This window comes from Arvicola amphibius, chromosome 4, assembly GCF_903992535.2.
Source record: "Arvicola amphibius chromosome 4, mArvAmp1.2, whole genome shotgun sequence".
NCBI classification, from domain to species: domain Eukaryota; kingdom Metazoa; phylum Chordata; class Mammalia; order Rodentia; family Cricetidae; genus Arvicola; species Arvicola amphibius.
In genome coordinates, this window is record NC_052050.1 from 50,382,022 (window position 1) to 50,519,927 (window position 137,906).

Here is a 137,906-nt window from a genome sequence, read left to right on the forward strand (position 1 = left end):
CAGAGACTGGATTAAGCAACAGCAGCAGCCTGGCATTCAAGGTGGTGAGTTCACTCCCACAAATCCTTTCTGGGATCTGCAGTGAAACATGAGAAATAAGACAAGTAGCGGGAGAAAGGGGCCCCAAGAGAATGCGGGGACAGACAAGAGGTCGCATGACCCTGTTGGCCTCAGATGTTCGAGGGATCTCACAGGTAGGGGGAGGAGTGAAGAAAGATGACCACAAATGTTCTGTGAAATGTGGAATGATCACAGAGGTATATAATGAATATGATTATGAGTGAGTCGAATGCGTCATCTTTAGTACACCTGCGCTGTCAGTGAGTCTAATGCGCCATCTCAGACACCTGTGCTGTCAGTGAGTCTAATGCATCATCTCAGACACCTCTGCTGTCAGTGAGTCTAATGTGTCACCACCAGACACCTGTGCTGTCAGTGAGTCTAATGCATCACCACCAGACACCTGTGCTGTCAGTGAGTCTAATGCATCATCTTTAGTACACCTGCGCTGTCAGTGAGTCTAATGCGTCATAACCAGACACCTGCGCTGTCAGTGAGTCTAATGCGTCATAACCAGACACCTGTGCTGTCAGTGAGTCTAATGCATCACCACCAGACACCTGTGCTGTCAGTGAGTCTAATGCGTCATCTTTAGTACACCTGCGCTGTCAGTGAGTCTAATGCGCCATCTCACACACCTGTGCTGTCAGTGAGTCTAATGCATCATCTCAGACACCTCTGCTGTCAGTGAGTCTAATGCGTCATCACCAGACACCTGTGCTGTCAGTGAGTATAATGCGCCATCTCACACACCTGTGCTGTCAGTGAGTCTAATGCATCATCTCAGACACCTCTGCTGTCAGTGAGTCTAATGCATCATCACCAGACACCTCTGCTGTCAGTGAGTCTAATGCATCACCACCAGACACCTGCGCTGTCAGTGAGTCTAATGTGTCATAACCAGACACCTGCGCTGTCAGTGAGTCTAATGCGTCACCACCAGACACCTGTACTGTCAGTGAGTCTAATGCGTGATCTTTAGTACACCTGCGCTGTCAGTGAGTCTAATGCGTGATCTTTAGTACACCTGCACTGTCAGTGAGTCTAATGCGTCATAACCAGACACCTGCGCTGTCAGTGAGTCTAATGCGTCACCACCAGACACCTGTGCTGTCAGTGAGTCTAATGCGTCATAACCAGACACCTGTGCTGTCAGTGAGTCTAATGCGTCATCTTTAGTACACCTGTGCTGTCAGTGAGTCTAATGCATCATCTCAGACACCTCTGCTGTCAGTGAGTCTAATACGTCACCACCAGACACCTGTGTGAGGGACCCTCAGCTGCAGATTCTTCATGCATTTAGGACACAAGTGATTGTTTTGCTGCACTGAGGTGATGTGTAAGGTATAAGGCATAAAGGATTTCCGGCTGGGCATTGTGGCACATGCCAGGAAGATGAGGCAGGTGGATTGTGCATTTGGTCTATATAACAAGTTCTAGGCTAGCCTGGTATATATAGTAAGACACTGTCTCAAGAAATCCCCTCCCTCAAAAGCCAACAAAATAAAAATCAAAATTAGTCCTATACTTATCACCCATGAGGAACACTTGGAGAGCCTTTGTCAAATGCAGATTCTGAGTGTGTCTGGCAGCGCTCACACCTGCAGTCCCAGCCCTTGGAGGGCCTAGAGGATTAGGGGTTCAAGGCCAGCCTGTGCTACCCACAACTTGTCTTAAAAACAAATAAAACCAGGAAACCCAGGCCTGGTGACTCATGATTGTCATCCCAGCACCCAGATGGCTGAGGCAGGACGTTCAAAAGTTCAAGGCCAGCCTGGGTTACACAGCAAGACCAAGGTATTAGGGAGAGCAGTTGGAAAGACAGTAGTGTCACCTGTGAGAAGGTGACAGTAAAAGAAGACAGGGAACAGTAGGTGTCCTGCTCGAAGCGAGGGGGTCAGATTTGGCTCATCCTGGGGTGATGTTGAAGCAGTCTCTGACGGGTCAAGTGTGTCGCTGCAGACCAGGTCTTCATGGAGACTGCTGCTTTGTGTCTAAGTCTGGATTAGTGTGAAGGATTAGTTGTGGCCTTGTTGGAGGAGGTCTGTCGCTGGGGGTGGGCTTTGAATTGTTAGTTCTCTCTGCCTCATGGCTGTCACGTGATAGATGCAAGCTCTCGGCTGCTGCTCCATCACCATGTCTGCCTGCCTGCTGCCTTGTTACCCCGCCATGAGGGACGGCATGGACCATAACCCTCTGGAACTATAATCCTCAAATTAAGTGCTTTTATAAATTGCCTTGGAGCCAGATAGTGGTGGCACATGCCTTTAATCCCAGCATTTGGGAGGCAGAGACAGGCAGATCTCTGTGAGTTTGAGACCAACCTGGTCTACAGAGTGAGTTCCAGGACAGCCAGGGCTACACAGAGAAACCCTGTCTTGAAAAACAAAGAAAAAAAAAAGAAAAACAAAGAAAAAGTAACTAAGACAGAGGTGGTGTGGGAGGCATTGGAGGTTCTCTTTCTCAGTTGCATTCATCAGAATCACAGATACAGGCAGCCACATGGGGGATACCAGTGTGTGTTGAGAATGGGGGTCTCCACTGATGCCTACCCTAAAGGCTTGTGGTTCCAAGCGCTATTAGAGGCCTATGACTCTCATGAGACATCACGTCTGTGGCTACAGAGCTGGCTAAAGCCCAAGCAAAGGATGCTGGGATGGGGTGGGTAAGGGACACAGTATGGGGCAGCTGCCTCTGGAAGCAGCCAAACTGTCCTCAGCTGCTGCAAGGGTAGAGGATTTGGTGACAGGATTTGGGACTGTCTAACTCAGCCCGGAACTAACACCCTCCTCCCCTTCACATGGGCACCTTGTCCTGCCCCTCAAGCCTGTCAAAGCTCAGAATAACCCTGAGAACCAGACAGCAGGATGGCAGGGGCTCTGCTTGGTGCCCTGCTTCTCTTGGCACTCCTTGGTAGGGATAGGAATTAGGGGAGCCAGCTGGGTCCCTATCCCAACCTGAAGGGACCAGGGAAAAGGTGGAGACCGAGGCATAGACTGGGATAGTGCTTGGTCCCCAGGTGCACTATTGTTGGCTTAGGAGAAATGCAGAAAGATCCATACAGGAGGGCTGCACAGACCCAGGGGGCAGGGAGAAACCCGGGCTGTTGCTTCATGCCCAGTGATCCTTCCTTCTTGACGTACTCCAGGCAGAAGCGAGAGTAAGAATGAAGAGCTCAGCCTGTATCACCATCTCTTCGACAACTATGACCCAGAATGCCGGCCAGTTAGGAGACCGGAAGACACTGTGACCATCACCCTCAAGGTCACCCTAACCAACCTCATCTCACTGGTAAGCTACCCCTCCAGTCCTAAGCCTGCTTTCTCACATCTAACCCCAACTCCCGGCCTCAGGCAAGCTCGTTCCTCTTGTAGAACGAGAAGGAGGAGACCCTGACCACCAACGTCTGGATCGGAATTGTGAGTCAGATCTCGGGAGCAGTGCGAGGGTTCCCAGCCAACCCCCATCTTCCTACCAGGTGGGAGGTGGAGAGCACACCCTTCTGTCCCCTCCTCTCAGGACTGGCAGGACTACAGGCTCAACTTCAGCAAGGACGATTTTGCAGGCATAGAGACCCTGCGGGTCCCTTCAGAATCTGTATGGCTGCCAGAGATCGTTCTGGAAAATAAGTGAGGATTGGCCAAGAGGAAACGATTTTGGGGGGGACTTTGTTGGTGGAAGAGGTTCAGTACTCTTTTCAATACTGTGAAAAGCTTGTTCCCCACAGCATCGATGGGCAGTTTGGAGTGGCCTATGACTGCAATGTTCTGGTTAGCGAGGGAGGCTACGTGACCTGGTTGCCCCCTGCCATCTACCACAGCACCTGCGCAGTGGAGGTCACCTACTTCCCTTTCGACTGGCAGAACTGCTCTCTGGTTTTCCGGTGGGAAGAGTCACTTCAAGGAGGAGAGAGGGGAGCCTAGAGCGGGGACAGGGCCTGACGTGGAGGAGCGGGTGGGGGCTCGTTGGAAGGGCTGTGCAGGTAGAGGGGGCACTGAGATGCGTGGGAAGCTTTCCCTGGGTTTGCTGCCATCTTGTAGTTTATCCCATAGTCCCAGCTCCTCCCCAGGAAGAACATTACTTGAGTCCAGGAGTTTCTTGGACAACATGGTGAGCCCTTGTTCCAACCAAACCAGATGAGCAGAAAGTAGATGTGCTGGAGGGACGTGGGCAAGAGTGGAGCCATTGTGAGCTTCCGGGGCGGGACTAAGAAGGGCTTCCGGGGCGGGACTTCTGGGGTGAAGCCTTGCCGTGTTTCACAGCTCGCAGACCTACAATGCTGAAGAAGTGGAGTTCATCTTTGCGGTGGATGACAACGGCCAGACCATCAACAAGATTGAAATTGACACCGAAGCTTTTACTGGTGAAGAGGCTATCACTTTCTCCAAAACCTTTCCCGGAAGAGGGCCATGGGGGGTGGGGGAGCTTGCAGAGCCTGACTTGGGCCACACAACTGGAGCTTGCTCTTTTTGAAGTCAATCTCGATTGTCACACTAGGCCTCTCTCTTTCACACCCTTACCGGGAATGTCCCTCTCTGCCCATACTTCCTCTATGCCGACAGCCCAGGGTCCTGACAGCTGCGCCCACCTGCTCAGCCTAGAGTTGCAGGTATGTGTGCTGACTGCACCCCATGCCCTGCAGAGAATGGAGAATGGGCCATTGACTACTGTCCAGGCATGATTCGCCATTATAAGGGAGGCTCTGAAGAAGTCCCTGGAGAAACTGACATCATCTACACGCTTATCATCCGCCGGAAGCCGCTCTTTTACGTCATTAACATCATTGTACCTTGTGTACTCATTTCCGGCTTGGTGCTGCTTGCTTACTTCCTGCCTGCGCAGGGTAAGGGGTGACCCCTGGCTTCTAAAACCCAGGCTAGGCTCCCTTTCTGGGACGCTTCTCACGGAATGCTCCCTCTAGCTGGTGGCCAGAAATGCACCGTCTCAATCAACGTCCTGCTAGCCCAGACTGTCTTCTTGTTCCTAATTGCCCAGAAAATTCCAGAGACATCTCTGAGCGTGCCACTGCTGGGCAGGTAACCTCAAAGTGGATCTAACAGAGATGGGGTACCAGCATGGAGGGCGGAGCCAAAGAAGGTTGGCGTAGGGGACTTGCAGTTGTCCCGTTCTGGGTTTTTATTTGGACACAGGGTGGGGCTGGGACAGTGATGGATTATCTGGTCCCCCGTTCTCCTCACTGCTGTTGGATGCCACCTTGGGGTCTCCCGGGTATCTCTGTTGAGAGGTCAGTATGGCTTAGTATAACCTCAGTCCCATCTCCTCTGACCCGTGTCACACCCCTTATTCTGAACGTACCGGATCCCCGGGGACCCCAAGGCCCAGTTGGCGTAGGGTTTGTTGCAGGGATGAGGTGGACCCGTGCAAACCCCGTCCGCACAGGCACAGCCACGCCCCCTGGATCAGGTACCGGACACTTGCGCCAGCTGCTGCTCCAGCTTGCCGAATCCCCTGCCCTGCAGCCAGGGCTACACGGGCCAGTGCCCTACCCGGATCCCCAGTGTTTGGGGCTGCGACCAGGCAGCCGTCGCTGCTGTCCAGCACTTCCTGCTGTAGCCACAGGACTGAGATCTGCATTGGGGGCACAGGGGCTAGAGGTCTCTGCCTTTGCTGGCCTAGCCCCCCCCCCCCCCCCCGCTTTTCTTTCCGTCCCTCAACTCCCCAGAGCTGCACCTCTAACAAGGTGGCTCCAAAGCTCATGATGCTGGTTGCAGCTTCTCTTAGCACCAGCCCCAAGGTGGCCTTCTGGGCAGGCGGCTTATTGGATTCCAGGGGCTCCTGGGACTTAAGTTCTCTGAACCTTTGGACCAGATATTCGTGAGCTGCGGCCACAGCAAGTTCCAGGGAAGACAGAAGCGGAGGCTGTAGGGCCACCTGGAGAAGCAGGGGTAGTGGAGTGGAAAGGGTCACAGCAGCAGGCGCTGGAGACCTCTCTAGATGCCGCCTTTGGGTGGGCCGTTCTCATACTCACCTCGGTGGAGCTGTGGAAGTGGTAGACCCACAGCAGTGTGTCCAAGTTGCTGGGAGTCCCCTTCATGGCCGCAACAGATGGTAGATGCGGGGGAAGGGGGAGGGCGGACGATACTGGTGTTGTGGAGGGGTAGCCAGGGGAAGTAACTCCACCACTCCCGCGCGGAGGTGTTTGTGAGGTAGAGGACAGCTAGCGGCTTGTCCTGTTTTGTGGGATGCTGTGACATCATGCCTCCTGGGTATGTATCTCAGGTATCTTATTTTCGTCATGGTGGTTGCCACGCTTATTGTTATGAATTGCGTCATCGTGCTCAACGTGTCTTTGCGGACGCCGACGACTCATACCACATCCCCTCGGCTGCGCCAAGTAAGCTTAAGCGCTGGTTGAGTGAAGGACAGCCCAGGGTGGGAGGCGGGCTTGGAACTTATCTCTGCCCTGGCCACAGATTTTATTGGAGCTACTGCCACGCCTCCTGGGCTCGAGCCCACCCTCCGAGGCTCCCCGAGCTGCCTCACCTGCGAGGCGCGCCTCCTCTGTAGGCATTCTGCTCCGAGCAGAGGAGCTCATCCTGAAAAAGCCGCGGAGTGAGCTCGTGTTTGAGGGGCAGAGGCATCGGCATGGGGCTTGGACTGGTGAGCACCGCTCTTGGTGGGGCAAAGGCACACACTTGCATTGGGATGTTCTTTAATGACTTGGTGTCGCCCTTTTAGCTGCCCTCTGCCAGAACCTGGGCGCTGCAGCCCCTGAAATCCGCTGTTGTGTGGATGCTGTGAACTTTGTGGCTGAGAGCACACGAGACCAGGAAGCCAACGAAGAGGTGGGTTAGGTTGAGTGAGTGCCGCTAAGGCCCTTCCCTCATTCCCTCTCTTGCGCTAAGCTGTCCCCCACAGGAAGTGTCCGACTGGGTGCGCATGGGGAAAGCCCTCGACAACGTCTGCTTTTGGGCAGCTCTGGTGCTCTTCAGCGTCGGTTCCTGCCTCATCTTCCTTGGGGGTTACTTTAACCAAGTTCCTGATCTCCCCTACCCACCGTGTATCCAACCCTGAGCCTGCACTAGCACCCACTTCACCCCTCCCCCTGCAAGAAGTCGACTTTGCCAACAGGCTGACAATAAATCCATTTTGTGAACTTCCAGGAGGGTTGTGTGGCCACGTGGGAAGGTCTGGCTCCTCGGGGTCAATGTGTATAGCAGTCAGGCGATTTGGCCAGGCACTTGAAGTCAACTCTCTAGGGCAGGGTTTGCCCTTGGTTCGGTCTCACTACCTCTTGGCTCCTTTGATCCATCAGACCTCGCTGAGGCTTTGCCCAGACTTAGACATAGGAACACTGAAGTCAGATGCTGGGCTCTCAACATGGTGGGAGCTGGTAGAATCGTCTTTATTAACAAACGGGTATCCAAGGCCACTACATTGAGAAAGGATACAGGAGGGGGAAGGGCTACCTGCTGCTCACACTATATACAGATGCAAGCAAGGGGGCATGAAGGGAGGGGAGGGTGGGAAGGAGGAATGTTTTGGCTATGGGGTCCCTCCTCCATTCCCTGGGACCTGGGGGAGGGGAAATCATTAAAGTGCTTTCAGAAAATGAGGACATAGTCCCTGCCCCTGGAGTGGCTGGTGACCCTCCCCCCCAGAACCCAGGGCCCAGTGACCCCCCCCAGAGTCTGGTACATTCAAGGGGGGAGCCGGCTCCCCTGGCGTGCAAATAAAGGGGTACAGGGCCCTGCTCAGTCAGCAGCAATGGGGTAAGGGGGTCCAAGCCCCAAGCACTCTCCTCTTAAGTGGAGAAAAGGGGAGGGGCAAGTCCCACTCAATTCCTGGTGAGGGGAAGCTGTGTCATTCCCCAGAAGTTGGGGACAGGCACAGTTTTGAAAACATGTTGGGAGAAAGGATGGTCACGTGATCACAAAAGCTTCAGGGATCAGAGGTCACGTTCCCAGCAGGCTCCAGTGAATCAAACCAGTAAAAGCAAAAGCCCAAAGGGAGAGGGGGAGCAGGGCTGGGCGGCCTGGGCGGTCTGGCTGTGGGGAGAGAGCTGGGTCCATGGGGAGCCCAGCCCAGGGCCTCATCACCAGTTCATGATGCAGTTACGGTTCAGAGTCATAAAGTAAACTTGGCTGCTTCCCCCAGAGCGGACTGAGGCAAAAAACACCTGGATGAGGTAGAAAAGCCATCACGAAGGGCTAAAGTGTGTGTGTGTGTGTGTGTGTGTGTGTGTATGTGTGTTTGTGGGTGGGGAATCCTGAGCTGGGAAAGGGAAGAGGAAGTGAGACAAACTACAGAATGCTGCATGCTTCTCCCCACCCCAGTGAAAGGCCGAGGTGTGTTACCAGACCCCTGGGGTAAAGACAACAGAACCCAAGGGGAAGAAGGCTGGTGGCTCTGGCCCCCAGATCTGCCCAGCACAAGGCGTGGACAGCCAGCCTAGCACAGGTGGGCTCCCTCGCATGCACGCTGCCTCACCTTATCATTCCGCTCACACAGGAACTTGAGCCTCTGGGCTCGTTTGTGCATGAAGACCCCATCTAGGTGGCCTGTCTCCACAGAGCGGATCTCAATGGCTTTCTCACCCCAGCCCATTATCTGGTTGGAGCAGATGTAGGCTGAAGGGAGACGATGGTAGAAAGGCTGTAAGGAGGTTGTCCTGGTCACCTCAGGGTAAGCCATCCGGGAGGCGGCTGTCGCTTACCCACAGAGGTGGGCATCTCTCCCCACTGCAGCACCACATCCTTGATGATCCGCCCATAGGTGTTGACATAGACACCCTCGTCTTCATAGCACAGCAGCATCTCCATGCCGTCGGTGTTGGGGAGGAAGATGATGGCGTGGGGCGTGATCTGGCTCTGGATCTGGGGAGAGAGAATGGGGTGAGTAGGGTCCTCAAGTCTGATGTCCAGGATGGGCTGGTTCCACTTGCTCCACAGCCCTGCTAAGCTCACGTGCACAGGGATGTAGATGTCATAACTGTTCCCAGAGTCAACATCCACAGCATGGAAGCCAGCACTGGAGCCATAGATGACCTTGAGTCGCTGTCCCTCCTCTACGGTCAGGTCCACCAGCAGAGGGCGGTGAGGGAGGTCAGCAAAGGACTGTGGGGGAGAGAAGACTCAGGGAAGAAAGTGCAGGAGCAGAACCTTCAAATGTACTGAAGGCTGAGGCTGCCATTACCTTGAAGGCCATAAATTTGTGGTAGGGTTTAGGAGCCCAGGCATACACCTCCACAGAGCTCTTCAGGGCAATGACCAGGAACTTAATACGCTCATATTTCACTGGGGGCAAGAAAGGGGGATGCAATGACTTCTGCTGTCAGGCTTTGATGACCTCTGCATTTAGCCCAGACCTCGTTTCTCCCTGGCTACTGTGTTGTGGCATCCTCACCAACACGATAGTGGCCACAGCCCTCCATGTCCCCCACAGTGGTCCACCCTTGCTTCTTCTCCACCTCTGGGTCATTGTGCAGAATCTTATTCCGCAGCCAGGACAGGTAATATACCCGAAGTTTGTTCCTTTTCCCTGAGAGATAGACACACACATACACACATAAAAACTCATACTTATTCCCATCAAAGGCCCCATTTGTGTGCTGCTTCACACAATGCTGTTTGCACACCAAGGCCGCTTTCCTCCCAGGCTGAAGCTGACAAAGCCAGAGTTGAGACAGGCACCTGAGATGGTGATGAGCAGGTTGAGCCCCTCCAGCACGTCCATTTGCTGGAAGCGTCGCCGCCCAATGAGTCCATACACTTTGCCCTGTCCACTCCGGTCCAGCAGCATCAGCCCATTCTCTGTGCCCACCAGGAGGTTGACCCCTGCAATAGGAGTCCTTGGATAGGTCAGAGGCAGACCCGGCTCTCCCCTGACCAGGATCAGGATCATGGAAGCTGTACCCAGATCCCTTTCAGCCCTGGCTTACCCCAGAGGGCTGCACAGAGGATCTCCGAATTGAATCGCTTCTTGTACTTCCGAATCTCGGGAGTTTCACTATGAGCCCGGGTGTTGGTGGGGTTGACGTTGACCACAGAGCCTTTCCTCACATCGAACTGCAGCTGGTCAAGACGACCACCCTCTCCACCTACTAGGGCTGCCAAGATGAAGAGGAGGGAGGGTGGCTGCAGCCCTCCAGTGTCTGTTCTTATTCCTATGCTATATCTGATCTTGGCACTTCGGAATTCTCAGTAAGGGAAGAGAAAGACTTCAGAGCAGAGGTGCACGAAAAGAACAGAGATAAAAGAATCCCGGCCTTGAGGCCAAGGCCTAGCTCAAATCCTTCATCTGTCACTCAACCGTTCAACTTTTACCCAGTTCCCTTAGCCATCCTGAGCAACTGCCCCTCAGAAGCCCTCGTCCAGGCAGGGGCTAAGCCTCAAAAGAGAGGCCAGTGCGTACGGCACATGCCTTTAATTCCAGCACTTGGCAAGCAGAGGCAGGCAGTTCTCTGAGAGTTCGAAGCCAGCCTAGTCTACAGAGTGAGTTCCAGGGCAGCCAGAGTTCTTATACAGAGAAACCGTCAAAAAATTTTTTCTTTTCTATGTATGCAGGTATCCATGGAGGCTGAAAAAGGCATCTGATCCTTTGACTCGAAGTTAAGGAGGGTGTGAGGTGTGTGATGTGGATGTTAGGACCAAACTTGGGTTCTCTGGAAGAGTAGCACATACTTTTAGCCACTGAGCCATCTCTTCAGCCCCATGCTTATCCTTTGTAAAGCTACATTCTCAGCTAGCTCTGAAGTCAGTCTCACGGTAGATATTTCCTCCTGTCCTCACCTGTGATAGGGATGGTGTCCCCACTGCCTCCGGGCTGGTAGATCCCTAGGTCGACAAACATGGTGAAAGAGCTCTTCCCAGGGGCCTTTACCAACCCACGAGACTGGTACTGTGGGGAGAGGGAAGAGTCAAGAGCCACGTGTGGCAGTGGGACAGACCCTAGCCCTCCTGAGTTCACAGTGCTCCCATCACCCACCCTTTTGCAAACTGTTTGCGGGGCTCTCTCTTTAGTCAGGGACCTACGTCAGCACACTTACATCACTGCCTCCATCCTTTGTGGGAGGGCTTTGACCTTTGCTGTTCTCAGTAGGTGAGTGGCTGGGCTGGACCACATCGGGCAGGTTTGTGTAGCCATTGCTGTCAGCAAGCAGCAGGCTTCGTTCCTCTTCAGGAGTCTGTAGAACAGACAGAAGTCAGGTAGGGCTCAGAGGGCCTGCCGCAGGTGTAAGAAAGGGTAGGGAGACCCACTCACACGCTGGACCACCATGGTGCCTCCACCATATGGGGGCTGGGTCCCGGCTATCTCCTCAACATCATGAACCACCATGGTGCTGACGCTGTCCGTATCTCCGTCACTGCTGTGGGAAAGAGGTCCTGCCTGCCATACAATGCCACAGGAAGCAGGTGACAGCGGAGACTAGGGCTTTCAGTCTCCTTTAAAGTCCTCACTGACTCAAGTGTTTTCTGAGTGGCCCTCAGGGCAGGCTGGCAAAGAGACAGAGGAGCATCTGGAAGGGCCCCCCACAACTGACAGTACAGTGGACGCGGTGGGAAGCTAGCACTCCACCCTGGCACAGCCTCACTCCCGCCTTCCCTGAATCTCTCCTCTCCTTGTCCTGATAGGGGGCCTGCCCTAGGACACCCCATACCGGCCCCCGGGAGTGTCTCTGCTCCCCTCTGACGGCTCCCCATCGCCTTCCTCATCCTCATCTTCACTGCTCTCCACCTCCTCACTGGATGAGGAATAGTCCATGGCCTTCTTGGGAGGCCTAGGGGCCTCATCCAGGGTCCGCTCTTTGAGCAACACAAAATCCTGCAGGGAAGAAATGGCATGAGGGGACGCAGTGGGGCTTGGGTAGAAGCAATACATAGGGGGCTGCCAGTGGAGCTGCAGACAGGGAACAGAGAGGGCTCCCCAACAACCCCTCTCACTAACCTCACCAATTGCTCGCTTATAGCTCTGGGAGGGGCCGCGGAGGAGGAAAGGCAGCCAGGAGGAAGCAGGAGAGATGGTGAGAAAGGTTAGTGGCATGGGAGGTGCTGTGTGGCCTGGGACTGCCCTCGTCCTCTCATGGGAGTGAAGGGGTCGGCCCTGGTCCCAGTACCCAGGACCCTGAAGGCTGCACATCCTGCCCCCAGATCACTCACTGCGGGCCGGCCTGGCCTTGAACGGTGGTCTTCAGGCTTGGCTTTGTTCCCAGGGGAGAGCACTGGTGAGCTGTCCAGTTTTGTGGAGGCTGGGCATGGCAGGGTGGAAGAAAGAAGGTCACAGATACGTACAAAGTGGCCTCAGGCCCATGCTGACCATAGGTCCCAACCCCACCCACAGGCCTCTTGTCCCTGTGGTGTTCTGGTCCTAAGCCACTAAAGGCCATAGACCCTGCTCTCAGTGTTGATCAAGACAAATTCAAGGCCCAGGTATGTCAGGCTGACATACCTCCCACACGGTTTCGGTTTCGTTCCAGTGAGCCAGCCTGAGGGAGGTGTCCATGAGAGGCTGGGAGGACACTGTCTGAGCGCTCCCAGCCAGGGTCACTCCTCCTGAGGTCGGGGTTACTGTGAAGGGACAGAGTTCATGTCAGAGATGTGCTTCCAGCCACCGCGTCAAGCTACACTGCAGGAGGAGCCACCACCAGGGAAGCAGGTGGCAGAAGTGAGAAGTGAGAGTGAGTGGGGCCAACTCCATTACCTAGAGGCGTTGGGCGGGCCAGGGGGCTGAGCTGGGGCCCCGGGAGGCGTGGGGGTGCCCCGCTCTGCCCGCCTCTGTAGATAGATTTGCCAGGCGGAGTTGCTGCGAGGTCTGTGGAGGGAGCAGAGGGTGCCGGGGCGGGTGGTGGTGGCACAAGGAGGGGCCGAGGTGCCTGGTTTGGGGCTTGCCCCACCCCTATGCAGGTAACCTGGCAAAGTCCCTATGTCTCTTACTCACTAGGCTGCCACATGACCCCACCCTGGTGTTGTGTACCTGGCACGGACAGCCTGAGCTGGCCGGGACCCTCCGGCCCCACTGGTGTTAAGGGCAGTGGCAATAGACGAGGTTCTCTGAGGAACCTGAAAAGAACAGGCGTTGACAAGATCTGTCAGTCATGTGCAGACGTCACACACATTCAACCCCAACCTAAGAAATGCAGTCTTCAGCATCCACGGAGAAACAAACAAGTCAGGCAAGTTACTGAGTATATCCAGGCTATGAGGCTGAAAAATGGCCAGTGGGATAAAGCCACCTATAAGTTATAAGAGTTGATAAGAAGCCTGAGCTAATGGGCCAGTCAGTTTATAGTTAATGTAGACTTCTGTGTGATCTCTTTGGGACTTAATGACTGTGGGAGCCAGGCAGGACAGAAGCCCCTCGCCAACAAATGGCGCCCATGTGGACAACATAAAGCCCGACAGAGCTGGGAAGTAATTCTAGACAAAAAAGAATAGAGTTAAGTACAACTTATTGACAGCAGCATTTTCTCAGGTGGGCTCTGCTTGCTAGAGGCAAATGTGTCTCGTTTTCTTCCTGACTCAGCTTTAGCTGTAAAACCTTGCAGCTCTTTTAAGAGGTCCTGCCATGAAACACTTAAATGGTGTTGATGAAAAGCTGACCACATGCTTTTTGGTTTTCAGCCATAGCAGGAAAAAGCCGCACCATTTTAAAATGCCAGCTTCCTGGGCCATCCTGCCAGCGCAAACTCTGACTCTTGAAGGCAGGAGGTCCGCCTACAGAGCGTGTGGTTTGTGAGCAGATTGCTGCAGCTTGCTTGCTGGCAGGGACCTTGAAACACCTTAGAGTTGTGGCAATAAACGTGGCTACAGCCGGTACCTCCACTATGAGGCTGGAATCTCAGAAAGCTAAGGAATGGGCTGGATCCAGCCATCAAACCCTCGGCTTTAAACCTACCCATATTGCTTAGCAAATTATAGACTCATGTGGTCCGAAAAAGAGAGATATACAGTAAAGAGAGATTCAAAGACAAAGAAAACCTCTAAATGTTTTACAGTGTGTTAAAAATATATGCAGGCTTTGGAGAGAAAAGAAAAAGGTTAGAATCCTTAAAAAAGAGAGAAAGAGTAGTTGGGTGTGGTGGTACACACCTTTAATCCCAACACTTAGAATACAGAGGTAGGCAGACCTCTGTGAGTTCAATGCATGGTGGCACACGCCTTTAATCCCAATGCTTGGGAGGCAGAGGCAGACAGATCTCTGTGAATTCAAGGTGTGGTGGCACACAACTTTAATCCCAGCATTTGGGAGGCAAAGACAAGGCAGATCTCTGTGGGTTCAAGGACAGTCAAAGACAAAGAGAACCTGACTCAAAAAGCCAAAAGTTAAAATAAAAATAAAAGAAACAGAATTTAGAATAAAGCCAAACAAAGATGAAAAATACACAGAGAGTCTGGATACTGTATATTATGTTCTCTTTGAATTGTTTGAATGCTGAGGAAAGAGCAACAGCTAGCTGCTAAAAGATATTTGTTTGTAAATGCTGCTGAATTAAGCCGGGCGGTTGTGGCGCACGCCTTTAATCCCAGCACTCGGGAGGCAGAGGCAGACGGATCTCTGTGAGTTCAAGACCAGCCTGGTCTACAAGAGCTAGTTCCAGGACAGGCTCCAAAGCCACAGAGAAACCCTGTCTCGAAAAACCAAAAACCAAAAAAAAAAAAAAAAAAAAAAAAAAAATGCTGCTGAATTAATCCAAGATAGGTATTTTGAAAATACCTTGACTTCAAAATGTATGTTACTTTGGAGAAGAGGATTTGCTTTTGTTTCCACAGAAAATGAGAAGCTGTGGATTCATTCTGAGTTAAGAAAAATCAGGTTTGATCAAGGAAGGCCACCTGAGAGATCTCCGGTAGAAACAGATGGCCCAGATATCAGAGTTCTACATCCAGAACAGATTCAAATGCTACCTGAGATGATCAGGCCTCACAGGATACTCCAGTCAGGACTTGATCATACTTCTAAATTTTCTTTAGGTCCCCATAAGATTATCAGTGCCCCCAACCAGCAGGAAGTAGCCTGGAAAACTACACCCACATTCCCAAAAAATGGACTATGGATATTTTCCTTTATTAAAAAAAAAAAAAAAACCAGAGGGGGAAGTGGTGTGGGACAATTGTATTCTGCCAATTATATTTTAAATAAATACTGATTGGTCAGTAGCAAGGCAGGAAGTATAGGCGGGACAACCAGACAGGAAGTAGAGGCGGGTCAATGAGATCAGGAGTATTCTGGGAAGAAGGAAGCTTTTTCTGCAGTTGTGAGCCCACCACAGAAGAAGCAAGATGTGACTACCTTGCTGAAAAAGGTACTGAGCCATGTGGCTAACATATTCTAGAATAATGGGCTAATATAAGTTATAAGAGTTAATAAGAAGCCTGAGCTAATGGGCCAATCAGTTTATAGTTAATGTAGACCTCTGTGTGATTTCTTTGGGACTTAACAATTGCAGGAATCAGGCAGGACAGAAACCCCAACAACAACCACCTTTATATATGACCCTTTGATACCAAGCAACTGGCTATTTCTCACCCCCCACTGTCACTGCTGTCTCCACCCTCTGGATGCTAACCCTTGCATGGCTGCCTTGCTTTCTTCCTTCCCACTCTCAACTCTATTTTCTTATCCTTCAGGGTTGTGCTTACCTTAGGTGGAGCCTCATTATCAGGCCGGACCCAGGATGGGGGGTTTGGGCTTGGGCCAGGCCCTTCCGAGGTGGGGTCTGAATTCTGGCGGATGACAGCTCCTCGGGCACTGGGCGTGGCAGTGGGTGTGGGGACAGCAGCAGGGTCAGGGTCGTGGGAGGCAGGGAAGGCAGCCAGGTTTCGAGTGGGTTGGTCCTGCAGGGACTGGGATCGGGGTACAGGTGCTGCATATGGCTTCAGTGGGACCCGGTGTGCTACCAGGCTCTGTAGGGAGAGACCAGGAAGGATGGGCTGCCTGCTGTGGCACATCCTGCAAACTAGGGTCTGGGCTGAGAAAAGTTCTTTCTCCCCTCAGCAGACGCTGGAGAAGACTAGACACACACAGCTGCAAACTGTCCACAGGGCTGTGACTGGTGTGCAGAAGACACTAGTGAATGCATGCACGTGTTCATGGATGCAGCTCTACCTGGCTTTGAGCAAAGCCACTTGTGCTGGGACAGGAATGGGGACAGACTCACCTTGTGCGGTCCTTCCTGAGGCTCCACAGGCCTCTGCATAGGAGGAGTTTGGGAAAGAGGTCCTGGGGGGCTAGGAGAGGCCTGGGAGATGGGGGGCTCTGGCCCTGTACTGCTTGGCTTCGTCTTGGCCAAGGGAGAGTTCTGCTGCTTATTCATCCTTGCTCTCTCTTCCACCTGTGATGCAAGAGGTCATCAGCAGGCCAGTGTCTGCTTCCCTGGTCTCAGAATCTAGATCCTCACTTGCTCCAAGCACTCCATCACTACAACCTCTGTTCCTCTGCCCTTCTCATGCCCATTTCTGTGCAGCAACCACACCTCACAACTTTCCAGCCCTTAGGCAAAAGACTGGCAGAATTGGGTCTTAGGGGATAAAGCAGGCTGTGAGTACCTCTCGGGCCCATGCTGGCTTGTCAGCAGGATTAATGCCCCGACCATAATGATACAGGGGCTTCCTGTCCCCAGGCAGGATCTGTTGCTGCTGCTGCTGCTGCTGCTTCTGGAGCTGTTGTTGTTGCTGCTGCTGCTGCAGGGACTTGAGGTAGGCATGCTCCTGCTGCAGCTGTCTCTGGAGCCGCTCCGACTGCCGCTGCTCCTCTAGCTGCTTCCGCTTGTATTCCTGGGCCCAACAGTAGGGACAGAGAGTCAGCAGGGTGTGGCCCTGTGAGTTAGAGCAGGCAGCCCTTCCTTTCCTCTACTGCCTACACAGGAGCTGCTTCCCTGGAAGTCCCTTTCCCTGATGTGTTTCCCATCCCAGTGCAGGAAAGCAGCTCAGGATGGCATCTTCCCGAGGACACCGAGGGACCCCGTTACCAGCAGCAGGGCCTGTTCCTGGAGCAGCTGTTGCTGAAGGATCTCGAGCTGTCGCTGCTCCTCCTCTAGCCTGTGACGGATATATTCCTGGGGGGTGGGGTGGGGCAGGGGGCAGGGAGAGAGGAGGCAGCAGAGGAGGGTGGCAGCAGCGGCAAAGGGAGGGAATCAGCGGGGTGAGGATGAGGGGGAACAAGGGTGGATGAGCCCCAGGGGGCAATGTGGCACAGATGGGAATAAGAGGAGACAAGGGATGAGGAGGAATCAGGTGGGTACCATGAGGGACAATGCCCCAGAGAGGAGTCAGGGATGGGCAGAGAGATGGGGAATGAAGACACAGAGACAGGAGGGCAGGGAGAAGGGTGGGGTTGAAGGGTAGGAGAAAACAGAGAGAAAGAGTGAAGCTAGAAAAGATAGGAGGAATCTGGGGGTAGGGGAGCGAAAGGGACAGGGCACCGAGGAGCAAGGAAGGCAGGCAGCAGGAGCACGGGCAGGGGCAGGGGCAGGGGAAGGGAAGGTGTGGAGGCGGGTGTCTGTGTGTGCACTGGTGCCAATACCTGTTCCCGCTCTGCCTGCCGCCTCTCCTCCTCTCGCCGCAGGGCCTGCATATCTTCCAACCGCCGCTGCTGCTCCTTCTCCTGCAGCTTCCGCTGCTCCCGCTCTCGCCGCTGTTGCTGTAGACCAAAGAGGTGATGTGTCTTATGGACCGTAACAGATGCTCGCCCAGCACAGTCCTGGAAGGGTTACCATCCATGGAGAGCAGGGCAGGTGTTTGTTAGAGATGGTGGAGAAAAAAGCCTTAACACTTCCAAGCATGTATCCCGAGCCCTGTACCAGAGCTGCACACCTGGCCCCAAGAGCTGGGTGTGAGGAGAACAGTCTGTTGGAAGTAGCTGTGGGCATGGGGCTAGACAGAGGCTGCTGCGCCTGGAGCGGGCGGGTGCGAGGACATTTTTGTCTTCCCACTGAAGTGCTGTGCTGGCTAATTTTATGTTAACCTGACACAAGCTAGAGTCATTTGAGAACAGGAACCCTGAACTGAGAAAATGCCCCCACCAGATCAGTGGGGCATTTTCTTGCTTAACGACTGATGTGGGAGGGCCCAGTTCACTGTGGGCGGTGCCTCTCCTAGACTGGGGGTCCTGGGTGCTATAAGGAAACAGGACAAGCAAGCCATGGGGTACAAGCCGGTAAACAGTGTTCCTCTCAGTGTCTTTATCAGTTCCTGCCTTGAGTTCCTACCCTGACTTCCAATGATGAACTTTAATGTAGATGTGTAAGCAAAATAAAGCCTTTTCCTGCCAAGTGGCTTTTGGTCACGGTGTGTTATCACAGAAGATGAAACCCCAAGACAACCACCTACCAACAACAACAAAAACAAGTGTCGAGAACACCAACCCCCTAACATGCTCCTTGTACCCCAAATCTGACTTTGTCTTGATCTCTAAGTGATAGATGTTAATGATAACCTTTGGCCAACAGGGGGCACCAAGTGTCTGTGCTTAGAAAAGCAACCTTTGAATCTGAGGAACCACCTTCACAAATCAGTTGCCCAGGACATTTTTTGGAACATTCTTTCTGGCCAGTGTCTGTCCCCATTCCAAACAAGACCAACCATGAAATGAGCAAGACCAGGCCTCTGGGCACACAGAAGCACTCCTCCTGTGGTGAGGCTGCTGGCCAGGCCTCTGTCACTTGCTACCGGCTGCTATTACAGAGAAGAGCAGAGAGTCTTCATCGAGTTTTCTTACAAATTTCTTCCTACTCAGCAAGAACAGAGGCCTACTCTGAGGAACGGTGGACAGTGGAGATGCTGCAGCTATGCTTCTGAGGCAATATTTTTTGTTGTTGAGTTACAAATTTTGAAAAAAATGCAGATTTCTTATTTTCCATCATGCACCAATAATAAGTACATTTAGATACACAGACACCGCACACAAAATTGTTATTTTGTTACTAGAAATCACACCCAAGAGACTCATGTATGACAGGCTCTGCTACTGAGCTGTATCCCCAGACTCAACCCTTTTTTTGAGACAAGGCCTCACCTTGACTGGACTGGCCTCAGAATTTCTCATCTTCCTGCCTCCTCCTTCAGAGTGCTGGATTATAAGTGTATAAGGCTGCACCCAGTTTTCTATGGTGCTGGGGATTGGCAAGCTCTCTATCAGTTGAGTTACACAGCTTTTTTGGTTGTTTGGGGGTTTTGAAGACTAGGCTGGTCTGGAAATACTCATCTTCCCACCTCTACCTCCTAAATGGTGGTGGGGGTGGAGAAAAGGACAAAGCAACCACACCTAACTGTAATATTTTAATGAGTAATATAATAGAAAACTGTACTTAAACATAAGATTCTCTTCAATTAAAATGAATTTCCTCTACCTACCTTCAATCAGTCAAAAACAATTTATAGAAAAACAAAACAAAACAAAACAAAAAATAATCAGAAGAACGAGAAGAGTCTTCCCAGCTTTTCTGTTTGGAGCTGATCGGCTGCACTAACAAATGGGCACAGACTGAAGCTGGCCAAGACTGACGGTCTACGGAGCTGGACAGCTCTATCGTGGCAATAGCTGTCACTTTGACAGGATGCTGATGTCACAATCATCCACACTAGGCTGGGCAGGGGACCAGCACCTGGAGACTGAGCCTCTAGTAACAGTGGAGAGTTTTTCTTTCCATGAAGGCTGAAAAGGGCCAGGCAAAGCCTGTCTTACTCCTCGTTTTTCCTCCTGTCCTGGTGGACCCACCTCCTCCACACGCCGCCGCTCTTCCTTCTGCTCCTCTATGCGGCGCTGCCGCTGGTGCAGCAGGTGTTTGATGTGTGCCTCAGGGTCTCGCTGCTGCTGCTGCTGCAACTGCTGCTGCTGCTGCTGCTTTAAAGCCTCAGAGTTGCTCTTATTCTCCTGCTGGAGTCGGAGGAATTCTCGGCGGAGTGTGGACTCCCCAGGCACATTCATGATGGAGCTGGATGATTGTGGCAAAGGCATACGGAGGTCAGAACATGCTGGTGGTCTTTCTTCCCTGGGCAGCCTGCCTGAGTGCCTCCAACTGTACTGGACACCCTGCCAATGGGCAATCCCAAGGGCCATGGATTTGTCTTCTCTTCTGTCCCTCTTTCCTGTTTGAGACAGGGCCTGAATTATGTAGCCCAGACTGGTCTGGAACTTGCTATCCTCCTGCTTCAGCCTCTCAAATGCTAGGATTAGAGGTACGTATCCTTGTCCCTGGCTAAACAGTGTTTACTGTTATTTCAAAGATTCCAGCCCATACCTTTGTCAGGCCTAAATCAACCTCTTCACCATCCATTCACTTCACTCTTCCCTCATACAGGGACTCCATCTGCTATTTTTTCAGTTACATCATTTATTATGTATGTGCACACATGCTTGTAAGCAGCCCATGTGTGTATGTCTCAGTGAACCACAGCATTCAAATGGAGGTCAGAGGACAACTTAGAAGAATCCTCTCCCTTTAACATGTGGATCCCAGCAACTAAACTCAGGTCATCAAGCTTAAGGCAGGTGCTTCTGCCTGCTGAGCCAATTCACCAACCCAGGGACTCAGTTTATACAAGCTTCTATCTTTTATGTGCTATTACGTAGGAGTCCCCAAAGCCAAGGATCATTGTTGTCCCCTCAGACAATACCACAGACCCCAACCTCCCACCTCTACCCACCAAACCCACCTCGGCTCGCCTTCCTCTCCATGGCTGTCGTCCTCCTCCTCGCTGCCACTGTACTCATATTCCGTCTCCTCTGCAAAGGGAAGACCCTGAGGCTTTTCCACCCAGAGCTCCAGACTCCACCCCGGGTAAGGAAACTTCAGCTGGGAATATCGTTTCGGTCTATGTGCACAGCCCATCACGAGGTATCTCCCCAACAGGTTCATATGCTCACACCAGCACAGGCTTGGAATGAGTTTTCTGTGAGGACATCACATAGCCGTCCTCACCTACAAGGCTGACTTGAGACAAGTGGAAAAGGCCCTGGGGTTACAAGTTTGGGAGAGGGCTCCTTGGGCCTTGGGAGAGCTGGGATAAGGGAAGGGAGAGCAAAGGCAAGAGCTAGAAAGGAGACAGGGCAGAGACACACCCAAATCCCCTGCTCCTGAGCCATCCATCCACTGACCTTTCTCACCCCGCTTCTTCCGGGAGCGGTCAATGTGGTCCTTGAGCTGGATGCGGACCTGCCGCTCTGTGGGCTGGTCTCGGATGAAGGGAAACTTGAGTAACTGTTCAGTTGGTGGGCGGCTCAAGTAAGTCTTGATGAGACACGTATCGATAAAGTCAGTGAACTTCTTAGACCTGGAAACAGTAGTGGCTCACATTGGGAGGGCCCCTTTGGAAGGGCAGTCACAGGAGAAGGCGGGCCATTTATCTCTAAATCGTCTTTTCTTTCCTGGCTTTCCAAATGCCAATCCCAGTTGCTGCCTACAGTCCCCACACCTCTTCCATGGTGTACCCCAAAGCCTGAGCACAAGTATTAGGGTGAGGGTGGCCCTACCTGAACCTTCACTGTCAGACTGACTGAAAACACTCACAGACATACCATTTCTTTGACTTGAGTCTTGGGGGAGGGTTCCGAGGGATGAGGAAGAGAGCCCGCATGGGGTGCATGTCACATAGAGCTGGGACAAGGAAGAGACACTATCAATCCTGCTTCATGGAGAGGCCAAGGAATCCCTCCCTCAACATGACTTCCGAAGTCCACCTCCTCCCGATACCACTTCCTTGCCCTCCCTTCTGTCCCATCCTACTCCAAGGCAAAGCCAGCACTTACGGGGGGCTCCCTCTGCCATTTCGATGGCTGTGATTCCTAGAGACCAAATGTCACTCTAAAGAAGGGAAAGATGAGACAAGGATGAATCGTTCCTGACAATATTGCATAACTCCCTTCACCCAGCACCCATACAAACCTACCATAGCCTCACCCCTTCCCGAGATCCCCTTCTTCCAAATCATTCCACCTTCTCATATAAACAGTTACTGCCATAACACACTGGATTTTTAATTTAGTTTATTTATAATAGGGTCTTGCTAGGAAGCCCTCGAGGACCTAAAACTGCAACCCTCCAGGCCTGGCTTCCCGGCCTGGCCACAAGCCGTGAGAAGTTTCTGTCCCTTCACTGCTCACGTGTCACTGCGCCCAGACTTTTAATCCATCCGCTATCCCCGCCTTACTTCCCGAGCTCCTGCTTCTCCCTTTCATACCCTGTAGTCGTAGGTGGCATCAGGGTTCTCATCGCAGGCAATGACTTCTGGGGCCATCCAGTATGGGGTCCCAATGAAAGTGTTCCGCCTGCCCACAGTGCGATCCAGCTGAGCACTCACCCCAAAATCCACTATGAGATATGAAGAAGGGGTCAGCATGCAAAGCCCCTCTACTCTTGGGTTTTATAGCACACGGCATGCTCTCATGTGCCTGGACTGAAGCAGCGGAGGTCTAGATCCTACTCAGAAACCTCTACATCCTCTTCAGGATGGCATCGCAGGCAGAAGGGAACTCAGTGCCCTGTCTCCACAGAAGGGTGCGGAGTAGCTGCGCCCTGGCGGGCAGCAGGTGAAAGGCTTCTTGGAATTTTCAGCAGGAGGCAGACATCTTGGTGTTGGGAGAAAGGGACAGGGAAGAGACCCCCTTGGCACAAATGCAATTGGACCTAAGCCAGACATTTGAGGAAGGCGACCCTGTTCCCAGGCTTGATGGCAAAAGGGCCTCAGAAGGACCCACAGTACCTAGCTTGACTTCAGCATTCTCTGTCAGCAGCACATTCTGTCCCTTGATGTCTCGGTGGATCACCTTGTGGGCATGGAGATGAGCGAGACCCTGGGACAAGAGTGGGGAGAAAGAGCCACAGTGTTGGGGGGGTGAAGAGAGCATGGAGGTACAGAGATTGAGGGCAAGTTAGCTGCTGGTCCTCACTTCAGAGCGAGGCTAAATGTACAGACCAAACCCACCCACAGCTCAAGTGCAGGCAGAGCTGAGGTGTGTGTGAGACTTCATAGTGGCTAGCTGCCTCCCTCAGTGGGATGACCAATGCCCATGAAGAAGCTCTCGCCAGGGTGGCATGGGGAAGGACTAGTGAAGGGGCTTCACGCTCACCCTGAGAATCTCCCTGCAGATGTAGGCAATGCAATCCTCCTTCAGTGCATTCCCTTTCGTGTTCTTTACCAGGTCAGTCACCGAGCCAGCACCACAGAACTCCATCACCAACTGTGGTCCCAGGTCCAAGGAAACAGTCAGGAAGAAAAACATGTCAGACAAGGCCTCTGCCCCCAGCCAGGCCCCTGGAGGAAGCCAGAGGTTTGGAGACCAGAAGTGGGATGAGTCAAACAGCAGGACTAGATGACCTTTAGAGCCACGGGACTTCTTGAGGTCAGGGAGAAAGGGGCACTCAAGTGGGGAAGAACTGGTAGTGAGGAGTGAAGGACCCCACACTGTCAGCACAATGATGCAGCTGATCACTTTCCTTCAGGAGTCCAGTACTTTGATCACACCCTCCCTAGAATCCCACATGGGCTGAGAACTACTGCTCGGGAGCAGGGACTGGCAACAACAGGGAGCCAAAGAAGGTCGGGTTTTTGTTTGCTTTTAAATTTATTTTTGTTTTGTTTTGAGACAGGTCTCACAATGTAGGTCTAGCTGAAACTCACAGTATAGACAAGACCCTGAGATCCACATGCCTCTGCTTTCTGAGTGTTAGGATTAAAGGCATGTGCCACTACACAACTCTGTAAGTTACTTTTGTGTCTATATGGAGTGCTAGGGATGAAACTCAAGGTGCTGGGCAAGCACCTACCAGTGAGCTATACCCATCCTGAATCAATGGTTAATGGACATACCTCCCCTACGTGTGTGTGTGTGTGTGTGTGTGTGTGTGTGTGTGTGTGTGTGTGTGTAGAACTTCATCAAGTTAGACCAGCTGACCCAATATGCTCCCAGGGATCAGCCTGTCTGTCTTCCGTTTACCATCATTGGGATTACAAACATCCCCTGCCATGATCAGCTATTTATGTGTAATCTTAGGATTGAAGCTCAGGTCCTTACACTTGAATGGCAAGTGCTCCACCAACTGAGCTATCTCCTCAGCGTGTTTTCACTATACTTAATGATTAGGGGAAAAAACTAAAACCAAACCCTCCCCCCCACAAAAGTTCCGAGTCCTTATAGACACATGAGAATAACACTAAATTTTAGTGACCTAAATGTAAATTTGAGGATTCAGACACACTCAGGTTTGGTTCTATTTGAGCGAGGGTCTTTCTATGTATGATCCTCCTGCCCTCAGCTTCCTGAGTGCTCGAACTATAGTGCGAGCCATTATGCTCAGCTAGCTGTGCTCATTTGTTTCTGTACTGTCAATTGCTTTCACAGAGTGTCAGCAGAACTGAGCAAACATGCCCAACAAAGCCTAAAGCACTTACTATTTGGACCTTTACAAAAAAGCTCAACATCCTTGATTCAGAGGTAAGAAGGCTGAATCTGCTAGGGAAGTTCATGGGGTCCCACTAGGTGTGCTGCTGGAGGGAACTCAGGAGCAATTTCTTCCAACCGTCTTCACTAAAGTTGACGTCTAATTCAGGAAAAGGCTGGTTGGGACTGGTGTGTTTGCTATGCTATCAAAGTAATTTTCATGTGCCCCACCACTGAGAGAGCACGGTGGGTGGAGAAGAAGCCCAGTACCCTACACACTAACAAGAAGAGTGGCTACTATTGCTTAGCTGCCAATCTTCAGTGCTTTCCCACTATACACAGCATGGTGCACTGTATATGTCCCCCCAAATCCTTGGAGCCATGACTCATGCTCAACTTTGCATACAGAAGATGCTTATTAAACAGCTAAAGTCTACCTGACTTCCAGCATGTTCTCCAAAACTCCCAATAACCACAGTGATGCCTCTTGCCGCTGTCCCCTCAGCTTATGGGCCCAGCACCACAATGGGTAAATCTGTGGCATCCGTGTCCAAGTCAGGGAGCAAATGACTCCTAGGAACGGTCTGGGTCAGGAGGTTTTTGAGTAGGCTTTGGTTCAAATCATTACCCAGTACTGTGTACTGCCAGGATGGGCCTGAATCCTGTTGCTGTGCACAGATACTTTGATTTGATGGCTCTCCCAAAATTGTGCTCAAAGACACAAAGAACTTTTTTTTTAAAAGACTTATTTGTGATGTATACATGTTCTGTCTGTATGTCTGCCTGCATGGCAGAAGAGGGCACCAGATCTCATTATAGATGGTTGTGGGTCATCATGTGGTTGCTAGAACTTGAACTCAGGAGCTTCGGAAGAGCAGCCAGTGCTTTTAACCTCTGAGCCATCTCTCCAGCCCTACAAAGAACTTAAGAACTAAGCTACTGCCAGGTAGTAGTGGTGCAGGCCTTTAATCCCAGCACTCGGGAGGCAGAGGCAGGCGGATCTCTGGTCTACAAGAGCTAGTTCCAGGACAGGCTCCAAAGCCACAGAGAAACCCTGTCTCGAAAAACTGAAGAAAAAAAAAAAAAAGAGAGAAAAACCAAAGAACTAAGTGCCGCTCACCCCCACCCCCATCTTTTGGCTATGACCAAGATTCTATATTCTATTGCTTACTGATTAAGAAGTGCTTACTAACTAGTCAGAGTGAAGTGTCTGGTGGAGGAGCCAAACACTAGGATCCCTGTCACTAAACACACAAGGGAACAAGACACTGGGCAGAGGAGACTGAAAAGCAGAGTCCTTAGTGAGTCATGATGTTCCTGTGACCCACAATGAAGGCAGGGATGTCAGAATACATACTGGCCTTGAGTCCCACAAGAGCCGCCTAAAGCAGAAGGACTTGGAAAGGGCAGGAAGGGCATTTCTTACCCAGAGCTGGTCATCGTTCCCAGGAGGGCTCTTCTTGATAAAGGCCCCATAGTAGGTGGCAATATTACGATGGTGAGAGTACTTCTTTAACATGTTGATTTCCTGTTTGATCTCTTCTTCCTCATCCTAGGCATAAGGGGGAAGGTAAGGCCTGAGCCTACAGTCCCTTTTCGATGCCAGCCCTTCCCTTCCCAACCCCATTCCCTACCTCTGTGACATCCATGACCTTAATGGCAGCCAGCTGCCCAGTCTTGACATGCCGACCCTGCAAGAAATCCAAGTACAGAGGGTGTGGAGGGTCAGGGTACATGTTCACTTAGTAAAATAATGGAGAGAGACTGAGTTTGGAAAAAGCCATCTCTTAGCATTTTTCTACTTTTAGATGTGCCCTTCATGGGATTTAGATGCCTTGCTTTACAATGCAGAAGGTAGAAGGGAGGCTCCTGAGCCATCACAGCTAACATCCAACTGCCCAGACATTTCCAGGCTGTAGAGATAAAGTTCAGCAAAGACGAAGGCTCTACTATACAACACCTGAAGTGCAGGACAGAGCCCCTGTTCTGTGCTGGCCTCCTTAGCAGGGACTTCTTCTACACTGAAAGTTAAAGTAAAGAAACTTCCATATCCTAATGAAGGCTGGAAAGGGGCTAATCCTCACCTTCATCTATGTAAGATACAAGGTCTGGTGCTTTCCTGGTCTAGCCACTCTGGATAGTGGGCCTTTCCCTGGATCAGCCTCATGCCCAAGGCGTTTTATGTTATCAGGGAAAGAGTGTAGGGAACGCAGGGACACAAAAGGGCCAGCTGAGTGTGCCAGACCTACAGTCACCAGTTTAAAGGTGGGACCCTTCAGTGTGTTTGTGCCACAGTCTTCTCTACCTCAGCTCCAACTCCACCCCACCCACCCTTTTGAAATCCCTTGTTAAGAACCGTTAATGGCTTGGACAACAAAGTCCCAGGCTTCCTGAGAAGAGCAGGATGGGACAGCAGCTGTTCATGGGAAGGACACAGGCATTGCCACCTGCGTCCTGTCTTCAGCAGCCACCCATGACCCCAAGCACAGAAAAGCACAGCTATCTATCTATATGGACACGACTCAGCAGGAGCTGTGCACTGTCTGTTCCCCCAAAGCCCAGGCTTGCAAAGCGAAAGGGGTACATGAAAGGCTGGCAGTCCCAGGGGCCAGGAGACGCAGAGAGGCAGGGCCCCTGTGGAAATGTCTGTCAGGAGCTGTGCCTTGAGCCGAGGAAGTAGACTAAATGTTCTGGGGAGAGCACCCACCCTAAACATCCCCTTCATTATGGAGACATTTCATATATGTGCGGAGGCCTGGCCACTTGAGAGGGCTGAGCTGGCCAAGCTGAAAAGCTAATCAGGAGCAGAGGAAATGCCACTTCTGTGGGAAGAGAAACAGCTCAAAAGCAAGAGGCTTGAGCTCTGGCTGCCTCCCTGCTGCAAGCAGCTGCAGGAGGTCAAGAAAGCAGCTTCCTCTGCAGGCCACCAGTAAGGTCCTATCAGCCCCAGGCCTCCTTGTGGTCTTGGAAGGTGTCATCTCACACTTCTGGCATGAACTGTGAATTTCCAGGTGAGCCCTCACACCCATGTCCCCATGTGCTCTTCCTGCTTCCTATCCCACAACCATCGGCTGCATCCTGGTTCCTGCCACACCCAGGAGCATGTCTACACTCAGAGAGGATGTCTCCCTTCTTTCTATTGCTGCTCTCTCTGTGGTCTGTTCTTTCTTCCCCGAGGGGTTCCCAGCCTCTGTCATCTCCTGTAGCTTCCCTCAGACTGCAGGACCCAGGACCCACTTCCTCTGTTACTCTAAAGAGGCCCCACTGGTTTGAGGGTTGCATGTCTGTCTCATGTCTCACCTTGTACACCTGTCCATAGGTTCCATTGCCAACCACCTCCACCAGCTCAAAGATTCCTGCAGGGTCCTGGGAGGAGGGAGGAGAACAAAATGTTATCACTTCAACAAGGACTGGAGGGGAAGGGTCAATCAGGACATGAGTGGCAGGGGAGACTATCACTTAGCAGACTGCAGGAGGGTCGGAGTTAATGTTGTATGAGAAGAGTCAGAGGGGGAACACGGAAGTCACAGCCCAGGTGGAGACATGCTCTTCATTCTTAACTCACTGGCCAACTCGGAATCTGTTTCCAGCAGCAGTAAACAGACTCCTGGGTGATCTAAACTTTTAGTGAGGTAATGTTCACAAAGTACCAGGACCCAGGCTGGCAGCGTGTGCCAATAAGAGTTTATTATTGCTGATATTACTTTAAAGGCAGAGGTGAGGGGCTGGAGAGATGGCTCAGCAGTTCAGAGCACTGGCTACTCTTTCAGAGGGCTGGGTTCAATTCCCAGCACCCACATGGAAGCTCACAACTGTCTGTAACTCTAGTTCTAGGGGATCAAACACCCTCACATAGACATATATGTAGGCAAAACATCAATACATACTAAATAAAAATAAATTAATTTAAAAGGGTGGGGGGTGGCAGAGATGAGCCATGACAGGACCACCCTTTGGTTTCCCCTCCCTAGTCTTCTTAAAATCAGGGCCTCTGGCTAGTACATAAAGTGTTCGGGGCATGTGAAGGATCTCCACAAAAGGAGAACAGGCCTCTTATTGCTGGACTGAATTCTGCCTGTCCTCCTTTTCTGAGCCACACAGTGCCAGGAGAGGGCCCACGGGCTGAACAAAGCTTCCAAAGATGCCCCTCCTCCTGCTGGTTCACAGCAGGCAGCCTGGTCTCTGACATATCTGCCATCCTACCCTAAGGCCACCCACACCCTCCTGGCAGGACTGCCCCCACAATCCTGCAGAAAAGGCAGGTCTGTTCCAATCCCTGCAGGGAGGGACCAACAGTGAAGACGCCACCATGGAATCAACTCTCCAGGCAACATGGGAAGTCTCTGTTGATTATCCTAACATGCCCCTCTTGCTGATCTTAAGAACCAATATAGCGTTTCTGAAAATAAAAACTGTTGCACTGAAGGACTCTATAGGGAGAGGGTCTGGGCATGGTGGAGACCAGGAGACCACAGTCCAAGGCTCTTTAGGAATATATACACCACACTTTGTCCATTTTCTCAAAGAGGAAGTGGAGAGCAGAAACACACCCTGGCTCCCTCACAGCAGGGATCACAAGGCATTGTGACTGCGCATTTACTTGCTGGGAAACTCCCTCATGGAAGTACCTGAGTTCTTGCTCTCCAAATCTGTCCCGTCTCAGCCAGACCTGGCACTCAGCAGCCTGAGACCATGTTCCCCATCTTCCCCAAGAGCATCTCACAGCAATGGAGAGGACTCCTCCTAGCCCTTGATTACAGACCTCATGTCTAGTTAGTTACCAAAAAGTATCTGTGTGGGTGAGGGTGCATGCATGCCATGATGCCTGTGTGGAGGGACGGCAGAGACAACTCAGACCATCGTCCTCTCCTTCTACCTTGCTTGACATAGGCCTCTTGTTCACTGCTGAGCAAGTGCAAACTTGTGGGGCTCTGTTCTGTCTATCCTGTGCGTCCTGGGGAACAGAACTCAGGTTATCAGGCTTGGCAGCAGCACCTTTACCTGATGAGCCATGTCACTAGCCCAGGCTCTAAAACATCCTTAACAGGTCTGAGAAATCAACAAGACTCAAGGCAATAGGAGCATGGCTGCCATGTGTTGGGGACGGGGACCAATAAAAAGGGCTGCCTGACCCTGATGGCCACAAGGAACATGAAGCTGTGTTGTCTAGCTGTAGTTCTAGACGTGGAGGCCCAAAGAGAACACAGTTCCCGGAGGATCCTCCTGAGAGGAGCTCATCAGTCCTCAGGCTTCGGGGAAGCTGGCTTTGGGGAAGTTTCCTTAACTCCAACTTCAGTTCTTTCAGCAGAGGGAGGCAGAAAAGTAGATCGGTGGGTGTGGTTTTTCCGAATATGACGGCTTGCTACAGGCACAGTGATATGTCACCATGAGTTCAATTCAACACAAAAATGGTTTAATTTTATAATCAAAATTCTCAATCTGCCTTTTTTCATGTATTTAGGTGCTGATGAATGAGGTCATCTGAGGGCAGACCCATGCACTCAGACACAGATTCAGTGCATTCCAGTTCTGCTTTCTGACCCCCTCTGCAGGAAAGGATGATTCAGAGGATGGGAGGGAGACTGTGGTAGCATACTGGCCACAGCACCTGGCCCCACTAATCAGCTGCAGCACCTTTTTCACTAACCCCCCACTTGACTTCATGCTCTGTAGCTCCTCCCCTGTGCTGGTCACCCGGTCCTTTCTCTGCCATGTCCTTGGTCTACTCTCAATTCTGCTGGCTGCCACTTCAGACCCATCTGTTCTGCCCTCTCTCCTACAGATCCTCCCTCCCCATCCCTCCCTTTAGCCCCTGCACACTTTTATCTTCCTTAACTCTGAGCCCTCTTTTCTGCATGATTCCCCACTGCTTGAAGACAGTCCGACCTCGGTGTGCCCATCATGAGTCAGCCAGTAAGCACTTTGAGTGCCTCCATCCCATCTGCCTTGCATGGGCTGAGCTCTGGTTCAGAAAAACTGACGAGGCACCTGATCTCACTGCACTTGTTGCGCTAGCGCTAACTCCATGGCAGCTTCTCAAGCAGGCACACCAGCTCAGCCATATTGAGAAATGCCTCACCTCATCATCTGACATGACGGCACACATGCCTGATTATACGTCCTAAGACAGCTGAAAGCACAAACAGCACTGAGAGACTGCTTGGCGTGGTGAAGCAAGCACCAGGAAGTAGCTTCCTGGAGAGAACATGGACATCAGCTGTACGTCCTTGACCAAGTATTTGTTTCAAGCCTCATTTTCTTTCAACAAGCTGACAAAGAACAGACTCAGCACAAAGTCTGTTTTATGGTTCTGGAGAGAGACTTCGGCTTTAATTCAGTGTCCAACTGGCTCAAGAGGAGACAAAACTTGAGAGTTTTGGAGCCTGGGTGTTTCCAACCACAGATGGAGACTGAAGAGTGGCAGAGCGCATGGCCTGCCGAGGAACAGTGCCGTGGTTAAGACACTACGTCTGCGAAGTTAGGAAGCGTGGGAGCATTCTACCATGTCATTAAAAACAAGGTCTGATCAAGAGGCAGAGACACTCAGGAGCCTGAGAGTGGGTGACAAAGTATGAAGAGAAAAGGGCACAGGAATGTGGGGTAAAGACGCCAAGGCTAGCCTGAGGAACAAAAAGCAGACACTGGAGGATGGGTGGCCCTGGAGGCTATCCTGTGGGGAGGACAGAGTGACAGCAATGTCTCAGAATGCTACTGAGCAGTCAGAGGACACAGCAGAGGCCCCAAGGGCCGCAGACTCTAAACAACCAGGGAAAATTCAAGGGAACTGTATTTGTGGGAGCGGAAAGCTGAGTGGGGGCCGGAGGAAATGGGAGGGGAAGGGCGGGGAGATCAAGCCTGCAGGAGCACCCTCCCAGGAACATTCTAAGAGCGGAAGAGGGAAATCAGATGACGCCTAGAGAAGGCAGCGGGGTCATGCAAGGTTCTCAAAATAGGGTAGATCTCTCATGCCTGTTGATAGAAGACAAAAAGGGGAGAAAAAAGGAATTGAGGTACTTTTATTGTTTTTCCCCTTTTCCTTTTTTCCTGAGACAGGGTTTCTCCATAGATTTGGAGCCTGTCTTGGAACTCGCTTTGTAGACTAGGATGGCCTTGAACTCACAGAGATCCGCCTGCCTCTGCCTCCTGAGTGCTGGGATTAAAAGTTTGTGCTACTACTGCCTGACCAAGGGATCAATTTCAAATATCATATATGTGCATATGTACATCTGTCAAGTTTTGCCGCTGTGTTTATTGTTTCTGAGGTACCTGTCTGGCAAATGTTCCACCTCTGAGCTACATTTCCAACTCAGGAGTAAGCATGTTTTTATTCCAGAGTAAGTAGAATATTGTCCTCTGCTTCACAGTAGTGACAAAACCCAATCGTGCCTGATTCTCTGCATAACCCAAAATGCCCAGACACATAAAAATTTAGTTTTCATTTGTATACTAATTAGACAACAAATGTAGCCCTTCAAATACAATTTGTCCTTGGCTACCTTCTTCAAAGGTAAAGCACCTCTACAGAGGCCACAGTGCTTCTGGAAAGAGCTCAGGTGGCCTCCCTGCTGGTCTGGCACTGCTGGAATGAGCGCTGGAGGCCTTCCTAGCCTCCCCAATTCCGATCTAGTCAGATACCCAAGTGGAAAGGATACTAAAGACCAGGATGGGTAAGCCTGAGCCCTGCTGTGGTCAAGAAGGCACCTTTCGCCTAGAGACATGGAAGGAGACCACCTCCACAAAGCTGTTCTCTAATCTCAACAAGCACCCCACGGCATGCATGCCCCCCCCAACAAACATCATATCTACACACAAATAATAAATACCTATTTTTTTTTTTAAAAAAAAGACGAAGGTGGGTAGTGGTGGCACTCAGGAGGCAGAGGCAGGTGGATCTTTGCAAATTTGAGGACAGCCTGGTCTACAGAGTGAGTTCGAGGACAGTCAGGGCTGCACACACACACACAAAAAAAAACCCTGTCTCGGGGGCTGGAGAGATGGCTCAGTAGTTAAGAGCATTGCCTGCTCTTCCAAAGGTCCTGAGTTCAATTCCCAGCAACCACATGGTGGCTCATAACCATCTGTAATGAGATCTGATGCCCTCTCTGGCCTGCAAGCAGACACACAGACAGAATATTGTATACATAATAAATATTTAAAAAAATCCTGTCTCAAAAAACAAAAACAATAAATAAATAAAAATGAAGGTGAGGGACTGGAGAGGTGGCTCCGAGTTAGCTGCCCAGAGTTGAGTTCGGGTCTCAGCACCTACATGGTAGCTCACAACATTTACAGTTCCAGTTCCAGGGGATCCAATGCCCTCTTCTAGCCTCTGAGGGCTCCTGTCTACACCTGTATGTGGAACATGTAAAACTCATGAGGGACACACATGTACACATAAAAACAAATCTTTGAAGAAAGTAAAAAGGAAGATGAAGTGGCCTTGACAGAGATGGAGCTAGAGGGAAGTTCACTCTAGTCAGGGTGGACGTACATGATGTGGAAAGCCTTCAGAACCTTGAATCAGTAACAGTTTCTAATACATGACACCTAAAGCAGGCCAAGCATGCATGGTGGCATACATCTCTAGTCTTAGCTACTTAGGAGATTGAGGCAGGAGGATGAGTCACAGACTAGCTTAACCAATATATACCCCCCAAAACAAAAAACAAATAAAAAGCCAAGCTTTAGCTCAGTTGGTACAGTGCACACCTAAGTTTGATCCCCAGCTTTGTATATGTAAGCGGCGTGGTGATGCACACCTGGAATCCCACCACTCCAGTAGTGACGAAAGGAAGATTGTAAACTCAAGGTTATCCTCAGCTACATTCTGAGTCTGGGGCTAGCTGGAACACAATAAATGAGTCTGTCTCAAAAGGGCGGGGGACACTTAGGGAGATGGTTCAGTGCTTGCTGCCTAAACATGAGGACCTAAATTAGCTCCCCAGTTCCCACAAAAAAGGTGGATGTGGCAACGTAGGCCTTAAAACCTGGGGGAATGGTATGTATCTCTGGAGCCTGCTGGCTAGCCGGTCTAGCCAATCAATGAGTGCCAGGCTCAGAAAGAGATTAAGTCACAGACCATAAGGTGGAGAAGTACAGAGATAACAATGGTAGTGTCCTTCCCTACAAGCACATGCACAAACATACATAGAATCCTACAGACTCCTAGTGACTGATCTACATCATAGATCAGTGCCTCTCTCAACCTCCAGATGAGCAAGTTAACTGTTTTTGCAGTACATGGTCATTAACATGGAGACCCACAACTGGTCAATTTGTAAATGGTATGAGTAAGAGACTGTGGAACGCGCAACCTAAACAGCACACACATCCCGAAAACCATGGACCGCTGTGGGAGAGGGGCTGGACGACAAGGCAACTGTAGTTTCTAGGCACACCAGGACAGTTACACGCATGAACTCAGTGACTGTAACAGCATGCAAAGGACCTACACAAGTTCAGATTGACGAGGACCTGGCATGGAGGGGAGAATCAGCTTTCTTTAAGGGTCTGCCCTTATTTGAACAGCACAAATTAGACCTTTATTTGTGGGGGGTGTTCTTTTGTTTTCTTTAAAAAAATAAAAAAGGAGGACACACAGTAAGTTCCAGGACAACCAGGTTACATAACAGAAACCCTATGTCAAAAAAGGTGTGTGTGTGAGAATGTGGAGCTTACTGCTCTTACAAGAATAAGGTTCATGGAAGTAGACACGATTGCCAGGCAAAATTGGGAACTTGAGGGTTGGGTGAGACTGGGCCAAGGGAAGATGGGGAGAGAAAAGTGTGAAGGGGAGAATGGGGGGAGCTCGGAGGAATGGGGTGCTTGGGATATAGGAAGGGTGGATATGGGAGCAGGGAAGCATATATCTTAATTTAAGGAGCTACCTGAGGGTTGTCAAGAGACTTGACCCTAGAGGGGTTCCCAGGTTTCCAGGGAGACGCCCCCAGTTAGTTCCTTGGACAGCTGAGGAGAGGGAGCCTGAAAAGGCCAGTTCCTATAGCCATACTGATGAATTTCTTGCATATCACCATAGAACCTCCACCTGACGATAGATGAAGAAAATGACAGAGCCCCACATTGGAGCACTGGACTGAGCTCCCAAGGTCCTGATGAGGAGCAGAAGGAGGGAGAACATGAGAAAGAAAGTCAGGACCGTGAGGGAACCTCCAGCTGGCAACAGATGGGGAAGGTGACTGAGCCCCACACTGGAGCACTGGACTGAGCTCCCAAGGTCCTGATGAGGAGCAGAAGGAGCGAGAACATGAGGGAGAAAGTCAGGAACATGAGGGGTGCGTTCACTCATGGAGACGGTGGGACAGAACTAAAGGGAGATCACCAACTCCAGTTGGAATGGGACTGATGGATCATGCGACCAAACCCGTCTCTCTGAATGTGGCCAACAGCGGGGGCTGACTGAGAAGCAAAGGACATTGGCGCTGGGCTCTGATTCTTCTGCATGGACGGGTTCTGTGGGAGCCTTCTCAGCTTGGTCGATCACCTTCCTGGACCTGGGGGGAGTTGGGAGGACCTTGGACTTAGCATAGAGTGGGGAACCCTGATGGCTCCTTGGCCTTGAGAGGGAGGGAGGGGAGGTATGGGTGGAGGGAAGGGGAGGGAAGGGGGAGAAGGAGGGGCGGGAAGGGGGAGGAGGAGCGGAGGGAGAGGGAGGAGGAGGGAAGGAGATGGAAATTTTTAAATATAAAAAAAAATAAACCATGAGAAAGAAAAAAAAAAGTAAAATAATAAAAAAAAAAGAATAAGGTTCAATTCTCAGCATCCACATATTGGCTCACAACTGTAACTCCAGTCCCAGGTGATCTGGTGTCTTCTTCTAACCTCCAAGGGCACCAGGTGTGCATTTGGTATACATACAGGTAAAACACTTGGAAGTGTTAAAGAGAGAACCCATTCCCTCAATTTTTCCTATGACATGTACATGGTGGCATGCATTCCTACACACAAATACAAGTGTGGTGGTTTGGATGCAAATTGTCACCATTGGCTTATATATTTGAATATCTGTTTCTCAATTGGTAGACTGGGAAGGATTAAGACGAATGGCCTTGCTGAAGGCAGTGTGTCACTGGGAGTCCATGCCAGACCCCATCTAGCTCTCTCTGCCTGCTTCCTGCAGATCAAATGTTAAACTCTTATCACTGCTCCATTCATCCCTGGTGGCAGGCCTAAATGCCATGACGATCACGTATTAACTCTCTGAAACTGTAAGTAAACCCCCAATTTATAACCTTCCTTTTATAAATTGCTTTGGTCATGGTGTTTCATCAGCAATAGAACAGTAACTAAGACAAATGCAAATAAACAAGTAAATAAAAAAATATTTTTAAAAAGATACCTCGGCTGGAGAGATGGCTCAGTGACTGAGTGCTCACAGCTCTTACAGAGGACAAGAATTCAGTAGCCAGCACCCAACTGTGTGGAACTCCAGTTCCAGGGGATCTAACACCCTTCTGGCTTCAATAGGTACCTGCATTCATGTTCATATACCCACACTGACACACACATAGTCCTAATTAAAAATGCAATTAAAATTTTTTTAAAGAATTCCTACTACACTTCATCCACAAAAGAAGACAAACAGTGGTCTGGGAGCTCAATGACAGAGCACTTGCCCACTGTACATGAATCCCTGGGTTTGATTCGCAGTCTCGAGTATGCACATGTGCAAATAGCGTACATATGCACACTCAGAAGTGTGTGTGCATGCACAGGCACATGCACAAATACACACAGTATGAAGGTGGCCACCAGGGTCACCTGTAAGCAGTAAGTGAATCCTGGTTTCTGTGCTGGCCATGTAGCTCCTGGGCTGGGGTAAGTTTCTTGTGGGGCCCTAGTAGCCCCTGTTCCAAAGAGCCACAGAAGGCCTGACACTGAGCAGAAGTTCTATTCAAGCCGGGCAGTGGTGGCGCACGCCTTTAATCCCAGCACTCGGGAGGCAGAGGCAGGCGGATCTCTGTAAGTTTGAGGCCAGCCTAGTCTACAAGAGGTAGCTCCAGGACAGACTCCAAAGCTATACAGGGAAACCCTGTCTTGAAAAACCAAAAACAACAACAACCCCCCAAAAACTATGCAGAAAAGCCCTAAAGCAGAATTAACCAAATGTCAACTGATAATTGTATTATATCTACATAATGAAATAATAAAACATTACTGAAAATAACGGAACTTATGTTTGAAGTAATCCTGGGCTACAGTTTGATACCCTGTTTAAAAGAAAAGAAAAGGTATGTTTAGGAAAGAGGCCAGTTACAAAAAGTCACGTTTTATGATTCCATTATGTATGTATTCATAAGAGGTGAATCCAGAGATGAAAAGCGATTGCCAAGGACTAAACAGAGAGGGAAACAGATAGTGACTGCTAATGAAAACAGTTTTATTTAGGGCTGATGGAAATGTTCTGAAATTAGTGCAATGATCACACAAATCTTGAATATACTAAAAGCCTCTCTAAAATGACCAACTTACTTTTTTGAGACAGGGTTTATGTGTAGCTCAGACTGGCCTGGAACTCATTACACCCAGCTAAGATACTTTCAAAGAGTAGATTTTGTGGCATGTGAGTTATATCTCAAAAAGACATTAAAAATAACTACATAGCTGGACCATGGTGATGCACACCTTTAATCCCAGCACTCAGGAGGCAGAGGCAGGTGGATCTCTGTGAGTCCAAGGCCAGCCCTGTCTACAGAGCTGGTTCCAGGACAGGCTCCAAAGCTACAGAGAAACCCTGTCTCAAAAAACAAACAAAAAAGGGCAATTTAGGGGTTAGCTCAGTACAAGGGCTGGGTTTGGTTCCCAACATCTACATGGTGACACACAACTGTGTGCAACTCTAGTTCCAGAGGACCCAACAAAGGTGAGAGGCATTACATTCCCCCGGAGCTAGAGTCACAGGTTGTGAGCCTCTGGAAGAGCAGTGTGAGTACGTGGCCACCAAGCCCACACTGGTTTTAAAGCACTTCCTTTGTTCCTAGTACTGTCAAGCACTTCGGACCTAAGATGTCCTGGAAAGTCTGGAGGGTACTATCTATTGTTATGCCTGCCGCACAGGAAAGGAAGGGTAAAACACTTACATGCTATGTCCAGAGTCATACACAAGTAGGAAGTGATGAAGTCAAGACCCAACCTGAGAACCTTAACTCCAAGGCCTGAAGCCTATGCTGCCAGCTCCCAGCTCCTGTTGTCTGAGGGGCTGTGAGAGCTGAAGGACTGGGTTCCTGATGAACACTGCCGGTCCAAGACAGAGGGATGCCAGCTACAACACTCTTGCCCCTAAGCAATCCAACTAAAGACGATGACCCCACACTGTTTCCAGAAATCCAGAACCATCTGTGGTCTATGGAATCATACGCTCAGTTCTGATGCTCAGCAAAATTCCAACAAGGTTCCCAATCTTAAAAGATACTAACCTCGGGGTCTGGAAAGATAGCTCAGCACTGACTGCTCTTCCAAAGGACCTGGGCTCAATTCCCAGCACCCATATGGCAGCTCAGAACTGTTTGTAGCCCTAGTTCCAGAGGGTCTGACACTCTCACACAGACATACATGCAGGCAGGACACCAATGCACATAATATAAAAATAAATAAATTACTAAAAAAAAAGAAAGAAAGAAAAGAAATACTGACTTTCCAGGGTAGCACATGTTTGTGATCCCCCAACACTTGGTAACTTGAGGCAGGCAGAGCTCAAGTTCAAGGTCAGCCAGAGCAAGGAAGCAAGCTTCTATCACAGTCAGTAAACCCCAATATTAATAGACAAGCACTGTGCTGTTTTACACATGGCAACTGATTTAATCTTCAGATAAATCTATAAGGTAGGTAGATATAGGACTCTCACAAACTAGGAATTTGGATTGTGAAGGTGTAGGGGTGTGACAGCCAGCCCTAACCTGATGGCACTGTGTTGTTCCTGCCCAGAAATAAACTGCCATAGCCCAGTCATTAGTGACGTCCCCCAGAGAGCTCAGACCTGGGTAATAATTTACACGACTCCCGTGATGGCTAAAGGATGAGGTGGTCTTTTTATTCCTATATAACGGGAAAGAGAAACAACTGAGGGAGTAAAACAATGTCTTGCGTAGCTGTGGATTCCATAGACAACTGCAATGTGAACCTCTGACCTCCACCGTATAAACCCTGCCTTTAGCCCCCGTTAGCACAGCAAGCTCATTTCCCCAAGGCTGCTGTCCTGCTAGCAGTAAGATAAACTCATTTAATCTTAAATTAAATTGAAACTAAGCCTTTGGTCTTTCCCAGTGGATTCAAAAGTCACAACAAAGTGTTGTATAAATTTCCTACAAGATTGAAACACTCCATCCTACAGCAAGCTCCTTAAACAAGATAAACAACTCAAAATAGTTTCAGGAAGTCCCTGAAACTGACCAGATCCACTAGGCTCCTTCAGTGAGAATAAGCAATTAAAGCTGAGAGTCCCTGAAAGACTAACTCAGCCAAGAGCCAAGCTGCAAGGAGGCTCAGGCCAGACCTGCTGTCTGGAAGAACCAGAAGCCACTCTAGAAGAGGCTTAGACCAACTGAGGCACCTCCAACACTGCAGGCTATGCAACGTGCTCCAAGTCCCCAGCTTTTGTGAGCTGTCACCCTTGCTGGGGTGGGCTTTGGCAATGCAGCTGTCTTTGAGTCATTTCTGCCCCTATAAGGAAAACCCTCACCCACAGTCCCATGAGGAACCCCAATAGAACGCACTGGTATACCAAGTTGGACTTTGGTGGTATCTGTACTTAGTCTGTTGTGGGCTCCCTATCTTATGTGTTGTATCTCCCCTGGAAAGTTTTGTCACACAACATAAGGTGTGTAACTTGCTCAAGGTCGGCAGCCCGTTAAATAGTAGAGGCAAGGTTTAAGATCTTCCAGAATCAACCACCCCTTTATTTGACCTAATCTAAGTAAATTCTTAAAACCAAACACGCTGGCCCACATGTTGCTATTCTACCTTACACAAGATAGGTTTCATCCTCCTCAGTAGAACAGGGCAAAGACAGCACTTGGGTGGTATACACAGAAATGAGGGCTGGGCAGACTTGTGCATGATTGAACCTCAGCAATGCCTTCCCTTCAGCTCGAATCTGTGGCATATGCAAAATGACTTTGTTGTATGTACAGCAGGCACATGCAGTCAGGCTCTGGCTGCTTCCTTCCTCTTACTAGTGCTTCCATGACTAAGCATTTCTTAGCCTCTCATCCTTTACATATGTTAAATTTTCTACATATGGCCAACAATGGTGGTGCACACCGTTAACCCCAGCACTAGGGAGGCAGCGGTAAGCAGACCTCTGAGTTCAAGGGCAGTCTAGTCTATACCGTGAGCCACTACCCAAAAAGGGGGAGGGACGACAAACCTTTATATATGAGTTGGATATGATGGCATACTCCTGTAATTCCAGCACTTGGGAGGTAGAAACAGGAAGATCATGAGTCCAAGCCCATCACTGGCTACATAATGAGTTCAAGGTCAGCCTAGGTTACATGAGACCTTGTCAAACAAAACAAAATCACTTTTTTTTTTGCTTATCGGGAGACTGTAAAAGGTGGTCTGAAAGTGTTAGACTCAATTATTACAACTGACAGCCTAAAATGTGTAAGACCCTATGCTCCATCCTCACTCAGGACCATGTACTGTATAAATGCAAGCAGAACACGGTAGAGAGAGGCCTGGTTAAGGAAAACTTTGTGGAAGAAGCTGAAGATAAAGGCTTGAGAGAGCACTGGCAAGATGACTCAGAGGGTGAAACCTAACAACCTGAGTTTGAACCCCTGGAAACCTAAAGGCAGAAAGCAAAAACTGACTCTACAGGGTTGGAGGAGTGGCTCAGCTATTAAGACCATTTGTTTCTCTTACAGAGGACCATGAGCCCAGCACCCACATGGTGGCTCACAATCACCCAGAACTCCAGTTCCAGGGGATCCAGTGCTCCCTTCTAACACCCATTTGAACTAGGTATATATGTGGTAGCACACTTACATACATGTAGGGAAAACATTCATACACATAAAATTAAAAAACAAAACAACATCAACAAAAAACAAAAACAAACTCCACAAGATTGTCTTCTGATCTCCACATGAGAGCATGGCATGAGTGAAGCCCACAGACAGACCATACACATACAAATAACATCAACAAAGTTGGAAATGAGAGGTATGAGGCCCAGTGGGCGCAGGAGTGTACACGGGGACCAAAGACCGCGTCTGTCTGAGAGCAAGTGTGTTGGTCTCCCCTGCCGTACCCCAGGACTTCCTGAAGGCACAGCATGGTGCTTCACATTCTCCCTAGCCCAACCAGGAAAAAGACTGAAGGACATGAATGGCAATTGGTACAGCATCTTCATCTTCTCAAGACACCATTGGCAGTTCTGCTTGCTAGAGCAAACCAAGAGAGAAGCAGGCTGCGTTGCCTAGTTTTATGTCAACTTGACACCAACCAGAGTAATTGGAGAGGACAGAACCTCAATTAAGAAAATGCCTCCAGGAGATCTGGCTATAGGCAAGCCTGTAGGGCATTTATTTAATTAGTGATTAATGTGGGAGGGCCCAGACCACTGTGGGTGGTGCCATCCCTGGGCTGGTGGTCCTGGGTTCTGTATGCAAGCAGGCTTAAGTAAGCCAGTAAGCAGCACTCCTCCAGGGTCTCTGCATCACCTCCTGCCTTCAGGTTCCTCCCCTGCCTGAGTTCCTGTCCTGACTTCCTTCAGTGATGGACTATGACGTAGAAGTATAAGCAAATAAATCCTTTCCTCCCCAACTTGCTTCTGGTCATGGGCATAGCAATAGTAACCCTGATTAGGAAACAGGCACAAACTGGCCTCGAGCTCCTCCTGCCCTTTTCTGTTGCTTGTCTTCCCATCGTTCCCATGGTACCATGAACAGTGGACCACAGCAAGCCCAGCTTTGACTCTGATGTGTGGAACCAATCATCAGCTGACATTTTCTTATCCCTTCTCTGGCAAAGGAGCAATTTCTATGTGCTAAGACAGCCTGAGACTGGTTTAGAAACAAAGGCTTTGTTACTTCCCAAGAGAAAATGAAAAGGCTTTATGTATTGTCAGACTACTCTGGCTATCCTGCTAGAGGCAGGATTTGGGGCTGGGGCCGCAGAGGAGAAACTAACAACCTCAGCTGCTGAAAGCATGAGTCCAGGCTGTAGGACGTGGAAAGAGAGGAACGAGCCCAACCACTCTACTCTCACAGTCTAGAAACTTAGAGAACAGCCTTGAGTCAGAGTGGAGTCCCAGGTAAAAAGGCAATGATAATAGAACGGGCAAAGGAAAGCTAGCAGACAAGGCTTGGGATGATATTTCTTAGAAGTGGCTCAAAGCTGGGGTTAGAACTCTGACCCCACCCTCATTCCAGTAACAACTCCTCTTTCTAACAGCAGGCCCTTACCACTGCACTTCAGATTGCCCATCTCCAAATGGGCAAAGTACTTCCTGATGGGTTGGCTTTTCCTGTACGTGAGTCTCCTGTAGGTAATGACCCAGCTGGGCAGAGTGGAACACACCTTTGCAGAAGGCAAAGAGGGGATCTCTGGGAGTTTGTGGCCAGCCTGATATACACAGTGAGTTCCAGGACAGCCAGGGCTGTGTAGAAAGACCCTGTCTCAAAGCAACAACCAAAACAAACAAACAAACACAAACAAAAACAAATACAGACCATCACCAATAGCCAGTGTCGAGGAATGCCTTCTTAGAACCTGGCTCTAGCTTAATAATCAGGCACTAACAAAGAGGGGAGAGAAATCTGGAGGGCTAGTTACATGTGATACACTGTGAAGGGTAAAACTGCTTATGAACCAACTTCAGGAAAGGATGTAGGATAGGAAGCTGGACCTGTGCCTTTCTGCTGATCCGTTAGTCTTATAATTATAGAAATTCAGATCTCTAAGGATCCATTACTAATTCCAGAGAAGCTGCTAGAATGGTAGAAAGATCTGGAACCACAAAATCTGGAAGAATTCCTTAAGAAAGAAATATTAAAAACAAAACAAAACAAAAAAAAGGCTAAGCAGAAACAAGAGAAGGACTGGTCTCACCTGTGCTTCAAGCCCAACAATAATCTGCTTAGCTATGCTCAGCAGGCCATACAACTACAGCCAGTGCCATTCTAAAATGCAAGCAAGGTTGCCTCACTACTCCATGCCCCATGGGAACTGTGCCAGGAGGTGAAGCTGTGGGAGGACTGGCCAAGTCATGGCCAGCCAGCAGTGAGGCTGGAAGGGGAGGAACCCCCTTCCCTGCAGTCCACCTCATCACTCACAGCAGACTTCCCCCTTGACCAACAGCATAGATAAGAGACTTGGGGGAAATGTGATACAGAAGGGACCAGAGAAGCACAGAACCAGGGGTTACACAGGAAGAGATGGGAACTTGAGCTCTAAAGACCAACAAGAGGTGGCACAAAAGTTCCAAGTCAGGTAACTCACCCTGGCAGTCTCTATGTATCTGGTATCATTTCAGAGGCTAAAGCAGACTTCTGCCTCCCTGCCTGAATTTGAAAACAATGGGCCTGTTTTCCTCAGCTCTTCCTGTAATCCAGAAGGCCCACACAAGGGCGGGGGTGGGTGGTGGGTGGAGGTGGTAAAGGCAGTGGCAGAACCAGTGGACAGCTTAGAAGAGGGAATTTTTCATCTCTCATAAACTCCCCAGCTCCTTCAAAGCACTCTAAACATTAACATGAACACTGGAACAGTAAACACTGTGCATCTAACCTTGAAACCCACCCCTCAGTTCCACTCCCAACCAGACGACTAACTCGGCACCAGGGGAGAGTAACGGTTTCCCAACAGCTTAAGGCCCACCACCACACAGACCTTTCCCAGTCCAGGCAGAAATTTGGAGGGAGAGGCAAGTGTGCTGGTAAAGCACGAACAGTCTTTGACATCCTTCATTTAGATAATTAAGGATGTGTGCAAGAAGGAAAAAATAGCACTATGAGAAAGTCAGTAACAATATATCTAAGAAAGAAGCGGGGGGGGGGGGAGGGGGGGCTAGGAGACACAAGAAAGTCTCATGCAATCACCCCTGCCTTCATGCCTAAGCAGAGACACACCAGACACAGCTCCAAGAACCCAAAGGGAATGCAGGGTCAGACTTCTGCCTACTCAACAGGGGACCTGTGGGATCTGAGTGAGGTCTCTATCTACCAAGCATGCTATTTGACTCCATTCCCACCCCAGATGGCTAACTGTGGAAAGCAGGTCCCAGGTCAAGGCGTGAGACAGGTTAAATCATTGGGGAGAAAGGAGGTGGATGGAGGGGAAGGGCAGCTCCCTAGATAATCCCTCTTCAATGAGCCTGTACCTGCAGGGAAGAGAATGTACAAAAGCTCAGAAGGCCAAAATCCTCATTAAATTCCCATCATTTAGCATGCCCATTTACAAGAAAACTAGGCTCTCACAAAGTCTTCCAATATCCATGTTCCCAGACTTCCTCATTGTCAAAAAAGGACTCTCAGTTCTGTAGGCCTCCCTCTCACACTGAGAAACTTGATCAGCTCCTGTATTCTGACTGCACACTATGAACCGCCAGTCTTCTGTGTATCCGTGTTCTGAAGTGTCTTTTACAGTAACTAAATAAGCTTCAGGAGTAGAGGAGAGGAAAGAAAGCAAGATGGGTTTTTTATATAAGAGAGGATGGCTATAACTCATTCCTCCTGGGCTTGTAAGCCAGGATGAAGTATGAATCTCTCTCTCTCTCTCTCTCTCTCTCTCTCTCTCTCTCTCTCTCTCTCTCTCTCTCTCTCTCTCACACACACACACACACACACACATTCACTCACTCTTGCAGATACATGCTAAGACAGAAACAAGTTAGAACAGGATACATCCATGAACACAAATAGCATTCTCATCAGAAACAAGTCAGCAGAGGGGCACCCTGCCTACTGCAAGTGGAGAGTCTCCCCTACTTCCACACTTGGGTTTTGCTGTCCCCACAGACTCTGCAGACTCGGAAGAGTCTCAAGGCAGGCTGCCTGAGTCGATCTGGAGGTCTGCACAGACGCCCAACACATGAGGAGACCTGCATGAGGAAGGCTTATGATACAGTGCAGAGCACACACTAGTCAGGCAGCAGGGGAAGTAGGAAAAGAAAAGGAACCAAAACTCAAGCAGCCTGATGGGGCTCTAAAATGGCCACAGGCAAGGCAAGGACAGATGGTCCCTTTCTGAGCTGGGAAAGTGGAGAAAGGGACAAGGAAAAAATAAATACCATCAGTCAGAAATTTTAAAAATAAACTGAAAAACCTGAAAGATAAACAGCTTGCATTTGAGGTTTTGCCTGCCTCCAGAGCTTTCTAAGGGAAAGAGAGCTGCAGGCCAGGGGGCCAGCCTCCTAGCCTCAGGTCTGGAGGAGACTGCTGGAGCGGGGGTGGGGGGGTGGGGGGGTCATTCTAGCCACCCCTGTCCTTGGTCTGAAAATTCCACAGATCTTCCAGGCAGCTGGGGTGGTATCTTGTCTTTATCTCTCCAGCGCTCCTTCCCAAGTGACCCCCATGTTAAATTTTAAATTTTAAATTGGAACAAGCTAAAACAAAACAAAACAAAAAACAACAAAAAACCAATCAAACAAACAAACAAACAAAAATCAGGCAAGCAGTGGTGGTAGATGCCTTTATCTCAGCACTAACCCTAACCCTGAGGCAGAAGCAGGTGGATGTCTGAGTTCTAGGCTAGCCTGGTCTACAAAGTGAGTTCTAAGACAGCCAGGGCTCCACAGAGAAACCCTGTCTCAATAAACAAACAAATTAACAAAAAAGTAAAGGAATGGAATAAGTGCACCATACATCTGGTGCATCCAACAGTGAGCAGAACTGGTTTCTTACCTCATGGCTGCGGCCTTCGCCCTGTTGCACTCACAATCGCTAAAGTGATTTCAGTCATTATCCAGCCGCAGGCCTGCAAAAAGCTGGGCAGATAAGAGAACCAAGGCTCTGAGAAGTGAAATGTCTGTCTAGGGCTGTGGTTCTCAAGCTTCCTAAGGCTGCGACCCTTTAATACAGTTCCTCATGATGAGGTGTCTCCCAACCATAAATTAATCTTGTTGCTACTTCGTAGCTGTACTTTTGTTAGTTATGAATCATAATGTAAATATCTGTGTCTTCTGATGGTCTTAGAAGACCATCATTTGACAAGCCCCCCCACAAAGTTGCCATGACCCACTGGTTGAGAACACTGGTCTAGGTTAAAGCCGGAATTCAAGCCTATGTAGGGTTCTGATGGCAACACCACACTGCCCCTACTAGCTCTGTCCACTAGATCTCACTTGGCATCCATGAGTCAAAGAGATGGCTGCTTCCCATTCAGATGCTCAGTTTTCCGTCTGATGGTATAGTGTGATTTACACAGAGACTTTCTGGCCAGCGAGATGGCTCAACAGCTAAGTGCACTTGCAGCACAAACCTGATGACCTGTATTTAAGAGTTAAAAACACCTGGCCTCCAACACCCATATGTAACAAACAGAATAAAATTCAAAATGCTTTAAATTACATGGAGCCAGGAGGTGGTAGCGCACGCCTTTAATCCTGGCACTGAGGAGGCAAAGGCAGGCTGATCTAAATTACATGGGGCTTTACCAATGCTCATGCTTATGTGGGCAGGAGGCCCAGATGTTACTGGATATCTCAGTTCTACTGCACCACAGCCTGTCTTACACTGCTCTTCACTCCCCTCTACAGTAACTGGACGGCTCATGCTCATCCCTCTAGATTTCAATTTAAACATGACTACCTACAGGAAGTGTCCCGTTTCCAGAGAACCCTCGCAGTCACCCTTTCAGGATACCAATTACATATTTATATAATAATTCCCTGCCTGTCTATTCTGCTAGAGCAAGTTGTTGACAGCCAGGGCTGAATTTTCTGTCACACAAATACAGAAAGAAAAGAAAATTGTCCCTTAAAGCAGTGGTTTCCAACTCTAGATCGGGGTCATCACTGTCCTTTCAAAATGACCATGGGGGAAATGACACTTCAGTTAATGAGGGCGGCTACTAAAAGTGAACCCTACTCTGTTTGTTGGTAGAGTGCTTGCCTAGCATATATTAAGCCCTGAGCTGGCATCACATAAAACCAGGCAGATGGTGGCACCTGCATCTGCCTAAGGAGGAGGGTCACTGACTAAGTAGGAGGGTCAGAAGCTTAAGGTCATCCCCAGATACACGGTGTGAGCCAACCTAGGCTACACAAGATCCTGTCTCCAGAAAAGAAGGGAAGAAAACTAGGTTCTCTAAAAGTGACTTGGGGGTAAGGATCATATGGATCAGTACCCAATGATTTACATGATTGGTGAGGAGGTATTACCAGAAAGGAGATTAAAAAAAAAAAGTCATAGACCTTTCCTAAGGTTGGTAAAAATCAAACAGTAACACTAGTAATGGCCCAAAGACCACAGGAAGCAGGAGGGCTGGAAGAGATGAAGCTCGGGCTTCCTGGAGAACAGACTTCGAGAAGCAGCTGGGTCTGGCGGCACATGCCTGTTATCCAGCTGCTCAGAGGACGGAGGCAGGAAGACCACACACTCAAGGCCTGTCTCGGCAACTTAGGACCCTGTGTCAAACAAGAAGTGAAAGGAGCTCTGGGGTGCAGCTTGGTGGGCAGGGGTATGAGGCCAGATGAGAAGGACAGAGGTGACGACCCCACCCCGCCCCTGAAGGTCATAAAGTGTTCAGAGCAACACTTTATGAAGTGCAAGCGCAGTAGCTGGTGTGGAAAGAAGTCGGGAGCCCAGACGTGATGACAGTTAGCCTTAGTTAAGGTTTTCATGGTGCCGATAACGAAAGGGCCTGGGTACAGCGCTCACCCTTTTATGTCATTTAAACAAATGAATATGATGGTTAGCCTCTTACAGTCTCTTCTCACAAGAATTCACAGATGTAAAAACAGTTTCAAGTCCATAACATGCTACAAATCTGCATGAGTCACCATGAAGAATAGACCTCACATGACAGAGAAACTGTGTCAAGAGGTGGTTTTCTAAGACCGTCGATGTTTCTAGTACTTAGAGTGAAAAGGGTGCAGCTTAGGAGAAAGAAACCAGCATGAGCAGAACCGAGAGGATTCAGGTGACCAAGGAGATGGTAGGTTCTGTGCAGGGTGGGGAGGGGAGGGCCTGGAAGCAGGAGGATGGAGAGAGGCAGGAGACATGGAGCCCATTCACTCTGGCAGATACCAGACTAATGGAGGAAGACTCCACAGTAATCAGGGGCTGGGTAATAACAAGGCTTCTCCCTGCCGATTTCCAACTGCAGCACAAACAAATTATTGCACTTCACTGCCTGCCTCCTACTGTCGAATCAGGAGTCCACAGAGCCAGGGAGACCTGTGCCCCGCCTTAGTGCAATACTGCTCTAATTATACAAGTCCAATAGGATGCCTTAAGAGAAGTAAGAAAAAAAGAAGCTAAAGAAACGAGCAGCTGGGTCTGGCGGCACATGTCTGTTATCCAGCTACTCAGGGGACAGAGGCAGGAAGACCACGCACTCTGTCTAGCCTGTCTGGGCAACTTAGGACCTTGTCTCAAAACAGGAAGTAAAAGGAGCGCTGGGGGTGCAGCTTAGTGGGCAAGCATTTGCCCAACACAGAGGACTCCTCGGGTTCAATCCCTGGCACCACTGGAGACAGAAAGGTGAGGCCAGATGAGAAGGGCAGAAGATAACAACCCCCTCCTTCCCAAACAACAACCTATTGGAAGGGTCTAAAGTGTTCAGAAGCCAACAAAGAGAACCAAGCAATGAGCACAGAGGTGCCAGGCTGAGTCAGGGCGAGAAGAGCAGGTGGAGGGTAGGGCCAGCAGGGTGTGGAAGAAAGACTGAATCACACACTAGAAAGGAAGGCCAGGCTTACTCTCCACAGGGTGGAGACCAGATAGCTCCACCAAGAACCAACCCAGAAGAAATTACAGCCAAAGGGACATAGGTAAGAAGGAGTGTCCTTGCCAGCAGGACGACACCAGCACAGTCATCAGACTTTTTACCAGGTGTGGCTCTCTTGTACCCAAGAAACAGTCTGACTCCTTTCACACCAACTCTATGAGCTAGTCCATGCATTTACCCAATAAACATCAATCGCTGGGTAAAGGCACTCGCTGTGAAAGCCTGGTGACCTGAACTTATTCCCTGGAACACAAGTAAATCCCAGCACTCAGGAGGCAGAGGCAGGCGGAGCTTAGTGAGTTCGATCTCAGGCAGACTGGTCTACAGAGCAAGTTTCAGGACAGCCAGGATTATTGCACAGAAAAACCGTATCTTGAAAAAAAAAAAACAGAAAAGAAAAAGAAAAACAACTCTATAAAGTTGTCCTCAGACCTCCACATGAGTGTCATGGCACATATCACACACACACACACACACACACACACACACACACACACACACACACACACTAATATACATCAACTGTATATTAGTGCTGGGGTGTACCTCAGCTGGGAGTGTCTGCCTAACAAGCTGAAGCCTTGGGTTCCATCCTCAGTATCTCATAAAACGGGAAGGGGTGGTGCACACCTGTCATCTCAACACTCAAGAGGTGGAGGCAGGAGAATCAGAAGTTCAAGGTCACCGTGCTACACAACAAGTTCAAAGCCAGCCTGTTCTTAGGTGGGACAACAGTGGAAAGCTAACTCAGCAGTTAAGAGTACTTGCTGCTCTTGTGGAACATGACCAGTTCCCAGCACCCTTGGTCCCCATATTCAATCACCTTAACTCTGGTTCCAGGGGTTCTATGCCCTTTTCTGATTCTTCAGGTACATACAATACACATATATACATGCAGGCAAACACTCATACACTTAAAATAAATCTTTTTATTTAATTAAATGAAGTAGCTGGAATGCAGAGGCAGCAGAATCTGGAATGTGGCAGGTAATACACAGATTAGAAAGAGTTCCTTCCCTCAGGGAGTTTACAGTCTACTTGGCAAAGCATCTATTGAAGGAAGATATAGTTACATGGCTGTAAGAAACCAAAGAAAAAGCACTAAGTTAGAAAGATTAAAGAAGACATGATGAGGAAAGAAGGAAGGCCAGCTAAGGTCATGTATGATATTTAAGCTGAAGCCACAGGAACAGTTAAGAGTTAACCAAGTCAAGGCTAGAGGGGAGGGAGGACCCAAGGACTCCAAAGGAAGAACATGTTTCCTCACTACCCAGCCCTTACATAAAGCTCTTGCATGTTTATACAGATGCCCTGCCTCTCACATCCCAACTGGACTTCCACTAGACTCCCACTAGACTCCGGCTGAGTGCTTCCCCTGGGTGGGTCCACAGCTCGCTCTCTCTCTCTCTCTCTCTCTCTCTCTCTCTCTCATACACACGCACACGCACACACAGGCAGGGCCAAAGACACTGCCCAGGGATTGCTGAGAATCCTGACTCAGGGGCAAGTCAAACAGGAGTTTCATGTTTGGATAAGATTTTCAAGTCATTCTTTCTCCCAGGGACTTTGGAAGACTTTCAGGAGTTGCTGGAGAGTTCCTGGACAAGCAATGGGAGTCAGGCTCCAGAATTCCAGACCTACACCTGGGGCTGTGACTCATTACAACAATTATGAAATCAATTGACTGGGTGGTTTTCTCCCTTCTTAAACAAAACACTAAGTCAGGAGAGAATGTTAGCTGAACTGTAGACTCCCTCTCTTCAATAGGAGAAGGGACTTCACAACTACCCCCTATATAATAAGCATCTACCAGGCTAAGCACTTCTAGTTAATACTCTCAACAGCCCTATTATATGGGTTTTGTTATCCTCGTTTTTATAAAGGATAAAAACTAGGTGTGGAGCTGGCTGTTTGTTAAAGATCACACTGTGAGTCGCAGGATTTGAATCCAAGCCCATTGCTTAAGGACTGTGTGAAAAAGGGCTGCACCTGTTGAGGCCCCACCCCCCAATCCTCAAAACCCAAGTAAAAATTCTGTCTTCCAAAGTCAATCCTCACTTGGTCCTGACTACTTTTTTCCTCCCAGCACCAAGAGATCTGGTTCTGGATAGTCCTTCAGGTATAAATATCTGAAGGTCACCTTCCTAGCTTCGTCCCACGCCTGCACTCCAACAGCATGCCCACCTGAGATCTCCCCATGCCTCTCCAAGATCCTATCATCTTCTCAACTCCTTCTTTGGCTGGCTCAACACACAGAGGTGTTTTCCTCCAACAAAGAACACCACAGATCCCCATCTGGCTGATCTGCATGTCTAAATCAGTGGTCAGAATAAACATTACAGCCAGGTGTAGCGCAGTGTAGACAGTTCAAGGTGACACAGTGAGACCCCATCCAAAAACAAACAAAACAAAAACCTAAAAAACAGCAAACAAAACACCTTTCAATATAAACTCAGAGTTACGAAAGATGGGAAGGAATTCTGGGTCTCAAGTGTGGTTCTACAGTTCTGGACAAGAAACCCAAACACCAGCGCCCCACCCTGAGTGTAGTGAATCACCTCCTGGGCAAGGCCTGGCTATGTGCAGGTGATTTTGACTGAGTCTCTGACTGAAAACCACCGAGTTCCTACCCCCTCATGTATCAGTGAGGAAACCAAGTGCAGGAAAGACTTCTGCTAGAGCTGGAATGGAAAGGAGTACCAATGCCACTGCCACCCCATGGATCATGCTGCTCAAAAGCAGCCACCAAAGATGAGCAGGCGTCATCCTGGCAGGTCTCCAACTGGGAACTCTCTAGACATTAACTTTACTCAACGAGGTCAGGAAGCCAGGGCAGGGGATCTGGGCAACAGTGAAGTGCTCATTGTTAACCCACGGAACAGACTATACACCTAGAACCCAGGATGACCAGCACTCATGGGCACTTCAGATATGCTAGGGTCTGGGCAATCTAGTAAGTTACTAAGCACCTAAGTATTAGAAGTCAGCTCTAGCTTTAGAGCCTTGGCTTTCTGCTGCCAGCTGTTAAAATGTAAGCAGCCAACAGGTGCTCTGCTTTAGACAATAAGCAGTACAGTCCTATTTTGCTTTTATTAGGGATGGAGACAGCAACAACATGCCAGACTACAGAAGAGCATCCATGGAAGACAGGTTCTAAGAGAGGCAATAGAACATTCTTTAATAAACTTTGAGCAGTAGGATTGGGTAATCTCTGCTAAGAAAAGCAACTAGCCTCAATTCATACTGGGCTCAACCACTGTTTGTCATAGCCAGAACATAGAAACAACCTAAATGCCTCTCGACCGAAGACTGGATAAGGAAAATGTGGTGCATTCACACAATGGAGTACTACACAGCAGGAAAAAATGACATCTTGAATTCTGCAGGCAAATGAATGGAGCTAGAAAACATCATTCTGAGTGAGGTAACCCAGACCCAGAAAGACAATTGTCACATGTACTCACTAATAAGAGTTTTTTAAACATAAAGCAAAGTAAACCAGCCTACAAACCATAATCCCAGAACCTAGACAACAATGTGGACACTAAGAGACATACTGGGCTGAGTATATACAGCCTCCTCTAAGAAGAGAAAGAAGGGCCTTATGAATCTACAGGCTTTCCCTAACTTTGGATCCAACACTATCTTGAGAAAACAGGGGTCTGATAATCTAGGGGCACAGTCCTAACAACCTATACCTTTGAGTTACTACCTCCAAATCATGACCTGCAGGCCTCTACTGCCTGCACCTGACCTCCAAGGCCACCATTCTTTCTGGCTCACTAGAACCAAGACTCATGTTTCCCATATCCTACTAAAAGTCAAAGAATAAATTGTTATAACCATGGACAAGGGAAAGTTAGGTTAGCAGGGCTCTATTCGAAGATACACAAGCTATCTCTGGGTCACACTTTGGGTCTGTCCACTGGTGTGAACATCACTGGTGTGAACACATTAGAGAAGAGCAGAGCCTGACTTCCCTCTAAACAGTTCCAGGAGCACAAGCCCCTCATGCACAAACGCAGAGCGCTGTTACATTTTATCATCTTCACCCTCTAGATGGTCTTCCTTCCAACTTTCTCTAACCAGCGGATCGTGACCCCATTGGAGATTGAACGATGCTTTCACTGGCATTGCCTAAGATCAGAAAACACAGATATTTACATTACGATTCATAACAGTAGCAAAATTACAGTTAAGAAGTAGTGATGAGAGAGGTGGTGGTGGAGCACGCCTTTAATGTCAGCACTGGGAGGCAGAGGCAGGTGGATCTCTGTGAGTTCAAGGCCAGCCTAGTCTACAAGAGCTAGTTCCAGGATAGGCTCCAAAGCTACAGAGAAACCCTGTCTCCAAAAACAAAAACAAAAAAAGCAAACAAAAAAAAGAAGTAGTGATGAAATTTTTTTACAGTTGGGGATCACCACAACATGAGGAACTATATTTAAGGGGTGCCACATCGGGAAGGTTGAGAAGCACACTGATCTAACACATACTGAGGAAATGTATCAAAGGGTCGCAGCGTCAGGGAGGTTGAGAAGCACACTGATCCAACACATCCCCTCAGAGCACCAAGATGAAATGAAGTGAAAACTCTGAGGACAAATACAAGAGCAACAACAAGGCCAGGAATTCCTGCAAGTTATGCGGCACTGAACACAGAAACTATTTCTCTTCTAACTGCCCACCCAATCCTCTTGTGATGCCAAGATGCCCTTTTTTTGGAAGCCCCTTCCAGAGGTCTGTGAGTGTGCATTAGAGCTGGCAGTGAGGGCCATGTTCTAAGCCAGCTGGTGATTCTGAAACAGTTCACTTCACCTGACCTGACAAGCATTAAGCATCTGTCTATGTTCAGTGCTCAGCTCTATTCTGAACACAGAAAGGGAAGAAGGCAGTAATCTGGGCTGGGGATGCACAGAACAGAATAGTGTCTGATGGACAGACTCAGCCAGGTACATGAAAACATTCTGGAAGATGGTAATAGAATTCACTTAATGCTGCAAAAGTGTACACTTACCAAATAGCTAAATGTAAATCTTATATTACATATTTTAATCATTTAAAAAAAACTTTTATTTTTTATTTATTTATTTTTTAAAGCCTGGAGAGATGTCCCCAGTGATCTGCTCTTACAAATGTGCTCTGGCAGAAGAGCTGGATTGCACCCACATGGAAGCTCACAACCACCTGTAATTCCAGTTCAAGGACTCTAGAGCCTTCAAGCTTCGTGGGTACCAGGGAGGCACACAGTGCACATACACACATCCTATACAGACATGCAGCCAAACACTCATGTATGTAAAATAAAGATCCTGAAGATCTGAACCATGTGATTCTGCAGGGCAGAAACCATTTTCACACTGGCTGTCTTTAATCCATTAAATGAGCTATGTTCTAAAAGTCCTCAGCAAAACCCATTTGCCACAGGCCACAAAATTTACACATTTCAACTGAAACAAGCAGAAAGCAGTGTAAAGTGCTGGCTAGACACTGCCCCCCGCTGCCTGTCCCTCAATGCCCACCCCCATACTCCCTGCCTCCAACTACAGGCAATTAGCGAAAGCTCTGGTTCTGTGGTGAGTCGGATCTGAGACTGGATCCAGGCCCAGCAGCTCACTGTCTGACTTCAGATCTCAGACAGGTTACTAACTTCCAAGTAGCTCCTCTCGGTTTCTCTTGTTGAAAACATGGTTCATCATCCACCTCTCAAAGGGCTACTGTGAGGGAAACTGAGATCACACAAGGACAGAACCTACTGCACAGCGAGTGCTCCTTGCTCCAGCTCCCAAACCCCCTTCTGAAATGAACACATTAAAATACAAATGACTCGTATCAAAGCGTTCTTTGTTCTGAACTGAGGAAAGGCAGGAACAGAAGGGCTTATGAGAGAGGATTCAAGGGCCAGAAAATCATACTCCGGTCCACATGCTCCTGTGCCTCCAACCCCGCCTTGCCGCATGTCCCAAAGCATCGCCCACAGCCTTGTTAAAGTTGCGGGGACTTCGCCAGTTTCTCTGAACCTCAGCTAAACAAAGACAAGCACCTATCAAGTCCTGCTGCATCTTTGGCCCCTGTGGCCCTGGACTTGTGGCGGTACCTTCTGCCCTCTCACACTTCCCCACGGTGTAGAGGAGTCAGGGGCAGAGCTGAGATAAGAACTGAGAGGGCCAGGGCACATGTGCCTCTCAGTCTATCAGTGACTGATCTGGAATGAGACTCACTCTGTAACCTTTGAGGGGACAAGCAAAAGCTGAAAAGCCATGAGTGAGGAAACAAATATCCTGGCCTCTCCCTAGCCCTGCACACACACACCTACTGCTGCTCTTGGAGTACCCTGGTTCAACTGTTTTGCTAAAGGCTCTTCTCTGAGCAACTAAGAACGAAAGCCCAAGTTCTACAGGTTTCCACCACGCTTACAAATGTGCCTTGAAAGAATGGGTGGGTGGTGAAGAGAACATGAGAACTGTGCCGACAGCCCGCAGGTAACCCACTCATTCTGCCTTCAGAGGTGTACTGGCAGACACAGCTCTTAGTCTGAGAGATATGCCATGTGCAAAAGCAATTCCGCACTGTCCTAGAAAGAGGTGAACAGGAGACAAGAACTCCTTCCTACCTACAGAAGAAACCTAACTTGTCCTTCCCTGGCCTCTCCCATAGCCATAACAAATTCACAAAACATCTCTTCAGTGCAATGTCTGCAAGACTGCAGGATGGCTAATATCCTTACTAAGTGCCTTTAGTGTTCCCAAGACATAGTTAACAGTTAAACTCCCCTTCCAGAGTGTGTTGTTTCCAAACACACTCTGGGGGGTAGTGCCACTCAGCTGAGGACCACTGAGCACTAACTTGTACTGTTGTGTATCCCATGGGCCCACCATATTCTAGCCATCCTTTATGGCTCGGGAACTAAACCCAGTAGAACAAGTCAAGAGCCCTGTCTCCAACCAAGTGAATAATTACTGAATCCCTAGCTTGTACTCAGCATCTTTATAGGCAATCACAGATCAATAGGAAATATGGGGCAGGATCCCTGTGCACAAGGAAGTGGTAGGAAGAATGGACTATAAAACATTATTTGATATACAGTAATATGTAATCAAGTTAAGCCATATGGCCTATGAGAAGCAGATAAGATAATTAGCTGAGGGTTGGCACTGCGACAAAGATGATGTGGGGAAAAACAAGCTGTGCCAGGTCTTGATGAAGGTGGCATTTTCTTACTCAGACCCTCAGTCTTTCCCTGTTAAGTATTGCTGTCCATGGAAAACTCCTTTTAACTTGTGGTTCTAGGAGTCATTTACAGTTCAAACTTCAAATCCTGTGCTCAAACGGTTCCTGGCAGAAAAGGGTCTGGAAATTTTCTATGCTCCCTCAGAAGGCCAACTATTATCAGGCCCCACAGAAGAGGTAGAGGTACCGAAGATGAATCAAAAGTGTTCAGTGCCACACACCCTCGGGGAGCCTTGGATGCCGGCTGGGGAATGTTCCATTCACCTGTCAGCTCTGGCCTCCATGGTCCCCGACTGTGGGGATGTGAGCTTCTGTAGGGCGAGGTCTTCACTCCCTGCTTCCTCCATTCATCTTGGTCAGGCCTCTGAGACTCCTCCCACAGGCTGCGCCACAAAACTCCTTACAGCCCATCCCACCATCTTCCACACTCTGTCCACCAGACAGTCAAGCTGCTTCTGGAGTCTGGCTCCTCCAAGGAGCCCAAGACTTGTGGCTTCCCCAATCCTCTTTCCTTTTGAGCATTCAAAAATCACTAACACTCCCCCTCCACACCCCACTCATCCTTTACTTGCACACAATGTAAATGAGTCTTGTCTATTTATATAGAGAATCCATCTAATGTTAGAGGAAGGAGCCCACTTCCCCCAGACAGTAAGAGCCAAGTCCAAGGCTCAGCCTGGTTGTTCTTATTCTTGAGACTCGCTTACCTCGCCACCACTAACAGCCCAGCTCCCTCAGCCCTACGGAACCACACTGAGTCCACAACCCCCATACACACATGAGGCTACATACAGTCTGTGCCCTTTCCACATACAATCCCTTATTTTATAAAACCTTTTTTTCCTCCCACAGAAAGGTTCAGAGTGAGTTCTTTGGGTTTTTATCTCCCCAGACTCATGACTCACAGCTGTTGACCAGTGATGCAGTCCCATTTTCAGTCACCACCGAGTTCTACCTACCTGCTGCTTCATTTCAAACAATGTTCTTAAAACCGTGCCAGCTAGGCTTATGCCTCTCAACCACTCAACCACTTCATCTTGTAAAGACAAGTCAAGAGTGTTGACTCACATCTGTTAACTCCAACTCTCAGGGGGTTAGCATACTGAGTTCTGGGCCAGCCAGGACAGAGTAAGACCCAGTCTCAAAACAATTCAAATCAGAAAAATAATATAAAAAAGTTGCCACAAATCCCAGCACTTGGGAGACAAAGGCAGGAGAACTCCAAGTTTGAGACCAGCCTGGGGTATACAGCAGTTCCAAGGCTAACCTAAGCTAATAACCAGACTCTAGTCTCAAACAAAACAAACACTGGGTGGGCCTCAAAGACTGAACCTGGTTCATCAAGCTTGACAGTGCCTTTCTTTAACTACTGAGCCCTTTCATTTCACCAGTCCGCTTTTTCCCCCCTTAGGTTTTTTTTTCCTCCTAGACAAGGTCACACTATGTAGCTCTGGAAGTCCTGGCAGTCACTATGTAGACCACGCTAGCCTCAAACAGAGAGATACACTTGCTTCTGCCTGCCAGTGTTGAGATCAAAGGCGAATGCCACTACACCCAACTTCTCCAGTCCTCTCATTACTTTCAATTTTGAGGCAGCTTGCTGAGTTGCCCAGGCTAGTTTTAAGCTCACTGTGTGGCAAGGCAGACCTTGAACTTGCAATTCTCCTGCCACAATCTGACAAAGCTGCTAGGTCTATCTGCTTTTGTCATCAAGCATAGTTAAAATCATGTAGCATTTGCACACAATCTACACATTCTCTTGTAGACTTTAAATCATCTCTAGGTTATTTTTAATACCTAGTATAAATATAAATGCTATGTAAGTTACTATACCATACTGCTCAGGAACAGTGACATGAGGAAGCAAAACTTGGGCGGTGCTACTGTAGTCTCAGCACTTGGGAAGCTAAGGTATGAGGACAGAGCTTGAGTCACCCTGTGCTACATAATGAAGTCCAGTCCAGCCTGGGCAACAGAGTGAGACCAGCAAATACAAAACACAACAACAGAGTTGGTTAGGACTGGGGAGATGGCATACAGCCTATGTAAGTCAGGTGCAGTGTTCCCATGGCAGGATGAGAGGCAAGAGACAGGAGAGTGTCTGGAAGCTGGAGCCTGCTAGCCTGGCATGCGTAGCAATGAACAGAAGATTTTGCCTCAAATAAGGTGGAAAGGACCCATGCCCAAGGCTGTCCTGATTTCTAAGCACACACAACATGGGACACACATGCATGCACACATTCATATACAAGCAAGTTATTTTTAGAAGTCCATTCACTAACTTAATCATTTTCTGTTCTATTTTTCAACCTAGGAGGGGAAAAGCCTAGAGGGTTCCTGGCACAAACTGGGTTGTAAGTGGGTTTTAAAGTGGGTTCTGAGGGAGTGTGGGACTGAATGTGGAAAATCCAGATGACCTGCCACGAATCACAGCACAACAGTGTAAGTTTATAACAACCGGAATGAACAAGAATGCCCAACTTCAAGAGTTCCAAAATACAGAGGAAACACTAACCATGAAGATGAGAGCAGGGTTTGAGAGATAGATAGCTCAGAGGTTAAAGGCACTGGCTGCTCTGCTAGAGGACCTGGGCTCAAATCCTAGCACCCATATTGCAGCTCACAACTGTAACTCCAGTTCCAAGGAATCCTATGTCCTCTTCTGGCTGTTGCAGGCACCAAACACATATATGGTATACAGACATACATGCAGGCAAAACACTCCTAAAACAAACAGAAAGATGAGGAGAGCCTAGGCAGGCATGGTGGTACATGCCTCTAGTACCGACCATTTGGGAGGTTGAGGCAGAAGGATCACTTGAGTCCAGAAGTTTGAAGCCAGTTTGGGCACTCTAACAAGCTGCCTGGTAGGAGACGGGGTGGGGTGGGCTACTCCTAAGGGCTGGGTTTGCAAAGGCATTTCTTAGAGGGATGCTCACAGAGTACTGGCTCAAAAGTTTAGCACAGTACTGAGTACAGTACCACATCCTTCCCGAAGGGTCTAGAACCTGGATGTCAACAGCACATGGAAGTGAAGGGAATGACACTGAAGGGAATGACAACTCTGACAGGACTCTGGAGACACTGTCCAGTCCCAGGATGCTTGTGTGTGACTGGATGGACAGGTGACTACAGTTCTTGCTTACAGACTTAAACCAAATTGCAAGTTTGTCAACAGAAGCCACACACTTCCTGCCATCCTTTGCCCTAAGTGACAACATGTTCTAAGTAGTCCAAATAGTATGTATGATCCTGTCTTAGGCAGTTTGTAGATCAATGGAGTAAGGCCAGATTTCAAATCTGGACCCAGCCCTTGGGGTGAGTGATGGGGCAGACCAGACCAATGTCTTGCTGACACTCTTTCCTGCTACTGGGAGAGAGGGGGAGTACCAAAGAGTTACATATACACTCATGGGTGTACATGTACATGTGTCAGTGTGTATGTAGGTCAGAGGTCAACATCGTATCTTCCTTCCCTCTCTCACAGTTCTCCACTTACTTTCTGAGAAAGGGTTTGTCACTGAACCTAGAGCTCATGGATGTGGCTAACTGGCCAATGAACTCCAGGAATCCGTCTGCCTCAGCCACCACCACTGGCGTTACAGATATGCGCCATCCTACCTGTTTTTTTCATGGGTGCCAGGGATCCAAAGTCAGGTCCTCACGGTGTCCAGTGGATGAACCACGTCCGCAAGACTCCTCCCCTTGTTTTCACTGTCAAACCCTCACTTTGGGGGCCACAGAGGTGGCCCAGCAGGTTACAGCACTCGATGTGCAGACGCAACACTGTAGGTTTGCAGTGGGCAGTAACTACTCAAAACGTTAGGCACAGACATGTGTGTCTGTAACCCCAGCATTGGATGGGAGGGGGTAATACAGGTAGATAGTATCAGGAGCTCATTTACCAACCAGCTTAGCCCAAAACAACAAGCCTCTGGGCCAAGGGTGTAAGGTGGAGAATGAAAAAAGGCATCCAACGTTTCCTAGCTTCCCAGGTTATGTGCACCCACACATTCACAAGAAAACACATGTGTACACACACACACCTCAATTTCACAAGGAACTGCTCTGTCACATGGCACTAAGGCTATGGCAGTCTGTCCTATCCTACATGAACAATGGTGACATTCCTCCCCTTGTCTGGTAACAGCTGAACACCCAGTCCCAGCCATGGGCTCTGTCATCATCCTTTAATCATTTTACACCACTTCAAATGCCACAGGCTTTAAAATTCCCTCTCATTCTGTCATCCTGTCGGAGAAAAATCGCTCAATGCCCTCACTGCTGCTGCGGGAGGTCGGTCCTCTAACATCCATCAGCCTGTGGACGGCTAGCATCTCAGCACACAGCAGCAGTGCACTGCTCAGCAGCCTAGACATATGCCCCACTGCAGCTCTCCTGGTGACGCTGGCTCCATAGCAGCAGACAAGAGCAGGAGGAAAGACACGTTCAAAGAACACACACAATCACTTGAGAGACACAAGAGAACATGCAAAATCATTTAAGAAAAGACACCTGCCAACAACTACCACCAAAAAGAAGTCCCCTGAAGGTGTGCTGTGGCAGGACTTCAATCAGCCACACCGCCTGGTCCCACAGCCTAGGAGATGCCGCAGTCTGAAACTTCCAGCCACTGGACAGTAGAGAGAAACTGTCTGATTTATGAAGTGGGTCAACCAGAAGAGGTCAGCCTGGGGCCTGCTCGGCCCTTCCCAGCCACTTCTGTTCATGCTTTCTGCTTTGTGAGGAGCCGCAGTGCCAAGTCAGAAGGCTCTTCTGGAACATAACCAAGTTTGGACACAGACAAAGATGACTTAAAACTAGAGCCCCAAATTTTCTCTCAGATAATACTAACTTTATTTTAGAGTCATGGCTTGGTTACAGCTCTGCATTATCACAAGACAAGATCTGATCTCAACACATCTCAGAAGATATTCTTTATTGTTTTTGAGGCAGCGTCTCAGCATCCCAGGCTGCCCTGGAATTTTTGTTTCTTGAGGCAGGGTTTCTCTATTATGTAGCCTACATAACTGTAACTCAGAGATCCCACCTATCTCTGCTAGGGTTAAAGGTGTGTGCTGCAACACCCAGTTGATTTATGCTTATTTGTGTGTGTGCACACATGCCCATACATGCATCATGGCACACATGGAAGTCAGGACAACCCAGGAGAGTCTGTTCTCTCCTTCCACCATGCGAGTTCTGATGATCAAACCCTGGTTGTTGTCAGGCTTGCAGTAAACTGCCTTTACTCACCCGAGTCATCTCCTCTGGCCAGGTCCACCATTTCTTCCTCCCCTGCCCTCCACCAGAAAGGGTTTCTCTGTGCAACCCTGGTTATCTGGAACTCATTATAAAGACCAAGCTGCCCTTGGTCCCACAGATCCACCTGCCTCTGTCTCCCAAGTGCCAGGATTAAAGGCGTGAGCCACCATGGCCCGGCAGGTCTAGCATTTCTTGAGTTGTTTTTTCTATTTTGTTTTGTTTTGTTTTTCCCCCAAGACAAGGTGTCTCTGTGAAACAGTCCTGGCTGTCCTGGAACTAGCTCTGTAGACCAGACTGGCCTCAAACTCACAGAAATCCCCCTGCCTTTGCCTCCTGATTGCTGGGATTAAAAGCATGCACCACCAATGCCCATCATATTTCTTGAGTATTTGAAGCAAACATTATACTAATAGCTTTCAGTTACTATGCCACGCACTTATTTAACAAATATCTGAGCCCCACTATGTAAACTCTGCTCTAGGAACTAGGGACCCAGACGGAACAAAGCAAGTCAAAATTCTAGTTAAGAGTATGTTTTTATTTTTCTGGCACTAAGGATCTTAGGACTTCATGGATGCTAAAAAGACAACTACCACTGAGACTGAAAGAAATCTATGTCAACTGTGCTAAGAACTATGAAAACAGAATTCAAAAAAAAAAAAAAAAAACAACGCAGGGAAGAGAGTGCTATTTATTAGAATCGTCCTGGGATGTTTCCCAATTCTTCTTTTATTCCCCCTCAATTCTATGCTAGGAATTGAGCTAAATACTTACTGTGTGGAATTTCATTTCGTTTGAGTAACTCTGTTCAGTGCTATTGACATTCCCACCACACAGGCAAGAAAATGGGACTTAGGGAAGTAAGATTCTGCAGAGTCTGCAGGGAGGGAAGTAAGGACTAAGGACCAAGGCCTGTGTCCTCCAGGTGAGGAAACTGGGACCAGAATTCAGGAAAGCAACTCCAGATTCACCATCCTCCCCACCTGCACTACCCCACCAAACTGCTGGACACACAGCCCAAGAAGTCAAGGGTAGTGTGCTCACTAAATAGCAGCTCCATCCGGCCTCCTTGCTAAGAGATTAGTGCAATTCAATCTTCCTCTAATATCAGACTCTTCCTCTCCCAGCTGAAAACCAAGCCTTATCTTTAGACAGGAGAAAGAGGTCTCAGACTCATTAAGGCTTCTCCCACCCTACCACAGCCACCACCACTAGTACCAATTCTCTCCAGAAAATGGAAACAGAATAAGGTTTGACTGAGCCAGTCGTCCAATGGGGCCACAGTAGTTGTTAGAGGCATGCTGGAAGGACTGGCAATTGAGAGAGAAGCCAGCAGCAAGGGACAGCGGCCTTTCCAGCCCTATTTCAAGAAAGCACAGCTCTACCTCAAGTCCTGGAGTACCAGAACGAGGGACAGAAGCACAAGGAACAGGTCACCTGGCTCTCGTGTAGAGGAGGAGAGGAGAACCAGGAGGAGGCTGACTTACTCAAGGAGGGAAGTTCTGAAGGGAAATGCCATGCCCAAGGTCAGATGGCAATGGCAGAATTGCTGGAAATCCCAAGTTGGGGCCCAAGTTAAGTTACCAGAGAAGCCAAACGAGAAGCAAGCAGAGGACCGAGGTTCAAATCAAAGGTCACAGTCTGCACCGACCCACTGTGTCATAGTGTTTCAGTCACCACAGCCAGAGAACTTGTGGCTGGAGTTAATCAACAACTTCAGTTTGCAGTTTCATTCCAAATCTAAGAACATTCACAGAGACTTCACTCAAAACCTGGATTTCCACCTTCCATTCCAACGGACTTGAGTACCGTAGCTTAAACACGGACTGAACTGACCTCCCAAAGCCTTCAGATCTTTTCCCCACTAAAATACACACACACACACACACACACACACACACACACACACACACACACAGAGAGAGAGAGAGAGGGAGAGAGAGGGAGAGAGAGAGAGAGAGAGAGAGAGAGAGAGAGAGAGAGAGAGAGCGCACCAATGCTCAGTCTTGTTCTCCAGAAACTTATCTCCAGCAAGTCAGGTCTCATAACCCAACATTGCACCAAACAAATTATGACCTGAATGGCAAGGGAAAAAAAAAAAACTGTGTCACCTAGAGAAACCCAATTAACAACATGACTCTGCTCTCTTCAATTCTCTCTCCCCTCCAGTCATATCCGGGGCGCTTGCGGGCTGGCTGCCTTTTCCCTGGCCAATTCAAAATCCAGAGGACAATGTACTCAGGGACCTTCTGAGAAGCTAAGCATGAGGTGGGAAATCCTGCTCTATCTACACCTCGGCCGGCCGGCGGGTTGGGAAAGCTCGCAAGGCACGGTATCCAAACGACACCTGGGAGCCAATCTGGAGTGGTTCACCTTGAAATCACTATGTTGCCCTTAAGACAAAGCTGCCCGCAAAAAAAAAAAAAAAAAAAAAAAAAAAAAAAAAAACCATACAGATGCTACTGAATTGAAAATTCCGGAAGGAGAGAGAGAGAGAGAGAGTAAGCGCCCCACGTGGAACAATAATTGGGTTATTTGAAAGCATTCCTGACACGGTTGTTTCCTCTTAAACGGTTTCCTAATGAGCCCCCTTTCTCCAGGGCTCCTTTGCCTCCACCCCCACTGGTTTCCCCAACCTCTCACTACTGACCACAGGCAGCATGTGTTTTGTGTGTGTGCATGTATGTAAACACCGTCTTCCGGCCCGAGTTTCCGAGGGCATCAACGCTTCCCTTCCTCCCCCTGTGCACTTGTCTGTCCTCCCATTCCCACACGGCTGCAGAGTTAGTAATGTAATATTCCAGGGACCCCGAGACCGGAAATGCCTGGCTCTGGAAAGCTGCACTTGAAACAGGAGAGAAGGGATCGAGAAAGTGAACGTGGGATGGAGACGTAGGTGGAGTGAGTAGGTGAAATGCCGCCCAAGTTGCAATCCAGAGGTAGGCGAGGAAGAAAACGAGGGATGAGGGGGAGGTTGAGGCACTTGCAAAGTCAAGATTCCAAAGGAGCCGGAGGAGGTGGTGGTGGCAGGAGACGTGAGGACCGAGGAAGGGTGAGGGGCCACAAAAAGACTCTGCAGGTGATGCCGCGCTGGATTTAGGGACCCTAGAGGTGACCCTCAAACGCATAGAAGGGTGGGGACTCTGATCCAAGCAGCAAGGTAGGGGTGGCAGGCAAGTGTGGGGGAGGGCAGCACAGGGTGGGGACCCAACTGGCTCCCAGAAGCTGCAGAGGGCGGGGCCCGTGCGGCACGAGCCGGAGAGAGGGGCAGGGGTCGCGGGGGCGAGGCTGGGGGCGGCGCTCACCCGCAGGGCCGACAGGTCGATGTCGTCCAGGCTGCGGGCGGGGGCTGGGTCGCCCATGGCCGCCGCAGGGCCGCTCACGCTCCGGCTCGCTCACTTCGCTGCCGCCGTCGCCGCTTCTCCCCCATCGGGGGACCCGGGGGGCGGGCTCCACCGCGCCTGCCCCAAAGGCCGGGGAGAGGGAGGGCCAGCGGGAGGACCGACCCAGCGGCTGACAGGCGCTCTCGCCTGCGCGCCTGCAACCCGAGCCGCCGGCAGCCCTGCGCACGCGCGGAGCGGACCGTGACGCGAACGCGCCGGGCGCCCCCTCCCGCCCGGCGCCGACACCTGCGCGCAGGCGCACGAGAGCGGGCGGCGGGTGCGCGCCAGGCCGAGCCTCGCGGGAGCCCGGCGTGGAAGGAGCGCGCCCACCTGCTGGTGCGCGTGCGCACACACCTTCCCTTCCTTTTCCCCTTTTTATTTTTATTATTACTTTTTGCCTCCTCTCCCCTGATTCCTCCCTTGATTTTTATTTGACTTCTTTCCTTCCTTCCTTTCTTTCTTTCGTGTGCCCGGCTGCCAATCAAACCACCCACCTCTCGATTTGCGGGGGAAGGGAGGCGGGACCCAACCCCCTCTATTACTAGGGGGTTGTTATGGTAACTCCCCACGCGAGGGCTGCTGGCCTCTAGATAGGACGGGCTGTCCACCCACCCAATTGCCATGGCAACAGTGGAGCCGCTGAGGGCGGGGCCTCCGTGGGAATTTGGCTGGAGAAACCACGTGGGAGGGAAGGAGGGGGTACTCTCTGCCCTTTACTCCCTTTCCTGGCTGGAGTGGGGATGTGCAGAGCGGATCTCGGCCCCTAGGATAGGCACTCGGACTGCACACGTTTATCTTAACAGTGTTCTGCCGGAAGGGACTGGCGCCGGAGTTGCTAGTAGCAAAGCAGCAAGTATCCAAGCTCCAAGTTTCGTTCCAGCACCTTAGCTCTACTCCTGTTGACACAGCACCTCCAGCCGGTTAGTCTCACTAGATGAGTGGTGCAGTGTAACTGTATAGACAGTCATGGTCTGTCGCTGACGCATGCGCTGTGTGACCTTGAGCAAGTGAACTTCTCTGGCCTTTTCTTTCTCTATGGAGTTGAGGGGAGAAGGTTCTGCGTGTCTCAAAATCACTTCCAACATTAATACTCCTTCTGAAAACCCCCATTTCCAGTCTTTTTTTTTTTTTTTCCGAGACAGGATTTCTCTGTCCAGTCTTAATATAAACATCGCTTAGGTGAGTTTGAATTCTCTGGAGCCATCTTGTACATTTGGATGCTCATCCAATCTTGCTCTGGATACCCTCCTGACTCATATTCAAGCCCCAACCCTCCCTCCTCCCCCGTTACTGTCGTCCGCCCACAGGGCCTCTCTGCTGGGCACACTCAAGTCAGTTCTTCATATCCAGAAGTGATTTTCCTCAAACTTAAACCTGACATCATTCTCCTGTTTAAGACGGTTTTCTGGACCCCACCACTCAAGAAGCTGAGGCAAGAGGATTGCATTTCTGTTGTCCTTGGTTATCTGAGAAGGAAGTGAGTGAGCCCACCCTTTGCTGACTCCCGCTCCCCTGTGGGCAGGGTTATCAAAAACTTTCAAGATTCTGCCCGTGTCTTTGACCTTACGCATCTTTTATTTATTTGTTTGTTTGTTTATTTATTTTGGGCTTATGTTTTGTTAAGCCACACTTAAGCCTGTTCCAGCTGTTCTGAAGTATACTCTGCTTGAAGCTCCCCGACATCTCTTCCCTGTCTCTGCACTTGCTTTTCTTTCCCTTGGAGTATTCTCGGACTTCCAGTTGGGCCGGCTAGTTTTATGTCAACTTGACACAAGGTAGAGCCATCTGGGAAGAGGGAACTTCAACTGAGCAAAGGCCCCCACCAGATTGGCCTGTGAGTAAGCCTGGGAAGCATTTTCTTGACTGATGATTTAGGAAGTCCCAGCCCACTAGGAGTGGTGCCGTCAGGGCCTGGGTTGTGTAAGAGCAGGTGGAGCCAGCCAGTAAGCTGCACTCCTCCACGGCCTCTGCATCAGCGCCTGCCTCCAGGCTCCTGCCCTGACTTCCCTCCGTGATGGAGTGACGTAAGCGTTGTAAACGGAAGCAGACCCTTTTCTCCCCGAGTTGCTTTGGCCGTGGTGTTTCATCACAGATAGAAACCCATGAGGCATCAGCCCTTGCTGCCCTCGCTGGCCATTGCTTTGCGATCCCTGTTTGAATCGCCTCTCTGTGAATGTTCTTGTATGAAACTCTGTTACATGTATTTGTGCGCATGCTCGAGTGATACGGTGCACGTACGGAGGTCAAAGGACTACCTCTGTGTGGAGGTCTCCTTCCGCCACGTTGGTCCTGGGGGGGTCTAATTCAGGTCACCAGGCAGGCCTGATGAGACAGGCATCTTGCTGGCCCTGAAACCTTTCTTGATCTGGTGAGTTTGGCTCTTGTTTTAGCTGCCTTAAGCCTTTGGTAATGTTTGATAACTGAATTTTAAGTGACTCTAAGCAGAGATGATGTCAGTGTTGTCCAGCCCAAGGTCTGGCATCTTCAAATGCTTTGTGGATGCTAAGATGAATCAAGGCTTCTGATGTCTACTAGATAACTACAGTAGTTCAAGGTCGAGACCATTGTATAGTAGGGGAAACTAAATTTGAAGTACTGCTATAGGCAAGATCCTAACTTCTCTGAAACCAGTCATAATTACCTGTAAAATAGATGTTAGGAAAACCTTCTAACTCCAATGCTCTGGAGGCTGAGGCCAGAGGATTCCTGCAAATACAAGGCCAGCCTGAACTACAGAGTCAGCCTGTACTATATGAGGTCTTGCTTAAGGAACAAACAAAAACCCAAGTGTGATTCACACCTGTAATCCCAGAACTTGAGAGGCAAAGGCAGGAGTATCACAGCAAGTTCAGGGCCAGCTGGTCTACGCAGTGAATTTCAAGTTAGCCAGTGAGATTCTGTCCAGAATGAATTAAATAATAGAGGCACTTGGCTTATACTCAATAAATTTGTTGATGCTGGATTCATGAAGTATTTTATAAAGATAGTTAATAAACAAACGAGCAAGGCAATGTGTTGGGGATGGGAGAAACGGCTACCTTCACCTCTCAAGGCCGTGCAATGGAGTAGGAAGGGGAAAGGGCGAGACTGGTGGCAGCCGATTCTTGTTTGTTCAGAGACAGGGTGGCTGCCTTGCTTTCCTCCCCTACACTATGTTAGCCTTCAATCAGGAACCTGGACTACAGCCGCGCTTGTTCATTCCTGCAATCCCTGCCCACAGGAGGTTGATGCACAAGGCTCAAGGATCAGGAATTAGAGGCCAACCTGAGCTGTACAGCAAGACCCTGCCATAGCCGGGCATGAAGCAGAGGCAGGATTGCTGCAGCCTTGCTGGTCTTCGCAGCAAGACCCTGTCTTCAGACACTCCATGGCTAAGAACTAGAAGGCTGCTATCTGGAATAAGAAGCCAGTCTATCCCCAGGCCCAGCTTGGGGTGCTGCTGCCCCCACCTTACAGTTAAGGAATGGTCCCCCAGGGAAGGAGATATTTAAGTGCTGACAATGAGACTAATTAATGCATTGGATGCTAATTAGTACCTGGAATTTCTGTGTGTGGGAGGCGGATTTCTCAGAGATTAGTGTTTTGTGTGTGTGCGCACGCGCATCTGTTTGGAGGTACACAGGTGTGTGTGTTTGTGTGTGTAGGCATGAACAGTGAAGGCTGGAGGTCAAGGTTAGTGGTCTTTTTGCGGGGAGGGGTTCGAGAGAGGGATCTGTATAGCCCTGGCTGTCCTGGAACTCACTGCAGATCAGGCTAGCCTCGAACTCAGAGATCTGCCTGCTTCTGACTCTCAAAGATGTGAACCACCACCACCTGGCTTGGAACTCTCTACTTTAAAAAAATATTTTAGTTCATTTTTAAAATTAATCAATTTATTGTGTATGTTCACACAGGAATGCCATGGCCTGGGTGTGGAGGTCAGAGGACAGTTTCCAGGAATCTGTTCTCTCCTTTCACCATGTGGGTCTTGGGGGTCAAACTCAAGTCATCAGACTAGACAGCAAGCACCTTGAGAGAACTGAAGGGCTACTCTCAGAGAGAATGCCCCCCACAACCACAACCCAAAGCCTTCGCCCCACATTGGTACCCATCCCCCATACACCCTCGGTGAAGCCTTCCTAAATCCTCCACCCCTTTCAGTTTCTTTGTGCTTCTGTGGCTACCTGTGCTCAACATTTTCTAACTGCAAAATACCTCAGACATATGAAGTTATGAATATATGTGTGTGCGTGCGTGTGTGCACACACACACACATAGACACAGAGTTTGGTCCTCATCTTCCTTCAGGAATTAGGTGAATGAACTTGAGAGCTGCTGCTAAGAAGCACAGATATGCGAACAGAAGAAACAAGAATCGAGGCAGAGAGGTGAGGAACAGTGTCCTGTGTAGGCAGGGAGAGCCTATGACGACACACACCACTGCCAAGAAGAGGCATAGGCCCTTTCTACACTTTTATTTATGAAATGTTTGATGAACCAATACAAAGTTAGTGTCTGTCAGCAGGCTGGTGGAGGCAGTTACAGTGTCTTCCCCACCACTGTTGGTGGGGACTGCAGTCAAAAGTGGCTCCGCTCTCCCTCTGTCTTGGCAGCGATGGACAGGGAGAGAGGCCCTGGGGCACATAGGGGGTTCAAGGGCAGGAGGAAGAGTGAGATGAGGAAGACCCAGGACAGGAGTCCCTTTTCCTGGAATAAAAGGCCTAACCTCAGGCCTCCTAGTAAGAGTTAGGCTTCTATGAGCAGTGGTTTGAACTAGGTGGTGGGAGGACAAACCTCTCCAGAATGCTCTCCTGCCTCCCCAGGCCAGGCTTGGGAGTGCTCCCTTGACTTACTTCTCAAGTAAAGGTCCTCTGTGATTCTCTAGTATTCCTTAGAGATGCCCTCCCTAGGGATCAGAGGGCACTACCCTTGGAACTCAGGGTTTGTGGCAAGGATCAGGCACCATGGAGCCCGGCGGCTGTGGCTGCTGCCAGGCTGAAGCCTCAGCTACGTCCATACTTCTAAAGGGATCATGCCCTCCTTGCTCCCCAGCGGGGGCAATAGGGACTCATCCTCCAGAAACTTGAGGGGGAAGTGAACTAGGTGGCCCTGGATGTGGCTGAGTTCAGACTGGGCCAAAGAAGGGCTGACCATGGCCAAGGGCTCCACAGCCACATACTCCCGGAGAGACCGTAGGGAACGAGTGGCATTGGACGGCAGGCAGCGGAAGATCTAGGGTAGAAGGAAGGACATGGGAGCCAATTGAGATTGGCTGGACTCCTCATTCCCTACACCACCTCTCGGCACCCCTGGACTACAGATTCCTAATAGAAAATGCTCCCCAGAGGCATCGCCTTTCTGCACAGGATAACCCATCAATTCCTCATGCCAGACCTTCCCCAGCTCCTACCTGCTCATAGATGTTGGCATTGTTCTCGGCTGTTTCTTGCCACAGCTGGAAGAAGTCGTCACAGACGGGGTCTCGGAGATCCAGGTCTGGCCGGGTATTTGCCCCAAGAATCACACTAGGGAAGAATGGTACTAATGGGTCAAATTAAGTTCCTTAAGAAATCTCAATACCTGGTACTTCCAAACAGATGTGATAAACGGTAAGAATACATGTTAGACCACCTAGTAGGGCTTTGATTGGTCTTTCTTTACTCTGATGTTTTTTTTTTTAAAAAAAACAATTACTTTAGCTGGGCATAGTAACTTTGAAGGCAGAGGCAGGAGGATCAAGAGTTCAAGGTCAGCCTATGCTACGCAGCAACTTCCTGTATATGTGTGTTCCTAATTGGTTGATACCATAACTGGTAAATCTGGTACCCTCACAGCTAGCTCAAAGGGCAGCCCCTCCCATCGCCCCCACATCCATCTGCACCCCTACCTGAAACAGTGCTTCCGCAAACTCAAGGCAAACCTGCCTGCCTGGTACTCCACCCCGTCCATGAGGGACGCCTCCATTTCTGTATCCTCAATCAGTATGGCTAGCTCACTGTCCCGTTTCCCCAGCAAGCTCCTGTCATTGATGTTCGCAGAACCTGGGATGAGTTCAAGGGCACACTGTGTCTACTTGGGCCCAGAAGGGCCTCCTCCCCAGCACCTCATCCCCTTTAACCAGAGCACTAGCCTGAAGCCCCTCACTGTGAGCTTCACTGCAGACTCTGTGTCACCCTCTGACCCTCCCAGCCCCTCTCTTGACAGAGGACTGGGTGTAGCACTGACCAATGATGACTGTCCTGTCATCTGCGATGAGCAGCTTGCTATGGATATAGATGAGCTCAGAGACCGGGTGTCCGCCCAGCTCTCCATGTGTGCGAAGCCCACAGATGGACATGTAATCCCGCCACGCTGTCCCCACTGTACACGAGAGAGGTGGGGGAGAGGCAGCAAAGTGAGAGGCGTCTGCTGTGAGTGGATGGGACTCCATCCCACCTCTCAGTCCCAGCAGTGAAAAGCCACCTGCAGGCTGAGGAGCGTGCAAGAATGACAGTGTCCTTCCCCAATTCCCAGGACTCCAGCAACCCAAGCTGCCTCCCTGTCGGGGCGGGGGGTCTAGGGCTTGAGCCCCCAGTACTCACTGGCTGCTTTGAGACGGTGTAAGATTGAATATTCCCCACGACACAGGGTCCTGAGAGGAAAGAAAGGGTGAGGGAGGCAGAGGCTGAGGAGGAGGAAGGGAAGAGCTGAGAGAGGCAGGGAGGGATCAGGACAGGGTGGAAAGGACTCTACTGTGATGGGGCCGTGAAGGGGGAGTCTCACTGTGGGGAAGTCACCTGTAAGTGAAATGCAGAATGGCCTGGATTGAGTGGCCACCCCCTGTGGAGATGTCACCCTCAAAGCCAGGGAGCAAAGGCAAAAGCACGTAGACTCGGAAACACTGCCCCTGTCTGGGAGACAACAGTCAGAGGTGGGATGATCCCCAAAATGCATTCAGCCCCTACACCTGGGCTTCCACAATGCCCCATCTCCGCCTTACTTGTGGGCCCTCAGGATTCTGTCCACAATCTCATCGCCCACCTTGTTCAGAACGGTACGCCCATCCGAGCAGCTAATAAAGAACTGATTCTGGGGAAAGGATCAGAGAGACATCAGCATCCTGGCCTTGACCTCTGGCCCCAGTCCAAGGTCCCAGCCAGGCTAGCCCTCAAAGACATCCTGGCATCCCCAGGCCCTCCACTGGGACATCCTTGCCATCTTCTCCCTCCACTTCTGCCTCAGTCAGACCTCAATGTACAGAAAGTGCTGGCTCTCTCTGATAGTATGTAGGTAGGCATTGAGGATGGAGTTCTCCAAAGTCCCTGCTGACCATCGGTCCACAGACCTCAAGACCTATGGCATGGTAAATAGAATGTGGTTTATAAGACCAGGAGAGGAGAAACTGGGCACGGTGGGGGGGTGGGAGTGGGCTCTGGGGGGGAGTGTGCTGCGGGCTAATGAGAGGGAAGGTAGGGGCTGGCTGATCAGGATTGTCACCTGCACAGTGGTGCACTGCCCGCCTGGGATGGTGAAAGGGAGATGGTTCGCAGTGCTGGTGGACTTGGGCAGCAGGTAGGGGTACGTGGGTATCTTGTACTTGGCCTTGGTGGTCTGCCATGAAGGGACAGCAGAGTCAGCAGAAGGTGAGAGGCCGAACCTGGCTTTTCCCTCCCTCCCTCCGGTCCCTCTGGAGTCAGCACCTTCGTGAAGTTCCAGCGCTGGATGAAGTGGCGGGCAAGGTCCCGGGCAGCTGCGCCATGTACAACCACTCCGACATCCCTCCACGGCATCCTGGGTGTGGTCTCTCTGTCAATAAAGTCTAGAAGTCCCAGGAGAGTTAAGGGAGAAGTGAGGGCTGGTGTGTTGGGGATACTTGGAACAGGAGTGTGCTGGCTTGTCAACTTGACTCAAGCTAGAGTCATCAGAGAGGAGGGAACCTCGACTGAGATAATGCCTCTGTAAGATTGGGCAAGCCTGTAGGGCATTTTCCTATTAGTGATTGATGTGGAAGGGCCCAACCATTGTGGGTAGGACCACGCCTGGGCTGGTGGTCCTGGGTTCTATAGGAAAGCAGGCTGAGCAAGCCATAGGGAACAAGCCAGTAAGCAGCACCCTCCATGGTCTCTGCAGTAGCTCCTGCCTCCAGGTTCCTGCCATGCTTGAGTTCCTGTCCTGACTTCCTTTGATGAACAATGATGTGGAAGTGTAAGCCAAGTAACCCATTTCCTCCCCAAGTTGCTTTTTGTCATGAGTTTCCTCACAGCAACAATAACCTGACTAAGACAGGGACGAAAAGGGAGATGTAGAGAAGGAACCTTCCAGAGGGAAGGTCACATTCTCCGTGACTCATTTCACCTCAGCTTCTGCCCCAGCTGTCAGCTCCTGGAGGCCTTGGGGGAGGGAGCCTCACCTTCGAAAGGCCGGTCCAGCTGCACCCAGTCCTTGGTGATGAGATTGCTATAGTCCTTTCCCAACCAGAAGAGTCGGTTATGCGACAGGTCTGGGGTGGCTGCAGGGTCTGCACCTGCTGTGGGCGTCTGTAGGAGGAATACACCACATCCAGGCAAAGTGAGGTCATGGGGCCAGGCCAAAGAGAAGACAGGTGCACTGCAGCAGAGGCTGCTCCCCTAGCCTCCCCCGTCAGCTGCAGTCCAAGTCCGGGTCAGACGTGTGTGTGTGTGTGTGTGTGTGTGTGTGTCTATCAGAGGCTGGCTTCAAACTTGAAATCCTCCTGCCTGACATCTCAGCAATCTGGAAGCTGAGATGGGGGGATGACAGACTTTGGATAGCTTGAGCTATACAGTTAGACCCTGTCCCAGAAACAACAACATAGCTTCCTGGAGTCTCTGAACGGCTGAGGAACTCTGCAGGTCGGCAGTGCTGGGAAGGATGTAAACATAGAGTACCTGGGCTTGGGGGAGCTTAGGATGGCCTTGGGCAATTACCTGTGAATCTGTGGATTCAGAGGGGTCCCCAAGGTCAGTCAGTCGGTACTGCACATCATCCCAGCGGCCATAGGCAAGGTCCAGCCCCCCCAAGAAAGCCACTACTTGGTCTACCACCAGGAGCTTCTCATGATGGGCCCACAATGTCACAAGGTCTGGGTGGCGCATCACCTAGAGTCGGGTGGAGGAGTAGATGAGGGAGGGTTTAGGCGAGAGGACACGGTAGGAAAGGATGGAGGATGAGACATTTCAGGGAGAGGAAGGGTTGAGAGGAAGGGAAGTGGCTGTGGTGTAGGAAGGGACTCATCACCTTTATGTTGGGGTGCAGCAGCATCAGCACCCTCTTGCTATAGCCACTGTTGATGCCTAAGGCCAGTTCCACTTCCTTAAACAGCAGTATGGATATACGGACACCTTCCTCCTGGTAGTAAGTGGGGAAACCAAATCCTAGTGCCTCTCCCCAAGTGGCCCCATCCGACTCCCATGCTCAGGATTCCTGTATGTCCCTCCGCCCTTCCTGGATGCTCTCCCTCGTGCACCCGTCATGTGCTTGCAGCAGGAGGCTCACCCACTCATCTATCCACCTACCTTCCATAACCTAACCAGGCATCGCCCCAACTATCTGCCCATCATCTTAACTCCTGTCTGCCTTCGTCCTCATCACCTCCACCTTCCCACGTCAGAGCCTTCCATTCATCTCCCTGGTCTTTTTTCCCCGTCTGAGACACAGACTTTAGTCCAGGCTGGCATAATATTCAGTACACAGCCAAGGCTAACTTCCGCTCCTCCATCTCCCAAGAACTGGAATTACAGGTGGGTGCCACCACCCCCGTTTTCTACCATCTACCCGCTCTCTCTCCATCATCCATGTGTCTTTTCTCTTGTCAGCATTCACATCGACATTCACAAATGCCAGATGTGGTGGCATGCACCTTTAATCCCAGCACTGATGAGGCAGAGGCAGGCGGATCTCAAAGTTTGCCAGTCTGCTCTCTATAGAGTTCCAGGCCAGCCAAGGCTGTATAATGAGGCCCCTGTCTTAAAAACACAAATGCTTGGTGCATTAAAGGTGCCATGCTTTTGTGCTGGGACTTAGGATGCTGCTCAGCAAAGGGACACAGCCATCTACACCAAACAGTACAAAAAGGGTCTGAGTAGTGGGAACCTTATCTATGTGAGTATCCTGAAGAGGTGACAGCTGACACTGAGCCAGGAGGGGGACAGTTCCTGGTCCTGAAGCCTCAGACTCCCAACCTTCTCCTTGGAAGACTCCTGCTGAAGTCCTTCCAATGAACTCCCACCCACAGCCAACCCACTCCTCACCGCCTTCCTCTTGAGCATAATGTCCAGTCTCCAGTCCTCTGAATGGGCTGGACGCTTCAGGTAAATCTCAGGACTCAACCTGGAAGTCAGGGCAGGGGGTAAGGAACAAGCTAAGCTGCAGACAACCCCCCTCCCCCTAGCTCCCACCCAGGCACAGCTCTGCCCCCACCCCTCATACTCCTTTATCCCTTGCACCTGACCTCACTCACCACCAGTCCGTGATGAAAATTTCCTCCCGAGCTCGCAGGATGGCGTCTGCCACAGCAGCAAAGTAACCTGCCCCATTCACAAACCTGGGGGGAGGCCAAGCCAAGGAGGTCAGGGGAGTCAGAAGCCAGAAAGTTCTGGAGAGTGAAGACCGGAGGATAGTCATGGGTCAGAGGTGACGACAGGGTCAGAGATCAGGAATGATCAGAGAGGTTAGATCGTATCAAATACATCGAGTGGGATTTTAATCAGTGTGATGTGCCAGTGTGAGCTAAGTAAAAAGGACAAAGCACGATCAATCACAGAAACTGACCAAAGACCACAAGGATGAATTCATCACACATTAAACAGCTCCAGCAAATCAATAGGAAGCAAATGAAAGGAAAAACATAGAAGCTGAAGAGTGAGCAAAGAATCCGAGCTGGCAGTTCACAGCAGACACTAAGATGGTTGGTCGGTCATAGGGCAAAACGCTCAGTTCCCTAATTAACAAGAAATTAGGGCAGGGTGTGGCTGAGGCCAGAGGATTATCGAAAGTTTGAAATGTCACATACACAAGAAATTCAAATTAAATGAGTAGTTCTGGCTGTCCTTGGATTTACTCTGTAGACCAGGCTGGCTTCCAACTCACAGACTGGACAGCCTCTGCCTCCCAAGCGCTGGGTCTAAAGGCATGCACTGCCACGCCTGGCTTTTTAAAGGAAACAGTTTCTTCTGCCAGGGGTGGTGCTTCCTGTCTATAACCTCAGCTTTCAGCAGGGTAAGGCAGGAAGACCTGTCTCAACCAAACCAAACCACGAAAGACACTCATCTGTTATGGTATCAGCGTGTAAGAAGCGGGTATTCTCACAGACCACAGGAACTGGTCATTGACCTTTTTGAGACAGAATCTCACTGTAGTCCAGGCGGGCCTTGAAGTTTTGACTCTCAGTTCTTTGTCCATGCCGGTACTCTACTGCTGAGCTATATCCAGCCAACATAAACCTCAAATGTTTTCAAATACATACTCTTTAATACCATTAAATATATATGGGGATTTTGCTTTCTTTTTTTTTGTTGTTTTATTTTTTGACAGGATCTCACCCTGCAGCCTGCTAGTCTGAAACCATCTATGTAGACCAGGCTGGACTTGAACTTGGAGATACACTGCCTCTGCCTCCCTAGTGCAGGATTAAAGGTGTATGACATCATACTTAGCCTCTTTATTTAAAAAAAATTCATATTTATTTATTCGTTTTTTGAGACAGGGTTTCTCTGTGAAACAGTTCTAACTGTCCTGGAACTAGCTCTTGTAGACCAGGCTGGCCTCAAACTCACTGCCTCCCGAGCTGGGATCAAAGGTGTGTGCCACCACTGCCCAGCAAAAAATAAATAAATAAAAATTGTTACATTGATTTATTTGAGGGGTGGGGGACAGGGTGAAGGCCAGGGACAATTTCAGGGAGTCAGTACTCTTACACTGTGTGAATCCCAGGGATCAAACTCAGGTTGTTAAGCTTGGGAAAGTGCCTTTACCTGCTGAGTCATTTTGACAGCCAGTAATTGTATTTCTAGGAATACATATTCTAAATATTTAGGCAAAGATTATGTTTATGGGGGATGTTATCTTAAAGACAGAAAGAAAAAATAACCTACGTGTCCAGTATTTTCTTTTAAGACTTTATTTAATTTTATGTGCACTGGTGTTTTGTTGTGAGGGTGTTGGATCCCCTGGAACTGGAGTTACAGACAGCTGTGAGCTGCATGTGGGTGCTGAGAGTTAACGTGGGTCCTCTGGAAGAACAGCCAGTGCTCTTAACCACTGAGTCACCTCTCCAGCCTGAAAATGTCCAGTCTTTAAATGGAAGAAAACTGAGACTAAAATAGAGATGACAATCCTATTTATGTTAAAGTAAAAAGAGCAACATATGCACATGCGTATAGGAATATGCAGGTGATGCTAGAGAACACAAAACTGTTGCCAAGGTTACTTCTGGAAGGAGAAATGCAACTGACTGGAGGGGGTGAGACAGAGAGTGGCAATTACAACTGCTTTGTGTATCTGTTTTTATTTGAAGATAGTGTCTTACCCTGACTGGCCTAGTACTGTGTAGTCCAGGCTGTCCTCAGACTTGTATCAATCCTCCTGTCTCTCTCAAATGCTGGGATTACGGGTGTCCACCATCACATCTAGCTTGAATTTTTTTTACTTATACGTTACTGTACCTTTTATCCCTAAGTGCTGGAGACCAAGTTCAGGATCTCCCTGGTGATAGGCAAATAGTTTCCCACTGAGCCACACCCTTTCATTTGACTCCTCAGTCCAGGAGGGTGGCCAGGCGCAGCCTTGACTCCAACTGCTTGCATGCAAATCCCAGTTCCACTGTCACTGTATGACCCTGGGTAAGTTAACCAGCATGTTCTTGTCTCCAGTTCTTCGTGTATAGAACCGAGATAACAACTGTGCTTGCCTACTAAGAGTTCAGAGGACGCAACAGGTTAATATGTGAAACATGCTTCATTCCTGGCACACAGTAAGCTCCACATAAATAGTGGATAGTATTGATGTATTAAAAATAAACCAGGGCTAGAGAAAAGGCTCAGTGGCTAAGAGCACTGGCTGTTCTTCCAGAGGACCCACGTTAATTCTCAGCACCCACATGCCAGCTTCTAACAGTTTTTGTTTTGGTTTTAGTTTTGGGTTGTTTCAAGACAGGGTTTTTCTGTGTAGCCTTGGCTATCCTGGAACTTGCTCTGTAGACCAGGGTGACCTCGAACTCATAGAGATCCTCCCGCCTCTGCCTGGTTTGCAACAGTGTTTAACTCCAGTTCCAGGGGAATACAATCTCCTCATCTGGCCTCTGTGGACACCAAGCATGCATGTGGTACACAGACATACATGGAAAAAACATAAATTAGAGCCCAGCACATGTCTATTATCCCAGCACTGAGGAGGCAGACAGAGGCATGCTTGCTAACCATTACGGTTAAATTAGTAAGTTCTAGGTTCAGTGAGACCCTAGCTCAAAAAAAAAAAAAGTGATTGGAGTTGGAGAGAGATCTCAGCAGTTAAGAGTGTTTACTGCTCTTGCAGAGGACCCAGGTTTGGTTCCCAGCACCCACCCCATGGCAGTTCACAACCATCTGTAACCCCAGTTCCAAGGGATCTGACACCTCTCTTTCTGGCACCATTGGGCACCAAGCACACACATAGTGTGCATACATACATGCAGATAAAACATTCACACACATTAAAAATAAGCAAACAGACAAACAAGTAAAAACTAAGGTGACAAGCCAGACAGTGGTGGCGTACGCCTTTAATCCAAGCACTCAGGAGGCAGAGGCAGGCGGATCTCTGTGAGTTCGAAGCCAGCCTGGTCTATAAGAGCTAGTTCCAGGACAGGCTCCAAAGCTACAGAGAAACCCTGTCTGGAAAAAACAAGAAGAAAACAACAACAACAACAAAAAAAAAACAAAAACAAAAAACCAACAAAACAAAACAAAACCTAAGGTGACGAATAACTCAGAAAAATCTCAATTGTCCTCGGCCTTCACATGCACATACACATGTTCACACACACCTGCACACACTAACATGTACACCATACACACATACACACACACAAAACAATAAAAGGAGAAGGAAACGGTGCTGGGTTCAGTGGTTTAAGGGGCTTGCTGTGTGAGCATGATGAGCTGAGCTCAGGTCTTCAGCACCAAAATAAGAAAGCCAGGCAGTGCAGCCCATGCCCGAAAGTCCAGTGCCAGGGCAGGGCTAGAGACGGGCAGATCTCACGGGCTTGCTGCCCAGCCAGTCTAGCCAAATCGGTAAGCTCCAGACACTGTCTCAAAATTAAAATGGAGGTACTTGAGACACGTGCAATGGTTAAGAGCGCTTGTTCTTGCAGAAGACCCAAGTTCGATGCCCAGCACCCAGATCGAGGGGACTCAATGCCTTTTTCTGGCCTCTAGGGCATTGCATGCCTGTGGTGCCCAGCTATACATGCACATGAATCACCCACACACAAAACAATAAATGTTTTTAAAATGGAGCTTGATAGAGGATGACACCGACGGCCAATCTCTGACTTTTACACACACACACACCTGGACATACACACACACACCTGGACACACACCTGGACATACACCTGGACACACACACACACAAGTGCACACACAACTAGCTTTATCTTAGTGGTAGAGTGCTTGCCTAACACATATGGCATCCCAGGTTTAATCCCCAATGCTGCAAAAGTAAGGCAATAATTTAAAAAAATTAATCTCAACACCACCGCTAAGAAAAATTTCCTCTCATGCCCATTTTGCCTATGGTCAATCAACCTCTCGCTCAGCATGCTAGACTCTGCAAGATCTGGGACTATGGAGTGCCATCCTCACCAGCACACACCATGTTCACCAGCACATGCCAGTTCACCAGCACACAGCTATAATCTTCACCAGCACACGCCATCGACACCAGCACACGCAATTCTCACCAGCACACACCATCCGCACCAGCACACGCCATCCGCACCAGCACACAGCCATAATCTTCACCAGCACACAGCCATAATTTTCACCAGCACACGCCCAGCTCCTGTGCCCTGACTGGACCACTTTCCCCACTGTATATTACTAAAGGACCCTCAGCGCTATGCCTTCCACTATGCCTTCCGGAAGCCTGTCTGACATCCTCCCTGGGACAGTGCTCCCCTCTGTGCGCCCATCCCTACATCTACCACCCTGTGGTGAGTTCACATAGTTTTATAATTAGATCACCTCCTCCCCTAAACCGGAGAGGCCTGTGTCTTATTGCCACTACCGGATGGAGCACATAGCAAGTGCTTAAGATTTAAATGCTTATTAAGTATTTAAGGGATAGAACAAATTAAACAGATTTGGGAGCTCCCTGTGGTTAAGATGCTCATAAGAATCAGGGAGGTAAGAGGACAAAGGAGATGGCCAAGTTAGCAGATCACGAGAAAGCAGACAAATCAGTGAGGTTAAGGAGGTTAAGAGGGCCAGGCGGTGGCGCATGCCTTTAATCCCAGCACTTGGGACGCAGAGGCAGGCGGATCTCTGTGAGTTCAAGGCCAGCCTGGTCTACAGAGTGAATTATAGGACAGAATCCAAAGCTACACAGAGAAACCATGTCTCGAAAAAAAAAAAATAGAGGTAAAGCGGTCAGAGAGATGATAGATATAAAAGTACGGACATGAGGTCAGAGGAGGTAAGAGGGAGGATCATGAACTCAGAGAATAGCAAAGGCAGAAAGAAAGCCACACAGAAGCTCAGAAAGGACATCAGGGTCTCACCACCGGGCCAAGGTGCCGGGCCGGGGCGGGGCATAGCTGTCATGTCGATGGAGCTGTAGGAAATCTCTGCCTGGACCCTGTGCCAGCTCCGTGATCTCCTGGCCCCACCACCGTGCCTGCCGGTAGCTGCCGCATTTGAGAATCAGGGACCTGGACAGAAACAAGACGCTTTACCGCTAATCCTTCTCCTTCAGCCTACAGTCTTGCCCAGAGACACCCCCCCTTTGGCTACTACCGTCTCTTAATTCCCCCCAGTAGCCCCTAGGCACATGTGTGTGAAGATGCCCACAGAATCCAGAATCCCCGGAGCTGGACTTACTGGTGGGCATAAGCCACCCTGCATGGGTGCAAAGAACAGAACTTGAAGCCGGGCGGTGGTGGCGCACGCCTTTAATCCCAGCACTCGGGAGGCAGAGGCAGGCGGATCTCTGTGAGTTCGAGGCCAGCCTGGTCTACAAGAGCTAGTTCCAGGACAGGCTCTAAAAAAGCTGCAGAGAAACCCTGTCTCGAAAAACCAAAAAAAAAAAAAAAAAAAAAGAACAGAACTTGGGGCCTCTGCAAGAACACCACCCACTCCTCTGTCTCCAGCCTCCACCCTCTCCCCATTTATTCCAAGCCCCTGCACTACAGGCCCTTACTCTAGGACTATCCTAAATACATGGACAGACTAGTTCCCTGCATCAAAGCTCTGGCTGGACCAGGGCACCAAAGACCAATGACTGAAGAGCCCCCCCCCCACTCCAGCTCAACTCCCCTCAGGGCTACAGAAGGCTCTCACACCAGGGAGGCCTTACCTGTGGGAGGTGTCGATCCTCACCCCATACCGTGCCTCTGTGCTTCTTTTCCCCACCTGCACCTCAAAGCCAGGGTCGAAAAGCTGAACAAAGGAGATGGTGCCGGTCTCCAGGCGCATGTACAACAGGAAAGAGTCCTTCACCACCAGCCACCTGGAGAGAAGGGCTGCGTCTACCGTCCAGGTCCTCCAGAGCTTCACCTGCCTCACCGATCCCTGCTCAGCTCCAGTCCTCACCTCTTGGACCATCGATAACAAACTTGGTCCCGGCCACAGCAGGTGAAGCCAGGAACTCGATGCCCGCCTGAGCGCTTCCGGATCACCCCTTCCCTACGGGGACAATCAGGAGAGTTGGGGACTCTAGGCACTTGTATCACATGTTTTCCAAGCAGGGAGATAGGGAGTGGTGCCTGCAGAAGGCTGGGAGAGGGGTTCCCACACTCACAGTCCTTTGGAGCCGAGGTCTGGGATAAAGGAGAGTTGACTGACTTCTAAAAATTCTGTCTGCAGAGGAAGAAATAAGCTCAGGGGGACACTTGGCTTTCAGCCCCTCAGCCCTACTAATTCTGCCCTTTTGTTCCCTGGGGATCTCATGATCCTCATTTTCTGAAAGGAAGGAAGGAAGGAAGGAAGGAAGGAAGGAAGGAAGGAAGGAAGGAAGAGAATGAAAGCCAGCCCCAGGCATCCTAGGACATGATGAAGCACGCCTTTACTCCCAGCACTCGGGAAGCAGAGGCAGGTAAATCTCTGTCACTTCAAGGCCAGCCTGGTCTATAGGGTTAGTCCTAGCTTAGCCAGGGTTACACAGTAAGACCCTATCAATAAAGGAAGGTGGTGGAGAGAGAAGAGAGACAGACACAGCCAGGCATTTAGACCCTGGACTCTGGACTTACCATGGCATGGTAATTTCGATAGAAAGACATGGTCAGGAGGCGGTTGAGGTAATTTTCCAGGTATTTCTGAACGGGGTTGGGAAAGAAGCAGATGTAAGGCAGAGCCTTGTGCATACTCCACACCTTGCTATAGGACCTGATGTTTGGTCATACCTGCTTGCTGGCTGCGTGTCTGGTGGAGCCCTCAGAACCTCCTCGGGGTAGGGAGGGAATGTCCTCATTGGCGGCCTCTCGGGCTGGAGAATAGGCCACAGCAAAGCTATGGAGGAGATGAGGGAAGGATCAGGGAAGAGCTGGCAGGCTAGATCCCTGAAACACTGGAGCCGGCCTTGGAGTGGGAGAAAGGGTGGCAAAAGAAAGGGTCTCTCTCTGTCCTGGGAATGGAGACAAGTGGGGTGGGGTGTTGCCAAGGACATTTTGGGCATCCAGCCTGGCTGAAATGTTGGCACAGTACGGTGGACAAAGAGAACCAGCAGGGAAAGTTTCCTGGGAACCGGGGTCCAGCACAGAGCTGCGGGAGGAAAGGTTACGGTAGGTGGCAGGTTGGGACTGAGACAGGCAGACAGGAATGAAGGCTGCCAGGGGGTGAGGACTATGTTTGCCTTTCACAGAAAGACATCAAGTCCCACTCACCGAGCAAGAGGGAGCAGACTCATCAAGACTTTGTGTCTCTGGAGGTCCCGATGGAGCTCCTGAAAGTGTCGGAATTTCTTCTTGGTTGTCCAGCTAAAGTCACCATGAGTCAGGCGGACAGAATATAGAGTACAAGTTCCCACCTGGGGGTATGAAAATCCGAAAGTCATGTCCTCCAGGTCTTCCGGTCCAATCCACTCTGGCCAGGCCGCCCTCTCCCACCCTCCCTAGTATCAGCCCAGCCACCTTGGATCCACTGGTGTATCTTTCAGTGCCCACCACCTGGGCTGTAACCGGGACCCCAGGGGCGAACACCAAGGGGTGCACTTTCAGAGGCTGAAGGTCGTAGATGGCCAGAAAGGGATGCATTCGATCAGCTGGGAGGAAAGAAAAGCCCAAGGGTATAGCATTCAGAAGGCCCCAGATCCCGATCCTCCTCTCCGTGGGGGCCATCTCCTTGTGTACCTGGATCCTCTCCCTCCCGCAGAGTGTCAACCTCATCTGGCTCCATGTGCAACTGGCTGGAGTCCAGGTAGTCCCCGTAAGGGAAGAGGTTCTCCTGGGTTGCAGTCATTCTAGGAATAGGAGGAATCCTCAGGAAGGAACTCGCCCATACAGAAACACCCCTTCCCGTCCTAACGCCCCCAGTCCTCACCCATTTCATTCAGCAGATTCCCAACTTCTATAGTTACAGACCGACGCCCCTCTAGTCTCCACTCCCTGCAACCCCAGTCCTTCCCGCAGTCCTTCAACCAGAGCCCAGCAGCCCCGCCTCTCATCTGTATCCAGGGTTCAAGAAGCACCTAGCCAAGCTCGGATGACCTCGAACTGGGGTGAGGTAAATCCAAGGGAGGAATCCCGGTGACAGCGAGGCTCGAAGTCAGCGCAGACGGACTGGAAGCGAGGGTCCAGGCGGGAATGAGGAAGTTACGACGCGCTCCCCGCCCAGGAGAGAAATCCCGAAATCTGGGTGTGCGTCTGAGTCAGAAGGCCGGAGCAGATCCAGCCGGACCCCGACCCCGATCTCAGCAGCGCCAAGTCCCGGGCCCCTCACCCTGGCTGCGGGCGCCGGCACCCGAGCGGGTTCGCAGGCACGGGGAGCAGAACACAGCGAGGAAGCCCACACCCCAGAGGGCCGGGGCGGGACCGGGGCTCAGCGCCTGCCCTCGGGGGCGGGACGGCCCCCCGGCCTCACCCCCGCGGGTGTCGCGTCAGCCGTGTCCCGCCCCTGCCACCCTCTGCCGGCCCACTCCCGGGCCGCCCACTCCCCAGGGCCGTCCACTCCCTCTGGATGCCCTCGGGGCACCTGGTTGGCAAGGTCCAGCTCCCCGAGTGTGCGACCCACCCCGCGCACATTCCTCTACTGCGCGCGCGCGGGTTGTGTGGTCTCCAGCGCTGCCTGGAATCAGGGCGGAACCTGCCGGTGTCCCCTTGCTGAGGCCGGTACAGATAGCATTTGTTGATGGGAGGTAATAAGAGAATTAAAAACCAGAAGGATGGTGACGACAAGTTCGTTGCTGTGTGAGAGAGCACATTCTTTATTCGCAAACGTTTATTGCTCTGTAGGGATTAACCAGACACTGAAGTACAGTAAACCAGTCACAGAACCTGCTTGCCTGTAAGTGCCAGTCTAGAAGAAACATTCCCCCCCATCCTAAAGGTCGTCCTTCCTTCTTTTCTTCCTTCCTCCCTCCCTTCCTTCTTCCTTCCGTCTTTTCTTCTAAGTTTCTGCTGATAAAATTTGAGTTATTTTAGGCTTTGTCCATTGGAAACGAAGCTCCCATAAACATCTATGTACCAGTCATTTTTTATGGACTTGCGTTTTAACTTCTCTTCTGTAAATAACCAGAGTGGAATATAAATAAATAAATATATATATGTATATATATATATATATATATATCTGTAAATAACTTATACTGGGTCATATAAGTGTATGTTTAACTTACAGGCGTCTGTCAAGACCTGGGCTAGGCAGTTTGTAGCCCAGAAGCAAAGAGAATGTGGTAAGAGGATTGTAAAACTTGGGGGTGGAGGCCGGCTGAGGCTACACAGCAAAGCACTGCCAAAATAAACAAAACAAAAAAAACGAAAACAGGGGCTGGAGAGATGGCTCTGGGCTTAAGGACACTTGCTGAGGACCTGAGTTCGATTCCCAGCACGCACGTGGCTGCTCACAAATAGATGTAACTCCAGTTTTAGGGGATCTGATGCTCTCTTCTTACTTCCATGGACACTGCACACACAAACATACACACACACAAAATAAAAGTAAAGAAAAAATTGAAAATAAAAAACCCGTTCCAAAATGATTCTATTTTACATTCTTTTTCTTGTTCTTTTTTTTCCAAGAAAAGGTTCTTTTGTTGTTTTTGTTTTTGTTGTTGTTGAGACAGGGTTTCTCTGTGTATCCCTGGCTGTCCTGGATCACCAGGCTGGCCTCAAATTCAGAGAATCACCCGCCTCTGCCTCCTGAGTGTTGGGATTTAAGGTGTGTGCCACCACAGCCCGTTCTATTTTAGATTTCTAAAAACCCCTGAATGGTACTTCTATAGTCACCCCGTGGCATGCATAGTGCATAGCCGATGCTGTGGGTCTTTGGTGTTACCCATCCGAGTGGCGTGAAAGGTATGGCACTGCAATCGTAAATCTCTGGCCTGCCTGGCGTGGAGGCATGTGCCTTTACTGGCAGCACTCAGGCGGATCTTTGCCTGGTTCCAGAACAGGCAAGGCTGTTACACAGAGAAACCCTGTCTCAAAACAAAACAAAAGACCCCAAAACTTATACATCTCTGAATATTAATGATCTTAGCTGTATTGCACAGGCTTAAGCATCTGTTTATCAAGATACTTAGAGGTGTCTTCTTCTTGTTTCCCTTTTTATTCATTCCTGGACCCCAGCATAGGGGCAGTGGCATCCACACTCAGGACACATGTTTGTTCTTCAGGCCAATGTGTTTAGAGAGCAGGAATTGTGAGTCACACTTGTATTCTCAGTTGAAGCAGCTGGGGATCATTGCGAGTTTGAGGCTAGCCTGGGCTACAGAGTGAGGTCCTACTTCAGAAATCCAAACAACCTCCCTCTCTAGAAACATCTTCACAGACTTGCCCCAAAGTACTCATCCAAGCCTAATGTGTTCGTTGTTACTGCTGCTGTTTATAGAAGATGCTCTGCAGCTTGAGATGTAGACCAGGCTGGCCTGGACTTCACAGAGAGCCACCAGCCTCTGTCTTCTGGGTGCTGGGATCAACAGTGTGAGCCACCACAACAAGCTCAGCTAAGTTTTTATTTATTTTTTATTTTTATTTATTTATTTATTTATTTTTTGGTTTTTTGAGACAGGGTTTCCCTGTAGTTTCTAGAGCCTGTCCTGGAACTAGCTCTTGTAGACCAGGCTGGCCTTGAACTCAGAGATCTGCCTGCCTCTGCCTCCCGAGTGCTGGGATTAAAGGCGTGCACCACCACCGCCCGGCTTTATTTTTATTTTTTATTTTGTGTGTATGTGTGTGTCATGATGTATGAATATATGGCATGTGCATGCAGGAACACAAGGAGGTCAGAAGAGGGCATCAGAGGCCCTGGAATTAGAGTTATAGGGATTGTGAACAGCTGTGTGAGTGCCAGCAGTTGAACCCAGGTCTTCGGCAAGAGCAGTTAAGTGCTTCTAACTGCTGAGCCATCTCTTCAGCTCCCCAGACGTTGTTGTTGTTGTTGTTATTATTATTATTTTAGCTTCTTGAGACATGGTTTTCTCTATGTAACTGCTGTGACTGTCCAGGAGCTCGCTCTGTAAACCAGTCTGGCTTCAAACTCACAGAGATCTGCCTGCCTCTGCTTCCCAAATGTCCGGATTAAAGGCTTGTGCCACCCCTACCCCAAGTTGACAATCAAGCCGGGCAGTGGTGGCGGTGGTGAAAGGCTTCAATCCCAGAGGCAGAGGCAGAGGCAGAGGCAGGCAGATCTGTGAATTCAAGGCACATAAAGCTAGTTCTAGGACAGCTAATGCTACATAAAGAATCCCTGTGTCAAGGGAAAAAAGTGTTGATAATCAAATTATCTATCTTGACTCTAAGCCCTGTTCTGGCCAAATCACAGTGAGGCACAATGAGGAGTATTTGGAGTGGGTGGGTAGGGAGGAAAGTGGGAAGGGATGGACCAGCTTTTCCTGTATTTTCTATTATATAGTTCTTCAACATATAACCAATAAGTATCTTATCAATATAGTTAGTTGATAGATTGGCCTAAAAAAATTACCTAACCATCACAATATGGAATGTTCAGAATAAAAAAGTCCACAGAAACAGGAAGTAGATTTGTGGCTGTCAGGGGTAGAGAAAAGGAGGGATGGGGAATGACTTCTAATGAGTACAAGGGTTTCTTGAGGGTAATGGAAAATCTAAAATTAGTTGTGATGGTTATATAACTCTGTGAGTATAGCAAAAACCACCATGGAATTGTGTCTTAAAAGGGTGAATTTTATGTGTGTTCTGAAGTACATTGCAATAAACTATAAACCACATAAATTGTTATTATAGATAAACCATTATGCTGAAAGACACCAGACATGAAAGAGTAACACAGTGTGATTACATTCATACAAAGTTCTGAAACCGACAAAACCAACTGATAGTAATGGAAATCAGGTAAGTAGTTGCCTGAGGCAGGGCATGGAGAAGGGGCTTTTTATAAGGGAAATTTCTAGAGTGGTAGAAGATTTGTTCCCGGGCTGGGGAGATGATTCAATCGATACAGTACTTGGTGTACAAGCATGAGGACCTGAATTCAGAGCCTCCGTCTGCACACAAAAGCCTGGGGACTGGGGAGCTGTGTCTGTGAGTGTGCATACTCACCAACCCTCACATACACAAGTCAGGCATGGTGGCAGGCAACCCCAGCACTTCTGGGAATAGAGACAGGTGGGTCTCTAAGTTTAGTAAAGAGACCCTTCTCTCAGAAACCGAGGCGGAGGAGGCCAGTGAGAGGTCTCAAAGGGTGAAGTCACCTGCCGCCACGCCTGACCACCTGAGTTTGACTCCTGGGACCCACCTGGTGTTAGAAGAGAACTGACTTCATCAAGTTGACTTCTGGCATCCACACTTGCTATGCCATGGCACACTCACACTCTCTCTCACACACACAACATGCACACAAAATAAATTTAAAGTGTAAGTTAAAAATAAAATGGAGAATGATAAAGTTACCTGATGTTAACCTCTGCCCTCTGCATACACATGCATGCACACCCCTCCCATACACACACATGAGAAACATCTGAGTGTAAAACTCAATGGAGCTGTATGGTGCAATATGGGTGTTCAAGATATATCTATACTTAGTGTCTTAGTTAGGTTTCTGTTGATATGATAAAGATCAAAAGCAGCCAGGCGGTGGTGGTGCAGGCCTTTAATCCCAGCACTCAGGAGGCAGAGGTAGGCAGATCTCTGTGAGTTCGAGGCCAACTTGATCTACAGAGCTAGTTCCAGGACAGGCTCCAAAGCTACAGAGAAACCCTGTCTAAAAAAACAAACAAATAAACAAACAAAAAGATCAAAAGCAACTTGAACTGGCATGATATACACATGTGAAAGGTGATACACATCTTTCATTCCAGCACTCAGGAGGCAGAGGCAGGAGGAACTTGATGTATTTAAGGCCTGCCTGGTCTACACAGTGAATTCCAGGATAGCCAGGGCTACATAGATAGACCTTGTCTCAAATTAAACAAAAAGGAACTTTCATTTGGCTCACATATTCCAGGTCATAGTCTGCCGATGGAAGCCAAGGCAGTAACTCAAGGTGGGAACAAAAGCAAAATCACAGAGGAACACTGCTACCTAGCATGCTTCCCTGCCCTGCTCAGCTTCCTTTCTTCTACATCCCAGGACCACTTGCTCAGGCCCTCCCACATCAATCACCAACCATGGAAATACCCCCACAGACTTGCCTACAAGCCAATCTGATGGGGAGCATTTTCTCACTTGAGGTTCTTTCTGCCCAGGTGACTCTAACTTGTGACACGTTGACAAAAGAATTAATGAACACATTTTGTTTCCATGAGGTTCTTTTTTAGGGGGCAGCAGGAAGGTCTCACTGTGTAGCCCATGCTGGACTTGGAGGAGCATCCTCCTGCTTCAGTCTGAGTGCCACTAAATTTCAGGGTTGCCTGACACCACCCCTGCCAACTCAGTTACCAGAAAACAAAACCCAAGTGTGGTAGCCCTCACCTATAAAGCAGCACCTGAGAGACAAGTATGGGGCTGGGAAGATGGCTAGAGGTTGACAGCACAGGCTGCTCTTCCAGAGGTCCTGCATTCAATTCCCAGCCACCACATGGCAGCTCACAATCATCTGTAATGAGATCTGGTGCCCTCTTCTGGCACACAAGCAAAAATGCAAGCAGAATACTGCATACATACTAAATAAATAAATCTAAAAAATAAGAAAAAGAAAAAGAGAGACAGAGGCAGCACAGCAGGAGTTCAAGGCTATCCTTGACTACAGAGAGAGTTTGAGGCCAGCTACATGCAATTCTCTCTCAGAAAACAAACAAACAAACAAAAATAACACAGCACCCCCACCCCACCCACCATTGCTGGGTCTTTGCTCAGTGGTAGAGAGCTTTCCAAGCACAAATGAGGCTCTGGGTTTCATCCCCAGCACTGCAAATCTTAAAAAGTAAAGCCCACTAGACTTCTAAGTACAGTGCAGCCAGCAGAGCTTCCCAACATTCCTGCTGGCGGCACCTCTGGCAACGATGGTGCAGAGTGCGAACAGCTCTTCCAGGGCACTTGGTTATGGTGCTCAGGACCGCAGGTTCCAGCCTGCATCTAGCTAAGTACATCAGTGCTGGAGTGACACACTTGCGAAGTGTGGAGTAATGTTAAATCCAAGCTGGAGTCAGACGGACTTAGGGCAGGGCTGAAGAGGCAGCTATCCAGCTCTGGGTCACTGCCTGTATGACTGACCTTGGGCAAGTTACCCACCTCTTAGTGACCCCCCTTTCTCACCTGTAAAATCAGGATGGTAACAGCACCTCAAAACATCCCTAGGGCAGAGCACTCACCTCTTGTTGAGATACCCTTGGGCAACACTGTGAGATCCACACTGTAAAACAATAGCAACAAGTAACAAACAGGGACAAGCCACCGGACCAGCTAGGCCTAGCGGTATAGGCCTGTGATCCTCTCACTGAGAGGCTGAGGCAGGAGAATCACTGGGAGTTCCAGGTTAGTTTGAGTCACATTGTGAGACTCTGTTTCAAAACCAAAACAAACACAAAGAGTTAGCAGACCACTTAGTGAGAACACATTTCTTTCTCTGGATAAAGTTTCTCATGCCAAAAACTTAGAATTCTTTAAATTTCTATGCCTTGGGCACTTTGAATTTGCATCCTAAAATAAAAATTAAAAGGCAAAGAAAAGATAATAGGGAGGGGATGGATAGCATAATAATAAAGCTCCCACCCAACATACAGGAGGCCCTGGGCCCTGTTACCAATACCAAAAATTCAAAACAAAACATCCCCATTGCAGCAGTGTCCAGCCTGACCCCAGGTTAAGAGCACCGCTCTGCTGGATTTTCACTGTCCTGGTGCCCCTCTGCCTGCTCGGTCAGGAAATCCCTCCCAACACCCTCTTTTTGCCTGGAGATAACCAAGAGGGCAGCAGATATAAGTATTTGAATGGGGGTAGTCCCCCACTCTTCCTCCCCGCCTTCTTCCCTCCCTTCTATCTCCTGGCGCCTATAATCACCAGGCGGTCTGAAGCTAAGTGGTAGTTTTGCCCACGATGGGGGGACTTGAAAACCACACCCCTCTCCCTGGGGCCCTCCTGGCCCTTCCCAAGGTCCCAGTCTCCAGTATTGAGATGGGTCTGAAGGGGGCTTGGTGTTTCCCGTGGTGTGGGTGCCGGAGACAGCGGGGGACTGAAAGAGGGACAGGTATGGGGGTTGACGGGGGGGGTGGGGGGAAGGGCAGACTGGCATGAATTGGGGGGGAAAGATAAATCCTCAGACCAGGGAAGGGAAAGGATCCTGCTGCCTAGGTGGGAAGCGGATTTCTCGTGTCTCCTCAGGGCCACCTGAAGATTTTGCAGAGACTACTGCAAAATGGAAGGATGGAAGCCTGTGGTAAAGGGTGTAAGACTTTCAAGATGGTGACAGCAGATCAGATCACTGCCTCAAGCACTGGGTGCCTTTGAGCTGCAGAGGGATTTGGAGGGGAATGGTGCTGCCACCAACATCCCTCATTCTCTTTTAGCACCTTACTCTACCGCTGTGGTGGGCTGCGTAGAGGAGCTGAACCCTGACCTTCCCCCTCCAACCCTTCTTCCTCTTCTGATTTCCCCCTTTAGGCCTGGAACCTGCATCCCCTCCAGAGCCCAGCCCAGCTGTAGCCCCCATTGTGACCGGGGGACTGTCCTCCCCAGGAGCTGGTGCCTACTTAAGCCGGAAAGCTCGACTCTCCTTCCGGCACCAGCTGCATGACGTGGCATCAGCCAATGACTCTACCATCTGAAAGGGACAATCGGGGGCTAAACTTTACTCCAGGAAGTCTTAGCAACCTTCTGTCATCACATTTCTCAGTGGTCCCAAGTCTGCCATGACCTCATTAAATTTATTCAGAGTCACCAAGTGTTGTGTTGAGTACTCGTTGGTGAGGGTGACTGGAGACAGACTAGGTCTGGGTTAAAGTCTGAGACAGAAAGTGGATGATCAAAGGGAATGCTGGATCCAAGGTAGATCCCAAGTATAATAGGAAAGTTAGGTTTGCTGAAATCCCCCCTCCAAACAAAAGCCGGGCGGTGGTGGCGCACACCTTTAATCCCAGCTCTTGGGAGGCAGAGGCAGGCAAATCTCTGTGAGTTTGAGGCCAGCCTGGTCTATAAAACTTGTTCCAGGACAGCTAGGGCTGGTACACAGAGAAACCCGTCTTGGAAAAAAAAAGGTTTGCTGAAATCAGGCTTCGGAGTTGAATGTGTCAAAAGGGGAAGTTGGGGCCTGGACAAGACAGGAAACAGAATTAAATTTTGTTTTGTTTTTTTGAGACAGGGTTTCTCTGTGAATCCTTGGCTGTTCTGGAACTCACTCTGTAGACCAGGCTGGCCTTAAACTCACAGAAATCTGCCTGTCTCTGTCTCCCAAGTGCCAAGATTAAAGGCATGTGCCACCATGACCCAGCTAAGAGTTTATTATCTAGTGTTGGGAGGTGACTCAGTGGGTAAAGACGCATGCTGCATAAAGTCTGAAGACCTGGGTTTGATCACTGTGACCCTTGTAAGAACCCAGGTACCCAAAGTATAGCTGTAATTCCAGCACTCCTAGAGATAAGGGAGGTGAAGACTGTAGGAAGCATAGGGAGAAACAAGTTAGACCTTGCCTTAACAAGGTAGAAGAGAATCAATTCCAGAAAGTTTTCCTCAGACTTCCACATGTGTGCTGTGGCATGAATGTGCATGCGTGTGTGTGCGTGCGTGCGTGTGTGTGTGTGTGTGTGTGTGTGTGTGTGTGTGTGACATTAAATAAAACCTTTAAAAGTCTTAACTTAGAAGAGGGAGGGAAAAGAATGTAAGAGATGGAGAATGGGAAGGAATGCTGAGAAATGCTTTTAGCAGCATGGTCTTTGAACTCATAAACCCAGAGAAGTTGCACAAGATCAAGTCAGTCAAAATTCGAGCAAGAATGGAAGAGGAGCCCAGAGTCCCCATTCCTAGCTGAGGAGGTATTGGCAATTGTTGGCTGCTAAGGAGTCATTTTCTTTGGGGGTGCGGCCCCTGGTATGCTACCCTTGTTCCAGTGGATGGCCCCATACACATGTGCGTTCAGGCAACACTAACTGGATGCACTATCTATCTACCTATTTACCTACCTACCTACCTACCTGTGTCTGTGTGTCTGTCTAGATAGGTATAGCTAAATATTACATGAAAATGGAAGAGGGACATGTGGGGGGAGGGTCCAAAGGGAGCAATGGGGAGTGGGTATGATCAAGATATATTGTATAAATGTATGAAAGTGTCAAAGAATAAATTAGAATATCCTTTAAAGAATGTAGTGTCTACTCCTGCTAGTCAGTGACGATGACTTATCAATGCATCAGGAAGAATTCCTTCTTTTCATGAGTTGACTTTCTAGTATGGACAGTAGATAACAAAAAGCAAGCAGGCTCGCAGGAGATAGCAATTAGGAGGAAAATTAAACAGGGTAATGTGAGAACGGGTCAGGGGTTGTTTCTTCCATTTCAAGCGATCAGAAAAGGCTTTCTTGATGAGGTGGCCTCTGAGCCGAGACCAGGGTGACGAGCGGCTGGGGTGCAGGCCACTATCTGGCTCTGGTGTAAGATGCTGACAAAGAGGGAGGCTCTGCATGTGTGGAGGCAAGCAAGCGGTATTTAGGAAGTCTCTTTACCTTAGCTCAGTTCTGCTGCAAACCTAAAACACTCCATTAGAAAGAAAGTTTGCCAACCACAGTTGGCTCCTGTATAAAACCTAGAAGACCGAGGTATGAGGGTGGCCACAAGTTCCAGGAGAGCCTGGGCTACATAGTGAGTTCCAGGTCAGTCTGACAGTGAGATCTGTTTTAAGAAACTTGGGGCCGAGCATGGTAGTGCTTGGGAGAGAGGCAGGTGGATCTCTGAGTTTGAGACCAGCATGGTCTACAGTGGGAGTTCCAGGAAACTTGGGGATCTGGACCTGGTAGCATACACCTATAACCCCAGCACTCTGGAGGGTGTGGAAGGATCATAAGCTCAGGGGAAGCCTTGGCTACAGAGAAATCTTGTCTAAACTCATGGGACAGAATATGTAGTCTGGCTGTAAATTATTTGTCTAGCACTGCAGAGCCCTTTCTTTGATGCTTAGCACTGCAAAATGAAAATAAGCAACAAAATCCACTCAACATATATTTAAGTGCAAAAATCCTATTAATTCTAGAAAACAGAAAAAGCACCAGGGATTAGTGTCAGAGCTGGGGCAGCTGTTGGTCTTCTAGGTCCTAAGTAGCCAGTATTCCTCTTGGTGGAATGGCAAGATCCTAAGGAATGTTTCTGTCTCTTTTTTTTGGTGGTGGTGGGATGTTATTGTTTTGAAACAGGGTCTCACTGGGTATCCCTGGCTGACTCTGAACTCCCTACGTAGACCAGGCTGGCCCCAAACTCAGAACCATCTGCTTCTGCCCAGTATTAAAGGCGAGTGCTGCACCTGGCCTGATCCTGAGAACTGTACCACAGAGAAGCAACGCGGGCTCAAAATTACAAACATCTTTTTGGTTGTCCTGTAACTAAAGGATTACGTAAGGGCAAGCCTGGATGAGGGCAGGGACTTGGAGATGGCTATACACTCTCAGAAATTTTCAGAGCTGAACTGTTAGGTTAAGTTCAAGAGAGAGAGAGCTTAGGGAGAACAGGTATGGGCATGAAAATCTAAAGTATTTTTAGTTAAATGTTTAGAGTCAGAGGTCCCTTTCTGCTCTTTTTACTTAATTAGGCCCTTACCGCTTATGGTGGTTTATATTGTTAACTTCATGGAAAATAAACCCCTGGGCGTATCTGTGGAGGAGCTTCTAGATTAGGTTAATGGAGGTGGAGCGAGCCATCCTAAATGTAGGTTGTACCATTCCATGGGCTGGAGGCCCAGAATAAACACAGTCAAGTGGCACTGCTTCCTGCTCATGGGTACAGGGTAATCAGTGGCTTCACACTGCCACCATGTCCTCTCTGCCATGATAATCTCAGACTGCGCTGTAATCAACCTTTCCCAATTTGCTCATTAGGGCTTTTTGTCTTCCTCTCCCCTTCCTTAGGAATGAGAGTCCGTAGGAACCATCCTTCATACCCTCTGAACTATTCCAGAATAGGCTCTGTAAATGCGGCTTCTATGGTTCTCTGATCAATGGATTAGAGAAAGACTGGAAAGATGGAGCCACTGCGCACCTCTGAGTTCCCTTAGGTCCTTGATTTGAACAGGGACAGCTCTAAAGGGACTGAAGCCCATTCTCAGCCTCAAGAGGACAGCGGCTTACAAAAAAGGCCAAAAGCACTCCTTATGGCTGCCAGCTAGCGTCCACCTTAATTTCCACTTGTGGACAAGGCCCACCTCTTTCCCCAAAGACAAATAAGTCACATTGCTGTGTGATGATTAAGTGACGAAGGGAAAGAGAGACCAAAAGGCTAGCATGGGGGGAAGTTTAACCTCCGGGTCAACAGTCACCATGATGTCTGCAGCAGGGGAGGTGACTCCAGTCCCATAATTCTAAGTTGAACTTAAGACACTACTGCAGCCCCAATATCAACCACATTCTGGTGGCTCGGGTACCTGGGTATGCAGAGTAAATATGATCTACAGAAAAAGATTCAAGCTGGGCGGTGGTGGTGCACGCCTTTAATCCCAGCACTCGGGAGGCAGAGGCAGGCGGATCTCTGTGAGTTCGAGGCCAGCCTGGTCTACAAGAGCTAGTTCCAGGACAGGCTCTAAAAAAGCTGCAGAGAAACCCTGTCTCGAAAAAACCAAAAAAGAAAAAAAAAAAGAAAAAAGAAAAAGATTCAGAAACCACTCCTGACCAGATATATTGGCACACATCTGTGAACTGGGCACTCAAGAAGCAAAGGCAGGAGGATTGCCACAAGCTCAAGGCCAGCCTGAACTATGAGAGATCTAGTCTCAAAAAAGAAAAACAAAGAGGTTGGAAAGATGGTTCACCAGTTAAGAGCAGTGACTGCTCTTTCAGAAGACCAGGGTTCAATTCCCAGCACCCACATGGCAGCTCACAACTGTCTGTAACTCTAGTTGCAGAGGACCCGACGCTCTCACACAAATATATATGCAAATACAACACCAATGCACATAAAAATCAAGAACTAAAGAAAACCTAACAAACCAAAAATAATTCAATCATCATCATAAGAATAAAACAGAGAGTTTATAAACCTCCCTCATCACCTCTCTAGTTCCCACCAACCTCAGGGCAGTAGTTTGCACAAAAGAATGGACCAAACAAGTTCAAGCTTGAAGTCAAGAACCCCAAAACAGAAACATCTCTTTGCAAAAACTGTTTATTAACTTTTGCATCAGTATGAATATCTCTTATACCCTAGCACACTAGGATTCAGGGAGGTGGTAAAGTAGCAATGGTGAATTTGGGTATCTGGTCTCCCAAAAGGACCTGCCGCTCTACCCCAGATTCTTGAATGGCTGCCAAGCGGATCACCCCTCCGCTGGAGCCATCCCGTTCCATAGCCAGAGCGAGAGCTGTAGATAAAATGAGGAAATGGGTTTGGAGTTAGGTGCTCAGAATATGGTAAGGAATAAGGAATCTTGGCATGGCTTGGGTAATGAGGTTCACAGGCCTAGAAGCCCAAATTCTCACCATTGGCAGTAAACTGCAGACATTCGTCCTTGGTCATGCCTTCCCGGTAGGTAGCATCAACGTAGCCGTAGATATATGAGCTCCCAGAGCCTCCAATGGCAAAGGACTGCCTTACCATCATACCCCCCATGGGAACTGAGTACACCTGCCGGAGGGAGAGAGGAGAAAAGCCATCAGTTGTACCCCACACATGTGCATTCACCTGCTCCTTTTTATTTTGGTTTGGAGAAAGTTTATGGTAAGGTAGAGACAGAAAGAGAAACCAAAAAATGGCTGGTAAAGTGCCTTCTGGGCAAGCAAGAGTATCTGATTTAAATCCCTGGCATATGTAAAAGGCAGCGGGAGAAGGGGCAGAGGGAAGAGCTCTAGGGCTCACTGGCTAGGCAGCCTCGCTATAAGGTGAGCTCTGTGTTCAGTGTGAAGTGGAGAGACTAGAAGACCCTCCCAGCAGACCCCTGACCCCCGACCTCCACACAAAGGCCTCTGCATCTACATGTAGACACCCACAGGAATATGTGAACAGGACGGTCGGACAGACAGACAGACAGACAGACAGACACATGGAATGGCTGAGGAGCGTGGAGCATCGAAGGTGTGACTCCAGTGCTCTGGCGGGAGGGCCTGACCTGCCCTCCTTCTTGAGGGTCCCAGCCTGCAATGATGATCCCCGCCATCAGGTCCTCTCGGTAGCGGTAACACATCTCCTTAAAGAGACTGGCGGCTGTGTGTACTAGTGGAGGCTCATTCAGCTCGATACTAGAAGGTGGGGTTGGAAGGTCACAGAGGAGGCAGTGTCAGGACCTGGAGGCAGGCCTCTGGGTGCCCTATATCCCAGATCCCTTAGGGTGTTTGTTCCTCCCCTGCCCACAAGCACCTGTGGAAACCAAGCTGGTAAGTGACGGCATCGGCTACGGCCTGTGTATCAGCTGCTGAGCCCGAGCGGCAGCAGAAGATATGGTCATGGATAGGAGTCAGCTTGTCAGTCACTCGGTTGGCGATGTAGGACCTGCGGGATGGCGGAACAGTGAGAAATCCTGGTAGTACCCTTCATTTCTTCTGGAAATGAAATAGGGTGAATGGGGGCCAGACCTTTATTCCTATTTCACCAAAAGGTGAGGGAAACTGGAAGCAATAGAATTGGGAACAAATCTTTATCTCCAGGTAGAGGAGAAACGTCTCTTCCCACAGTGGTCTGAGGACGGTAAGGGCGGAACAGAATGGGGTATATGGATGGGGCGGGGGGACACGCAAAAACCTTTTCTGTTTTGAGCTCACCCAGTGGTTGTTCTAGAGTCGGCGCCTAGGACCACGCCCCCATCAAACTGCACAGCCATGATCGTGGTCTGGGAAAAAGAAGAGCGTAAGAAGGGTGAAGCTGAGCCTCGCCACGTCCTCGAGATTCATTAACCTCAATGACTCCTCACCCGGATTCTATAATACAAAATTCGTGCCCCGCAGACCCATTATCAAATCTATGGGGGCTTAACGCTTCAAATGTAAATAATCCAATCCTCAAACCCCAGGATCCAGAATCGTACGCTCGGTCCACCGTTCACTTCTCATCAAGAAAGGTACCACCCCACCCCAGCATCCAAAGAACCCTTCTCCCTCTTGCAAAACAACACTGCCCTCTCCAACGCACTAAGCCCAAACCCGCTCGGGATACATGCTTTCCCTCGCGTCAGGCCGACTACATGTGTTTTAACTCCGACTCTCTCCTCACCCCTGTGGAGACTTCCCGGTTTTCCCAGTCCGGGGTGAGAGCCTCCGGCCCAAAAGCCGGTGCAGAGTCCCCGCCACGAAGAGCTAGGGCGACCGCCATCTTCCCCTTCTACTGCTGCCACCAAGCAACTGTCGTAAAGCGCTCCGTCACTCTCTTAAGACCGCTCCGCGGCCTTCTGGGCGGGACGCGAGGCTGAGGGGGACGGCGGAAGGGAACGTAAGGCGCGTACGGACCGGCCGCGTGCGACAGTGAACACTTACGGCAGCGTGTCAAGTTACAAAAAAGGGGGTGGGTACAAGGAGGGAAGGCGGGGGCGGGGCGGGGGCGGGGCCTCTTACAGACCCCCAACCAGGGGCCTGCTGGCGCTCCAGGCTAAAGACAGTTGTGACTGCGGACCAACTTCAGAGATTTGTGTGCAGTGTCCAAAGGCTGGACATGCTAGAACCTGATTGTGCCCTGGTTGAAAGAATCCACGAGATAGAGTATCAGTTGTAATCGTTGGGGCATGTTTTCATTCCTCTTGAGTACAAACTTAGCAGTGTACGCTCGGAGTTGATTTTCTGGGTCTTTTGAAGAAGCTAGAATTGTTTTCTGGAGCATCTGTACCACAACCTTACACCTGCCGTATCCACCTTCATGCGATAGCACCGGTCTCTCTCTCTCTCTCTCTCTCTCTCTCTCTCTCTCTCTCTCTCTCTCTCTCTCTCTCTCTCGTCTGTCCATCCATCCATCCATCTATCATCTGTCTGTCTGTATTATGTTTTTTTTTAATCATAGCTATTCTAGTGCATGTGAATGTGAGCTTGTGATTTTGATTTGTTTTTCCCAAATAATTATTACTTAAGCATATTTCTATGGCTAGTGAGCCATTTGTGTATCTTCTTGGAGCAAATGTCTATTTAAGGTTTGCTCATTTTAAAAAAGGTATACTTAGGAGTTGGGGCACTGACTTCTTTTCCAGAGGACCCTGGTTCAGTTCCCTGTACCCATATAGCAGCAAGCAACCATCTTTAATTCTAGTTCTAGATGGGATCTGACACCCATAGCAAAACACCAATGTACATAAAAAAAAAAACTTTAAAAAAGAGTTACTTGGTGTTTTGTTTGTTTGTTTTATTTTTTTGTTTGTTTTTCAAGACAAGGTTTTCTAGTAGCTATGAAACCAACCCTAGAACTCGTTCTGTAGACCAGGCTGGTTTTGAACTCAGAGATTCGCCTGCCTCTGCCTCCCGAGTACTGGGATTAAAGGCGTGCGCCACCACCACCAGGCAAGTAGGGTTTTATTGTTGTTGTTGTTTTGGTTTCTTGAGACAGGATTTCTCTGTGTAGTTGTCCTGGAACTCACTCTGTAGACCAGGCTGACCTCAAACTCAGAGACCCACCTGCCTCTGACTCCTGAGTGCTGGGATTAAAGGCATATGTGATATATATATATATACACACACATACATACATACATATATACATAATATATATATCAAATATATTTCTATCACTTGATTATAGCAAGATTTTAAAATTTTGGACAAGTAACACAGCTCAGCCAGCAGAGGTGCCCTGTCCGCACGGTGGAAGGTGAACCAACTCCTGCACGTTGTCTTCTGAGCTCTGCACAATCACTGTGGCTCCAATGCACCCTCCCCTCCCCCAACAAATAACTAAAAGTGAAAAAAGATGAAATTTTAAATTTTGGTGAAGTCAAGTGTCTTCATGCTTTTGTTGGTTGGTTGGTTGTGTTTCCACGGTAATACCCCAAACCCTCTTGCCAATGCATTGCTTTCTAAGATTTTTGTTTAGTTTTTGCTTTTGTTACTAGGTTCAAAGCCTGAACCTTGCGCATGTATCCTAGGCAAGCACTCTAACAGTAAGGGACATCCCCAGGACTATCGTACTTTTTTATTTTCAAGAAGGATCTCCCTAAACTGCCAAAGCAAGCTTTGAACTTGTCTGTAAGCCCAGGCAAGCACCATGCTTGTTAACTGTTGTATCAGCCTCCCAAGAAGCTGGGGTTACAAGTCCCTGCTAGCAGGTTTGGCTTTTCTGACTTTAAAAAAAAAATAGGATCTCATGTAGCCTCCAACTTGCTGTGTTGGCTTTAAATTCCCAATCCTCCCCCCTCTACATTTCTTCTGCTGGGGTTATTAGTAGGTTGTCATGCCCACCCTGTTTTTTTTGTTTGTTTGTTTTTCTCAAGACAGGGCCTCACTGTGTAGCTCAGGCTATCCTGGAACTCTGCAAACCAGGCTGGCCTCGAACTTACAGAGATCGGCCTGCTTCTGCCTGCATAGTGCTGGGACTAAAGTGGAGTGCCCCCACTGTCTGGAGCACACCCTGCTTTCACTTGGATGATGAGGATCAGGACACCTCAAGTACTTTACAATAATCCAGGTAATACATAAATTTGATTTAGACCAAAAAAAAAAAAAAGAAGGTGGGGAAATGTGGGGAATGGTCAGATTTTCACAGATCCAATGCTGGTGTGGTGAAAGTCAGTTTAACAAGATTTTGAATCTGAGGATCTGGAAAAATAGAATTCCTTACTGAGCTAAGAAGACTATGGAGGGAATATTTTATGCGAAGAAGGTATTAGAAACTCAGTCTGAACCCATTAGGTGTGTGCGATGCCTAGTTGACTCCCAAGTGGAAATGCCGAATAGCTAGCTGGATATACAGAATTCTAGAGTTCAAAAGAAAGCAGATCTAGGTGGGACGGTGGTGGCACATGCCTTTAATCTCAGTACTCGTGAGATTCGAGTTGCTTGTGAACTTGTGAGTTCGAGGCCAGCCTGGTCTACAAGAGCTAGTTCCAGGACAGACTCCAAAGCTACAGAGAAACCTTGTCTCGAAGACCAAAAAACAAAACAAACAAAACAAAAAAGCAGATCTGAGGTACAATTCCGGAGTTAGTATATGAAATGGTTAACCCTTTCTTGTTCACTACTATGGGAGTGTGAACCAAGGAGACCTTTGATAAACACTGTGTGTCTGTTTGGTGAGAGGCATGATGCTCAGGCTGTAGGTTGGAGACAGAGAACACAAAGGGAGATGTACTTCCGGCGGAGGCAGAGTGGAACTCAGGTGTGGTGTGTTGCTGTGTTGCGTTTGTCTTTGCTGTGTGGAGCTCAGAGGACAGGTCTGGACTGGAGACTTGGCATAGGGCTGGCAACTGAAGCCATGGGAGTGGCTGAAATAGGCCCTGGGGAATGAGTCGTTCAGATGCAGAGAACAGGGGTGACACAGCTTCCCACATTTTCCCGCTTAAGCTACGCTGGTCAGTTCATCATACATAACGCCCTATGTCGACAGCTACTAAAGAATTCTTTATTCCTCATTGCTCCTTGCAGCTTGGTGAGGCTGAGGATGTGAGGATCTCACACCACGTACTCTACCCTGCTGGGGGCGCGCCTTAACTGGTGACCTCACGGAGGAGGACGGCTACCCAGGTCGCCCGGTCCTTGGTGTATAGATCCCTCCCTTTAACAACGCCTTCCTGGTCAGTGCGCTAACACCGCGGTCATCAAGCCAGCTGGAGCAGGCCGTGGCGGGTCAGCAGGCTCTGGGTTCGGTTGTAGACTCCCTCCAGCACTCGGGCGGCCCGGGCCAGGGCCACCCGCGCGTCTGCCTCTCTGGTTCCGGGACATGCCAGCTGGAGCAAGCGGCCGCGACTCGGGAGGGCGAGGATGGCCAGGCGGGCGGCCTGGCGGATGAGCCATGGGTGGTGCTCGGCCAGCGCGGTGCTGTAGGCGTCCCCGCACTGCACGCCCGCATCCGGACCTCCTAGCGTCCCTGTCGCCACCCTGTGGAGGCAGAGCTGGGACCAGCGCAGCGCGCGGTGCAGCAAAAGCAGCGTTCGAGAACCCGAGGCCCTGGCTGGGTCCCGGGGCTCCAGTAGTCCTGCTTGCCGCTCCCACGTCGCCATAGTAGCCAGCGACGCGTAGTGCAAAGCATCAGGGCCGTGCACGCAAGCCTCAAGGGCGGTCACTTTGACGAAGGCCTCACTGGTGGCAAAGGCGAAAACAGAGCCAAGCGGGGTTAGGAACCTGTTTGGTGGTGAAAAGGGGGGGGGGGGATGACTTGAGAAAGAGCAAATCAATCATTTGGAAGAGGGCTTTGGGGAGGGAGACCACTCACCTGAGGAGTTCCCTCCATCCTGCCAGATACTGAGACAACGCCACATCCCCTTCGGGGCTCAAACAGGCCAGGAAGGGGCTCATCATGCGACCCAGCACCCCTTGAGGCCCCAGACAGGGAGGCTCTTCCTTCTCCGGGACCACCAGGGCTGTCAACTCTGGACCGATCTGGGAGGTAGACATAGGAGAGAAAGGTGAAAAGCTCCTAACATGCTCGGCCTACTATTGGGTTCTGAAAAAATTGTCCTTCCGGTTTAGCCAGGTTTCCTCCTGGTTCTTATCATCTGAAGGGAGAGGGGACCAGAGAGGAGCCTCCTTTAGCTTCGCAGTCTGCGACCCCTCTGACCCCTCTTTTCTTGTTCAGAGCCCTCAGACTCTGGCCTTAACTCAAACGTACCTGGGAAGGTAGCGGTCCCTCCGGGTTGCAGGACTGCACCCCGGGCCTGCATCCTGTCAGGATACCGGAGGTGATCTGAAGTAAGGCAGTAAGGACTGGAGAAGGAGAAGGGGGCTTGAGTTCCCACAGGCTGGACTGCAGATTTCTCTGAGCCGGTAACACAAGAGGCCACTCATGAAAGAGTCTCACACTGGTGTAAAGAAATAACAGCGCGAGGATAGCGAAAGGAGTTGCATGGCAGAACCTGCGTCCCAGGGCTGGGGATGTCAGGGAGACCCCCATGACCTTTGCTGGCACACCTCACCTAGCTGGGTGGTGGCTTTCCCCTCCCGTGGTGTCCAGAGGTGCAGATGGTTAATAATTAATCTATTAAGGCCCCCTCCCCTGTGTCCTTTGCCCCAGAGGTCAGAGCCTGGCGTGAGGGACCTAATGAAGATCCGGGGGATTTGGCATGTGACATGTTACCTTTACATGTGGGACCAACCTGTAACAAGAGGAAGCCTCTTATGGGTCCTACTTTAACCCTGGGCACGAATCCATTAGAACCTGAGGATAATAGGTCTTTGTAAATCTCATGTGGGGACCGAGTAATAACACTGTGAGTGGAAAAGCTGATCCCAGTTGCCCAATAACTCTTGCTGGGGGGGCGATAGCAGGCCTTCATGCGCTCTTCTTTTACATTCTTATGATTTAATTTTTGTTTTGTTTTTGTTATTTTGAGACAGGGTTTCTCTGTGTAGCTTAGGAGCCTGTCCTGGAACTCACTCTGTAGACCAGGCTGGCCTCAAACTCACACAGATCCACCTGCCTCTGCCTCCCGATTGCTGGGTCTAAAGGCAGGCACCACCTCCCAGCATGATTTCATTTTTAAGCTCCACATTAACTTTTCCTTCACTAAAACAATCTTTACTCTCTACTACCATGGCAGGCCCTATACTAGATTCCCCAGAATATAAAAGTGTTTTTGCGGCTGGGCATGGTGGCCCAGACGTTCGTGTAACCTTAGGTATTTGGGAGGCTAAAGTAGGAGTATCAAAAGCGTAAGACCAGCCTGCGTAACTTATCTAGACTCTGCCTTAAATTTTTTTTTTTTTTTTTTTTTTTTTTGCGCCACAGCAATGTTTATTGAGAACGGGGAGGGGATCAGTCCTTCTTGGCCGCCACCTTCCTCATGGCCGCCAGCACGTTGCTCAGCTCCTCCCGCTTCCTCTTGGCGAGTATGTGCGTGCCCACCCGCTTCTTGATGAACTTGAGCGCGCGCTTGTCCTCGGACACCTTGAGCAGCTCCGTGGCGCGCCGCTCGTAGGGCGCGAAGCCACACACCTCCCGGATCATGTCCCGCACGAATTTGGTGTGCTTTGTGAGGCGCCCGCGCCGCCAGCTGTGCCTCGGCTGGCTTACGTTCTTCGTCACCTTGTGGCCCTTGTTGAGGCCCACGGCCATGGGGTAGCGCAGGGCCATGGCTGCTGCTCTCCGATGGCGGCCACGACAGGAAGGACTGCCTTAAAATTTTTTAAAGTGTGAAAAGGGCCATTCCTACTCCAATAACAACGTTTAGAGATGCTCACAACGGCCCAGCATTTGACATACCATTATAGGTCTCTCTAAAATACAGACTGACGAAAATGGCTATCTGGAACTCCTGGTAACAGGGTTGCGGTAAATGTGTTCATGACAGCATCTAGTGAAAGTTCCTTATTGAGGAGCAGAAAACCATTGTTGAAGGCACAAATACAGGTCAGAAAGCTAAATAAATATTATGCTTTCTTGTTTGTTTTTTCGAGACAGGGTTTCTCTCTGTAGTTTTGGCTGTCCTGGAACTCACTCTGTAGACCAGGCTGGCCTCAATCTCACAGAGATCCTCCTGGGATCCTACTTCTGCTTCCTGAGTGCTGATATTTAATGTGTGCGCCACCACTGCCCAACTAATATTAAACTTTCTAATATAATAAAAATCAAACCTTGTTCTGTGAAAAAACATTCAAAATATTTTTTTAAATAAGTCTTTTTATTTATTATGTACAGTGTTCTGCCTGCGTACTTACACCCCAGAAGAGGGCACCAGATCTCATTATAGATGGCTGTGAGCCACCATGTGGTTGCTGGGAATTGAACTCAGGACCTCTGGGAGAACAGTCAGTGCTCTTAACCACTGAGCCATCTCTCCAGCCCTTCAAAATATTTTAAAATTAAAAAAGAAGTATCAAAAGGGCTAGGGGTTTAGCTCAGTGGTAGAGCATCTTTCTAGTATGTGCAAGACTCCAGGTTCAACCCCCAGCACTGTGTGTGCATGTGAGTGTGTGTGTGTGTGTGTGTGTGTGTGTGTAGCACAGCTCGAGCTGCACTGGGAGCACCTTCTGTCTTCCCCACTGGAATGTGAGCTTTGATGAAAACAGGCGCCTTCTCCCTCTGTGTATACTGAAGACTGAACCCATGACTTTGCGTGTGCTAGGGAAGCACTTAGCCTTGAGCTGTAGCATCTTCAAATCCCATTTTCCCCCCCTTCCCTTTTTATTTTTTGAGACAAGTTCTAAACTGAGCAGGTTGATTCCTTTTATTTATTTGCTTCTTTGAGACAGGGTCTCTTTGAGACAGGGTCTCTATATGTAGGCCTGATTTATTGATTTATTTGAGACAGTGTCTCTTTATAGCCCTGACTGTCCTGGAACTCACTCAGTAGATCAGGCTGTTCTTAAACTCACAGAGATCTGCTTGCCTCTGCTTCCTGAATGCTGGGAGTAAAGGTATGTATCACTGTGGTCCACATCTCAGGTTGATTCTGAACTTTCTATCCTAAGCTTTTTGAGCCACTGCTATCACACACAGGCTGGAGCCACTAGGTCTGGTCAGGCACCTTACTTTTTTTGGTCATTTTAGGCATTTGGAATATTGCTTGTGTCAATGCATTATAAACAAACAAACAAATAAATATTTGTTAAGGAGAGCAATGTGTCTGGATGAGGCCAGTAAATCAGATGGTCCCTAGCATGTTTTGTTTTCTTGTTTTATGAATTAGGGGTCCATCTACTGGTCATAGGAGGGAAGGCATTCCGTGAAAGGAGTGAAAAAAATATAAGCAAGCCAGAACTCAGGAGCCTGAGGCAGAAGGATCAAGAGTTCCAGGCCAGCCTGCGGTATATAGTGAGCTCCAGGCTAGTATTGGCTACACAATAACCCCTGTTTAAAGAATATCAGAAGCAGAGGAAGAGCAGCCCCATTTGTCAGTTTCCTCAGTCCCTGTTCTTAAAGTCTTAGAATTATTCCTAGCTCACTGGTGATGGTTCCCCTTGCTGCTAATCCTAGCACTTGGGAGGTCTAGGCAGAAAGATTCTGGAGAAGTTGGCTTAAGGCAACCGTGTTTTATGTTAAAATACTAAAGAGGAGGGAATCTCAATTTTAAAAAGTCTCAGCTGGGTGGTGGTGGCACAGGCCTTTAATCCCAGCACTCAGAAAGCAGAGGACGGCGGATATTTGTGAGTTCGAGGCCAGCCTGATCTACAGAGGAAGAGAAAATTCAAGGATAGGCTCTAAAGCAACACAGAGAAACCCTGACTTGAAAAGCAAAGCAACCGGCTGGAGAGATGGCTCAGAGGTTAAGAGCAGGCACTGCTTTTACAAAGGTCCTGAGTTCAATTCCCAGCAACCTACATGGTAGCTCACAACCATCTGTATACATAATAAAAGAATAACAAATCAAATAATAATAAATAAATAATAAGTAAATAAATATATAAATATTTAAAAGGAGGAAGTAAGAGGAGTCAGAGGAGGAACTAAGTAAAAGAGGAAGAGGAATTAAGAGGAAGGAAGAGGGAAGGAAGGAGGAAGTAGAGGAGGAAGTAAAGAAGAAAGAGGTTCAGACTGGTTTCGACCAGTTCAGACCAGCTTTTGCTTTGACCAGTTCAAACTGGATCAAACTGGTTCAAACCAGATCAAACCCGGTCCGACCCGCCCAAACCGGTTCAGACTGGCCTGCCCAAACCAGTTCAGACTGGTTTTTTTTTTCTTTTTTTGGTTTTTCGAGACAGGGTTTCTCTTTTTTTTTTTTTTAAGAGCCTGTCCTGGAACTAGCTCTTGTAGACCAGGCTGGCCTCGAACTCACAGAGATCCGCCTGCCTCTGCCTCCCGAGCAGACTGGTTTTGACCGGCTCAAACTGATCAAACCAGCAAGGGAGGAAGTAAGGGAGGAAGTAAGGGAGGAAGCAGGAAGTAAGGGAGGAAGTAAAGGAGGAAAGGAGGAAATAAAAGAGGAAGTAAGGGAGGAAGTAGAGGAGGAAGCAAAGGAGGAAGCAGGAAGTAAGGGAGGAAGCAAAAGAGAAAGTAAGGGAGCAAGTAAAAGAGGAAATAAAAGAGGAAGTAAGGGAGAAAGTAAGGGAGGAAGTAAAAGAGGAAGTAGAGGAGGAAGAGGAGGAAGTAAAAGAGGAAGTAAGGGAGGAAGTAAAGAAGAAAGCAGGAAGTAAGGGAGGAAATAGGAAGTAAAGGAGGAAGAAGAGGAGGAAGTAAAAGAGGAAGCAAAGGAGGAAGCAGGGAGTAAGGGAGGAAGCAAAGAGGAAGCAAAGGAGGAAGTAAGAAGAAGGAGTAAGCAAAAGAGGAAGTAAGGGGGAATAAAGAGGAAGTAAAGGAGGAAGCAGGGAGTAAGGGAGGAAGTAAAAGAGGAAGGAGGGTGTAAAAGAGGAACTAAAGGAAGAAGAGGAGGAAGTAAGGGAGGAAGTAAGGAGGAAGTAAGGGAGGGAGTAAAAGAGGAAGCAAAGGAGGAAGTAAGAAAAAGGAGGAAGCAAAAGAGGAAGTAAGGTGGAAGTAAAGAGGAAGTAAAGGAGGAAGAGGAGGAAGTAATAGAGGAAGTAAGAAGAAGGAGGAAGTAAGGGAGGAAGTAGAGAAGAAAGAGGAAGTAGAGGAGGAAGAAGTGGAGGAAGAAGAGAATGTAAAGAGGAAGGGGGAAATAAGAGGAAGTAAAAGCGGAAATAGAGGAGGAAGTAAGAGGAAGTAGATGAGGAAAAGGAAGTAAGTAAGGGGAAGAGAGGAGGAAGTAAATAGGAAGTAAAGAGGAAGAAGAGGAGGAAGTAAGAGGTATAGTCCAGCCTGGACCAGACGAGACCAGTCTGAATGAGTCTGAACTGGTCATGACCAGTCAAAACCGGCCTAAACTGGTCTGATCCGATCAGAAATGGTCGAGTCTGGTCTAAACTTGTCTGGTCTGGTCTAAACCGGTTTTAACCGGTCTAAACCGATCTGGTCTGAACCAGCCAGTCTGAACTGGTTGGGGCTGGTCTAAACCAGTCTGGACCAGTCAAGAAGTGGAAGAGGAAGAGGAGAAATAGAGAAGGAGGAAATATAGGAGGAAAAAGAGGAAGTAGAGAAGGTGGAAGAGAAATAGAGGAAAAGAAAGTAGAGGAAGAGGAGGAGAAATAGAGAAGAGGAAGTAGAGGAGGAAGATGAAATAGAGAAAGTAGAGGAGGAAGAAAGAGGAAGAGAAAGAGGAAATGGAGGAAGAGGTAAAAGGAAGAAAAATAGAGAAGGAGGAAGAGGAAGAGAAATAGAGGAGAGGAGGAAGAGGAAATAGAGAAAGAGGAAGAGGAGGAAGAGGAAAGAGGAGGAAGAGGAAGGAAGAGGAGGAAGAAAGGAAGAGGAGGAAAAAGAGGAGGAAGAGGAGGAAGAGGAAGAAGTGGAGGAAGATGAGGAAGTGGAGGAAGATGAGGAAGTGGAGGAAGAGGAGGAGGAGAAGAGGAAGAAGAAGAAGAAGAAGAAGAAGAAGAAGAAGAAGAAGAAGAAGAAGAAGAAGAAGAAGAAGAAGAAGAAGACGAAGACAATGTCTCCATAAGATCAGACTGAAAGCAAGGCTGTAGGACATTTTCTTTATTAGTGATTGACATGGGAGGGCCATTGTGTGCAGTGCCATCCCTGCTGGTATTTCTGGGTTCTATAAGAAAGCAGGCTGAGCAAGTAGCCATGGGGAACAAGCCAGTAAGCAGCACCCTCCATGCCTCTCACCAGCTCCTGTCTCCAGGTTCCTGCCACGCTTGACTTCCTGTCCTGAGTTCCTCCAGTGGAAGTATAAGCCAAATAAATAAACCCCTTCCTCTCAAACTTGTTTTTTGGCCGTGGCATTTCATTGCAGCAATAAAAACCCTGACTAAGACAGCTAACCATTGTATTTCAGAACAACCTGGATTGCAGAGTGGGATCCTGTTTCTCTGGGTAGGTCTGGTGAACAAGACTCTCAAAGGATCGGGACCACAGGCTTAAAAAGAGCTTTTCCAGCCCCCTACGTGTCACAGACTTTTCATCTATGTTAACCTGATGCTTTCTTACATCCTGTAAAGTTGCTTGTATCCTTGAACTGCCTCTGCCTAACCCTGTCCCCGGCAGATTTCCACTGGACCACTACGGTCTCCAGCCCTGGCTTCCATTTCCAGTGCTGAGATTTCCCTCTGCTTACTGGTGACAAGTCACTTGTCATTTCTGAGACTCAGCTCTCTCCTTTACAAACTAGGAGATATTACTTCTATCTTCTACACTTATTGTAAGGATTACAGGAAATAGTCACAGCTAGTGGTCTATAATAAGTATTTGGCAGGTGCTAATTTCCACTCAATGGCTTTCACTGCAGTTCCTTCCCTAGCTCTTGGGGGCCTCTGCTGGGAATCAGATCTTCAGGGTTCCCGGAGCAGATTAGTTTTGAGTGCCACTTAATCCTGGTCATTCTTCCGCAATCTGAGCCGTGAAAGGACAGGGCTGGTATAGACCTGCAACCTGAATCCTGATAGGGACAGGCTTGATATAAATCCATGGAAGCCGCCAGGTTCACAGGTAATGCAGGATGGAGTTCCAGGCTGAAGCCAGGCTGCTGCTGCTGCTGCTGCTGCTGCTATGGGTGACACACTGTGGACACGCACATATAAGAGTGGAACGATACGCATCCATTATCGATGTGACCAACGGTGGGGCCTGGGGGGACTGGACCTGGCCTGAGATGTGCCCTGACGGATACTTTGCCAGTGGGTTCTCCATCAAGGTGAAGGCTCAGATCTGGGTCATAAAGGACAGAGATAGGATGGACTGCGAGCTGAAAATGGCAACCCCCTCACTGAAGCTCACTTCCTCTCTTCCTCACCCAGGTGGAGCCCCCTCAAGGCATTCCTGGAGATGACACAGCTCTGAACGGAATCCGACTGCACTGTACTCGAGGGAATGCGGAACAAAACACGCATGTTGTGGAGTCCCAATCTGGAAGGTGGGAATTCGGGACCCGCTCCCCCCCCAAAAAAAGTGTGATAGAGTATTTATCTAGTGTGTGTAAAGTCTAGGTTCAATCCCCAATGGGAAGGGCACTATCCTAGCGCAAAAGGACGCTCCATCCCGAGGTGAACTCTGTTATAGTTACAGAGGAGAGGGACGGAAGCCGCCCCTCTGCCCTCGGGGGAAACACAGGCGATTGGATCCAATCTATCCGGTACTGCTAGGGCCTGGTTTGGCAGTCCCCAGGTGGGTAGGAGGTGCTCACAGAGCCAATTAGAAGTCTCCTTCTCTTGCAGTTGGGGCTCATGGAGCGAGCCTCTGTGGTGTCCCGGCACGCACTTCCTAGTGGCGTTCTCTCTTCGGGTGGAGCCGTTTTCATTTCCTGGGGACAACACTGCTGTGAACAACGTACGCTTCCGTTGCTCAGACGGTGTGGAGCTGGAGGGGCCTGGGCTGAGCTGGGGAGATTATGGAGATTGGAGCGACTCCTGTGTCAAAGGTGTCTGTGGCTTGCAGACCAAAATCCAGAAGCCTCGAGGGCCCCGCGATGACACTGCACTTAATGACGTCAGGATATTCTGCTGTAACAGCTGACGCTGTTGCCGCTGCCCACTCTCCCACTGGACCCTGCCAGTACCGTACCTGTTACTATTAAATCTTCTTGGTCTTTGCTGTCACTTGATTTAGAAATGAGAGAAGCTGCCTCCTTGCTTCTTCCTTGACTCTGCAAAGCTCAAGGCCTGAGTTCAGGTTTGGCTTCAGGGGTTGTAGGTCACATAGTTCAGAATGAAGAACTTAAAACACATAGCATTAAGGAGCGGGAAGCAATAAGGAAGACTCCACCTCTGGGGAAACTCGGTGATTAGATCCAATCTATTCCTTATTGGTAGCTCCTGGTTAGGAAGTCCCCAGGTTTGAGTTGTCCAGGAGTGGTGAGCATCAGGTAAGGAAGTCCCCAGGTTTGAGTTGTCCAGGAGGGGTGTGCATCAGGTTTGGAAGTCCCCAGGTTTGAGTTGTCCAGGTGGAGTGTGCATCAGGTTAGGAAGTCCCCAGGTTTGAGTTGTCCAGGTGGAGTGTGCATCAGGTAAGGAAGTCCCCAGGTGGATAGGAGGTGTCCATAGAGCCAGTGCAACTAATCGGACGACAATGCAGATGGCTTTCCACTTTAATATTCTAGAACTTTGAGACTAAAGAGTCTTTCCCCGTAGTTTCTAAGCCCCTTCCTACCTCGGCCCTTACCTTGCAAAATCCAGATAGGGGCCTTTCTAGACAGAGAGGTCATCAAAGACTTTGTCTTTCCATGCCGGTTTCTCTCTGTCTGCACTCTCCCAGGAGGGAGTCCATATTCAGAATTGGATGTTCCTTGTGACAAGCATTTCCCCTACCAACCAATGCTTATCTCATTACCAACATGTTTTTAAAAAATGTTTACTGAATGAAAATGGCAGGACATGTCTGCTCCTGGGTACAGTGGAGGAGAGGCTTACTGGATAAAAGGGAGGGCGTAGCCAGAGACAGGGATATCTGGGAGAGTCCAGAGTGAGCATGACCCTGAGCTGGGCCTCAGGAAGAGTGGGCAGGGGAGAAGAGAGGGTGAAGAGCCAGACCAAGAGGCCAGGAGGGTAAAGGGTAGATGGAAAAGGGCAGGTAACCAAAATGGCTGGATTGTATAGGGAAGGGGAGCTGGGGAAGGGCAGCCCAGCCTCTGGGATGGAGAAGTTTAGGGTGGGTAGCCATACCCTGTAGCAGGCAGAAACTGGAAGAAGCTGGCAGCCACTCTGATATGTTAAAAGGCCTCTCAGTTATCTGTACAGGGTTGAGACCTAACATTTGCCAGCAACTGAAATAATCCTTCACTTCTTTAAAAAGAAATGTTTGGCCATGTGGTGGTGGTGCACACCTTTAATCCCAGCACTAGGGAGGCAGAGGCAGGCCATTTCTGTGAGTTCGAGGCCAGCCTGGGCTACAGAGCTAGTTCCAGGACAGCCAGGGCTACACCGAGAAACCCTGTCCTGGGGATGGAGTGGGGGGGAGAAATTGCCAATGGCTGGTGTAAGAAAAGTGAAACTGGCCGGGCGGTGGTGGCGCACGCCTTTAATCCCAGCACTCGGGAGGCAGAGGCAGGGGGATCTCTGTGAGTTTGAGGCCAGCCTGGTCTACAAGAGCTAGTTCCAGGACAGGCTCTAAAAAAGCTACAGAGAAACCCTGTCTCGAAAAAACCAAAAAAAAAAAAAAAAAGAAAGAAAAGTGAAACTGAGAAGCAGACAGAAGCTATAGACATGCGCGTATGCATATGCATGTGTGTGTGTGTGCGCACGTGTGCGTGCATGTGCGTGCATGTGCGTGCATGTGCGTGCATGTGTGTGTATGTGTGCATGTGTGAGTGTGTGTGTAGTTTGACTGCAAGCAGGGTATGTTGTTCTTACCTGAGAATATTTTGTTTCTGCAAGTGAAGTGGAAGGGTCAGGCTGGGGATAAGCTGTTCTTTATAGCTTGGAGCTACTGGCCCAGTATGCCTGGTCCAATTCCTCGTGACCTCACAACCTGAGGATATTACCCAACAGTGGAAGGAGTGAAGTGGGGGCTCAGTTGGTAAAGGTGCTTGGTGCCAAGCCAGAGGACCTGAGTTTGATCCCCAGAACATACATGGTGTTAGAGCCAACTCCAACTCATACATTATCCTCTGACGTACACACGCTCATGCACTCACACACACATAAATGTAAAGAAAATTAAATTAAAAATTGCTCATCTTTCATCACTGGCACCTTGAGAGCACAGTATTTTATTTCCAGAACAATAACTATTTGTTAAGAAAATAAGAAACAGGGAGTAGGGGTACAAACAGAACCACAAGCCTAGATACATCTGAAGGCACTCCTTCCAAAGGCTAAAACAGAATTGGGAAAGGGTGCTCAGGCCAGTTTTTACCACAAAGGAGGAGATTGAGCAATAACAGTAGTTTATTCCAGGTAAACGGTGGGTGGGTAGTCCACTAAGACTTCCGGAAATGAGGTATTCACGGGAGCCCACGGAACTCACTAAGCTGTGCCCTGCAAGAGAAAAAGTAAAGATGCAGCCGAGAGTGAACAGGATCCCCTCAGAGCTCTGCTCCACGCCCTCTCACCTTTTTCTGGCAGTCGCCACAGAATACGCCCAAGGTCGCATTCACCAGCTGTATTCCACACAGCACTACTTCCAGACTTGAGGCGACCACCAGCAGAGAGAAGAGCGTCACGTTCCAGGGTACCACCTTAGGCGGCTTCTCACAGAGATCCCATAGAGTGTCATTGCGCAAGTAAGAGCCTCTGCGGATGGACAGGGTCATTTAAGAAAAGCTGATCACACAGCAGGCCCTACCGTCACCCAGGGCAAGGGTCTACTAAGATTTGCAAAATTCGATGGGTCACGCGGAAGGACCGGTCTTTGTAGAAGCTCGGTCTGGTCCATCATTTCTGGACCAGGTAGGAAGGCAGGTGGGGAGAGGCACAGAATGGGGATACAAACACGGAGCAGGACTTACTGGGTTTCTAGGAAGTGGTAGTCCCACTCGCCGTCTATAAAGCATTTGGGTCCAATTCGAAGCCCAGCTCCCGACACTGAGAGGCAGTAGAGGGCACCAAGCATCCCAAAGGCAGAGGAGAACACGGAGCGAAGCATCTAGATCCGGTGTGGAAAGGTAAACTGAGTAGGCCCACCTCCTCCCTTGGAGGGCCACCGGTGCCCTGTTCCTCTCGCGTATGTCAGCACTTCTGTCCAGCTGCCTAAAACTACATTTCCTTTTTTTTATTTATTTATTTAAATTTTATTGTTTAAATTATTTAAATTTTATTATTTTAGTATTATTATTATTATTTATTTAAATTTTTTTGAATCAGTCTTGGAACTTGGCCAGTTGTAGACCAGACTGGCCTTGAAATCACAGAGCCTGCCTCTGCTTCCTGAGTGCTGGGATTAAAGGCGTGTGCCACCACCGCTCTGGGTTTGAGGCTCGGCGAATCCTAAAAGTCCTCTACCGCAGAGGTTCATGGGGCTTCTATGACCTGCTGGTCAGGTTCATTTGAGACCCAGGACTGGGAATGAGGTAGCACCTGAGACCTCACAGAGGTTGTTTGCCAATGGTGCTGGGGTTCGATGGGGAAGGAGTTAGAAATCAAGCGTCCTAATTTGGTTCTTACCCTGCAGCGATTCCCACAGCAACCTGCACCACAGCAGCCCTTCCCCCCTGCGCGGACGGCAGCGATTCCTGGACACAGCACCTGTGGGAAGAGAGTTGGTGTTGACAGCAGGTTCTCCCAGGTTCCCAAGGCTGTGCTTGCCTTGTCCATCTCCTCACGAAGCTGCCCACAATGCCCTCAGCCCTTTGGACTGCAAAACCTTATCTGTACTTCTCTGGGTCAGCGTTGGACTCAACCTTAATTTATCATTATTTATACGCCTGTCTTATCTCTCTCCAGATTGTAGCTTCCTGGAGAGTTAGGTCCAATATATTATACCTATCTTAGACAAAAGGTCGTCATCAAACGTTTGGGTGAGGGGGTGGCAATAAAATATACTCCACATACATATGGTCGCAGGGTAGGTGCCTGCTGAATGGGAGGCAGGACCTCCATCCCACTCTATAAACTGATTGCTTTCTCAGGATATCCGTTTGTCACTTGTGAAGTGGATCTGCAAGACCTATCTCAACAGACTGTTCTCAGGACTGAATGAGACAACAGAAAGATTTTATGTCATGACCGGCTCAGAGAGAAGGCCCCCATGCTGATACACACCTTCAGTGGGTACAGTGAGCGGGTATTATGGTCGAGTGTGCTAGAGTTTGCACAGAGACTCTGGTGTGGATTGTAGGATTTCCTAGTAATCAACTTCTAATCTTTTACTTTCTCCTTGTCTCCTTTATTCTGAAGCACATACCCTCCAGGTAGCCAATCAGCTGTTTCCCTGTGCTAATAATCACTTCTGGGTACCCAGAGAGTCATCCCAAACTCCCGAGGGACATGCTCATTTGAATGTCTGAGCTAACTCAACTTCAGCAAGCCTCATACCGATCCCACACTATCCCCACCCCCCCACAATTCATCTGCCTTTTGTCTTTCTCGTCTTCAGCAGTGGACAATATCCACCAGTTCACCGGGGCTGCAAGATTTTAATCCTCCTATACCAGGGCGGACTCCAAGTCTTCTGTACTTTTCCTCAATAGCTTCTTAATCTTTTTCCGCTCAGCCCCTTCTCCCCTTCCTAATAGATTTTAATCGCTCTTATCCAGTGTCACCCCAGACTCCATGCCACAAGCTAACACTTGACTAACATTGTTTAATTGCCCTCTTAAAAATATTTAATTGCCCTTATCTGCTCAAATCCTTTGAGGTATCTTCAAAGATACACTAGGCTGGTGCCTGTGTGCGTGCGCGGTGTGTGAGTCATGCGTGCGTGTGCTGTCCGTCCTGTAAATCCCAGTACTCATGTGGGACAAGGGCTGAGACTAGCTTGTGCTACATAGCAAGTCCCAGGCCACCATGGGCTACGTAGTAAGTCTCACAAAGCCTGGGCTACAGCAAGTCTTTTGAGACTCCGTTACTCTGCCCCCAACCTCATGTACCACAACAGCCCTGGCCTTTGCACCTTGGTCCCACCAAGTCCCATGCTTTGCTTACCTTGCACCGGTGGAATTCTACAGCTATTTTGTGTTGTTTTGTCTAACACTGAGGCTTGAACCCAGGGCCTTGTGCGTGCTAGGAAACTAACTGTACTATCATGGGGCCCATCTCCATCCCATTTTTCTTTTAAATTTTATTAATTTAATTTGAGACACGGTCTATTCTAGTCTACCTGGCATTTAACTTAGGATCCTCTTCCTCCAGAGTGCTGGGATTGCTGGTATACACCACTATGCCTGGCTCATCCCCCAGCACACTCCCCCTTTTTCTTTCTCTCTTCTTTTCCCTCCTCTTATCCTCTTTTTCCCCCAACAAAGTTTCCACTATCTAGCACTATCCAGGAAGGATTTGAACATCAGATCCTCCCACCTCGACCTCCTGAGTACCAAGAGTACAGGCGTACAGCACCAGGCCTGACCTCCACAGATGCTTGATCAAGCAAAAACAAGTCTTGGCTGGCATGCACGCTACAGGGCAGTATTTTGTTCTTCTTCAGGGAAGGGACTGAAAGTTTTAGTTCTGTTGTTAGTAGCAACCTCAGAGAAAGACCTGCTTAGTTGAACTGAACCTCAGAGAAAGAAAGACCTGTTTAATCGAACTGAACCTCAGAGAAAGACCTGGTTAGTTGAACTGATTTATCAGTTCTCTCTCCCTCCCATCTCCTGTCTCCTGACAGTTCTAAGGACAATATTGATACTTTCTTGCTTAGCCTTTTGGTTGGGTGATGTCACTTGTGCCATAACAACTTGAAGACACCTAGGGTTTTGTTTTTTTTTATAGAGTCTCACTGTGTAGCCACAGTTGGTCTGAAACTTGATATCTAGACCACCACACTGGCCTTGAACTCACAGAGATCCTCCAGCCTCTGCCTCTGCCTCCTGAGTGCTGGGTTTAAAGGTACATGCCCCATGCCTGGATAGCATTGTCTTTTTGATTTATTGATTTTTGTTCAATTGTTTGTTGAGTGTCTTGTCTTGAGCTTGCAACAGTTCTCTTTGCCTCAGCCTCCAAAGTGCTAGAATTACAGGTCTTAGCCACCACATCTGGCTCTTTATAGGGGCTGGAGAGATGGGTCAGTGGTTAAGAGCACTGACTGTTCTTCCAGAAGACCTGGGTTCAATTCCCAGAACCCACATGGTAGCTCACAACTATCTATAGTTCCAATTTTAGAGACTTTGATGCTCTTCTGACTCCTGTGTATGATTCCAGTTTCAGAGGACCTGATGCTCTTCTGACCCCTGTCCCTGTGGCCACCAGACATGTGTATGATGTACAGACACACATGCAGGTGACTATGTATACACATAAACTAAAATGAGAGATTTATTTATTTATTTTTACTTTATGTGTGTGTGTGTTAGTGCCTGCATGTATGTATGTGTGCCTGGTGTCCCTGGAGGCTAGAAAAGTGTGTGTCTGCCTGGAACTGGAGTTATAGGCAGTACTGAGCTTCCATGTGGGTCCTGGGAACCAAACTGAGTCCTCTGCAAGAGCAGCAAGGTTTTTTTTTCTTTTACTTTTTGAGATAGGGTCTCTCTCTCTCTAGTCTTGGCTATCCTGAAACTCAATATGTAGACCAGGCTGGCCTCAAAAGTCACAGAGATCCACTGGCCTCTGCCTCCCAAGTGCTGATATTAAAGGTGTGTGCCACCATGTTCAACAACAGCCAAGTGCTCTTAACCACTGGGCCATCTCTCCAGCTCCCTTCCCCCTTTAAAAGAAGGGTCTCTTTAAGTTGCCTTTTACAAAGGCCAGCTTAAGATCTCAGTTCTTCCGCTTTGGTCTGTAGTCAGCTGAGAGCCAGGGGCGGTCATGCATGCTCATAATTGCAGGATTCTAGGGCTTTAAGTTCATCCTTGGTTGCATAGTGAGTTCAAGATACACTGGGTTTCATGTGCCTTGTCTTAAAAACCAGAGATGGATGTCTTCAGTCCCAGCATTTAGAAGGTAAAGGGGTTTAGGGGTTCAAGTCCATCATCAGCTACATGGTGAGCTCAAAGGTGAGACTGATATGATGAAGCCTTACCTCAAGACAAAATCAGCAATAACAAAAACCGTGTTGGATATGGGGCATACGTCTTTAAATCTAGCACTCAGGAGAAGGAGGCAGGGACAGACGTATCTCTGTGAACTTAAGGCCGGCCTGATCTACATGGTGACTTCTAGGCCAGTCAGGGCCACACATCTATCATCTCAGAGAAACTTAAATGTTTTGGTTTTATTTGAGATAGAGTCTTACTCTATAAAGTAGGCTATCTTTGAACTTATTATGCAGCCCAGGCTGGCCTTAAACACTAACCCTATAGTGATCTTCCTACCTCAGTCTCCCAAGTACTGAGATTATGGGTGTAAGCCACCATGCTTAATACACAGTTTAACACACAACACACAACACACACACACACACACAGTCTCTCTCAGAGTCCAGCCCAGGGCAAGCCTGGTGTACAGAGTGAGTTCCAGGCTACACAGAGAAACCTGATCTCAACAAATTATAAAAAGAAAAGATTTTGCTAACCATAGGGACACATGCCTTTAATCCCACTTGGGAGGCAGAGGCAGGAGGATCTCTGTGAGCTCCAGGTCAGCTAGGGTTACATAGGGATACCCTCTCAAGAAATAAAATAATCGTTTTTAAGCAGAGGTTTAAGCTCAGGCATTGAGAGTGAGAGGAACGACAAATAGGATGATCCTGCATGCATCTGAACAGCACGAATTCTGAGGAGATTGTTGCTTTTTTATTTCGATGATTTATTTATTTAATATGGATACAGTGTTCTGCCTGCATGTATGCTTACAGGCTGGAAGAGAGCACCAGATCTTACTACAGATGGTTGTGAGCCACCATGGTGGTTGCTGGGAATTGAACTCAGGACTTCTGGAAGAGCAGCCAGAGCTGCTTTTAATCTCTGAGCCATCTCTCCAGCCCAAGTTTTTACTTTTTAAAATTCAATTATTTGTTTCCTTTTCTTGCGCTCCTAGACTCAAGCTATCTCCCTGATGTAAAGATCTAGTTCTGGGGACGACAGACAAGTAAAAGTAGGATTCGTGGTCTGTGGGCTGCGTCCGTAGGCATGCTTACTGTGTGAAAATCCATAGGGCTAAGGGTGTAGCTCAGTGCTGGAGTTTGTGCTTAGCATGAAAAGCCCTTGGGTTCCAACCTGGTAGTCCTCATCCTAGAGTTTTGTTTTGTCTTTTTGAGACAAGGTTTCTCTGTGTAGCTCTAACTGTCCTGGAACTCGCTCTGTAGACCAGGATGGCCACTAATTCAGAGACCCATTTGCATCCGCCTCCCCAGTGCTGGGATTAAAGGTGTGTGTCACCATCACCTGGATCCTAGAGGTTTTAAAATAAAATAAAATAAAATAATAAAATAAAAAAGGTGAAGACTTAGGTACGGCGGCCTGTGTTTATAACCCCATCAAGATTCTGTCTCAAAATAGGAGAAAAGCTTCAGAGTTTCCGGTGGCGCTTACAACAGTTTCAAATCACTCACTGCGCCTTTCAAAGGTGTATGTGGTCTGGCCTCTGCCCGCCTCAGAACTCATCCCATCCAGCTTCAGCTCTGCTGGCTGCCTGGTTGAGCCTTAAATGTGGGGCCCCTGTTTGTAATGCCCCTCTTTTTTCTTTTTTTTTTTTTAAATGTCATCTGGCTGTCAGTTGTGACATCATCTCATAAAAACTTCCTTGGAAACTCTACAAAATACGTCCCCAGTTTGGAAGATTGGCTCAGATACAGAGCAAGGTCTTGGTAGGGTCAATCTATAATATCAAATAGAAAGAAAAGAAGACGAAACAAGTGCCTCATTTGCCCTAAGAGCTCTTTGCGATAGTCCCTGATTGTGTGTACGCGCGTGCTGCGTGCATGTGTGCGTGCGTGCGTGCGTGCATGCCTGCCACAAACTTTCTACTTTTCTGCCTCAACTTCTAGAGTGCTAGCCTTACAGGAATGGCTGCCACACCCCACATCATCTTGCCATTTATTTGCTTCATTTATCCAGCAAGTATAAACCGAACACCTCAAAAGGGAGGCAGACCTTGCTCTCATGGGGCTTCCATTCTTGCTTCCTTGGCACCTTTTGCCCCGTCAACACAGCACAGCCATTAGAAGGGCATAATAAGGTCCTTCCTGAAAGGCTGCTGGGAAGGAGGATGTTGGGAGCTCAACCTTAACAGATCTACAGAAGCAGGCAAGCTCGATTGGGTAGGTGAATCAGGTGCTTTAGGCTGGAGACATCCTTGGTGTGACTCTGGGTGAGAGTGTGGGCCTAAGAGGAGCAAGAGAGCTCCGAGAGCATTGGAGTGGAGTCCAACCACCAGAAGCAGGGGGTAGAGCTGAGTGATACCAGAGGGCAAGGGGAGAGGGTTGTTATCAGATAGCTCCATTCAGCTAATAAAGAAGTGGCCAGCAGAGGGGACCAAAGTGCAACTTCATCCAGAGACTTTTAACAGCCAGCTGTGCTAAAGATGGGAAGCTGTGCTAGGGAGATCTTTGTCTTTAACCCAGGAAGATAATACACTGGGTTAACCATCCAAAAGTTCACCCAAATGGTCAGGCATGGTAGCACACACCTGGACTCGAGTGGTTGAGGCAGGAAGATTTCAAGTTCTAGAGTGGCCTGGGTTATGTAGTGAGTTCTAGGCTAGCCTGAAGTACAATCAGGATGTTGCTTCTAAACAAACAAACAAACAAACAAACAAAAAGTAAAAAAAAATGAAAAAGAAAATTCTTTAAACGGGGTTGGAAGATGGGGGAAAATCTAGAATATTTGTCTCTCTCTTCCCTCAGCCCCCCCCCTTTTTTGGTTCTCGTTTTTTCAAGACAATATTTTTCTGTGTAACCCTGGCTGTCCTGAAACTTGCTCAGTAGAGCAGACTAGCTTCAGACACAGAGACGCACTTGCTTCTGCCACTCTGGAGTGTTGGAACTAAAGGCGCGCACCACCATGCCTGGCTCTTCTTTCACCTTGAATAGATCTTAGTCTGCAGGAAGACTGGGGCATCTACTCTAAAATGCTGACCTAGGCCCAGGACTATTATCCTTAGCACAGACTGGGGGTCCTGGAAGCTGGGCCCCGAAGGAGCGGCCACGGAGCTGGCAGGTGGAGGGACTGATCTGAGCCATCAGCGTGGGCTGAGGTTGTCCATTGCACCCACTCTCACTAGTTATGACATTGCCCTGATAACCGCCCGCACAACCAGCTGTTCCTTTGGCTTCTACCCTCATCATGAGGTTTTCTCAGCTTGTGCTCCCGGAGGGGAAGGAGAACGACGCCTAGAACTTGCTCCCACCTCCCACCTAGTAGGGACTTCTTCATCTCGCTCACCTCAGACACTCAGCTCAGGACCCTCGAGCTCCCCCAAGACCTTCTACAGAACCATTAGTGTGTGTGAGCGGATGGACAGGTCCCCCGTCCCCACCAAGCCCTTGCTACACCCTCCAGAGCAAACTGGTCCTTTCTCCTCCTTTCCTCTCTGTCCCGTCAACTGTCCCAGCTCCCTGGCCAATGCTCCAGCATTCTCACCATCAGGCCTCCTCCAATGAAGCCACCCATGAGCCAGACTTGCAAGCTGAGGTCGTCGGTCCAGGTGGTCTCTCCATTAGGCACCAGCAGGAGGGCATTGGCTATGATGCAGATCAGGGAGAGAGGGATGAGGGAGAGCCCCAGGCAGCGAGCACATTGTCCTGTACACATGGCAGTGGCTTCAGGAAAGGCAGACGCGAGTGTGAGTGAGCGGGAAGTGCCAGGGTCCAGAGCAAAATAGCCTGGAGCCTGGGGCAAAGGTCTGGGGAGAGGAGTGGCAGAGCCTGGTAGAACCACAATGATAAGAGAAGAGAGGCCTGGAGGAGGTGGAGGGGCTGCAGCTGGGTGAACTGAGGAGGATGTGGTGCTAGGGGACATGTGGTGCTAGGGGACGTGGGAGCTTGTCACACAAAGGAAGTTGACCGGGGTCAGCGTCTCCTTCCTTGGTCTGTACACACCTTTCCACAGCACTTCCTCAGCTACGTGAAGCCTCAGCTGAACCCTCCACCTCTGGAGGTCCCAACTGTGTCATTTGTAAAAACACAAAAGGTTGGGCAAAGCCACTTGCCTGGAGAGGTGGTTGTAAGGGTTCCGTGGGACAAGGTAGAGGTCTGTCACCAAGGAAGCATAGGACAGAGGTATGGTGGCTTCATTTCCGCCCCACAGGGAGAGACTTTTCTGTAAAGAATCTGAAAAGACTACAGTGGGGCCAGGCAGTGGCGTCCACCTGTGACCCAGCTACTCGGGAAGAGCGCGCGTGTGCGTTTGAGATTTACCTGGGTTATATCGCGAGGCTTTGTTTAAAAGAACAAAAGGGATGATAATGACTTCTCGTCTATTTATTTCTTCTCAAAAAAATTGTTTTGTTTTGTTTTTTTTAAAACATAGTTTCACTGTGTAGTCCTGGCTATCCTGGAACTCACTCTGTAGACCAGGCTGACCTCAAACACATAGAGATCCGCCTGCCTCTGCCTCCGGAGTGCTAGGATTAAAGGTGTGCGCCACCACCACTCAGCTCTCAAATTTTGCTTCTCAGAGTGGGCTCAAGCATTCCACTCTGGCTTCAGTGATTCAGTGAGGAACCAAAGGAGTTCCGTTTACTTCTCATTTAATTTTAGTTTTATGTATATGAGTATTTTGCCTACATTTGTGAACCACTTGTGTGCCTGCTGTCTGAAAAAGCTAGAAGAGAGCATTAGATCCTACAAGACTGAAGTTACAGGTAGCTGTGAGCTGCCCTGTGGGTGCTGGGGATCCAGCCCGGTTCCTCTGGGAGTGACCAGTGCTCCTTACCACTTTGCCATCTCTGAAGCTCTTTCTTTTCTTTTTTCATTTTTTTTCATGTTGTGTTTTTGAGACAGGGTCTCACAGTGTGTTTCCCAGGTGGCCTGGCATTTGCTTTGTAGACCAGGCTGGCCTCAGACTCACAGTGATCCACCTGCCTCTGCCTCCTGAGTGCTGGGATTAAAGCTGCGCACCTGGATGCTCCGCTCCCATTCTCATTTGGTTTCACTCACGTGCTGAGAACAAAAAAGTTCTGGTTTCGTTGAGGTACTGAAGATGCTCAAGATCCTGGCGACCTGCCACCATGAGAGAAGGCCAGCCTGTTGGAAACTGAAATCCAGAGGAGATAGCAATGGATAGAGAGAGAAGCCGTGATGACACTGGACACACATCCCTGTCAGAAGTCTGGGCGTCCCTGGACACACATCCCCATCAGAAGTCTGGGCGTCCCTGGACACACATCCCTGTCAGAAGTCTGGGCGTCCCTGGACACACATCCCCATTAGAAGTCTGGGCGTCCCTGGACACACATCCCCGTCAGAAGTCTGGTCGTCCCTGGAATGCTTCAACGGTGTGAACTGGTTTGAGCTGTGTTTCTGCCAGCTCTAATATAAGAAATCTATTTTATCTTATTTTGGCTTTTGGAGACAAGGTTGCACTATGGGGATCAGACTGGCCTCAAACTCACTATCCTCCTGCCTCAGCATCGTGAGGGCTGGGATTATAGGCAGGCACACTATTCCCAGTGAAGGAATCATTTTTTTAAATTTATTTTTATTTTATTTATGAGTGTTTTGCCTGCGTGTATGTTTGTATTCCATGTTCATGCAGTGTCAGAAGAAAGTGTCAGATCCCCTGGAACTGGAGTTACATAAGGCTCTTGGCAGTCATGGAGTGCTGGGAATTGAACCTGGGTCCTCTAGAAGAGCAATCAGCGATCTTAACTATTGAGTCATCTCTCCAGTCCCTGAAATCGTTTTGGCTGTGTGAATTCCTTAAGCCTGTACTTCCTGAGGACCTAGTAGTGGAGAGCGTACAGATTCACATTTTCCGGACAAAGATCCGGATTGTACCCTTGAAGGAGTCACCCATGCTTGGTAGCAAGTGCTTTGTGTCACAGAGAAATGAGGGTTACAGAAAACACCTGGGTTCTCACAGAGCACCTGCTGACAGCGCTCTAGGGAAGGAGGTGTCTAATCAGGGGTCTCTGTTGAGTCTCCTGCCTAAACCACTACAGACATGTGAGGAATGGGGAGAAAGAGGTGCCACTCAAAAATAAATGGCAGAATCCCTGCTCTATGTGAGACAGAGGGGCTGGGTAGAGAACAGCAGTGAAGACTCTATCTCTTGAAGGAGAGGATGCCTGGAAAAGCAAAGTACTTTGAACTTTCCCCATCTGTTCGAACTGTTTGCCTCTGACTCATAAATAATTACACGGCCACTGATATTTGTCGTTGCTTCTGATGGCTCGTTTAATGCTTTAACAGGATTGCCAGTGCGGAAGGCCAGAAGTAACAATGCTTGCTGATTTTAGCACCCAGGAGAGAGAGACCGGAATCCTACAAGCTTGAGGGCAATCTGAGCTACATAGTGAGTTCTTGGCCAGCCTGAGGTACATGAGGAGCTCCCACACAGTTAGGGTTATGTAGTGAGATCTTGTCTCAAAGTAAACACAAAACAATACAAAATTTCCAAAGAGAAAGAGATGAGGGGGGAAGTGGATCAGTTTGAATGAAGTATAAAGACACGAATGTATGAAAATACCATCATTAAAACTATTACTTGCCGGGTGGTGGTGGCGCACACCTTTAATCCCAGCACTTGGGAGGCAGAGGCAGGAGGATCTCTGTGAGTTCAAGGCCAGCCTGGTCAAAAAGTGCAGGACAAGCAGGATAGTTACACAGAGAAACCCTGTCTTGAAAAGCAAACAAAACAAAAATCAAAACCATGACTTGTTATATCAATTTAAGTTTTTTAAAAAAAAACTATTTCCCTTTTTTTAAAGTTTTTCATTCTCTTGCGCTTCTGAAGCACATTTTAAAGCTGAGGCAGCAGTTGTTTTTGAATGCTGTGGATCACCCTTTGTGTTGCTCTCTCTGTCTCTGACGAACCGCAGACTGCCTGCCCCTCTGTAGCCTCCTCGCGGGGCTCTACACAGATGCTCACTGTGCCTGGAGCACCTGGGCCTTGTGAACTTTGGTAAGAAGGGAACTACTCGCTCTAAATCTTCAGCCCTCCCTGTATCGATATCCTTTCATTCGCCAGTTTGTAGTCCCTCCTGCTAGAAGAGAATATACCTTTACTCCATGGACAAAGTGGAATGTGAGCAGAACCAACAAGATGTCAGTACCAATACACATTTTAAAAAAATCTTAAAGTTTTTTTAAAAAATGAAATACTCGCCGGGCGGTGGTGGCGCACGCCTTTAATCCCAGCACTCGGGAGGCAGAGGCAGGCGGATCTCTGAGTTCGAGGCCAGCTTGGTCTACAAGAGCTAGTTCCAGGACAGGCTCTAGAAACTACAGAGAAACCCTGTCTCGAAAAACCAAAAAAAAAAAAAAAAAAAAAAAAAAAAAATGAAATACTCTATGGCACCATGTTTCTCTATCATTGTCACCAGAGGAACATTCTGGGCCAGCTACTGATCTTAAAAAAAAAAAAGTGTAAGATTCAAGGAAAAATCCCTGGTTGAATGCCAATCTATTTGTTACCCTCTAGCCAAGCCTTACATGTGTGAGAGAAATAAACACTTATATTTTATGTCATTAACACTAGGGGTTTTTGTTCCACTAAAAAATTCGTTTGTGTGTGTGTGTGTGTGTGTGTGTGTGTGTGTGCGTAATAGTGCAAGGGTGCCACTGCACACTTGTGGGGGTCGGATGACAACCTCTGGTAACAGCCCTGATTGTTGGCTTTGCTTGAGGAGGCAGGGTTTCTTCACTGTATATACCAGGCTGGCTTGTCCCACGGACTTCTGAAGACTCTCCTGTCTTCACTTCCCACTTGGAGCAGGAGCGCAGGGGTCATAGGGGTGCAAGCCACATCCGGCTTTCCTGTGAGTTCTGGGATTTGAACTCAGGTCCTGACACTTGGACAGCAAGACTGTTACCCGCTGAGCCATCCCTTCAGTCCAGGCTTTTTTTTCTCTTTGTTTGGTTTTGTTTATTTTTTGAGACATGGTCTCACATAGGGAGAAAGTGATCACTAATTACTATGTAGCTAAGCACAGCCTTGATTTTTTTTTTTTTATTTTGCGTACATTGCTGTTTTGCCTGTGTGTCTGTGTGAGGCTGTCAGATCCCCTGGAACTAAAGTAACAGTTGTGAGCTGCTGTGTAGGTGCTGGGAACCGAATCCTGGTCCTGTGGGAGAGCTGCCAGTGTTCTTCCCCACTGAGTCATCTCCAGCCCCGAATTCTTTTTTTTAAACAAATAAAATGCTTTACATACAACACATTTCCCATGTGAAGTTTGTTTCCTTTAAAGAACATTTAAAAAGCAAGTCTTGAAGAAATTGTTCTTCAGTTACTTCCTGCAGAATCTTTCCATCCTGCCGGTGGCAAACCACGTTGCTGTAAAGCGGGGTTTAATCATTAACAAGCCTAAGTTTGTCTCTATCAGCGGCGAAACTATGAGCCCTGATGGGAAGACCTGTGACTTCAGTAGGAAATTTCACTCACAGCTTAGTCATTTCACACTATCAGATGACAGCCGGGTCCATGATAGCTGTCACCTACGTAACTGCAGTTAGTCATAGCTTCTCACTTAACTTCCGAAATTATGAAACATAACGAAGAACTAGAATGCAGCTTAGGACCTGTTATGGCTAGTTTGAAATATTAGTTACTTTGGTGCCTAATTCAAACAATAGGGCTGTCAAGGGTAGCAGCAACGCAGTGGGGCCCCTAGGTGGTTTTTTTTCTCTTGTTTTCGAGACACGGTCTCACTATGTATAACAAGCTGGCCAGGTCAGGAACTCACAGATATCTACCTATTTCTCCCTCCCAAGTGCTGAGATTTAAAGGCATGCACCCCCAGGCTCAGCTCATGGTATTAATTTTTAGTGTGTTGGTGTGTGTGTGTGTGTGTGTGGGTGTGGGGAGAGGTGGAGGGAGAGAGAGAGAGAGAGAGATGAGAGAGAGTGAGATGAGAGAGAGAGAGAGAGAGAGCGAGAGAGAGAGGAGAGAGAGAGAGATGAGGAGGGAGGGAGGAGGAGAGAGAGAGAGGAGAGAGGAGAGAGAGGAGAGAGGAGGGAAGAGAGAGAGAGAGAGAAGAGAGAGAGAGAGAGGAGACCCAGTTCTCATGCCTGTTAGGCAATGCTCAGCACGAGTCACACCGCCAGCCTTATTATCTCAAGCAACTCTCTTCTCTATGGATGACAGAACGTTAATGAAGTGTTAACAAAGCATTATCGAGATTTGGAAACATTTCCTCAAACACAGTAGAGAGCAAAACAACCAAAAGTGAACTCTGGAAAAAATAATTCCTGAAGAATTCAGAAGAAATTTTCAGAAAGCAATTTGGTGAATGTACTAGAATTCTGGAGGTAAGAGAGAGCAAGAAAGAACAGGCTGAGGTGAAAGGCTCTGTGCTTGGAGAAGGATGGACTTCATGAAAAACTAGTAACACAGAGAGACATAAGTGTGAGCTGGAGAGATGGCCCAGCCGTTGAGAACACACTGACTGCTCTTCCTGAGGATCTGAGTTCAATTTTCAGTACCCATGTGGCAGCTCACAACTGTCTGTGACTCCAGTTCCAGGGGATCTGACACCCTCAAAGAGGCACACATACAGGCAAAACAATATGCACATAAAATAATTAATCAATTAAAAAATTAATGGAGAGACATAAACTCACATGGAAGGGTCAAAGAACAGGCTTGAGACTGAGGAGAAGTGGATGAGGAAGGACAAAGTCATGAAAAGTTTCAAGTTTAGAGGTAAAGAACCAAAACTTTACAACAAAGAAGCAGCAAAGCAAAGCAGTGTTCCTGCCCCCACCTTAATGGTGGTTGACGAGACACCAGGTGCCAAAGGCTGGAGTCTGTGAGCCTGTGGTACAGCGCCAGCCTAGCACATGTGAAGCTGGCATTTATTCTACAGCAGTGGTTCTCAACCTTCCCAATGCTGTGACCCTTTAATACAGTTCCTTGTGTTGTGTGACCCATTATTTTTGTTTCTACTTCATAACTGTAATTTTGCTACTGTTATGAATCATAATGTAAATGCCTGATAAGTGGAATATCTGGTATGTGACCCCTGTGAAAGCGTCATTTGATCTCCAAGGGTCGTGACCCCCAGTTGAGAACCACTGTTTTATAGTATCACAAAGAAAAGGCTGAGAGCAAACAAGCAAAAACAGTATGCCACCTTCCCCAAAGAAAGAACATGGTGGAGCTTGGGTCTGCCAGGGTTGAAAGGCTTAATAAAGTACAGGAAAGACTCATTTGGAGAAAATAGTTGAATTAAAGGCTGCACATAGCCAAGTGTAGGGGCACAAGTAATTCCAGAACTTAAAAAGTAGAGGCAGGAAGTTAGGTGAAGTTCATGGCCAGCGTGGTCTACACAGCAAGTATATGGCCAACTTGGGCTACATAGAGACACATAGTTGTCTCAAAAACAAATAAATCCAAAGAGGTTGGACCTACGCAAAATTAGAAAGGCTACTTAGAGGGCTGGGAGTATAGCTCACTAGCAGACAGCTTGCGGAGCACGCACAAGGCTGCTTAGAGGGCTGGGGAGTATAGCTCACCAGCAGACGGCTTGTGGAGCGTGCACAAGGCCTTGGGAAGCAAACGACACAAAAACAAAGGGGGTGGTGTCTAAAGTGACACCAACAGCAAATAGCTGTGACTCAGTTATTACGTGCAGGTCTGAGTTTACCAGAGTCTGAAGTCACATAACCATGGGAGAGACCAGAATTCATTTCTGAGAAGGCTTGCGTTTGGGGGACATCTCTGTATTCCCTTCACTTGTGGAAAATGATCTTAACTCACCAAGAGATAAGTGAAGGCAAACCCTCCAAATGGGGAAGTCTTGCCATAAGCTTAAATGATTTTTTTATAAACATGGTTACAAAATTAGATTTTAATTTCTTCCTTAAAAAATATGTTTAAAAGGGGGCTGGAGAGATGGCTTAGCTGAAGAGAATGTGCTGCTCAGCTCTTGTAGAGGATCTGGGTTCTGTATCCAGCACCTACATGGTGGATTACAACTATCCACAATGCCAGTTCCAAAGAATCTGACCCTCTTTTCTGACCTCTGAAGGCACCAAGCTACCACACACACAACACACACACACAGAGAGAGAGCGAGAGAGAGAGAGAGGAGAGGCAAACATGCATACACATAAGATAAATGAATGTAATATACATTTTTAATTTAAAGGACTGAAGAGATAATTTATTTGTGAAGTGCTTGCCTTGCAACCATGGCTTGAGTTTTAGCTCCAGAATTTATATAAAAAGAACTGGACGTGCCAGGCGGTGGTGGCGCACGCCTTTAATCCCAGCACTCGGGAGGCAGAGGCAGGCGGATCTCTGAGTTCGAGGCCAGCCTGGTCTACAAGAGCTAGCTCCAGGACAGGCTCTAGAAACTACAGGGAAACCCTGTCTCGAAAAACCAAAAAAAAAAAAAAAAAAAAAAATGGACGTGGGGCTGGAGGGACGGCTCAATGGTTAAGAGCACTGACTGCTCTTCCAGAGGACCTAGGTTTGATTCTCAGCACCCACATGGCATCTTACAACACTTCTGTAAATCCAGTTTCCAGGGATCCAATACTATTTTCTGGTCTCCCTGAGTACCAGGCACACACGTAGTCTTCTTTCTCCCCCTCTTCCTTCTTTTTTGAGACAGGGTTTCTCTGTGTAGACCCTGGTTGTCCTGGGACTGCTCTGTAGACCAGGCTGGCCTTGAACTCAGAGTTCTACCTGCCTCTGCCTCTTAGGTTCTGGGATTAAAGGCTTGTGCCACCACCTGGACTCATTTTTTAAAACTTAGATTTATTTTATGTCTATGAGTGTTTCGCAAGCACATTTGTAAGTACGTTGTGTGCATGCCTGAGGAAGAAGTCAGAAGATGCTGGTCCTCTGGAACCTGGGAGCTAGAGTTACAGATGGTTGTGAGTCACCACTCGAGTGCTGAAAACAACCCAGGTCTGGAAAAGTGGCGAGCACTCTCTTAAAGCCCAAGTCACTGGTCCAGCCCTCACTTCCATCTTCTCTGTTCCGGGTCTGCTGTGATGACAAGAGCGTTGTTCTGTCGTGTCTCCCCTGACACGATGGTTGGAACCCTCTGAAAGCATGAGCCAAACTAAGTCCCTCTTTAAACAGCCTCTGTCATGATTTTCATCATGGTGACCCAAGGTTGCTACAATCCGGAAGTTTGAAGTGCCCAGTGCCACATTCCCTGCCAGCTCTTTGTAGTGCTGGCTTCATCCTCAGCCTGGTCTTCTATTGATGGCACCATTGGCCCTTACACTTCTAACCCTCGTGATGTTTGCCGCTTCCCAGGGGCTCTCCTGTGGCTTTCCTGAAGCGAGCCTTCTTTCCCAGCCACTGCTGCAGACTTTGTTGGGCTGAGCTCTAGTGCCTGCGTTTGGCCTGGGCCACTACAGACGGGGGTTAGGACAAGTCAATCAACTTGAGACAGTTAGACATCACTTCGGAATATAAGAGGTCAATAAAATCAGGTATTACAAGGGAAGAAGGTAGAATGAATGGATGATGGGAAGACATCCAACAAATACTCTTTGGAATCATCTAAATTTCGTCTCCCCATATTGTCTTGCCATAGCTGAGCAAGTCAGATGTACATGCTTAACCCAATATGTGGCAGAGATGGTGAGGTAGCCACCCCTCCTTTTTCTTTCTTCTTCCTTCTTTTTTCTTTCTTTTCTTTTTTGACAAAGTCTTTCTACATGTGGCTGTCCTGGAAATTACTATGTAGACCAGGCTGGTCTTGAACTCATAGAGTTCTGCCTACCTCTTTGCCACCATGCCCAGTTGAGTCAGCCTACTTTGTTCATGTGTAACAATAGACTTTTAGTGCAGGCCATGGCCACTCAGCCATACTGTGTTTTTCAGCTTTCCCTCCAACTAAATTGTCCCTGTGATTAGGGATGGCCAGGAAAAGGTGGACCTTTGGTGGTATGCTTTAGGGAGCGAGCATGCCCTTACCTGCTCTTCCTTCCTGTCTAGAACGGTCGATGTTAAGTCCCAAGGATACTTGAACAACGACATCCCAAGAGCTGAGGACCCCCGGCAGCCTTGAGGAGAATAATCACTGGTACAGCTGTGGCTAACCTGCCCCCTTCTGTCTGGTGAGCAAGAGATAACCCCCAGAACAGGGACCACCATGCTCACCCTGCTGCCTGGAGGTGGCGGCGATCTCAGTGACCAGGGCAGTAGAAGTAGCTGGTGGGCTCGGTGGCCAGGGCAGTCGGCTGGCACTGAAGTAGCTGCTCTGAGAAGCAAACCGTTTTGCTGGCTTTTGTCTGCAGGCTACCAGCTCTGCCACTATGAGGGCTGTCAGCCTCATGGGCACACCAGGCCTAGTGAGGGGGGAGAGCAGACCAGAAACACTTCTGAATTAAGAGCATGGGCTCTGGGCTGGAGGAAAGAGATTGCTCAGTGGGTAAAGGTGTCAGCCACCAAGCCAGACAACCTGAGGTCAATCCCCCAGACTCAGACAGTGGGAGAGAACCGACTCATGTAAGTTGTTTACTGACCCCCACACACATGCAGTAGCACACACCAGCTCCCTCTGCAGAACAAATAAATAAATATGATTTTTAAAAGGGGAAAATATGGGGGGCTGGAGAGATGTTCCAGTGGTTAAGAGCACCGACTGCTCTTCCAGAGGACTTGGGTTCAATTCCCAGTAACCACATGGCGGCTAACGATTGTCTGTAACTCCAGTTCCAGGGGGCCCAACACCCGTGGCAAAACACCAATGTACATAAAATAAAAAAATAAATTTTAAAAAGTACGAAAAGATCCCAGGTGGACATGACAATGAATGAGTGCGAACAGCTGCCAGAGAACTTAGGGACCAAATCAGAGATGCTTGTGAAACAAAACCAACTCAACTCCCTTGTGTAAATGTCACAAACACCATGGACCCTGTGGAAGAACCCGTTTGTCCACCAGGAGAACACTGAGGGAGTCCCTGACCAAGATTTGTGCCTGGATGCGGGGCACAGACTCCAGGCTCCTAGTCAGCATCCCCCAGGTCAGGAAAGTCATCATCTGGGACAGTGACACTACAAACAAGGCTATGTCATTCCTCTGCATCCCTCCTGGGCATGTACTCCTTTTGGGAATTGCAAGGCTTGGGGTGGCCTGGATAATATCTGCTCCACTTGCAATCTGAAAACCCACGAAGGAACTGTGCATCTGAGCTGTGAGCTGGCAGGTCATGCTATCGCCAGTTTGTAGATGACAATCTGATTGTCACTAGGTCTGCAGACCTCAAATGCTCTGTAGGACATCAAGAGCAGCCAGCAGACAAGAACATTTATTAGACATACTGGAGATGTCATAAACCTGCCTTTCATGCTCCAAGACCAAACTGTTTCAGGTTCTTGTGATGCTTCAGGCAAGCAGTGGGGATGTCCAAGAGGAGATGGGCCCATAGACCTTTACAGACCATGGGTTCCAGAACAGCCAGAGCTATTACACAGAAAAACCCTGTCCTCAAAAAACAGAAAGGAAGGAAGGGAGGGGGGAGGGAGGGTGAGGGTAGGGTTAGGGAGGGAGGGAGGGAGGGAGTGAGAGAGAGAGAGATAGAGCGAAAGAGAGAAAGAGAGAACAGCGAGAAGGAAGGAAGGAAGGAAGTAGCGAGAAGGAAGTGAGGAAGGAAGGAAGAAAGAAGAAAGAAAGAAAGAAGAAAGAAAGAGAAAGAAAAACTCGATTCTGAGGCATGCATCTTCCTATGCATCTTAACATATTTCATTATCTTTTTTTTTTCCAAGACAGGGTTTCTCTGTGTAGCTTTAGAGCCTGTCCTGGAACTAGCTCTTGTAGACCAGGCTGGCCTTGAACTCACAAAGATCCTCCTGTTTCTGCCTCCCGAGTGCTGGGATTAAAGGAGTGAGCCACACTACTTGGCTCATTATCATTTTGTCAAGTATAATTTATTGAGTAACAGTATGGTCTCAAGGTAGGCAACAGCCAGAGTATAGCCTTCATTTTGACAACTCTGAGACAGGATCTACCACACAACTGGTAATTGCAGTAGGTTTTGGCTACAATTATTAGGACTTGATCAAACATATTATTTACTTCCATTGAGTTATATTTGGTTGAGATACACCTCTTGAGGTGAGATTTTGTCAAAAATATCCTCTAAAGGTCAAATGCCATCTCCATTAACACCCTACTAATGTAATACAGTTTCTTAAAGATAGAGTTCGTTCACACAGCGCTCTCTCCCTCTCTCTAATAGAAACAGGATCCCATGTAGCCCATGCTGGCCTGGAATTCGGGACTCCGTACCTCCCCACTGTGCTGGCCACTGTCTAGTTTGCTTTCTGTGGCTGTGCTAAACATCATGACCAAAGCCACTTGAGGCAGAGAGTGTTTACTTTGTCTTACACTTTATAGCCAATTCTCAAGAGAAACCAAAACAAACATTCTAGTCAGGAGCTAAAACCAGGGAGGAATTCTGCTTACTTCCAAGCTCACCTTTCTTATATGGTCTAGGCCCACCTTCCCAAGACTGGCACCACTCACAGCAATCAGTAATATAGATAATGCCCATAGACATAAGCCAATCTTATGATGATGGATGCAGCTCCTCAGTTGATCTTCCTTCCCTCTTTCCAGCTGATAGCTGAAACAAACAATGAATGTTATCATGTCTGGCTGACTGTTGATTAAGTCATACACAAAACCAGAAACATTGAGGTCACTTGAGGTGAGTACCTCAACAGTGGTACCCTGATCGGGTGACGACTAGCCGGCCCATTGGATCTTCATTTGTGTGTTATGTCTTCCTCTGAGACTGCCTGTGTGACTCACGAGCGGATAGGGTGGTCCCAAACTCAATGACGTATGACAGGAGGAGAAAGCAAAAGCCACAAGCCAGCTGAAACCGGAAGTAAGCAGATATTGCTGCAAGAGAATTGTGCAAGGACCAGCAATTTGAAAACATTACAGAAGGAAGATGGGAAATTCTGGGCTCTGGGGGAAGGGAAAGATGGTGAGTGGTACTGCTGGGTCACAAATCTATGTTGAGCCACTCTGGCAACCACCATGTCCTGAAGAGTAGTGTGTGTGTGTGTGTGTGTGTGTGTGAGAGAGAGAGAGAGAGAGAGAGAGAGAGAGAGAGAGAGAGAGAGAGGATGATGATGATGATGATGGTGGTGGTGATGATGGTGATGATGATGCTATGACCAGAAACAATGCAACAGTGGAAAGAAGTGGTGGGGCTGGAGTGGATGTGAGGAGTGGATGTGGAGGAGAGTTGCCACCTTACGGCAGACAGGAAATTGAGAAAAGCTGCTGTCAACATGCAACTGGCTTTCTCCTTTTTCCTAGTTCACTTTGTATTCTCTCTGGGAGACTTTCCCAGACACAGTGTATCTCACCAATCTGCTAGTTGATTCTAAATCCAGCCCAGTTGACAATAAAGATTAACCACCATCATTGGTCCCCTGGACAGAGGGTGCCGGGAATGTGTCACACATTATCTGCAAGATAAACGTAAGAGAGAGGGAAAGTGTGTGTGTATGGTAATCGACAGGTTTTCATTATATGATCATCATTTGAGACACGTGTCATGTATCTCAGGCTGATTCCAAGCATGTTATATAACTGGGGACGACCTTGCCATCCTGATCCTCTTGGGTCCACCTCCAGAATGCTGGGATTACAAGCCTGTGACACCTAGTGTGCAAAGCACTGCAGATGGGCCCGGGGCTTTGTGCACACTAAGCAAATACTCTGTCAACTGCTTACATCTCAGCCATTATTTTTTTTTTTTTTGGTTTTTTGAGACAGGGTTTCTCTGTGGCTTTGGAGCCTGTCCTGGAACTAGCTCTTGTAGACCAGGCTGGTCTCGAACTCACAGAGATCTGCCTGCCTCTGCCTCCCGAGTGCTGGGATTAAAGGCGTGCGCCACCACCGCCCGGCTCAGCCATTATTATATATATCTCCTCTCTCTGCTGTGGTAATGCTAGGACTGGAACTGCATACCACTCAGCCACACTCCCAGTCTCACTATTTTCATGGATAGAATAACATAATAATGTCAGAGGGTCACATCATCTCTAAGACTGAGAGAGAGACTGGAGAGAAGACTCAGTTGTTTAGAGCACTTGCTGCTCTTCCAGAGAACCTGAGTTTCATTCCCAGTATATGGGAACCACCTCTGGTGGTTCACAACTGACTATAACCTCAGAGTATCCAACACACTCTTCCCGGGTACCAGGCACAAACATAATACACAGACATGTATGTAGACAAAACACACATACACATAAAATAAAAATAAAAGCCTGGGGCTGGAGAGATGGCTCAGAGGTGGAGAGCACTGGCTGCTCTTCAGAGGTCCTGAGCTCAGTTCCCAGCAACCATAAGGTGGCTCACAACCATCTATAATGAGATCTAGTGCCCTCTTCTGGCCTGCAGGCAGATCACTATATACATAATAAAGAAATCTTAAAATAAATAAATAGATAAATAAACAAACCAATAAATAAATTCCTTTATGGGTGTTTGCCTACCAGGCACAAAGCACAGGCTTCAGTATCCAACACTTTATCAAGCATGGTGGTACATGCCCATGACCTCACGACTGGGGAGGTGGATGCAGGAGGATCAGAATTTCTCCATTGTACTTGGATACACAGGGAATTCAAGACTAGTACATGATGGACCATGTCTCAAAACAGACACAGCTACCACCACCACCACCACAGCAAAGAACAGCTTGGAGTGTGGCTTAGTGCAGAGAGCTCGCCTACCGTGCAGAAGGTCCTGGGCGTTAAATGACACAAGGCAAAGGCGTGATGTCTAAAGCCACATCAGCAGCAAAACAGCTGTGACTCAGTTATTGTGTGCACGTCCAAGTTTACCAGCATCGGGAGTCATGTGATCAGGCGAGAAACCAGAACTCATTTCTGAGGATGCTTGGGTTTGGAAACATCACATGTCTCTTCCTCTACTTGTGGGAACGATTTGTTATTTGTTTGTTTGTTTGTTTTGTTTATCAAGACAGGGTTTCTCTGTGTAGCCCTGGCTGTCGTGGAACTAGCTCTATAAACCAAACTGACTTTGAACTCAGAGATCCACGTGCCTTTGCTTCCTAAGTGCTGGTATTAAAGGTGAGCACCACCACGCCAGGCAGGGAAATGATTTTAATTCACCCAGAGATGAAATGCAGTCAACCCTTCCAAATGGGGGATGCCTTTGCCATAAATCATAATAATTTTTGTAAACATGGTTTCTCACTCAAAAATTACTCTAAAGAGAAAATATGAAATTTAAATCTAAAATTTTGTTAACGGAGGCAAGATATGGATCTTTATTACCCGCTATTCCCTGGGTCCTTTATAGAAATACACAAAAGAGATCAGCCAAAGGTGCCATTCAAGCCGGACACTTGCTACTGTTTTCCAGGCCCTGGGTTCACTCTCCAGCACTGGAAACAAAAACAAAACACAAATTTTCTAGTTCCTGAACACAGAGCATTCCGAAGTAAACCAGATGATAGTGCACATCTGTAATCCCGCCTTTAAGATTAGGATGCAGCACACATGGTGCACATCTGTAATACCATCTTTAAGATTAGGATGCAGTAGCCGGGCGGTGGTGGCGCACGCCTTTAATCCCAGCACTCGGGAGGCAGAGGCAGGCGGATCTCTGTGAGTTCGAGGCCAGCCTGGGCTACAAGTGCTAGGTCCAGGACAGGCTCTAAAAAAAAAGCTGCAGAGAAACCCTGTCTTGAAAAACCAAAAAAAAAAGAAAAAAAAAAAAAAAAAAAAAAAAAAAAAAAAAAAAAAAGATTAGGATGCAGTACACAATGGTGCACATCTGTAATACCATCTTTAAGACTAGGATGCAGTACACAATGGTGCTCTATAGACATTGTTGCTTTGGACACAATTGTGAGGACCTGTTTGTATCATTACCATTTCAGTTCAGTTCCATCTAATTGGGATGTATGTCTTGAGATAAGATATTGTCAAAACATCCATTGTGACACAGACTGCTTCTACTGCCTGTTGATCTAGGTGTAGAATTCTCGGTTCCTTCTCCAGCGCTATGTCTTCCTGCATGCCACTTGTCATTTAGTTACAGAAAACAAAAATTTTAGTTTTTTTCCTTCTATTATAACCAAGACTTTTATTGTTTTTATATAGGCTTTCCTGTAGCCTAGGCTGGCCATCAACTTACTGTACAGCTAAGGATGACCTTGAACTCTTGATTGCCCAGCATTCAATTCACAAGTACTTGGATTACAGATTACAGGCATTAGCTATCATGTCTTAGTCATTTTCCCATTGCTGTGAAGAGATACAATGACCATGACAACTCTTATAAAGGAAGGAATTTATTTGGTGCTTGCTCACAATTCAGAGGTTTAATACAATATCATGGTGTCTGGGAACATTGGGACACACAGGCAGACATGGTGCTAGAGAAGTCACTGAGAGTTCTACATTGGGATCCACAGGCAGTAATGTAATCAAAAGTTTCCTCTCCTGATCTCCTGTCTCCAAATACCTAGTAGTCACTTCCCAGAGGCTTATTATAAATTATAAATGCGTGGCCAATAGCTCAGGCTTATTCCTAACTAGCTCTTACACTTTAAGTTAACCCATATTTCTTATTTACTCTCTGCCACATGGAGGTATCTTTATTAGCATGGCATATTTATCTCCTGCTCCCTCTGCATCTGGCTGGTGTCTCCAGACTCCACCTTCTCCTTCCCATCATTCTTAGTTTGGTTGTCCCATCTATACTTCCTGCCTGGCTACTGGTCAATCAGCATTTTATTAAACCAATTTGAGTGACAAATCTTTACAGTATACAAGAGGATTATCCCACAGCACAGCAGAAAGGACTTGGGATGGACTTTTTTTGAAGCCTCAAAGCCCACCCCCAAGGACACACTTCCTTAAAAAAGGCCAAGCCCCCTAATCCTGTTTAAACAGCACCACTCCCTCTGGGGGCCATTCTTATTCAAACTATCACACACCATATTTGTATAACAAAGAGGTTTAACATTTTCCACCACTGTTGCTCAATGTGCAGTGTCAAATAGTATATCTTTGGATTGTCTTGTATTAGAACAGTTAATTTTAAAATTACTGTTTGAGTTTCTGACTTGAGCTTCATCAAGAATTATTCAATGAAATTTGGCTTGGGATTGGATAGGATTTATAAAAATTCCAAAAATGCTCCTCAGATATAAGCCCCCTCCATCTCATTACCATGCAAGGTTATTTTGGTCTTTAATAAGTAGTACATTTATATGTATACCAAAGAGTTACTTTATTTTGGGATAAGGCAAAAAATCCTTTTGAAGTAAACTTTTTAATGGGTGAAGCAGCCCACTAAATTCCAGCATTTGGAAGGCAGAGGTATGACAATCAGGAATACATCATCCTTATCTATAGGGAGTCTGAGGCAGCCTGGGCTGAATGAGACTGTCTCAAAGACCTGTAAGTAAATATGTAAATGGATGTTTTCATTCCTTTTATCTTTGCTGTGATTATAATACTACATAAGAACCAATTTAGGGAAGGATTTATTTTGGTTGACTTTTTTGTTTGTTTAATTTTTGAAAGAGAGTCTCATGCTGTAGACCAGGCAGGCCTTGAACTCACAGAGATCCTCTCGCCTCTGCCTCCCAAGTGCTGGGATTAGAGCATGCACTACCTGCCCAATTTGGCTCACTGTTTAAGAAAGGATGGGATTAAATTTGGTGGTGGTGGCTCATGCCTTTAATCCCATGGCAGGGGCGGGTGGGTCTCTGTGAGTTCGAGGCCAGCCTGGTCTACAGGGCGAGTTCCAGCACAGGCTTCAAGGCTACAGAGAAATAAAAGTTTATCAAGGAGAGGAAGTCACAGCAGCAGGAGGGTGAGGTGCCCACACAGCAGCAGGAGCGGGAGGTGCCCGCGCAGCAGCAGGAGCGGAGGCGGCTGGTCACACCCACACACGGTCAGGAAGCAGGGAGAGATGAATGCTGGTACCTGCTGGCTTTCTCCTTTTTCCTCGGTTTGGGATCTCAGCCTGAGAGCTGGTACCACCCGCATTCAAGCTGGGTCTTTCCACATCAGTTAATCCTTCTGGAAACATCCTTACAAGTGTTTCTGAGGAGCTTCTACATCTGCCTATCTGACAGTGAGCAT

General features: G+C 48.7%; 10 protein-coding genes across 22 annotated transcripts; 3 read left to right on the top strand and 7 right to left on the bottom strand.

The window, feature by feature from the left end:
• Nucleotides 1-523: 523 nt before the first annotated feature.
• Nucleotides 524-7,177, top strand: Chrne (cholinergic receptor nicotinic epsilon subunit). The gene is made up of 15 exons (XM_042054881.1): nt 524-631; nt 848-1,018; nt 1,123-1,215; nt 2,541-2,721; nt 3,209-3,351; nt 3,435-3,479; nt 3,580-3,689; nt 3,788-3,943; nt 4,323-4,423; nt 4,703-4,903; nt 4,982-5,096; nt 6,301-6,415; nt 6,495-6,681; nt 6,760-6,866; nt 6,940-7,177. The coding sequence occupies exons 1-15, from the start codon at nt 524-526 to the stop codon at nt 7,093-7,095; spliced, it is 1,989 nt and encodes a 662-aa protein (XP_041910815.1). The 3' UTR covers nt 7,096-7,177.
• Nucleotides 5,046-6,431, bottom strand: C4H17orf107 (chromosome 4 C17orf107 homolog). Its single transcript, XM_038328599.1, has 4 exons — nt 6,050-6,431; nt 5,752-5,952; nt 5,377-5,649; nt 5,046-5,295 (listed from the first exon to the last, which is right to left on the bottom strand). Exons 1-4 carry the CDS (start codon nt 6,113-6,115, stop codon nt 5,197-5,199), a joined length of 639 nt encoding a protein of 212 aa, XP_038184527.1. The 5' UTR covers nt 6,116-6,431; the 3' UTR covers nt 5,046-5,196.
• A 204-nt stretch (nt 7,178-7,381) lies between the features above and the next one.
• On the bottom strand, nt 7,382-64,357 carry Mink1 (misshapen like kinase 1). Of its 11 annotated transcripts, none has more exons than XM_038328592.2 (33): nt 64,104-64,357; nt 27,697-27,762; nt 26,031-26,087; nt 25,823-25,948; nt 23,086-23,196; nt 22,719-22,809; nt 22,197-22,327; nt 21,766-21,820; nt 21,535-21,613; nt 21,115-21,290; nt 20,673-20,742; nt 19,735-19,951; nt 17,542-17,658; nt 16,566-16,793; nt 16,178-16,351; nt 15,660-15,923; nt 12,994-13,079; nt 12,721-12,831; nt 12,469-12,587; nt 12,180-12,268; nt 11,968-11,991; nt 11,681-11,844; nt 11,284-11,386; nt 11,069-11,206; nt 10,812-10,920; nt 9,962-10,129; nt 9,714-9,857; nt 9,427-9,561; nt 9,217-9,317; nt 8,988-9,137; nt 8,738-8,897; nt 8,512-8,651; nt 7,382-8,200 (listed from the first exon to the last, which is right to left on the bottom strand). In XM_038328592.2, exons 1-33 carry the CDS (start codon nt 64,158-64,160, stop codon nt 8,117-8,119), a joined length of 4,044 nt encoding a protein of 1,347 aa, XP_038184520.1. In that variant the 5' UTR covers nt 64,161-64,357; the 3' UTR covers nt 7,382-8,116. The 11 variants fall into 11 exon arrangements, with proteins under 11 accessions (XP_038184520.1, XP_038184519.1, XP_038184523.1 ...); XM_038328591.2 differs by having other exon boundaries at nt 11,284-11,389; XM_038328595.2 differs by lacking the exon at nt 11,968-11,991 and having other exon boundaries at nt 11,284-11,389; nt 15,660-15,863.
• Nucleotides 64,358-69,023: 4,666 nt separating this feature from the next.
• On the bottom strand, nt 69,024-83,366 carry Pld2 (phospholipase D2). 2 transcript variants are annotated; one of them, XM_038327941.1, is made up of 25 exons: nt 83,037-83,366; nt 82,699-82,808; nt 82,480-82,610; nt 82,234-82,376; nt 81,754-81,859; nt 81,601-81,666; nt 81,153-81,211; nt 80,945-81,037; nt 80,709-80,861; nt 79,915-80,064; nt 74,617-74,700; nt 74,408-74,486; nt 73,395-73,505; nt 73,085-73,255; nt 72,550-72,676; nt 71,840-71,958; nt 71,637-71,750; nt 71,388-71,492; nt 71,140-71,228; nt 70,937-71,050; nt 70,742-70,791; nt 70,386-70,520; nt 70,048-70,201; nt 69,571-69,685; nt 69,024-69,392 (listed from the first exon to the last, which is right to left on the bottom strand). In XM_038327941.1, the coding sequence occupies exons 2-25, from the start codon at nt 82,805-82,807 to the stop codon at nt 69,168-69,170; spliced, it is 2,802 nt and encodes a 933-aa protein (XP_038183869.1). In that variant the 5' UTR covers nt 82,808; nt 83,037-83,366; the 3' UTR covers nt 69,024-69,167. The 2 variants fall into 2 exon arrangements, with proteins under 2 accessions (XP_038183869.1, XP_038183870.1); XM_038327942.1 differs by having other exon boundaries at nt 82,889-83,366.
• A 6,733-nt stretch (nt 83,367-90,099) lies between these two features.
• Nucleotides 90,100-90,749, top strand: LOC121677150 (uncharacterized protein C17orf114). Its single transcript, XM_042054836.1, has 2 exons — nt 90,100-90,172; nt 90,586-90,749. Exons 1-2 carry the CDS (start codon nt 90,100-90,102, stop codon nt 90,747-90,749), a joined length of 237 nt encoding a protein of 78 aa, XP_041910770.1.
• Nucleotides 90,750-95,261: 4,512 nt separating this feature from the next.
• Psmb6 (proteasome 20S subunit beta 6) lies at nt 95,262-97,475 on the bottom strand. Its single transcript, XM_038326131.1, has 6 exons — nt 97,317-97,475; nt 96,869-96,936; nt 96,468-96,599; nt 96,220-96,349; nt 95,594-95,738; nt 95,262-95,475 (listed from the first exon to the last, which is right to left on the bottom strand). Exons 1-6 carry the CDS (start codon nt 97,413-97,415, stop codon nt 95,333-95,335), a joined length of 717 nt encoding a protein of 238 aa, XP_038182059.1. The 5' UTR covers nt 97,416-97,475; the 3' UTR covers nt 95,262-95,332.
• A 3,140-nt stretch (nt 97,476-100,615) lies between these two features.
• Gltpd2 (glycolipid transfer protein domain containing 2) lies at nt 100,616-102,181 on the bottom strand. Of its 2 annotated transcripts, none has more exons than XM_038326130.2 (3): nt 101,844-102,181; nt 101,448-101,614; nt 100,616-101,314 (listed from the first exon to the last, which is right to left on the bottom strand). In XM_038326130.2, exons 1-3 carry the CDS (start codon nt 102,123-102,125, stop codon nt 100,834-100,836), a joined length of 930 nt encoding a protein of 309 aa, XP_038182058.1. In that variant the 5' UTR covers nt 102,126-102,181; the 3' UTR covers nt 100,616-100,833. The 2 variants fall into 2 exon arrangements, with proteins under 2 accessions (XP_038182058.1, XP_038182057.1); XM_038326129.2 differs by having other exon boundaries at nt 100,616-101,356.
• Nucleotides 102,182-102,948: 767 nt separating this feature from the next.
• LOC119811927 (60S ribosomal protein L36-like) lies at nt 102,949-103,304 on the bottom strand. Its single transcript, XM_038326134.1, has one exon. The coding sequence runs from the start codon at nt 103,302-103,304 to the stop codon at nt 102,987-102,989; it is 318 nt and encodes a 105-aa protein (XP_038182062.1). The 3' UTR covers nt 102,949-102,986.
• A 5,356-nt stretch (nt 103,305-108,660) lies between these two features.
• On the top strand, nt 108,661-109,673 carry Vmo1 (vitelline membrane outer layer 1 homolog). Its single transcript, XM_038326133.1, has 3 exons — nt 108,661-108,855; nt 108,959-109,074; nt 109,376-109,673. Exons 1-3 carry the CDS (start codon nt 108,661-108,663, stop codon nt 109,671-109,673), a joined length of 609 nt encoding a protein of 202 aa, XP_038182061.1.
• A 2,159-nt stretch (nt 109,674-111,832) lies between these two features.
• Nucleotides 111,833-120,614, bottom strand: Tm4sf5 (transmembrane 4 L six family member 5). The gene is made up of 5 exons (XM_038328638.1): nt 120,265-120,614; nt 113,258-113,338; nt 112,603-112,739; nt 112,207-112,387; nt 111,833-112,132 (listed from the first exon to the last, which is right to left on the bottom strand). The coding sequence occupies exons 1-5, from the start codon at nt 120,433-120,435 to the stop codon at nt 112,121-112,123; spliced, it is 582 nt and encodes a 193-aa protein (XP_038184566.1). The 5' UTR covers nt 120,436-120,614; the 3' UTR covers nt 111,833-112,120.
• Nucleotides 120,615-137,906: the final 17,292 nt, after the last annotated feature.

Bases quoted from the DNA above. Each gene is read 5' to 3' on its own strand.
- Psmb6 (XM_038326131.1), bottom strand. From the start codon at position 97,415: ATGGCGGTCGCCCTAGCTCTTCGTGGCGGGGACTCTGCACCGGCTTTT. The intron at 96,350-96,467 runs GTGCTTGTGGGC...CCCACCTTCTAG, and splicing joins TACCAGCTTGGTTTCCACAG to TATCGAGCTGAATGAGCCTC. The intron at 95,739-96,219 runs GTCAGGCCCTCC...TCCCTCCGGCAG, and splicing joins ACCCTCAAGAAGGAGGGCAG to GTGTACTCAGTTCCCATGGG.
- Vmo1 (XM_038326133.1), top strand. From the start codon at position 108,661: ATGGAGTTCCAGGCTGAAGCCAGGCTGCTGCTGCTGCTGCTGCTGCTG. The intron at 108,856-108,958 runs GTGAAGGCTCAG...TTCCTCACCCAG, and splicing joins CCAGTGGGTTCTCCATCAAG to GTGGAGCCCCCTCAAGGCAT. The intron at 109,075-109,375 runs GTGGGAATTCGG...CTTCTCTTGCAG, and splicing joins GTGGAGTCCCAATCTGGAAG to TTGGGGCTCATGGAGCGAGC.
- LOC119811927 (XM_038326134.1), bottom strand. From the start codon at position 103,304: ATGGCCCTGCGCTACCCCATGGCCGTGGGCCTCAACAAGGGCCACAAG.
- Tm4sf5 (XM_038328638.1), bottom strand. From the start codon at position 120,435: ATGTGTACAGGACAATGTGCTCGCTGCCTGGGGCTCTCCCTCATCCCT. The intron at 113,339-120,264 runs GTGAGAATGCTG...CTCTTCCCACAG, and splicing joins TCATTGGAGGAGGCCTGATG to GTGCTGTGTCCAGGAATCGC. The intron at 112,388-112,602 runs GTAAGTCCTGCT...GTCCATCCGCAG, and splicing joins TACCACTTCCTAGAAACCCA to AGGCTCTTACTTGCGCAATG.
- Chrne (XM_042054881.1), top strand. From the start codon at position 524: ATGCGTCATAACCAGACACCTGCGCTGTCAGTGAGTCTAATGCGTCAT. The intron at 1,019-1,122 runs GTGAGTCTAATG...CGTCATAACCAG, and splicing joins ACCAGACACCTGTACTGTCA to ACACCTGCGCTGTCAGTGAG. The intron at 4,424-4,702 runs GTGAAGAGGCTA...CATGCCCTGCAG, and splicing joins TGACACCGAAGCTTTTACTG to AGAATGGAGAATGGGCCATT.
- Gltpd2 (XM_038326129.2), bottom strand. From the start codon at position 102,125: ATGGGGGTCTCCCTGACATCCCCAGCCCTGGGACGCAGGTTCTGCCAT. The intron at 101,615-101,843 runs GTACGTTTGAGT...TCTACCTCCCAG, and splicing joins AGGGACCGCTACCTTCCCAG to ATCGGTCCAGAGTTGACAGC. The intron at 101,357-101,447 runs GTGAGTGGTCTC...ACCACCAAACAG, and splicing joins GGATGGAGGGAACTCCTCAG to GTTCCTAACCCCGCTTGGCT.
- C4H17orf107 (XM_038328599.1), bottom strand. From the start codon at position 6,115: ATGAAGGGGACTCCCAGCAACTTGGACACACTGCTGTGGGTCTACCAC. The intron at 5,953-6,049 runs GTGAGTATGAGA...CTGCTTCTCCAG, and splicing joins ACTTCCACAGCTCCACCGAG to GTGGCCCTACAGCCTCCGCT. The intron at 5,650-5,751 runs GTGCAGCTCTGG...CCCCCAATGCAG, and splicing joins TTGGAGCCACCTTGTTAGAG to ATCTCAGTCCTGTGGCTACA.
- Pld2 (XM_038327941.1), bottom strand. From the start codon at position 82,807: ATGACTGCAACCCAGGAGAACCTCTTCCCTTACGGGGACTACCTGGAC. The intron at 73,256-73,394 runs GTGATGAGTCCC...ACCCGACTCTAG, and splicing joins TGCTGCACCCCAACATAAAG to GTGATGCGCCACCCAGACCT. The intron at 71,959-72,549 runs GTGAGGCTCCCT...TGGGACTTCTAG, and splicing joins GCTGGACCGGCCTTTCGAAG to ACTTTATTGACAGAGAGACC.
- LOC121677150 (XM_042054836.1), top strand. From the start codon at position 90,100: ATGGGTCTGAAGGGGGCTTGGTGTTTCCCGTGGTGTGGGTGCCGGAGA. The intron at 90,173-90,585 runs GTATGGGGGTTG...TTCCCCCTTTAG, and splicing joins GGGGACTGAAAGAGGGACAG to GCCTGGAACCTGCATCCCCT.
- Mink1 (XM_038328587.2), bottom strand. From the start codon at position 64,160: ATGGGCGACCCAGCCCCCGCCCGCAGCCTGGACGACATCGACCTGTCG. The intron at 20,743-21,114 runs GTCAGTGGATGG...TTCCCTTTGCAG, and splicing joins GAAGAAGCGGGGTGAGAAAG to AGGAGACGGAATATGAGTAC. The intron at 15,924-16,177 runs GTGAGTCTGTCC...CTCTCCCTACAG, and splicing joins CTCAGGAAGGACCGCACAAG to AGCCTGGTAGCACACCGGGT.